Source organism: Myiozetetes cayanensis, unplaced genomic scaffold, assembly GCF_022539395.1.
Source record: "Myiozetetes cayanensis isolate MyiCay16 unplaced genomic scaffold, myiCay2020 scf3, whole genome shotgun sequence".
Classification (NCBI taxonomy): Eukaryota; Metazoa; Chordata; class Aves; order Passeriformes; family Tyrannidae; genus Myiozetetes; species Myiozetetes cayanensis.
The window spans coordinates 51,375,210-51,508,947 of record NW_026087521.1 but is presented as its reverse complement, the minus strand read 5'-3'; the positions used below and the strand labels follow the sequence as shown (position 1 = coordinate 51,508,947).

At 51.8% G+C, this 133,738-nt stretch overlaps 12 protein-coding genes across 17 annotated transcripts; 8 read left to right on the top strand and 4 right to left on the bottom strand.

The window, feature by feature from the left end:
• The first annotated feature begins 4,629 nt into the window (after positions 1 to 4,629).
• LOC126644962 (TRIO and F-actin-binding protein-like) lies at positions 4,630 to 7,150 on the top strand. The gene is made up of 4 exons (XM_050324838.1): positions 4,630 to 5,659; positions 6,455 to 6,587; positions 6,942 to 7,031; positions 7,091 to 7,150. The coding sequence occupies exons 1-4, from the start codon at positions 5,118 to 5,120 to the stop codon at positions 7,148 to 7,150; spliced, it is 825 nt and encodes a 274-aa protein (XP_050180795.1). The 5' UTR covers positions 4,630 to 5,117.
• On the top strand, positions 7,114 to 24,012 carry TRIOBP (TRIO and F-actin binding protein). 2 transcript variants are annotated; one of them, XM_050324987.1, is made up of 15 exons: positions 7,114 to 7,925; positions 8,196 to 8,288; positions 13,610 to 13,666; positions 14,015 to 14,083; positions 14,512 to 14,601; positions 15,440 to 15,549; positions 15,999 to 16,563; positions 17,168 to 17,278; positions 19,269 to 19,416; positions 19,921 to 20,032; positions 20,507 to 20,666; positions 21,005 to 21,118; positions 21,424 to 21,510; positions 22,375 to 22,538; positions 23,249 to 24,012. In XM_050324987.1, exons 1-14 carry the CDS (start codon positions 7,155 to 7,157, stop codon positions 22,534 to 22,536), a joined length of 2,649 nt encoding a protein of 882 aa, XP_050180944.1. In that variant the 5' UTR covers positions 7,114 to 7,154; the 3' UTR covers positions 22,537 to 22,538; positions 23,249 to 24,012. The 2 variants fall into 2 exon arrangements, with proteins under 2 accessions (XP_050180944.1, XP_050180945.1); XM_050324988.1 differs by lacking the exons at positions 7,114 to 7,925; positions 8,196 to 8,288 and adding an exon at positions 9,609 to 9,858.
• A 5,730-nt stretch (positions 24,013 to 29,742) lies between these two features.
• On the top strand, positions 29,743 to 30,694 carry LOC126645144 (histone H5). The gene has a single exon (XM_050325211.1). It carries the CDS (start codon positions 29,926 to 29,928, stop codon positions 30,502 to 30,504), a length of 579 nt encoding a protein of 192 aa, XP_050181168.1. The 5' UTR covers positions 29,743 to 29,925; the 3' UTR covers positions 30,505 to 30,694.
• A 2,331-nt stretch (positions 30,695 to 33,025) lies between these two features.
• On the top strand, positions 33,026 to 38,547 carry GCAT (glycine C-acetyltransferase). The gene is made up of 9 exons (XM_050325075.1): positions 33,026 to 33,254; positions 33,342 to 33,472; positions 34,072 to 34,173; positions 34,699 to 34,845; positions 35,144 to 35,298; positions 36,549 to 36,631; positions 37,052 to 37,223; positions 37,640 to 37,761; positions 38,194 to 38,547. The coding sequence occupies exons 1-9, from the start codon at positions 33,041 to 33,043 to the stop codon at positions 38,343 to 38,345; spliced, it is 1,278 nt and encodes a 425-aa protein (XP_050181032.1). The 5' UTR covers positions 33,026 to 33,040; the 3' UTR covers positions 38,346 to 38,547.
• A 2,626-nt stretch (positions 38,548 to 41,173) lies between these two features.
• LOC126644458 (noggin-like) lies at positions 41,174 to 42,262 on the bottom strand. Its single transcript, XM_050323830.1, has one exon. It carries the CDS (start codon positions 42,014 to 42,016, stop codon positions 41,174 to 41,176), a length of 843 nt encoding a protein of 280 aa, XP_050179787.1. The 5' UTR covers positions 42,017 to 42,262.
• Positions 42,263 to 44,344: 2,082 nt separating this feature from the next.
• On the top strand, positions 44,345 to 46,282 carry GALR3 (galanin receptor 3). The gene is made up of 2 exons (XM_050324837.1): positions 44,345 to 44,803; positions 45,355 to 46,282. The coding sequence occupies exons 1-2, from the start codon at positions 44,454 to 44,456 to the stop codon at positions 46,280 to 46,282; spliced, it is 1,278 nt and encodes a 425-aa protein (XP_050180794.1). The 5' UTR covers positions 44,345 to 44,453.
• A 7,664-nt stretch (positions 46,283 to 53,946) lies between these two features.
• ANKRD54 (ankyrin repeat domain 54) lies at positions 53,947 to 60,469 on the bottom strand. The gene is made up of 8 exons (XM_050323829.1): positions 60,187 to 60,469; positions 59,797 to 59,844; positions 58,509 to 58,607; positions 57,985 to 58,056; positions 57,531 to 57,578; positions 57,284 to 57,408; positions 56,317 to 56,424; positions 53,947 to 55,654 (listed from the first exon to the last, which is right to left on the bottom strand). Exons 1-8 carry the CDS (start codon positions 60,452 to 60,454, stop codon positions 55,580 to 55,582), a joined length of 843 nt encoding a protein of 280 aa, XP_050179786.1. The 5' UTR covers positions 60,455 to 60,469; the 3' UTR covers positions 53,947 to 55,579.
• A 252-nt stretch (positions 60,470 to 60,721) lies between these two features.
• EIF3L (eukaryotic translation initiation factor 3 subunit L) lies at positions 60,722 to 70,253 on the top strand. Its single transcript, XM_050323828.1, has 13 exons — positions 60,722 to 60,843; positions 60,923 to 60,971; positions 61,082 to 61,292; positions 61,885 to 61,964; positions 62,205 to 62,266; positions 63,588 to 63,657; positions 64,365 to 64,438; positions 65,213 to 65,384; positions 65,646 to 65,800; positions 66,582 to 66,752; positions 67,708 to 68,205; positions 69,176 to 69,256; positions 70,000 to 70,253. Exons 1-13 carry the CDS (start codon positions 60,811 to 60,813, stop codon positions 70,036 to 70,038), a joined length of 1,695 nt encoding a protein of 564 aa, XP_050179785.1. The 5' UTR covers positions 60,722 to 60,810; the 3' UTR covers positions 70,039 to 70,253.
• A 2,782-nt stretch (positions 70,254 to 73,035) lies between these two features.
• MICALL1 (MICAL like 1) lies at positions 73,036 to 94,310 on the top strand. 2 transcript variants are annotated; one of them, XM_050323539.1, is made up of 16 exons: positions 73,036 to 73,107; positions 79,584 to 79,632; positions 81,625 to 81,766; positions 82,832 to 82,935; positions 83,636 to 83,772; positions 85,984 to 86,564; positions 87,093 to 87,156; positions 88,230 to 88,615; positions 88,889 to 89,367; positions 89,848 to 89,982; positions 90,294 to 90,420; positions 90,784 to 90,874; positions 91,245 to 91,318; positions 91,706 to 91,820; positions 92,154 to 92,200; positions 92,509 to 94,310. In XM_050323539.1, the coding sequence occupies exons 1-16, from the start codon at positions 73,043 to 73,045 to the stop codon at positions 92,628 to 92,630; spliced, it is 2,718 nt and encodes a 905-aa protein (XP_050179496.1). In that variant the 5' UTR covers positions 73,036 to 73,042; the 3' UTR covers positions 92,631 to 94,310. The 2 variants fall into 2 exon arrangements, with proteins under 2 accessions (XP_050179496.1, XP_050179495.1); XM_050323538.1 differs by lacking the exon at positions 73,036 to 73,107 and adding an exon at positions 73,320 to 73,482.
• Positions 94,311 to 94,353: 43 nt separating this feature from the next.
• On the bottom strand, positions 94,354 to 98,491 carry CUNH22orf23 (chromosome unknown C22orf23 homolog). Its single transcript, XM_050323578.1, has 6 exons — positions 98,341 to 98,491; positions 98,037 to 98,099; positions 97,472 to 97,648; positions 96,861 to 96,995; positions 95,633 to 95,733; positions 94,354 to 95,338 (listed from the first exon to the last, which is right to left on the bottom strand). Exons 1-6 carry the CDS (start codon positions 98,489 to 98,491, stop codon positions 95,234 to 95,236), a joined length of 732 nt encoding a protein of 243 aa, XP_050179535.1. The 3' UTR covers positions 94,354 to 95,233.
• A 19-nt stretch (positions 98,492 to 98,510) lies between these two features.
• Positions 98,511 to 124,568, top strand: POLR2F (RNA polymerase II, I and III subunit F). 2 transcript variants are annotated; one of them, XM_050323588.1, is made up of 5 exons: positions 98,511 to 98,601; positions 98,727 to 98,796; positions 98,924 to 99,054; positions 100,584 to 100,655; positions 124,495 to 124,568. In XM_050323588.1, the coding sequence occupies exons 1-5, from the start codon at positions 98,582 to 98,584 to the stop codon at positions 124,529 to 124,531; spliced, it is 330 nt and encodes a 109-aa protein (XP_050179545.1). In that variant the 5' UTR covers positions 98,511 to 98,581; the 3' UTR covers positions 124,532 to 124,568. The 2 variants fall into 2 exon arrangements, with proteins under 2 accessions (XP_050179545.1, XP_050179544.1); XM_050323587.1 differs by lacking the exon at positions 124,495 to 124,568 and adding an exon at positions 102,280 to 102,467.
• Positions 105,618 to 132,368, bottom strand: SOX10 (SRY-box transcription factor 10). Of its 3 annotated transcripts, none has more exons than XM_050323553.1 (4): positions 132,179 to 132,368; positions 114,265 to 114,721; positions 108,479 to 108,744; positions 105,618 to 108,090 (listed from the first exon to the last, which is right to left on the bottom strand). In XM_050323553.1, the coding sequence occupies exons 2-4, from the start codon at positions 114,672 to 114,674 to the stop codon at positions 107,375 to 107,377; spliced, it is 1,392 nt and encodes a 463-aa protein (XP_050179510.1). In that variant the 5' UTR covers positions 114,675 to 114,721; positions 132,179 to 132,368; the 3' UTR covers positions 105,618 to 107,374. The 3 variants fall into 3 exon arrangements, with proteins under 3 accessions (XP_050179510.1, XP_050179509.1, XP_050179508.1); XM_050323552.1 differs by lacking the exon at positions 132,179 to 132,368 and adding an exon at positions 115,913 to 116,079; XM_050323551.1 differs by lacking the exon at positions 132,179 to 132,368 and having other exon boundaries at positions 114,265 to 115,171.
• Positions 132,369 to 133,738: the final 1,370 nt, after the last annotated feature.

Below are 133,738 nucleotides of genomic sequence, written 5' to 3'. Positions count from 1 at the left end.
CGTGAGCTGTGTGATAATCAGTGCACTGTAGTTATTGCTTTTGTAGCATATCAAGCTCAAGGCTGTACTTGGCCATACTGCTGCTTCCAGTACTGTTTTCCAGAAATGAACTTGAGGAAAAAAGTAATTGGGAGAGTGACAAGAACTTTTGGGGACTCAGGGAGCTGAATAAGGGGTTGTTTGGGAAAGATAGTTTTGAAGAGTGGATTGTGAACTGCCTTCAGTGAGCAAACAAAAGGTGAAATTGAATTTTTTGTATTGCTTACTAGGGTCGGGAAGAGAAAGAATTTGGAAGAGAAGGAATTTGAACTGTAGCAGGAGCAATGTTAAGGACATTCCACTAGAAATAGCAAGGGTCAGGCAGGGCTTCTGCTTGTCAGGTAAAGCCCAGATTAGACAAACCTCTCTGAGAAGTGCTGTGGGTAGGCATGACCTCCTGTCGGAGCTGTGCTGGGAACACGGTGGCGTTTGGCTCTCTCAATGCTTGCGGATGAGTCCGCTGCTTTGGCACCTGTATCGGGTTCGAGCTAACTCCTGTTTTGGCCTAACTCGGTGCCTGGGGGAGAGCACTGGGGCAGACGCTCGGCAGGCGGTGGGGCGGTCCCTGGGGAAGGGCGGGGGGTTGCCCCGCAGCCCCCTCCCCGTCGCAGCCTCCCCCCAGCCCCGGCCGGGCCGGGTCGATCGCGCGCCCGCCGCCACCGACACGTGCGCGCCCGCACCCGTGGGCGCCGCAGCCGCGCGCCGCCGGCGGCCACTCAGGGCGCGATATTCAAATCACTGCTCGGCGGCAGCCAATGAGAGGGCCGGGGGCGGGGCCTCGCTCCCCGCGGTTCCCACGGCGAGCTTCATTGAGGGGGGAGCTCGGCGGGCGGCGAGGTGCTGGGAGCCATAGGGAAACTGAGGTACTGGGGGCACTGGGAGCCACTGGGAGCACTGAGCATGGCTGCATGCATGCATGCATGCCAGGAGTCCTGGGGATCAGAGCATTATCCTGGCAGTAGGCCCCGAGGGCTGTGGGGAGCAATGATTTGCCCATCAGGCAGTGGGGCACCAGGGGCTCTAGCCACGGGTGGCAGTCCATGGGCAGGGGAGGGCAGCGATGTTGGGGTGTTTCGTGTTGAATCCCTGCCAGGGGTTGCTTAGGCTCCTGTCTAGCATTTTGTGCGAACAAGTCAAGAAAACGTGCCCCATTGTGAGGAGGGAGGCTGTGAGACTGGCACTAGTGCAACTTGCTGCATTGCAAATGAGTGCTCTGAGAAACGAAAATTAAAGCTTGATTTTGGTGTTGACAGTTTGCCCCGGTTGGTTTGGGGAGCAGCCTTTGGTCAGCTGCTCTGACCCGAGTGTCCATGTTAGGGCAGCAGTGGCATGTTCACATCAGGGATGCTGGACTGGTTTCCTGTCCTGTTGGTGCCTCCTCCAAGCAAATTAGGCAGAGCCCTCCCAACATAGATCACATCTTCAAATCCAAGGATTCACACTCAAAGCCTGCAGAACAGAGAAGGTGATAGTGGGCAGGATGCTTACAAAAAAACAGGACAGAAGTGTGGAGCCCAGCTGTTGTGCTAGCAGTGCTTGTTGCCCTTCAGTTTTGCAATCAGCTATCCTATCTCAGAAATTTTATTGGGACCAACAAGTTTAGGAATAGTCTCAGTGGGTTTCCAAATTTCCTAAGTTACTTATAGTTAGGATGAAAGGTTTTCTTTTTGTGCCTTTTAACATATCTTGAAGAAAGAAAATTTCCATCAAACAAAATAGCAGGACATGCGCATCATTCTCTCTGTTCACAAGGACTACCAAATGGGGGAATGTCAGCAGTCATTTCAGGGTGCAATGCCCCCTTCCGAAGGTGGTCCCTGCTAGACCACACCCTTTTATTATCTGTAATTATATGGATCATACTGATCACCTTGTACCTGGGTTCCCTTTGATTCCAGTATTGACAGCTGAGAGCAGAAAACTTCAACCTGGGAATAACATCCCTGCTTCCACAGGAGCCTGAGGCTGGGGGACCCCAAGCTCTGGTCTTCTGCTGCTGTTCCTTCCTCCTTTTCCTCCTGGTTGCCCTCTGCCAGCAGTCCAGCAGCCAAAAATCTTCATCTGTTATGGAACTATGTCTGGTTCAGTGGATGACGTGCCCTGCATGAACTTTGAAGCCAACATATTTGCAAAGAGCCTGTGTCAGCACTGTTTCCGAACTGCAGGGGCTCACCAGCATGCTATCCAGGTGAGCTATTCCATCCCACCTGGAGGCTATGGATGCTTCATTAGGGGCCCCTTTGTTCCCTCTTGTGACTCCACCTGTCTTTGTAGAGACGGAAATCTCTACGAAAAAAGCTTAGCTGGGATTTCTAGATGGAAAGCTGCATAGGGAAAGAGTCTTTCCAGGCACAGGAATCCCTCATTTAACTGTGCCTAGGCTAAAGCTGGGAACCACCTTAGCAAGGAAAGGCTGAACACTGGGTACAAAGGAAAGATCCTGGAAGGGAAAGCAGGGGTGTCATATGTGTGCAGCTATAAGGAGGGAAGTGGGGATTGGAAGAGCAGGGACGCACCCTGGATTAATCTCTGCTTGATCCCTGCTGGCATTTGCAACTTTCCTCACCATAAATATGGTCCTGGTTGGTTCACCTGTGGCCTCTGCTGTTGGCTTAGGGTCAGGGCTGAGTCCTGGCCATGGGGCAGCTTCAGTGAGCTGTTCCTGGCAGGGAAGGCACGAGAGGGGTGAATCTCATGGGATCTTGGGCTCCAGATACCTCGATCCAACATGGTCCTTTGGGACGGAGCTGCACGCACAAGCTACTTGGCTGTCTCCGACTGGGCGACAGCTGGTTTCATGTTCACAAAGGGTTTCGTGTTGTTTGCCGTCCTCCAGGAGCGACTGGCCAGGGATGATGAAATAGTAATGAGCCTCCCTCTCTCTTTCTCGCCCTCTCCCTCTCTTCTCCTGGCCCTGGGCCCTCTAAGGTTACCTCAGCCCTTCACCCGCTATCTGCTCAGAGCTGTCACCTCTAAGTGAATCCCAGTGCAGGAGAGACACTGGAGGGAAGGCAGGGCAGACAGCTGACTTCCCAGAGCCTCCCCCACTGCTGCTCATAAGCCCTGCAGATAACGGGGCCAGGGAGGATGCTGAGACGCCTGCAAGCCCTGACAGAGGCAGAGGCTGGGACTACAGCCTTTTCTGCAAAAATTTTCCTTCCTCTTGGTTCCGTTGCCTCTTCCTGAGCTACCCTGGTGGCAAGGGAGAGCAGCTGCCAGCAGCATCAACGCCAAGGTGGGGGTGCAGTTTCCCTGAGCCCTCATCCACACATGCAGTCTCTGGGATGTCTGCAGCATTCAGCATGAAATAGGAGCGCGCTGGGCCTCTCTGGCCTCTTGGAATAGGAGAAAAATCTCAACGGTGGGCTGGATGAGACACCAAGAGCCCTGGAGACCAGGCTGCTCTCAGAGGAGGTAGAAGAAGCAGGCATTTCCGAAGGGCAGCCCTCATCCTCATCCTTGACACGCTGACAGCACCACTTCACCCCCTTCTTCCTCACAGGAGCATGCCGTGGAGGTCACAGGGCATGATGCCTGCAGCAACCCAGACCCAGGAGAGCCCTGGGACGCCCTGCATATTTTAGCCCCACAGTGCGAGGTGTACGTGTGCGTGGGCCCAGCGGAGGGGACAGAGCGGTGAGTACCAGCTGGGAGCCGTGCTGCTCCAACCAGCCCCTTCGATGGGAAGAATGGAGGAGGGGGAGTGGGAAGCCAAGCAGGGGAAAATTGGACATCTTCTCCCTGATGCTCTGCACACTGGTGCCTGGGAAAAAGGACTGAGAAATCCCCATGTCATGTCCTCTAACTATTCCTCTTGGCTGTCCCAGGAGAGGGCAGGGGGCCCCCTGAAAGAGTCTCCTCCTTCTTCACTCCCTCCAGAGCAAGGCAGGTGGTCCCAGGATGGGCTCTGCCAACCTCTGCCCATCCAGTAGAGAGTGAGCCAGTGTGGCTTGGGCTGCCAGTGCTGCCACCTGCCCCTGAGCTCTGCGGGCTCTGCTGACCACCAGCTGTCCTCTCTCCCTGCCCCACAGCTGGCACGAGAGCAGGCGATATCCCCCACTCAGCCCCGGAGCTGAGGGTGAGCACAGAGAAACTGGCACCGACCCTAGCGCCTGTGCTGAAGCCAACTCCACGCTTGCCAGGGTGAGATGGGATCTCTTGTGGTTTGGGTTATTCTGGTCTCCCCAGTCCCCTTGGCCCTTCAATGCCACTTCTGCTGGGCACATTCAGAGGGTTTCTGGGCACGCAGACAAGTTGAATTCATCCCTTTGGCTCTCCTGCAGACAGAAAAAGGAGCCCATCATGTGCAGGGAGTTGGATTTTATGGTCCTGATGGGTCCCTTACAACTTGAGATATTCTATGTTTCTTAGGTCCTGAGACACAAGGGGGGATCAGCTGAGACTCTTAGTCCTCACAAAGGAGGCTCTCCCCCTAAAGAGCACATGAGATTCACTCTTGGATTGCCCCATGTGTGCTTTCCTATGCTGTTTCTTTCATTGTTGGTCTGGGGTCATCTTACACTCACACAGCTCCTCTTCTGGTTCCTTTTTATCAGCAGCTTTGGGTTGAACAGGTTGTAACTTCTCATATATGCTTGTACATCCTTCCAGCCCACAAAAGCTACTGGTCCCCCTTGCAGAGATCTGCCCTATTTTGTCTCCCAGGAGGGGGAAATGACCCGGTTGTGGGACAACACTGTGGGATCGGGCAAACAGGACATGATGAGCTACATGGGCCATAAGGAGGAGGTGCGGTCGCGAGCCCCTCAGGCAGACAGATCCAGGTGGGCTCAGCCCGTTCGCTCTGGATCCTGGGTGAGAACTGAAGCCCAGGGCTCTAGGAAAGAAATCTGCCCACTGAAAGCAGGTACTCTTGCTTGTTCCCGTGTGAGATCCTAGTTCTGGTTTGCTTTCTACCCAGGGGTCTCTGAAGTTCACAGCAGATCTCTATTGAGATTTAGCATCTCTTTATCAAGTTGTGGTCCCAGGTGTTCAACACCTCCATGGGCACCATGTGAGAGTCCATCTCTGTGTGTGCTGACCACAAACCCTGGATCTCTCAGGTGTTCTCTGTTTGCATGGTTTGGCATGCCCTTGGCTTGCAGTGCTGTGTCCCAGCGCTCCCACCCTGCCTGGAGGGAGTCTGGGTTTTATCTCTCCCCTCCTGGACCATTTCTAGCTCTCCTCCGAAGACCTGCTTTGCCGTGGACGTGGTGGCATCCCGTGTCGCTCGTGCCTCCCCCAGTAACGGCCTTCTCCCCGTCCCAGAGCACCGTCCTGCCAGCCAGAAGCCTGAGGAAATCTGGCCGAAACACCGGAAAACTGACCCTCCCTGGGCATCCACCCTGCCACGTACCCCAGCAGGCTCCCCGTCGGCCCGCAGCGACCCCTCAGGTGGCAGTGGGCACCTCGCTGGGTCTCGGGTACGGGAGTCCCGCGGGCACTCCGGCAGCGGGGGCGCAGAGGGGCGGCACGGGCTGGAGAGGCAGGAGTACACAGTGCTGGCAGACCTGCCCAAGCCCAAGCGCCTCGCACAGCGGGATGCTGTTGACCGCTACGGTTCCCGGACACTCAGCCCTGGCCGAGTGGAGGTGGAGAGGATATTTGGCTGTGAACGCAGGTGAGAAGCAACAGGACCCCATGATGGTCAGAGGTGGGGGATTGCCCCTCTGTGCTCTCAGGGGGCCCCCACCCCCTAATCGCCATGCCTCATGGGGACAGCAGGGCTAGATGGCAAAGCTCAGCTTTCAGCTGTGCTTATATTTCTCTTAAAGCAAGGATTGGGTTTAGGCTCAGTGCCATCCAACCTGGAGAACTCAGACATTATGGCAGGCAGCTGAGGGCATTGGAAAGGTGGAGCAAAGGCTGCACTGCTGGAAGGGAGCAACCCACCTTCCTCATCCTCACGGTTGCATTCTGGAAGCTGGAGGATGTGCTGCAAAGCAGCAATGAAAAGGGAAGGAAAGAGGTGTTCCCCAGACCCACTGTTCCATCAGTGGCTCCCCAGGAATCCAGCATCCACTGTAGATGCTACTCAGGAAAGGATGAGGTATACCAAGATATACCTAGTAGCTGGTTAGGTTTTGGCCGAAGAAGCAAGAACAGCTCCAGTGTTGGTGGCACGGGGCAGGAGGGGACATAAACAGGGGAGTATCCTGGGCAGGTGGGTGGGATGCAAAGGACCAGATGGAGGGAAGCTTGAGGAATGGTGTGAAGAAAACATGGGTGAGGCAGCAGGATACAGAAGCTGAAGTGGTTGAAGTGATGGGGACAGGGAGAGGTCATGGTGCAGAATGTGTGGGACAGGTGGAGGTCTGTGGAGTCAGGCTAAGATGGAGCAGGATCAGCAGGGGCTCTGCCTCTCTGCCTCCAAGCTAAGCATGGTGACAGTTGCACAAACTGTGTGTGTCCACAGGAAATCAGAGACGCTGGAGGCCTTCCAAGCTCTGGAGGAGGGCCGAGTGGACCGACTCGATGGCAAGACGCCAGTGCCACCCAGCAAAGGCCACCTAGTTCGGAGGCAGTCCAGCCCCAGCCTGCCCAGGGAGGTGAGTCTTAGCTGCACAGCAGGACCTCATCCCAGCTCTCCAAGTTGGGTTGTTTTCTCCAGCCGCATTTTCCTCTATCTCTGCCACATGCTTCTCTCTTTCATCCCCCTGCTCCCCTTTTGCTCTAATCCCAGCCCTTCCTTTGTCATAGATTGGGATCCTTGGTTCTTAAATTGCAGCCTTTGGGTGCAAGAGACTTTTTTCAGTATGAGCTGGCTCCATGCATAGGAATGCAATTGCTCTCTGGGCAACCGTTTGACCAAATCACCTCCCAGCCCTAATCTTGTTTTGCTCACCAGCATGTTTTTTTTTCTTAAGAGGACTCTCTGCTCTCTCTCCCCCTCATGACCTTAGAGTCAGCGAGTCTCCTGGCACTTGGAGCAGCGCAGCAGAGACCCCAAGGAGCCCCTGCGCTCCCACAGCCCAGCTCGGCACTCCGAGAAGGCCAGCAGGAAGCGAGGGGACTCCCCGTGCCCTGCCAGCCCTGGCTGGCTGCTGGAAAGAGGCAGCCGAAGCCCACGCTCTGCAAGCCCAGCCCACAGGTTGGAGAAGAGGGCAGGTGAGCCCATGAGCCCTCCCTGTCGCTCTGAGAGAAGCTGGAGAACCCAAGGGGAGCCTGGCCGTCCTCCAAACTCAGAAAGGGGCCGAGCCACTTGGCAGGCAGGGAGTACACGGCAAACGCTGGAGAAGAGGAGCCGAGGGGACTCTCTGCACCCCACAGGTGTTGGGAAGGTCTCAGATAACAGCAGGCTGAGCTGGGCAGGGCCACCACCACAGTCCCTCAGTCCTGCAAGATGTATGCAGAGCACAAGGAAAAGCCAAAAGGAGATCTCTCCTCCCAGCTTGGTGCGGGGAGCAGAGAGGCAACGGGTGAAGCCAGGGGAGCCGCTGCACATTTCAGGGCCCAGGAAGCCATCTGAATGTGGCTGGCAGAGCCTCCGGGAAAAGCTGACATCCTCCCAACCTGGAAAGGGCAACAGCAGTGACTGGAAAGGCCGAGGCAAGCCCCTACGCCCCATGAGCCCAACACGACCACTGGAGCAGGACTGGAAGGGTCGGGGGGATGTCCACCAAGCACAGGTGTGGGAGAAGGACTGGAAGCGCCAAGAGATGCCCATGTGCCATGCAGATGTGATGCGCCAGCTGGAAAGGGACTGGAAAAGCCCCGCTAGAGGTCTGGATGTACGACTACAGCCAGATGACAGCTGGAAAAGGCCTGAGAGTCCGGCACAGCATCTGGAGGAGGACTGGAAGGGCCCCGAGCACACCCGAGACACAAACAACCCAGAGAAGCCATTGGAAAGTGACTGGGGGAACAAGAGTCATCTCATTTACCATGTGAGTAGGGCAGGAGCCAGAGGTGATGGGGACCGTGGCAGGCATAAACCTGGCAAGCACAGTGTGGGTCCCCTGGGTTGCAATTCTGTGCATCCTGACTCCCTTGGATCCTCTGCTTCTCCAGGGGAGCTGAGCTGCCTGGCTGGCTCTGGGAGGAGGGAGGATGCTTTCTTCCCTGGCCCATGCCAGGAGGTAGCAGATGCTCAGATCTGGGAAACTGAGGTGAGGACTAGACCCCAGTGGCTTCAGCTCCTGCTCTTTTCCCTGCAGCCTCAGCTGAGTGGAAGCACCTTCCCACTGCAAAGCAGCACCAGCTCCTCAGGAAGCCCGCAGCCACATTTGAATGCCAGTAAGAAGCACAAGGTAGGCGCCAGGCCCTGGGAATGGTGAGGAAGGGCAGCTGCCCTTCCTTGGGGATCCCTGAGGGCAGGACCTAGGTCTCCAGCACTTGATCTGAGCAGGCTCAGCACGTTGCTGCCTTCCCATGATCTCCTGGAGACCATGATCAGTAACATTCCCCTTGACTGCATCCTTTGCCCATTTCTTGGGGAAGGTAGGGGGAGGGGGAAGGCACTGAGGCACAGAGCCTGTTTATAAAGCCAGAGGACTTATTGCCTAGTGCTGTGATGGCACTAAGGATTTTACAGGGATGAAATGGGCTTTAGTGGCATGAAAGAAGATACGGTGAATTGTGTTGGTGTTCCTGGAATACCAGAAATGGCATGAGAGCAGCTTTGGAGGGCTGCAGAAAGTGTCCCCTGAGCCCATGTAGCTGGCAGCTGCACCCGAGTTCCTGCCTCTATCCCCTTCTGTGTGCATCAGTCATCTCGGCCAGGTTGTCCTCTGCTTTGTGCTTTATACAAGGACAAACTGCAGCCAGGAAAGAGGCTGCCAAAGGCCTCTGAAACTCGAAACCTGTGACATCCTTTCCCTCCCTTCACTGCCCAGGCCAGAGAGGAGCCCAAAGCCCTGAACTTCCCCTGTACAACCAGGCCAGATCATCCCACCTGTGTCAGGTTTCTTCAGCACTAAGCTCTGGGCCAGGCACCTTCTCTTTGCCTGGCAGCAAGAAGCATAGCCTCGGTGTGATTGCACAGTAGAGCCTGGCATTTCATGATACACAGCCCCTGCCCTTTTTCCTTTGGGACTCTCTCTAGTGATTCCCCTTCCCAAGGCCAAGTGCCTTTCCAGGAACACCAGCAGCCCCCACTTGACCTGCTACCACCTCTGCCAAGAGCCTAGAGCAGTTCATTTGAGTGGTCGGGGCATAACACCGATCAGCCTCAGGAGCCAAGGCAAGGACCCCACTGCGTGTATTGCTAAAAATCCCTGCCTGCGAAAAATCCCAGCCTGAGAGCAAACCCTGCCTGGGTAAGGGCTGGACTCCCGACGGTCCCTTCCCGGGGCAGCAACGGCTCATCCCGTCCCTCCCAGGGCTTCACCCTTGGCCGGGCCTGAGGGTCGGAAGGAGGACACGGCTCGTCCCCAGCATCGCCCCCGACCCATCCCGTCCCCCCGCTCCCGGAGCCACCGCCCCTTTCCGTGCGGACCGGCGGCCTCGCCCGCCCCGGCGGCTCCATTGGCTGCGGGCGGCCGGGGCGGCGGCGGCGGCTGCCATTGGCCTGCCCGGGCCCTCCCAGGAAGTTCGGGGGGAGGAAAGAAAAGTTTTTTGGGGTGGTTTTCTTTTTCCTTTTTTTTTTTTTTTTTTTTTCTCCCTCCTCCTTTCCTTTTCCTTTTTTTTTTTTTAATTAAAAAAAAAAAAAAAAAAAAAGGAAAGAGGCGAGCGGGCGGGGAGCGCGGGGCGGGCGGCGGAGCGGGCATGGTGGGGCCGTGGAAGCCGCCCGGCCGCTGAAGCCGCCCCGCCGCCCTGGCTGCCAGCGCCCGGCCCCGCCGCGACCCCGGCCCCGCCGGCCGCGGCGCCCCCGCCATGACGGTGAGTCGGGACCGGCCCGCGGGGATCGGGGCTTGGCGGGCGGGGATCGCGGCGGCTTCTCCCCCGAGGCTCGGGGCACAGCCCGGGACCGGGACTGGGAGCGGGCGGTGGGCTCCCAGCTGTCAGCCGCCAACTCCGGGGGTCCCTCTGCTCGAGGAGTCTCTGGAGCCGCTGCTCCCCGTGGGACTCTGGACCTGGGATTCAAGGGCTGTGGCGGTGCCTCCCTGGCTCCCTTTTCTCATCCCCAGGGCTCCCCGTGGCCGCTCGGTTCCCAGCGGGCACCACCCCACCCAGATGAGCGGGAGCGTGGACCGGGCTGAGGCCAGGCCAGCTCACCGCACCGATGACCGCAGTCGGATGAGAAGTTCGTGTCCCCTCGAGCGTGGGGAATTCCTGCTCCCTGTGGGAAACAGATGCGGTTTGGGGCAGGAAACATCCCACCCCTGGGGCGAACCTTCCTTGGCACAGGCGGCTGCCGGCCGCGGGAGGAAGGATGTTGAGCAAAGTGGGGTAATGGAGGTGACAGGCTGGGCTGTGCCCGCCAGCGCTTCGCACGGGGCCAGTGGGAAAGGGAGAGCCTGTCGCCCGCTGGCTCTCGCTGCACGTGTAGATTCGGGAGCTGCATGTGTGCCCCAGCCTGGAAGCGATTTTGCTTTCACCGAACTGAGCTGGAGTGGTTTTGCTTTGTGTTTTGGCCTGGGGCCCGCGCCTTGTGGAGCGGGTTCCCTTTTTGGAGAAGAGAAGACACTGTGCTTTCCGGGAGGCTTGAGAGCCCCTTGCACCATTTCCTGGAGATGAGAGAAAGCAGTGCTCCAGGACCTGGGATCCTGAGGAGCCTTTGGGAGCAGGAAGAGCAGGAGGCGCGGTGGTGGCAGAGGCTGGTAATGAAAGGACACATCTGACCATCCCGTTTGCCCGCTCCGACACTGAGCCTTCTCAGCCTGCCACAGCGTCTTCTTCTCCACTTCTCCATCTCGGCACCTTAGTACCACCCAGGAGCCATTCCTTCGCTCCCACCCTGTCCCTTTTCCTTCTTTGGTGTTTACATTCTTCGGATACTTAGAGGCTGTTATCACCTCCCCTGTAGCCCTTCTTCAACCAGAGCAGGCATCTGCCGCTCCTTAACCTGCTGTCGCAAGCCAGTCTTTCCAGATCTCACCTATGTCCCCAGCTGCTTGAAACCCCCCCAGTGCCTCCAGCTGGCCAGCTGCGGGGCTGAACATAAAACCTCTGACAGGTATGGATGCAATTGGGGCAAAATTGCTGCTGCTACCACCTCCCAAGCCAAAGCCTCACCATCTGCAGCCCCGAGCTGCGCTGCAGCGCCATGTGTTTTGCTGGGAGTGCATCCTGCCACATTACTGCATCTCCGGCACCCGGATCTCTCCCAGCAGCTTGGCTTTCCTGGATGTTTCCTCCTCCCACTTCTAGGCCATTTCCTCTGAGGGGTTCTATTTGAACCCTGCTCTCTTCTGTGCTGGTATCCTGAGCTTTTTATGCTGGGTGAGGAAACTGGATTTGGCTGTGGGGAAAGGAAGAAAAGTTGCTGTAAGCACTTTGAGCATCAACTGGTACCTCAACTTATTGTACTGGCCCCACTATGACAAGAATAGTCCAAAGATGATTCTGTAGAGCTCTTTCTCTGTGTCTGGGGCTGGCAGGGAAAGCAGAAGCCCTGTGCAATTTGTCTACTTGGGAGAAGCCATCCCAGGGGAATTTTCTGACCTCAGCAGTGTGTTAGGTGGCAGTGGTTCTGGCAGGACTTTGTGGCAGTTTTCCCAGTAGCGTACATCCTATTAATATTAATTATTTTGGCACCTAATGCTTTGGGATTGCAAATCCTCAATAAGATGAGACCCAGTTGATCTGTACAACAGCCCCAGCCAGGAGTCCTTTTGCTCCCTCTCTCCCTGTATTGTTTTTCCGCCTCTGTGGAGCCTGCCCATCTCTCTTCTGTTGAGTGCACATGTGTCCCAGGAGGGAGGAGGTTGCACTTTGATGTTTTGCCTCCTTTCCTTGCTTCCCTCTGCTCTGAGTTTGGAGCTGGAGCTTAAGTCACCAGATTGGAAGGAATAAAGGGAAAAAGGGTGGAGCTGCTGCCATGGGGAAAGAATTCATTTTCAAGGTGCTTTCTCGGGGCAGCAGTGAAGCCACCAGAATGTCTGTGTTGATGGGGATGCATGCATCCCCCTCATCTCCTAGCTGCCAGCAGTGCCTGTCACCTCAGCAGGAGGTGAGGTTTGAGAGCCCCCCATGTCCTTTTGCTCAGGTTTCCCTCCCTGTCAGGGAGCTGCCGGATGCTTCTGGCCAGGCCTGAAGCTGTAGCAGCCACTGACCCTCCCCTTGGCAGGTCTCCCTGCTCCTGCTCAAACCAATAGCTGGAACGCCAGGGTGGGCCGGCACGTTCTCGGTTCTTGCCATCCCATAACCTTGGGTGTAACCCAAGAGCAGCAGCTCAGGGAGAGGAAAGCAGGGGAAGCCTCATCCTGGCTGGATGGCCGGGGAGCTGAGCTTGTGGGGCAGCTGTGGCCAGCCACTGCGCTTGTTCAGGGAGTGTGGAGTGGCCACCCCTTCTCACTAGCTCAGTCTCAGCTGGTGGTTGTGACACATGTGGACTGCTGGTGGCTTCCCTGGGACAGCACAAGTCTGGCGCTGTCACTTCTCCAACACTCTCCCTGCCTAGCTCAGCTGCAGAAGAAGGGGCAGATTGGCAAACTCTGGCTCCTCAGGGAGAAGAGGCATTGGACTGAATTCTTTAGTGGTGCAACTTCCCTGGAGCCAGCAGCATTGGGAGGAGGGACTGGCTCAAGCCTGTTTGTCTGAGGGCAAAGCCAGGGACAGAGGTTTCTCTGAGTCAGCTCTCTCGTGCTCCACCTTGGGAAGGAGATAAACTGGTTGGGATGTTGCACCAGTGGCATAAGTTTGGGAGGAGGCAGGGACTGTGAGGAAACTCTGGCATGGGATGATGGGGGTGAAATTCTCTTCATCCTCATCTTCAGTAGTTGTGGCTGGGCAGAAGGCAGCCTCTGTAATTGCAGGGAGCAGAAGGAGCTGAATAAGAGAAGGGCCCCCAGGATTTCAGAGAGGGTTGAGCCTTGGAAGGGGTTCAGTCTCAGAGAGAAGAAAGGATCAAGCGCTGGTTGTGACTGACTTCATCTTTTCCCTGGGGCACATCGTTTACAGGCAACATGTTTTCACAGCTGTTGAATTGCCTCCTATATGTTTTTGGTGAGGGCTGTTTTGTAGAGAGCTACTACTCGTGTCTTTAATAAATGATCAGTAGTGAAGTTACTGGAGGGACATAGCTCTGGGGCACGGACAGCCAGGGTTTGGACAAGGTGTGTCTGGTTCTGTGTGACTTTGCCTCCATCTCTGAGGCAACCCCCATCGGTGGTGGTGGAGCACTCCCTTCTGCCCACTCTCCTTGTCTCTGCCTCCCCCTCTCTGAATACATACCTCTGAGGCACCTTGTGGAAACTTCCTGCTGCATATTTTCCTTTTTTTTTTTTTTTTAAACCTCTTTCCTTATCTCCTCCTTCCTCTTACAGGAATGACTGCCTGCTGCTGAGAGCTATACCCAGTTTTCCTTTGCCATCGGGTTGTATGCCCCCATGAGTTTCCTAAAAACTATGCCAGACTATTCCAAATGTTGTTCTGTCACTGGGGACTTCCCTTCTACCCTCTGGCATGAAAAGCATTTTTGTGGGTTGCTCCAAGAGAGTAACTCTCTGTTTTGTCCTTTTCTCTCCAGCCGGATCTCCTCAATTTCAAAAAGGGATGGATGTCCATCCTGGACGAGCCGGGAGAGGTAAGCCCAGGACATGAGTCTGCTTCTTCCCCTAGCCTTTGCTGCTAGAGATCCCCGGTGAGCCAGCTGATTTCCTTCCTTCGTGCTTGCTGAGGTCTCTCCTGTTGGGAAAGGCAGCAGGAAACCTTTGGTCGAGGTGCCTTGCTTTGTGTGTGGACACGGAGTTTCACAGAGTGCCTCTCTCCCATCGAGGAGCACGAGGGGAATCTGGGAGGGAGGAGGGAGAGGAGAAGGCTGAGAGGTCATAGCGCAGAGAGTCCCTCCCTGTTCCTGCACTTTCCCTGGTAACTGCCTATCCGTTTCCCTCCTGTCTTTTCCCTTCCCTCCCCCTGCCTGATCCGCCTACAGTGGAAGAAACATTGGTTCGTGCTGACTGACTCAAGCCTGAGGTATTACCGGGACTCAAACGCAGAGGAGGTAAGCATGGCCAGCCTTTCTCCAGCCCTTTCTTCCTTCCTGTCCAGGGGTTAGAGGAGCACAGCCCTGCTGTGACCAGTGTGCTCCAGGGAGAAGTGGCAGTATCATGTCCTCCTAAAGGACACTAGAGGTGGCAAGCTACTTTTTGCCAAGGGGTGGTGTGGGGTGGTGAAGTCTGGGGGGACTGTCGGTGATGGGAGGCGAGCAGAAGGGTTGGTTCTGTGGCTGGGCATTTCTGATGCTCTCCATCCACACTGCTGGCTGCCCTTGGGTTAGAAGAGTTGTGCTGTGAAACTGAGCCTGGCTCCAAGAGAGCTGTGGGTTGAAGGCAGAGGTGGCCTGCACTTTGGCTAGGGTGCTGGCAGGTGATGGAGGCTTTTTCAAAGCTGGGTGAGCACTGATGTCTTCGTGGGTGGCTGTGCTTGCAGGCTGATGACCTTGACGGAGAAATTGATCTCCGCTCCTGCACGGATGTGACAGAGTTTGCGGTGCAACGCAACTATGGCTTCCAGATACACGTGAGTGTTTGGCACTGCCTGGGCACAGAGCAGCAGCAGCAAGGGATGCTGGGTGGGAATGTGTGCTCCCTCCCCATGCCGAAATGCTGAGAGGCAATTCACGCAAATCTTTTGCCAGGATGGTGGCCAAGCAAGGCTGGTTTGGTGACGCGTGGGGGGCAGTGCTCAGGGATACGAGTGCTGCCTGCCTGCAAAGGAAGGAGGAGGAAGAGTCTTTTCAGGGCTGGCTGAAGGCTGTGCTGGAGCCAGTCCAGGAGCCAAGCTAAATGCCAGGAGTGTTTAATTGACCTGTTGACCAAGGCAACTTCTCGATAGCTGCAGGGAAGGAGTGGTGAGCCCTGCAGACATCGGTGTAGCCTGGCTCACTGTGCTCCGAGTATCAGCCTGTACCCTGGATCCAGCCCCAGTACTGTCCTGTCCTTGGCTACTCGCTGTAGCAGCAGGAGGCAGCTGCTATGGCTGCACAATAAATGGTGGGTGCTCAGGGCTATGCACTTCATGGTCTGGTTTTCCCTGTGGCCTACTGCTGTACCTCAGTGCTGGCACCCAGCTCCCAGCACCTGAACAGCTGGATTGCACCAGCTCATGTTTGGCCCAATGTGCCAGCAAAGTTTCTTTTGCCTTTGCTTGGAGATGGTCTCATAGAGGACGTGTAATGGGCTTCCCCTCAAGCAGTGTGTCTCCTCTCCCACCCCTCCACCTGGTCACAAGAGCCTGAAACAGCAGATGGCCTTTGTAACGCTGTTCAACACCTGTGCAAGTGGGTCTCAGGGAGCAAGTGGGAGCTACTGCATCTCCTCTGAGTACTGACAGGCCCTCTGTCACCCCCCTGTTGCAGACAAAGGATGCCGTCTTCACCCTGTCAGCGATGACCTCGGGCATCCGGCGCAACTGGATCGAGGCCCTGAGAAAGAATGTGCGCCCAGTCAGTGCTCCAGATGTCACCAAGTAAGAGCTGCCCTGTGCTGCTTCTCCTCTTCCCGCTTGCTGCCCTTCTACCCTGGCAGACAGGGACCAGGAAGGCCCCTCTGGAAATCTTATTACTCCCAGATCAGCCCTGCTCTCTGCTTCTCCTGAAAATGGCTTGGTTACACCAGCTGGTGACAGGGATTGACAGCCTCATGGCTTCCTGTCTTGCACCTGCTTTTTGCCTCGCCACATCACTTTAGACTGGTTTCTCCACCAGCGTAGCTGCAACTGGGGTGAATCTTCCCCACTCTGTGGAGGAACCTATTTCCCTGAGGGATGGGGTGCTACAGGCCCAGCTCCATGCTCAGGGTGGGGTTTCATAACAGCTGGGCTGAGCGAGGGTTGAGCCTTGGGCAGTCGGCAGTGCCTCTGCTGGCATCCTTTCCCAAATGGTGCCTGTGCTTCACCAGTTGCTGCTCTGGTTTCAGGCTCTCTGACTGCGATAAGGAGAACTCCTTCCGTAACTGTGTTTCCCAGAAAGGCTCACTCCGGATGGAGGAGCAGCAGCGGCCAGGCTCGGGCTCGGGCTCCGAGGGGAACTCGAAGGGCAGTCAGTGGAAGGCAGATGGGCAGCGCCATGCCTTTGATTACGTGGAGCTGTCTCCTTTGCCACAGGACCCCGGGAATCAGGGGTCCCCACAGAGGACAAAAGGGAGCTTGAGGATCTCCGACCGAACTCCCAAGTATGAGGAGCTGGAGCGGGATCTGGCCATCCGTTCGGAGGAGAGGCGGAAATGGTTTGAGACCCCTGATGGCAGGGTCACAAACAGTGATGGCCCAGCAGGAGACTCTTCCCGCAAGGCCGGGGAGCAGGACCTCCCCCCTCCTCCACTTTCAGAGGAACAGCGGATTCGTCTGAATGAGGAGATAGAGAAGAAGTGGCTGGAGCTGGAACGCCTGCCTTTGAAGGACTTGCAGCGAGTGCCCTTGACAGCACTGCTGAACCAGAGCAAGGGGGGCCAGGGAGACACCAATGAGGCGCTGAAAAAGGAGGTAAGAGCATCGCTCCTCTATGAAACTGGGATTCTGGTGGCCCCTTAGCATAGTCCCTGGCAGCAGGAGGCTCTGCAGAAGAACAAGGAAGAGGCGCAGGAAAATATTTGTTCTTTCTGGCTCCATTTGCCACCTGTCGAGTGCATGGAAGCTTTTGCAACCCAGTAATGTGAGGCCAGAGGCTTGCTGTCACACACCTGGAGAGGTTCTCCAGACGACGTTTTGGTTCAGGATAATTTATTTGTTGTCACTATTTGCATAGAATCTGTGTTTCCTGGGAGCACATCCACAGCCTTTCTTCTCTGGCTGTTCTCAAGTCTGCAAGCACTTCACCTGCCAGCCTTTGAAAGGAGGCATGGTGGTTTCCTCCAGCATGAATCCACCTATGGAAGCTGGGATGTCTTCTCCCTTTCTTACTAGCACTCACCAGGCTGGGGCTGGCTTTACCAGTTTGGTCCCTTGGCAGGCTGCCAGGAAAGCAGATGGCCCCAGTGGCCATGCATGGCTGTCCCCATCCCTAAGCCCAGGGTTTGGATGCGGCATATTGGTCAGACCATGGCACTTTTCTACCCTTGGCCGACCACCTCTCTCCTCCCTGGCGCAGATCCAGTCACTGCGGGCACAGCTGGAGTCCTGCCGGGCCAGAAACGAGAATCTTCGGGAGGCAGCAACATCCCAGGGGGACAGCCATGTACCCCGAGGGTACATCTCACAGGTGAGCAGGATGCAGGACACAGGACCCTGGGATCACTCGCAGTGCCAAACTGGGAAATGTTGGGACTCAACTTATTGCTGAGCAGGTATCGCTAATCATTGGGTTGTCATGGTGACCCTAACTGGGCCCATTTGTAATCGATGTAAATTACATAAAGGCTGGTGCGTATTGTCTGGCCTTAAAGGGACCAGAATTATAAACAGAGAGAAGAAGAGTTAAGGGAGAGGTGCAGGATCTGTCCCTCACTTTGCACATGCACACAATGCTGGCCTGGCCTAGGCTCTGGGGTGAGCCGTCCCCCAGCTCTGGAGCAGGTCAGCAGCTTTCTGCAGAGCCTCTAGTGCATTCCCCTGTGGTTTGCTGCTGTGGTTCTTGCTAATAGGGGCTCACGAGTGCCTTGTTAGAAGCAGTCAGTCAGTCAGTCCCTGGGGAGCTCCAACCCCTGTCAGGACCGCCCAAGCCCTGAAGGTCACTTTGACAGCACAGGCCATTCGTCAGGGACGGCACGTGGGAGACCCTGCAAAGCAGAATTTGCTCATGCTTCAGCCTCTCTCTTTGCTTTGTTTATTTATTTTTCCCTCTCATGGACTCATCCAAAGCAAGCAGGGTCACATCCCATAGGGATTTCCTGTGGGGAGGCTGTTGTCCTACCACGCAGTGGGATTTTCAGGATGTGCCCTATGTGTTGAAAGATGCCAGGGCAAGGAGGCTGGCGGGGCAGGAAACTGGGGCTGGCTAAGTCTGTTGCAGTGGGTTGGCTGTACCTAACCAAGATAAAGAAACCCACAAGCCCTGTAGCACACATTCCAGACACTTACCAGTCTCTCTGTCATCTTGATTTAATATTTGCAGCTCACAGGCCTCTTTATGGTCAAAAAAAGCAAAAGCAGTGGAGAGGAACTCCCTTATCTTCCTAATAACTTTTCTCAAAAGGGCAGCATTTCACGTCTGAGGCCAAACTTGACCTTTCCCTAAAAGATTTGTTCTCTCTGCCGAGGGTTGCAGCCAGTCTGTGGACAGACCACCAAACTGATTCCTTACCTTTTCCTCTCCTTTGGTTTGTGAGCTTCCCTCATCTCAGTAGAGAAGAGTAGTGAGCAAGGACTTGCATTCACACACTTGTCTTGCGTTGTTCTTTGTATCAGCCTTTGCCTTAGTCCTGGGTGGAGAAATTGGATGGCAAGGGGCTGTGGGAGGATGTGATGACTTCCTAGCTCTCTACCAGTGCCTTTGAGCCCCAGGCTTTAACAAAAAAAAGGCATGTTTGGTGATGAACAAATCCTTCCTGAGAGGCTTGGGGTGGTGCAGGAGGGGAAGCAGAGACGTAGTGCCAAGGTGGGAACTGCTTTGCTTTGCTTTATCTTGAGTTAACCACAGCACTCAGCATAGAAAGAACCATCCCCTTGGTCTCAGAGCCATCAGAAAGGAGGGCGAGCTGTGTGAGGAGGATTCCTAACCATTAGGCTGTGGGGAGGGCTCTTTGGCAGCCTCCGTCAGGCCCCAGGGCAGTACAGAGTGTCACTTTTCAGGAGAAGAGGCTCAGTTTTCATTGATTCCAGGAGATGCTGCTTCATTTAAAAGGCAGATACTGAAATGCAGTTCCCTCTGTTGATCTTCTCCAGCCAGGCAGTGCAGCCTGGTGGAGGGTCAGGATGCGGCATTGGGCATTATTCCCAGCTCTTGGCCCAAGAGGGATGTTCCTGTCTTGCTGCTTAAGTTTTAAGAGCCAGAGGAATGTTTCTTCCTCCAAAGTGCGAAGGGGTTGCAAGATGTGTGTCCCTCTCAAATGGTTCTGTTCAGGGATTAAAGTGCTACTTCACTTTCAGAAGGAAAAGACCCTCCTGAGAAGTAGTCTCACTTCTCTCAAAGTGTCCCTGGACTTGAGTGAGTTTTGCAAAGGCAAACATCAGCCAAGCCAGGTGCTTGTCGTGGCCTAAGCGCTTCCGTCTTCCCTCGTGGTCTCTCAGCCCCTCTCTCCTCCACACAACAGGAGGCCTGTGAGCGTAGCCTGGCTGAGATGGAGTCATCCCACAAGCAAGTGATGGAGGAGCTCCAGAGGCACCACCAGCGGGAGCTGGAGCGGCTGCGTCAGGAGAAGGAGCGGCTCCTGGCAGAGGAGGCAGCGGCGACAGCAGCAGGTAGGAGAACACACCAAGCTGTGCCTCTGCTCAGCTGGGTCCCTCCCACTTCTCCCAAATGTCTCTTGCCAGAAGTGAGTCACCCCAGTCATCTGGAGCCACACTGTTGATCTTACTGGTGTGAGACTGACGCTCCTTGGAGCATGAGCTTTGGCACTCCTTGGACCTGTGGTGCCGGTGGAGATGGGGTGGTAAAGATACTGCGGGAAATGGGGTCTTGCCTCTGTGGATGGGTGGGAGGGGGCCAGCACTTTCTTTTAGGTAGGCAGGTCTGACGGAGGTGGTAGGAAGCTCCCACACTGTGTTAGTCTCCTTGGCAGCACGGTGATCCTGGGGTGTGGAGAAGGTGGGGGCTGCCCTGAGGGCAGAAGAGGAGGAGGGGGAATCTACAGAGACGGATCTGGGAACTTGCAGTGGCAAGAGCTCAGCCAGTTCCCTAGTGTGGTTTCCCCAGCTAGAGCTGGCACAGCCTGATCTCCCATCTCTCATTGTCCCTCTCTGCAGCCATAGAAGCACTGAAGAAAGCCCACCGGGAGGAAATGAATAAGGAGCTGGGCAGGACACGAAGCTTCCAGCAATGCAGCTCTCTGCCAGAAGCCCTCCAGAAGCAGCACCAGTAAGAAAGCACCTCACTTGCTCCCCTTTCCCAATGATGCTGCCTTGTGCCAGTGTCACTGTACCCCCTCTGCAGCTCTAGCCCCGAGCTGTTCTTCTGCTACCTCCCCAGCTCCCTCCTCGGGGGTGGTGGGTACCCAGTGGTGGCCCCCAGGGCTGCTGCAGCTGTAGGGCAGGGAGGTTTGTCTCCCTCTCGGCACTTTTCCCTACAGCACCTCCCTCTTTCCTGCAGCTTTTTCCCTCTATTTTCTTTCTGTAAAGCTCCTAGATTTCTCCAGCATGGCTTGAATCTCCTAGAAGCACCACACTCAGGTGTGGGAGTGTGGAAACTGAAGCCTCGGTCCACAGAGAACATCGTTTTGTGCTAATGACTGATTGTGGGCAGAGGCTGGCCGTGGCAGGGGGGAAGGTGATGCTGGTTGCCAGGAGCCGACAAGGGTTTTGGGGCAGTGATAAGCTGGTGCCTCTTTGGTAGGTTGGACGTGGATTCCCTGAAGAGGGAGCTGCAGGTGCTTTCTGAGCAGTATTCCCAGAAGTGCCTGGAAATCGGGGAGCTCACCCAGAAGGCAGAGGAACGGGAGCAGATACTGCAGCGCTGTCAGCAGGAGGGGAAGGACCTCCTCCGGAAAAATCAGGCAAGAGAAGGGCTTTTCCTGCCAGCAGACACTGTGAAGCATGTTCTTCCCTCACACAGCATAGCCCTTCTGTTAAAACTCCCCTATTTGTTTGTATTTCTTCCCTTCTGAGATTTTATCATCAGAAGATTAAGAATGACAGACTGTAGATGGGCTTCTTGTAACTGTGGTGTTAAATATGGCGAGTGTATTCTGCTAGTTGTAGGTGCCGCTGTCAGCTGTGGACAGGGAATTACGAAATGGTGTCTAAGCTGGAGTAGGGAATGAAGATGGAAGGGGTCAGGACACTAGAGAGGCCTGTGCCATGGCTACTCTGACGTCTTTTGGCTTTGCTGCAGGAGCTGCAGACCCGCCTCTCGGATGAGATCGGGAAGCTGCGGAGCTTTATTTCATCACGGAGCTCTGGGGACCGCTCTTCGCACAACAATGAGCGGAGTTCCTGCGAGCTGGAGGTATGGGGGTCCCCCTGGCTGCCCCACTGCCTCCATCCCTACCCACTCTGGGGGTCTTCTCTCAACGGCTTTGGCTTAGAGCAGGTGGGAGGAGGGGTGCTGGATGGAGCAACGGGGATAGTGCAGGAAGCAGGAACGCAAGCTTCCCCTCTGCCGCTCTGTCAGGCTGTTTGCGCAGTTTCCTGCCCCAGCCCTTCTGGCCCTTCCTTCCTTTCCCACCATGGCGCTTGCGCCAGGGCCTTCCAGCCCTTCCGAGGTGGTGGCTCTTGAGTCACCTCTGGTTCCTCTCCCATTTTCTGGCCCAGGTGCTGCTGCGGGTGAAGGAGAACGAGCTCCAGTACCTAAAGAAAGAGGTGCAGTGCCTCCGGGAGGAGCTGCAGATGATGCAAAAGGTGGTGTTTTCTGGGAGTCATTGGGAAATCAACAGGAGAGGGGAAGGAGGGAATTACCAGGGCTGCATATCAGCAGGGTTCAGCTGGGTTTAATGAATGCTGAGGACAAACCCTCTCGTGCTCCTTGTTCTTGCTGACTGCAGAGCACATAACAGCTCCAAACAGCATGGGCTGGCATAGACTTACCTCGTAGAAGGGAAGTGTCACAGAGACTTTGCTGCTGGTTTACCCAGATATAAGCACATACAAGCATGGACAAGCCAGCAGCCCTTCTTTTCCAAGTGGGAAACCTGGATGAAGCCTAACTAGCACTCTGCTTCCCTTAGTTAGCCCCTCTCTGGGTGGATGTATTTCCTTGCGCATTGTTTCTGGGCATGCTGCTCCCTCCACTGGCAGCAGCTCATTCAGAGGGATTTTCAAAGACCCCTGCCAAAGGAGAACCTGAAAGAGGCTTTGAGATTCAGTGATGCTCAAGGAGTTTATAACTTACTCACATAAGTTTTTTGCCATATAAGCAGCGGGCCCAACTCTCTCAGTGGCGTGCATCCCTGGTAGTGGGGTTTTTTTTCCCATATGGCTGCCCCACATGCACGCAAGCCATGGTAAAGCTCACGTTGCCTCCTCGTTCTGATGCTGCAGATCCCCACTGCGGCAGCACCAGAGTCTCTACTGTCCTCCCTGGCCCAGGGTTTGCAAAGTGCCACCTCCATGCTCATCTTCTGAATGGTTTCTGCATGGCCCAGATTGGGATGGGCTTCAAACCTGGGGCTAGCTTTCTCATTCTCACCTGCTGGGCTCGCCTTGCCGCAGCCCTCCCTAATATCAGCCCAGAAACCTGCTGACGCCCTCTCCCTCCCCTGGCAGGACAAGAGATTTGCCTCAGGGAAATACCAAGATGTCTATGCAGAGCTGAATCACATTAAGGTGCGCTCAGAGCGAGAGATTGAGCAGCTGAAGGAGCACCTGCGCCTGGCCATGGCGGCTCTGCAGGAGAAGGAGTCGCTGTGCAACAGCACCGGCAAGTAACGGTGAGCACTGGGGGTGCTGTGACATCCCCTGCAGGTGCAGGGGGCTGAGACTGGCTGCTGCACACTGACAGGGCGATGGAAGCTGCCAGTTTCTCCTGCTCCGCTCAGTGTTGAAACTTTAGGCTTAAACTCTTCCATCTCTGCTTCTTGCACCCCTGGCTGGCCCTCCTGTTATCTCTGACATTCTCCCAAGGGCTTCAGCCCCCTTTTCACTGTGTTGCTCTTGATGCAGCCAGCACCAAGTGCTGCTCAACCAGGCTGGATGTGGGAGCCAGGCCCTTTGCCCTGTGGCTTGGGTGACAGCATGGGGGCAGTTACACATTCCCTGAATAGGCTGTGTTTTGGCTCTGTTAACCTTTGAAGTGGTTTCCCTGTCACGGAACGGAAATTTTAGGTCTGCATCAAAGCAGCCCCGACTAGAGCCAGCCCTACTCCCACACTCACCTGCAGACATCCCTGCTGTGGCTGGGGAGGGAAGCAGGGTGACATGAATGAAGGCGTCCTGTTATCCATACTGCTTCTGCTCTTGCTTGGATGCCATGGCCATTGGAATTGTGGTCACCCTGCTCCAGCAGCGCTTGCTGATGGGCACTGAGATGAGTGGGTCTGTAGCAGGGCACCAGAAAGCCATCTCCAGGGAGCAGAAAGGTTGATATTTCTGTGATCAGTGGAGTCTTTCTAAACCATTTCTGTTTTGTCTCTCTCTCTAGGTCTGCTCTACATTTGTTATCTGTTCTAGTTTTATATTTACTCCATTCCTCACTTGTGGGGAGAGGGAGGTTGAATCCCATCTGTTATCGCCTTGGCGAGGAATCCCACACACCCCCAGCCTCCTCACTCCCTTCCCAAAGCTTTTTTGATGAACCCTTTTTGCCTGCATACCTGAACACGTTGTTTGGACTGGCTCCTTACATGCACCTTCTTCAGGATTTTATATGTGAAAATTATATTTTATAGAGGAACTTTTCCCCCCGAGGAAGAAGGGGAAGAGGAGGAGGAAAACTTTTACTACATCACCAGCATTTTTCTAACCTGAAAAAGAGAATCTTTTTTTTTTCCCCTTCCCCAGCCCCATTGCTCCCAGCCACACAGCCACCTTTGGCACGTATTCCCTCTCTTCCAAATGTCTCCATGGTCCCCTGGGATGTATGGCAAGGACCATGCTCCCCCTCCCCATGCCACCCCCAGGGACCTGTGGAGAAGACATGCAAGCCATAGGAGGGAGACGCTGGGGCAATCTGCCACGGATGTGCTTGCCTGGGACGTTTGAAAGAGGACACCTTGGCAAGAGTCCGCATGATCAAGCTCTCTCTGTATCTGTCCTTTTGGATCCTTCAAGAACCCGAGTTGGCAGGAGCCCAGAGCCACAGGGCTTCTCCTTTCTGGGGAAGAGGAGCTGTGAGGCAGCTGCTGCTGCTCTGCTGCACCCTTCAACTTTTAACTTAATAAAATCTTCCCCTTTCGCTGAGAAAAATGTGTTCCTCGAGGGGAAGGTTTGCCATGTGGCCCTAATCCACAGAGGTGAGGGGAAGGGTAGTTTTCGAGGTTTTGGGGCATACTGACTAGTTGCTTCCCTCCCTCAGGGTTTAGTAAGGGAAGGCAGCAGGAGCACCCCCAACCCCTGGCTAGAGAGCGAGAGGAACCCTTCAGTGCCATTATCCAGATGTTTTCACCTTTGGCTTTGAGGGGGGAAGTAATCTGCTTCACCACACTGTTCCCAAAATTCCACATGGGCCCTCAGCCTCATGGAGGAAGAGCTGAGCCTGAGCTCCTTTAGTAAATCCAGTTTTGGGAGGGCACATGGCACTGCAAATTACTGGCAGAGTAAGCAGTATATGTAGGTCCTGGGGGAGATCAGAGGGATCTCAAATGCTCTTCCTCCTCTTTTTTTGGGTGAAGCATACTGCTTTTCTATCCAGATGGAGGACTGGGGGGGGTTTGTGTGGGTTTTTTTGTTGGTTTGGTTTGGGTTTTTTGGGTTTTGGTTTTGGTTTTTGTTTGGTGAGAGGTTTGTTTGTTTGTTTGTTTAATTTCTTTTTTTTTTCCTTGTTTTATTTCTTGTTCAGCCCCATCCCAATGTAAACAGGAGCTATTGCTCAGATAGGCTGCTGGCAATTACAGAAGAGCCCCAGTTGCAGGTACATACTGGGGCTGGAGGCAACATCTGAAGAGGGGAAGACAAAGAGGTCAGGGAGGCTTCTTGGATAGAGGCGACAGATGTGTCAGCTGGGAGGCTGGAGTACTGTGAGGTGGGGATGGAAGCAGAGTGTAAGAACACGGTGGCAGCCAGAATGAGGGGAGTTAGGGCAGCACCCTTTCCTCAGCATGTGATCACCTTGCCATGGTGTTGGCACCCCCTAGGGCTGGGGTGTGCAGACAAACAGAGGCTCGCTCTTCCACTGAGAAGGGCTACGGCAACTGCTTTCCCTGAGTTAGGCAAACCACTTCGTAAGTCACCAATTCTGGTAAAATCGGGTGGCAGGCTTTGGTAAAGTGCACAAGGCCCTTGGGCAATCCAGTGGATAGTGCAAGAGTCCAAGCAATGAGCTCAACTCCCCACTGCACCTGTGGAGCACCATGGCTTGGTGTAGATGGCTCTTGGCCTCCTACCCCTGGCCTAGAAACCCTGCTGTCCCTGTGCTGCTCAAGGTCCGGGCATTTTCCTCTGCCTCCCAGCAGGACATAGCTGTTGCTATTGAGTTTGGGATGGGACAAGCATTTGGCACACAGGAGGCTGGAATGGGAAGGAAGGCAAAAGGTGATAGAGCAGGTCAGGGCAGCTGCTTCCAGGCTGCAGGGCTCGGTCTTGCCATGGGGATTGGTAGGAACCAAAAAAGGAGAGAAAAAAACAGGGTTCAGAGCACAGTGTGGCAGGCTGGGGCATGCCTGTGAGGCTTTTAGAAAAAAAACAACCACTGAAACAACAATCTGCATGGTTGTACCTACACCTGGGGGACAAAACCCCCAAAAGTGGGACATGGGGCAAGCAAGGGGTGAACTGCAAGCTGCTGTTTTGCACAATGCTCACCCACCCCTTCCCTGAAAAGTTCGGTATCTTATGTTTGGGTTGGTTTGTTGGGGCGGCGTGTTGTTTTTTTCTGCCTTTCTGCCCAGGGCTGCTTAACCCCGATAAATGTGTCGCGTAAGCACAGGCGAAATGTGTGGGCGCGTGACATGTGGTGGAGTTGTCCCTCCTTGGGGCTCTGTGGCTGCAGATCAGCCACCAGCAGGGCACGAGCATCCCATCATCCCAGGGTGATGGGGGACGCTGCCTCCAAAACTGGCGCGGCATTAATCAGGCTGGTCCTGTCTCGCCTGCGTCGGGGCGATACGGTCACCCCGTCATCTGTGCTTCGTTATCTCCTGGGTGCAGGGGAGCCGGGTGGAGGAAGAGTGGCAGGGAGAGGAGATGACCAAAATGCCCATGGACGATAGGCATGATGGCTGGCAGAGCCCAAAAAGCATCCCAAAGTGATGGCTGTACCCCATTCACTTGCCCCCAGCTGGACTGTGGCTGTGAGAACCATCCCAGCCTCAAGCACAGGGTAAACCTACAGCTGTGCAGCACTGTGGCTGCATGAGAGCCAGCATCCCAGCTCACACAAGGAGCTTGCCCTTAGAAACCAGCTCATAAATCTTTTAAAACAGCGGTAGTAAGTCCAGCAGCCAGAGACAATGCCCCTTTGCTGTTTATTTGCATCCTTCAAGCCTGCTCTGCCACTCCAGTGGCAGGGGCCAGGCTGAGCGGCTTCACGCTGGGCTGACCACACTGCATTGTATGTTGGGGGCTCAGGGCTGAAGCTCTGATGAGTGTGGCTGGAACATCAGCCCAGTTTCCCAGTTTTGCTGTTAAAAAAGCACAGAACCACTTGGATCTGACTGCCACCAAGACCAAGTCCCACTGCTGGCAATTTTGAGTGTCTCTGAAAATGGAAACTGGGTAAAATGAGACGTTGTCACTGGCATTAATCTCCAGAAGTACCCTGATACGCTCGGATGGCTTTGAACAGTTGTCCTGCCCCTACAAGGCAGAGGCTGTTACCCAGCAGATCTGTAGCACATCCAGAGTGGACAGTTTGACCATTTAAGACAAAATCTGCAGCTGGAATTGTGTAAATCTCCCGGGGGTCCGGTTGAATACAGTGCAGGGAGGGAGGAGAAGGTAAATAGGATTACAGAGAGGATTCTTCTGCCAGGCTCTGTTCTCTGGAGTTCATCGGAGAAATGGTATTTCCCAATCTCTGCTGACTAATGCCAGAAATGGGAGGCACAGGGGGTTTGGAGTCATTGGGTAGCTTTTACTGAGGAGAAAAGTGGCTGCAGGGGGTAACCCACCCCATCCTGAGAGTGGTGGCAGGTTTCTGTGGCCAAAAACACAGGCATGAGCCCAAGCTGGCATGAGTGGCCCATGGTGTGAGTGGCCCATAGGAATAACTTTTCCTTCTGCATGAGCCCTCCTGTGCTACCTGCAGTGGGATGCCCAGAGTGCTATAGCCCACTTCCCAGAGGCAACAGGACTTGCATTGCTCTGCAGCATCTGCATTCCATCTCCAGCCTTGAAATCCTACCAGGAGCTGGAAGATCCTCTCGTTCTTGAGCAGTTCATGCTAAGGATGTACTGGTAAAACAGTGCAAGTTTCAAGGGGTGCTTTCCAGTATCAAGTGGGGTGTTTAGGGGTCACCTTGACCAGGTTACCCACCATGTACAAGGCCAGCAGCAGCCTGATGATCTGTGACCATCTGTCTACCTTCCCTCCAGCAAGTCACTTGGGGTCACAGGATCTTCCCTCTATTTTGACTGCTTAAAAATTAGGGAGCTAGCCTGGATGAAAGGGTCAGAACCCACTATGTATGGGGAAGAGGGTGTTTGTTTGCCAGCAGCGGCACCCGCCGGAGGAGGCTGAGCAGCCCAGATCAGCTGCAGGAGGTGCCCAGGTGAACGGCTGAGATTAGATCCCTAAGATGTCCAAAGTTAGGTAAAGCATCTGCCCCCTCCCTCTCTGTCTCCTTTCCTCCCCCCCCCACCGCCTTTGCCTCCCCATCACTGCACTATGCTGATAATGACTGCCTGGGTTTTAAGGCTGGAGGTTATGCGGTCAGCCTGTGGCGCTGTGCCAACCCCGGGGGCCAATTCCTAAACCCCCCCTAAACCTTCTCTTCTATCCCCAGAGCCTGGAGTATGGCTGAGCTGCTTCTGACGGTTAAAAACTTGGATGCAAATAAAAGCAGATGGTGCCTTATCTACATGCGCCTGGGTTGCCTACGTGCAGGCAGCCAGTGCTGGCAGTTTATTCCCAGATAGGAAAAATGAGAGATCTTTTGGCTGGGCAAAGTGTTGTACAGAGGCCACCAGATCCCCAGGCCCATGCTTTCCATATGGGATGGAAAGCCGTGTATTCGCTAGGTCTTAAAACAAAAGCAAACCCCAGGGGAGGTGAGAGGGTGGTTATTTCTCTCTACCATTAGGAGCAATTGGCTCCTAAAAAAGTCAAGTGCTGAGAACCTTTCCCACTCCCCAAATGAAATGGGGCATGTCAAGAAGCTCCACCAGGGAGGGAGGCACAAAGACATGCGTTTGGTGACCCTTCCATCTGTGGGAAAGCATCAGAGGCCTGAGTATCTCCTCCTGGGCTAGGCCCTCATATAGTACTTGTGTACTACAGGAAGGGAGTACCAAAGACTTCTATTTCTATCTCTATCTAACAGTAGGACAAGGAGGAATGGCTCTAAACTGAACGAGGACAGGTTTGGATTACATATTAGGAAGAAATTCTTTTCTGTGAGTATGGTGAAGCACAAGAACAGGTTGTCCACAGAAGTCATGGATACCCCATCCCTGGAAGTGTTCAAGGCCAGGTTGGATGGGGCTCTGAGCAACCTGGTCTGGTGGAAGTTGTCTCTGCAGGAGAGCTGGGACTAGATGATCTTTAAGGTCTGATCCAACTCAAATCATCCTATGATTCCATGGTTCTATTTCTAATTTCTATTATCTCTATCTCTGCTATTTCTATTTTTTCTATTATTTCAATTTCTAATATTTTGATATGAGTATTTGTATTTCTATATCTATATTGATTTTTATGTGTACTTCTGTGTGTCCCTGGCTGGTGGTTTTCATGGCCCTGGGCACCCAGGGCACATGGAGGTTACCAAGAGGTGCTCGCTGTGTATGTTAAAGCTATACTGGGGTGTTGTGGGGTTTGGAGGCACTGGGGTTCATCTCTGAGCACTTCATGGCATGTCAGTGGGCACCAGGTGGCTGCACCCACATGTTTTTAAGAAATAAGGGGAAAACATCATCTAAATCCTACTGGCAAGATTATGATAGCAGCTACATTTAATCTCCCAGGAACAGCCGACCACTAATCCAGTGGGGAAAGGATGGCTGATTGCCACTGTTACATGTCCCTGCTCCGTCCCCTCTCAAAGAGTTGTGTGTGTCCCCTAAAAATAAGGGGACAGGCTGTTATTTGTGACCCCTCACCATATACATGCAAGGGCTGAGCTGGTGTTCCCAAAACCCCTGGTAGAAAGTGAAGGGGCAGAGGAGGAGGCAGAGGCATTTGGCTGTGGGGTACTGCTGCTGAGATGATTTTGCACCCAATGCTCCCCCTTTTCTCCTTGGTGCAACCCTCAGTGTCTCCTCTTGTGTCTTTCCTTGTCCCCTTGCTATCTTGCCTAGTGTTCTTTCTTGTCCCCTGATATTTTTCCTGGGTGTCTCCTTGTGTCCCTGCGAAGTGTCCTTCCCTAACCCCTTGTGTCCTCTCTGAGTGTCCCTCCATGTGTCTTTATGTTGCCCTGAGTATCCCTGCCATACCTGTCCCCGTCTTTCCAGTGTCCATAAGTGCTCCCCACTGTCTCACCATGTCCCTCCCATTCAGTGTCCTTCCTCGTCCCTACCCAATATCCTTCCAAGTGCACCTTGTCCCAGAGTGCCCCACTCAGTGTCCCTTTCAAGTGCTTGCCCTTCATTGTCCCGCACTGACCCCACAGTGTCCCTCCCCGTCCCTACCCAGTGTGTCCCCCAAACACTCTTCTTGATCCCACACTGTCCCCCGCACTGTCCCTGCCTGTCCCTCCCTGCGGGTCGGGTCTGGGCGTGGCAGGGGACACGCGGGGACACCGGCGGCGGGTGGCGCGCGCGGGGAAGTCCTCCCCGCGGTCCGCACCGCGGCTTTAAAGGGAGCCCGGGGCGGGCGCGGCCGCAGAGGCACCGGCGGGGGCACGGGAGGCAGCGCGGCACCGGCTGTGCTGCGGCTTCATCCATCCACCCACCCACCGCTCCCTTCGCAGCCTCTCCCCGCCCAGGGACGGGGGTCCCCGGCCAGGCGGACCACGCTTCCCACCGCGAGGGCATAGCGGGGCATCGCGGAACGAAGCACTCGCCATGAGCGACAGCCCGATCCCAGCCCCGGCTCCGGCCACCAAGCCCAAGCGGGCCCGGTCAGCTCGGCGTCCGGCAGCCCATCCTACGTACACGGACATGATCACGGCAGCCATCCGGGCCGACAAGAGCCGCGGCGGCTCATCCCGACAGTTCATCCAGAAGTACGTGAAGAGCCACTACAAGGTGGGCCATAACGCCGACGTCCAGATCAGGCTCGCCATTCGGCGCCTGCTCACTGCTGGAGTCCTCAAGCAGACCAAAGGGGTCGGTGCCTCCGGCTCTTTCCGCCTGGCCAAGGCCAGCAAGGCGAAGAGGTCCCCGGCCAAGAAGAGGAAGAAGGCGGCCAGGAGATCCACTTCACCCCGGAAAAGAGCTAGGTCCAGGAAAGCCAAGTCACCGGCAAAGAAGCCCAAATCTGCCACCAGGAAAGCCAGGAAGAAGTCGAGGTCCAGCCCGAAGAAAGCCAAGAAGCCAAAGACTGTTAAGGCCAAGTCGCTGAAAGTGTCCAAACCCAAGAAGGCAAAGCGGTCGAAACCCAGAGCCAAGTCCAGCGCCCGGAAATCACCCAAGAAGAAGTGAAGAAGTCTAGAGGCGTTTTGATACTCTCCCTGTTGGTTCTGTAAATAGCTGTTGCCTTTATTTTTACCCCTTTCTATTGCATTTTATAAAGAATTGATTTATTGCTGAATGGAAATCACTAAAATAAGGCAGTTAATGAATGAAAAAAAGGAACATCTTTAGTATGGAGAGTTCCCATTTTTAAGAGTTACTGGTCTGGGTTTTCATTTTGATGTCTCAGAAATTTCTTGTGTGTATCTCTTGGGTTTTTTTAGTGCTGGGCTGTGTGTTGTGTGTTGGGAGTGATAGTGACTCCGTGTGTCTGTTGGGGACATACAGGATTTCAATTCCTGGTCCTGCCCCAATTCCTGGGGGTTCATGTGTTTGCTGAGGCTGGGCAAAGACTCTGCTGACACTGGGCGGGGAGGAAGTGGGAACATACAGCTGCAAAATCCTCAGCCTTCTGTGGAGGAAGAAAAGGGGCTCCCTCCTCTGCCCCGGGTCCCCACTGTGGGGCTGAGGTTAGGTATGTTGGGCTGCTGGGTGTGAGGTCTGACTGGTGCTGGAGATAACCAGCAGCCAGCCAGGCAATGGGACTGCCTGCCTGCCTGCAGAGCTGCATCAGCATAGCTGGATGGTGGCAGGGACTGGTGGAATGGGGCCAAAGTCTGTCCACCTTGGCTCTCAAAGGGTTGGAGGTGCCCATCAAATGGGAAGTGGGATCACCCTGGGTAGAAAGAACAAACATGGCCATACGTGGCTTTGCTCCCTAGAGGGGAATGTCCCGAGCACGGCAGTGGGCAGCTCTGTAGGAAGGCCAGGATGGGTAGCCAGGGCAGAGTGAGGCAGGACTGCTGGGCTTGGCCCTGCTGTCAGCCGGGACTCTGGCTTTGTGCCCAGTGGGGGCTGGCAGGACTCCATGGCCTGCCTGGCCCCTGCCAGAGCCCCTCCCTGGGCAGGGTGGGGTGATCCTGACAGCTAGGGCTGGCAGGGAGCCTGGGGGCCAGCCCCACTGCTCAGCAGGGTCTGAGCTTCAGGCAGAAGTTGCCTAATCCTTCTTGGCTAGAGACATCTAACCTCTCTGGGCATCAAGATCCCCAATCACCTGGGCCAGGAGCTCTGAAATCCCAAAGGCTCTGTGTGCCCAGTTGCCTTGGGCTTGCTGTGCCTAAATCTCATGAGCCCAGGGTCTTCACCCTCCCCAGTGGATCCCAAATCCTTTTGCCTCTTGATCCTAAATCACTTGGGCAGAAAGTGCTTGACTCTTTTAGCCATGGAGGATTCCATATTGTGTACTTCAGGGTACTGAAATCCTTGGCCTGGAGGCACCTAATCCCTTTGGGCTCTTGTTCCTAAAACCCTTGGACTAAAGGCTCCCAGACCAACTAGGCTGAAGACCCTGAACACCTTCCAAGAGCCTGGTGTCTAATTCCCCTGGAATGAGTGGCCTAAACCACTCTGGCCACAGTATTCTGCAGTCAGCTGTAGTAGAGGATGGCAATGCCTGATCCAGCTGGAACAGGTTGCACAGAGAAGCTGTGGATGCCCCATCCCTGGAAGTATTCCAGCCAGTTGGATGGGGCTCTGAACAACCTGGTCTAATGGAAGGTGTCCCTGCCCACAGCTGGGGGTGTTGGAACTAGATGGTCTCTGAGGACCTTTCCAACCCAAACCATTCTGTCATTCTATGACTCCTTGTGTTTAAAGCCCCTGGACCTATGGCTCACAAACCCCTTTGGCCAGAGGCACTCAGATTTCTTGGGCTCAGGTATCTAATTTTTACCCGGTAAATCCTAAACCTCTCGGTCCAACAGATCCTCAGCTGGATGCACTCAATCCTACAGACCCTTGGTTCATTATCCACAGTGGTGGGCACCCATAACCCACCTAGCTGTGAGGATCGAAGTCCCTTGTTCTGAGGACCCCAGATCCCCTAGGTGGGGGGCACCTAGTGCTCCTGGGATTGATCCTTAAGGCCACGATTCTCTATTGCTCCAAAATCCCCAAATCCCTCAGGCCCTAGTCCACGACCCCCTCACAGTTCCTAAATCCCATGGATGCTTTTTCTCCAGGATTCCTCAGACTCTGGGCATCCCAAATCGCCTGACTTTGGGCTGCCTAAACCCCTCGGGACAGAGTCTCTCCTCCAAAGAAGATGCCGAACGCGTCCCAGGGAAGGTGTCCGAGAGCCTTCCAGCCGGTGGAGCACCAGCAGCCGCAGCAGCCCCAACCCTCCCGGCTGGGCTGGGCTGGGCAGGGCTGGGCAGGGCTGGGCAGGGCTGGGCTGGGCTGGGCTGGGCTGGGCTCGGCTCGGCTCGGCTCGGCTCCGCTCCGCTCGGCTCGGCTCGGCTCGGCTCGGCTCGGCTGCTCGGCTCAGCTCCTCCCCTCCCCTCCTCTCCCCTCTTTTCCCCTCCCCTCTTTTTCCCTCCCCTCTCCGCCCCGCCGGCCGGGGGGCGGTGCCCCGGCGGCCAATGGCCATTGGTCTGTAATTAAGCCGCGGTTAATTACCGCTGCCTGGTGGCCGCGGCCCCGCCCTGGGGCAGCCCGGAGCGGCGGGATGTGGCGCTCGGCAGCGGCGGTGCGGGCGCTGCAGGCGCTGCGGGGCGGGGGGGCCGGCGCCCCCCGGGCCGCGTCCGGAGCGGCGGCGGCTCAGCTCCGGCAGCGGCTGGAGACCGAGCTGGAGGACATCCGAGGCGCCGGCACCTGGAAGAGCGAGCGGGTCATCGCCTCCCGACAGGGTCCCCACCTCCGCTTGGCGGGCGGCGGAGGCGGTGCGTGCGGGGCGGGCGGCGGGGAGGGCGTGCTCTCGGCCTCTTCTTCCCCCGGTGCGATGTCCCCGCTTCTCTGTGTTCCCGCAGGGATCATCAACTTCTGCGCCAATAACTACCTGGGTCTCTCCAGCCACCCCGAGGTGATCCGTGCCGCCGTGGAGGCCCTCGAGAAGTTCGGCGCTGGGCTCAGCTCCGTCCGCTTTATCTGCGGTACCCAGGTACCCGGCATCCGGGCAGCATCCCCCGCACCGCGGTAGTCTTTCGGAGGGGAGGGTGTCCACGCAAACTCCCCTCTCGGCATTCGCATGCGTGCACAGCCCTGAGGTACACATGGCCCAGTGAAAAAAAGAGCCTGCTAAGTCTCCACTAGCCAAAGATCTGGAAATACGCCAGTTTAAACCATTACAACACCTGAGAGCAAAGAAACAGAACATCACTCTGAATTCAGAAAATTAACGTCTTTTTCCCTCTCTCGTGGGTCAAAATTACAGTGAACCTGACTTGAAGTGGCTCTGTCAGACCCACCCCGATTTAACCCTGCCGGAGTCCCTTCAGAGCACTGGCTATTTAAGTACAAAGAAAACTCAGAGCTGCTCCCCTGTACATGGGGAATTCCCTGCTGAGCCTTTGGCATCCAAAAACATAATCGTATTTTAGGGCTGCATTTGCTGAACACAACTAACTTCTCCCATGCGCATGCACCTTTTCTGGATAAAACCTGACTGTTCCTCCCATTGCAAGACAGCATTTAACCTCAGTGGGCAAGCAAGAACTTGTGCTGCTCCACCGCTGACTTTCTCTCCTCTCTTCTCTTTAGAGCATACACAAGGACCTGGAGGAGAAAATCGCACGCTTCCACCAGAGGGAAGATGCCATTCTCTATGCCAGCTGCTTTGATGCCAACGCTGGTATCTTTGAGGTTCGTAGGGCTTCCTTATGTTGTGCGTGGAGGAAGGAGGTGACAGCAATGTGCTTACTGTGCCTTTCAGAGGCTCTGATGTGAGCTCTGTGCGCCAGAAAAGATGACAGTGACTGGTGGCGAATGAGTACTGATTTGGGGTCCTTGGACTGGGGAAGCCATGGAGAGGCATTTAATCAGCCCTCCCCTCCCCTGTCCCCAGCCAGCTCCAGCTTTTGGGGAGAGCTTTTGTTTCCTCAGAGACCTGTAGTCCCCCTTAAAGTGTAGGTGATGGAACAGGTGGTTCTTCAGGCTTTCTAGGGAAGGGAGGAGGTTTTGAGCTCAGCAGCCACAGCCAAGAGCCTGGTCTAAAGAAATCAGGGGATAAGGTGGCTAGAAAGGAAAGTGGAAAGTTTAGCAGTGCCAGGAGAGATGTGGCAGCTGCAATCAATTGCCGCCTTGTTCTCTGTACCGAGAGGGGCTGGAACATCTTGGTGAGGTGCCCCACCAGAGCAAAGGATGATCCTTTTTGCTTGGTGTGGCCAGGCCCTGCTGACCCCAGAGGACGCAGTACTGTCAGATGAGTTGAACCATGCCTCCATCATCGACGGGATCCGCCTGTGCAAGGCCAACAAGTACCGCTACAAGCACATGGACATGCAGGACCTGGAGGCCAAGCTGCAGGAAGCGCAGGTATGGAGGTCTGCTCCCACCCCAACATGAGGGCGCTCACCTAGCTGTGCTACCTGTGCAGTAACCAGCCTTGAAGGGTGAGCTCTACCTTTTCCCATGCAATAGGCATTGTTTTTGCTGACAGGCACAGATAGGCACGGATAGGCAAGGTGCAAAGCAGCTGATTGCAATGCAAATCCCCCCATCTCAGCTCTATCCACTCCCTACAGGAGTTAAGAGTATGTCCCTGTCTCCTTTGCCAGCTCCTCTTCTCAGAGTAAGATCCTCACCCCTGGGCGTGCCTCTTTCCCTCTAATAGAAACATCGTCTGCGGCTGGTGGCGACTGATGGTGCCTTCTCCATGGATGGTGACATCGCACCCCTGAGGGAGATCTGCCAGCTGGCCCAGAAGTATGATGCCCTGGTCTTCATTGATGAGTGCCATGCCACGGGCTTCCTGGGGCCCAATGGTCGGTAAGGAACTGTTTCAACCCTGGTTTTCCCCTCTGTCCTGACTAATTCTGAAGCAAGGCCAAAGGTGCTGATGACCAGCATATTTTGTGTGGGGACTCCCCGAGTCACCATTTCTTGAAGGCTTTGCACCTTACCTTTGGTTTTGAAGGGAGATACTTGAGCAATGTCCCATCCCAAAGTAATAGCAGATTTTCAGTGTGTGAGGGGTGGTTTGACCATCTCATCTGCCTCTCCTGGCAAGCAGTTGGACTTCCTGATTTCCAAATCCTTCTCCTGTTGGATACTAATTTCAAATTCTTGGGTTTATTTAGCTACCTTGCACAGATTGATTAGTTTCCTCAGGGCAGCTTGCCTCCATCCCCTGGAGCTCCTCCAGATGCCAAGCAGTGCACGTGATGCAGGCGTTTGTCAAGGAGAGATGCTTCAATGTGTTGTTTTGAGCACTAAGCAAGGAGAGTTGCCTTGTTTTCTCACCAAGGCCATAGCAGGTGTTTCATCCTACCTGAAAATGATGGTGCAAAAGGCATTTTTTAAGAGAAGGGATACCACTCCTGGTGGCACTTTATCAATAACAAGAGAGGTGGCAGAACTCAAATATATTCCAGACACTGTAGTTGTACTGAACTTTCTCAATTTAAGTCACCATAAGGAAGGAATCATAGGTCAATTTGTCTTGCAGTGTTCCTTCCTTGGGGCATGGTAGTCATCCCATGAGTTGAGGTAGATCTTGTCACTCTGTCCCAGTGGTCTCTGTGGTCCCACCAGCTACAAACTCATCTGTCTGACTGCGCTGAGGTGTGTAAATGCACAATGGCTTGAGGAAGAGGGAACAGTTACTGAATGCTTCATGAGTTTTGTGCTAGTCTGGGTGTGAACCTGGTGGTGTTGTCAACAGCACTGTTTCAAGACAGCTCACAGCTGGATGGCCATGCCTCTTCCTGCCTTTTTGGGCTGGAGAACATGAAGCTGCAAGAGCACGTTTACTATGTCTGGTTGGGAAGTTTGATCGCTCTTCCATCTATAAAGGATGAAGAACCCATGCTCTTGTCTTGCAAGATCCCCAACATAGCCTTTCTGAAGGAAAGGAAGGTCAACACTTGGGCTGTACTATCACAGGGGGCTGTTCTTCCTTTTCCTGAAGGGGGAACACTAGAGACCTGGCTGGTGGTGCTTTGTTTCCCTTGAGGCATCGGGCAACTTCCCTGGTGTGTGCTTTCACAACTGATAATGTGACATTCCTTTTTCTACAGGGGTACTGATGAGCTCCTGGGAGTGATGGACAAAGTTACCATCATCAATTCCACCCTGGGAAAAGCTCTTGGAGGAGCTGCAGGTGAACACATTTTTCTTGTTCAAGATCCCGCATGCCCTTAGGAGCTCCACAGCATTTGTTTATGTTTTCTTCCTCTACCTAATGATACAGCAATAAATGCATGTTGTCTTCTTCTGCTGGTGGCATGAGGCTTGGTTTGTTATGCTGCTGCATATGGAGGTATGGAGGTCTGCTCCATACCTCCATATGCAGCAGGGTTAAGGGAGATCCTGGAACATGCTCCTTCCACTGTCATCTTCCTCACGCATTTGCCTTTGGTGTCAAGGTGGAAACTTTTGGTCAGGAGCATCAGCTGTGATTTTTAGGCCTGGTTTGTACTGAAATTCCTGCTGTAGGTGCTAGTTTGGCTTTATTGAGAAGTCCCACTCTCAGCAGGTCACCCTGGGGTGCCTTGTCCAATTTTCTCTCCTTCATTTGTAGGTGGGTATACAGCTGGTCCCAAACCCCTCATTGATTTGCTCCGCCAGCGGTCCCGCCCGTACCTCTTCTCCAACAGCCTACCCCCTGCTGTGGTGGGCTGTGCATCCAAGGCCCTGGACCTGCTCATGGAAAGCAATGCCATTGCACAGTCCATGGCTGCCAAAACCCAACGGTGAGGGGGCCATACTGGGGTGGGAGCAGGGACGGCTTCATTAGGGATGAGTTGTCTCTGTGTATTTATTCACCCCCACCTCCCCAGTGACAGCTGTAAAGGTAGCTTGCAAGTCAGAGCTTTGGGGTGCACGGGGGAAGCTGGAGGGATGTGTCTGTGTGTGTCAGACAGGTGTGCAGGCAGGTATGTCACATCTGGATACCCTATGTGCTGGGACACATCTACCCCATTTTGGTGAGCAGGACATGGCAAGAGGTCACTCCAGGAAGAGAGATCTCTTCCCTGCCCAGGGGATGCACAGTGGAGCAAACCTTACCCAGCCCCAGTGGCCAGGGCTCCCAGGGGAAAGAAAGGCAGCAGTCCCCAAGGACAAGGGTGATGAGGTTTTTTACTAATCCTCTTGTTCTCTTCACCAGGTTCAGGAGCAAGATGACAGCAGCTGGTTTTACTATCTCAGGGAAAGACCACCCCATCTGTCCGGTCATGCTGGGGGATGCTCGGCTGGCTTCAGTCATGGCTGAGGACATGCTGAACAGAGGTGAACCAAGGGGAGAGCTCTGTATGCAGACACATTTCCCTGAGGGAAGGGACAGTTGTTAGTGGTGCCACCACCAGCCCTCCTCCAGAGGATATTCCTGCATGAAATCTCCAATTTAAGTTGTCATAAGGAACTCTTTCACTCTCCAGCTGCAAACATCCTCCTGGTCTCCCCCAGATGTTTCTTCTTTCTCTAGCTGGAGAGGGGGTTTAGATTGATGCTCTTGTCCTGCCATGCTGGACTCCATCCCTGATCACTGGCCCTAACCCTCATTTCCATGCTTGGGAGAAGATGGCACTTGAAAACCCTGAAGGCTGGAAGTGGTTATTGAGAGGGGAGGGAAGATCCAAAAGCCCTCCTATCAGCCAGTGCCCATCAACCTGCCTCTCTCCCTCCCAGCCAGTTCTGACTCTCCCTATGTTTCCTTCCCAGGCATTTATGTCATTGGCTTCAGCTACCCCGTGGTTCCCAAGGGAAAGGCCCGCATTCGGGTCCAGATCTCAGCCGTGCACAGTGACGAGGACATCGACCGCTGTGTGGATGCCTTCACTGAGGTGGGACGGAAACATGGAGCACTGCGTTGAGGGGCCAGCAAACACCTTCTTCGGCACCATCCCTGCCCACAACCAAGTGCCTCTGCTGGGGGAAAAGGCTTGAGCAGCATGCTGCCAAAAGCAGGACTGATCCTCAAGGCGTGGCAGCCCGTGGGAGGCCGTGGCTGTTGCAGTGTGCTGGCAGTAACACTGGCAACTAGCTCGTGTGTCATTAAAGGTGTCCTGCAATGCAGTGGGTATTTGTCTGCCTCTTGTTTTCTCATTCAGGAGCTGCACCCAATCCCCATCCTCTTGTGCTGTGACCACACACTCTGGTATCTTCCCTGAAGCCTCAGTCCAGATGCTGAAACACTGCAGTTCCTGTTTTCTCCTGCTGATGGAAATACAGCGTTGCTGGTGTGCCTTGAGGTTGCCTACTTCCTCTCTGCTCTCCTGTGGGTCCAGCAGCATCCCTGGCAGATCTGCCTGCTGCAATTCCCCACCAAGGCAGGCGTATTTCCCAAGCCCTTTGCAACCCATACCACCAGCATCTGGTTAGGGAAAGAGGACATGGGCCAGCCAGAACTCCAGTGTTCCCTTCTCTCCTTCTCACTCTCAGGTGTTAGATGTGAGGCTTACTTGGTCCCCAGGACCAGCTATAAGGCTTTACCACTTGCTGTGGTGCTCCCAAAATTGCCCTGGGAAGGGCATCTTGCCCCAGAGAGGCAATTGGGCAGTGAGCAGAGGCCAGCAGCATGGCAAGAGGGTCTGTGTCAGTCAGGGGCAGAGCAGGGGACAGAAACCTATAATTTTTCTCCATCAGGCAGGAATCTCTGGATTTGTTCCTCCAAGCTGTGTTGATGTAGCATTTGAGCATTCAAGCAGGAACAAGCGGGTCCTGGGCATCTCACAGGATTGCTTTGTTTGCATCAGTTTTGCTCCAGAAGTCATGTGTGTCCTGCCACCTGCCCATGTGCTGAATGAGTATCTGTAGCTGGGGACAGATTCCCACTGAAATGGAGTGTGCTGTGCTTGGGTGCTGGAGCACTACTGGGTCACATCAGCATAGACCTGCTCTGAAATTGCTACATGCCCATGGGCAGTTAGGGAGTGAGGTACAGGGCAATAGCATGTCTGACCTGAACCAGAGTAACTGCAGAAGAATATAGGAGTTAATCCAGGGCTGCAGAGGGCAGGGGAGAAATGCGTTTTTGATAGGGCTGCAACCAGACCTTGTTAGAACAGCTGGCACCATAACTGCTGATTTTGTTTAATTTGCCTGCTGATAAACTATGATATGGAGTTCCCTTTCTGTGGCACCGGACATACTTGCAGTGCTGCAAACCCTTTTCAACAAGCAGTATTTTGGCATGGGGAGTGTAGTGGGGAAAGGGCAGGGGGATGTGCTCAGGCCCCTCTTGCAACCTGAGAGATTAAGAGATGAAGCTTCAGCCAGATGGGCTCTAGTACAGGGGGTTAAAACCCTAAACTGAATCACTGCTGTTTTAAGCCCAGGGCGTGTGCACCCCCCTTTGCTCCCATCTACCTGCACACCTGTACCATGCTCCCTAGCACCTCTCTCCTGCTGGTCCCCAGCCCTGGTCTCCCGCTCTCCCCTGGCCTTCTGCAGGTTGCCCTGCTGTTGTCTCAGCTCTGCTCAGGGCAGCCAACCCAAGCAGTTTAACCCTGCTCCAGCTTTGAAGTCCTCCTGAATGGCAGAACAGCCATACAGATGTCTTGCTGCTCAGCCGCAAGGCAGAGCAGCAGCAGCCTCCCTCCTGCGATACACACAATTGTTCTTGTGTGCACATGTGGGCTCCCCCCTTTTCCTCCTCCTCGTCTCACCAGGCGCACTGACCTCCCTCTCCCCTCCGTATCGCTCAGGCCTCTCGGCAGCCAACTCCCTGCACTCTGTTCTGCGTCTCTGCCTGCTTCAAGGCCAGGCTCTGCCGCAGACTGTGGGGCTGTCTGGGGAGCAGACTGGGAAACACTGGAGCCCTGGGAAAGCAGGAGGGTCAGATGATGACACTCTGGAAATGAATAATGCAGCGCTCATCAGCTGCGGGCACCATGCTAATATTGCCATCCCAGGCAAAGCCTCCAGCTCTTTATTTCTTAAAGGCCTCCCAGCCTAGATCTGATCTACAGCTCTGTGCAGCTTTTAGCCCAGAAAGCAGAGGATATTTTGCTGCGTGGAATGTAGAGGCAGACACCACTTTTCAAGGATGTTCCCAGCCTGGGCCCCCTGACCCACCTCAGACCTTATATGCTACTCTGACAGTCCCGGGTCTGGAGCTGTCACCCTCTACATCATGGGATAGGTGGGGCATTCATGTATCTTACCCAAAGTAGAAGACTGTCCTATCCTGTCCCATTTCCATATGCACACAGCCCTCTACAGCTTCTGTACCCACCACTGATTCTACCCCGAGCTGTGAACCCCCTCCCTCTACTCCCTCCCTGCTGACATTTCCCTGCCCTCGCTCCCTGCCTGCTGCCCTACCCAGGCAGGCAGGGATGCTCCAGCTTAGACTGAGCCAGCTGGGGCTGATTGCAAACAGGGTCTGAGCCTGCTGTTTGGTGCCACAATTTTCCCATTCCTCATCCTTTACTGGAGATAAATGCTGCACACAGGCCTCCACTGGTGCTAATGACTGCCCGCAGTGGGTGAGGGGTGAAGCAGCTACATACAACCCAGGGGTTTTGGCAAGAAAGAGCAATGACAGCAGCCATCCCCACTTCCTTTCTGGAGGTTTATTTCTCCGTTTGGGGATTCCCCCCAGATCCGAGGGTGAATCCAGGCAGACTCTTGCCTTTTCAGGCCTTTTGGCTACAAGAACAGGTACCAGGAGGTCCCTCCGTAGCCCCCTGCAGCCCCCTCAGCGGCAGGAACACTTGCAGGCAGCCACAACGGGGTAGGGGATCTGCCGCCAGGTGCAGTTTGGTGGGCCAGGGTGCTGGGGGACCCAGCAGTGCCAGGCCAGCAGCTTGATGTGAGTGAGCTGTGTGGGGCGGCAGGTCATGCCAGGGGGCCAGGAGCAGCCAGGGGGTCCGGTGTCACAAGCGGTGTGGCGCACCCAGCGGGGCCAGAAGACAGGTCCCAGGTCGACCCAGGTGGAGGTGAGGCGGCAGGTAGCCTGTTCCACCAGCCACTGCCGCAGGCGGCGGGTCAGGACCCCCTGTAGCTCAGGGGACAACCCCAGGCCAGGGGGCAGCAGGCTGGGCAGCTCCAGCCCCTCCGCTTCTCGCCACAGCTTGCGGCGGTAGCGCCCAGCACCCTCTGCCAGGTCCCTGCTCATGGACTCCAGGTTCTCCTCGAGGATGCTGCTGTTGCGACCTCGGGGCTCCTCGGTCGCCATCCAGAAGGGGTCGAAGGCTGAGCCCAGGAGCCGTCGCAGCCGCCCGGGGCGCAGGTGCCGGGGCTTGGGGGAGTAGCGGTAATCCTCAGGGGACAGCGAGAGGCTGTAGGGCCGCACTGGGGCTGAGGGGCGGCCACGCAGCAGGTGGGCAGTGGGGTCAGCAGTGCTGGACAGTGTCGGTGGCAGGTCCTGAGGTTCCTCCAGAGGCAGTGGTGGGCCTGGGATGCCCAGTGGTGGTAGCAGGCAGAGGAGGAGGAGGAGGAGGCAGCTGCGGTGTGGTCCCTCCATGGTGAGCAGCGCTGTGGCAGGGTGCAGGCTTGTGCTCTGCCGCATCCCCTGAGTTATCACCACGTCCCAAGGCATGGCCTTCCCCTTTTCCCTGGTTACAGCAGCTGATAGTGAGCTGGCGGGTCACCATGCTCCCTTCTGCCCCAGGGGCATGTGGGATGGAGAAGCTGTATGATCCCTCCTGCCAGGCCAAGGGGTTCCACTGAGCTCAGAGGAGTACCAGGGCTGCTGTGGAGGGGGAAAGGGCCAGCATCTCCTTCTCCACGTCCTGCTCCATCATTAGAAGAGGCACCCAGACCTTCCCAGTGAAGGGAAACTGGTGGCCTTTGAGTCTTGCTAGGAAAGGATCACCAAACTGCACTCTCAGTCTTAGCATACCTGGAAAGTCCTCAGGGTACAGGTCCTGTCACCAGAGTGGACATGGCAGCAGGGTAGCAGGACAGGAGGGCTGTGTGGGTCACTGTCATCTCTTGGCACATCAGCCAGCATCCATGCTGTCCCAGGCAACTGTGATGGAGCTGAACACGTGGAGATGGAACCTTCCTTGATGGAACCTCCCCACCCTGCAGCACTGGTGGTGTGCAGGTCTGAGCTGGATGGAAACCAAAACCTGCATTCTCCTCCTTGCCCAGATCAGACATTGTGGGAGAGGCTCAATCTGCTCAGAGCCATGCTATTAACAATAATTAATAACAGCTAGTAATAGCAATTAATTGCTCACGCTCCAGAGGGTTTAGGGTCTTATCCCAAGGACAGGGCAGGGACCAGGCTCGCTGTGGTGGAGTATTCATGTTCCCTGGAGGTGTTGGATAACACATCCTGAATATCCAGCATTGAGGAGTGGCCGCTGGGGTCCATGGGACCCTTTCCCCCTCCATCCTCCCTCTCCCACCAGAGAGTAGTGGGCTTTTTCTCTGACACTCCCTCCTCACTGGAACAGGGAGCAGCTGAGCCTGCAGGAAAGCTGGGCAGAGAGGAGTTAACTCCAAACCCAACCTCAGAGAAAGGGGAAAAAAAAAATCAACACAGATCTATGGATCAGCAGCAAGAGCAGAGGGAGGGAAAAAGGGGGAGACAGAGAGAAAGGAGAGGAGCTCCGGAAGGAGAGAGAGCAGAGCCGGTGGTAGGCAGGGGGAGGCAGCGGAGCACCAGGTGGGAGTGACTGGGGTGACCAAGCTGCCTGGATAAACTCTTTGGTAGTCTGCATCCTCCTTGTCACCATTACCTGGGCTGGACCAGAGGTTTCCCCTTCCCCGAGCGAGTGGCAAAGCTCCAGGCTCTTCCTTGAAAAGGTGAGTACTGGCTTCCCAAGCTGAGAGGTGGCCTCAGGCTCGCTGAGCAGAGACACCCTGGTGCCCATGCATGCCCAGAGGGAGGCTGGGCTCCTCTGCTCCAGTGAGGAGATCTCATGGGGCCAGATGGATAGTTATCAGTAGGACAGAGGGGACAGAAGAGCCAGAGAGGCAGAGAAAGTCTTTTGGTGTGATACACATAGGAGCTGGGAAAGAGAAGTGGTGTGAGCTGAAACATGGGGGAGCATGGGGTGAAGGAGCTTGCATGACCCAAAACAGAGTTAATTGAATGTCAACAGTAGCTAGATAATGGTGTCTTTCTCTCACAGTTACTGCTCAGAGAAGGACAATTTGTTCTAGTGATAGCAAACAAGGGGAAGGTTCGTTTGGAGATAGGCTGTTGGCGCTCTCTGCCTGAGTGCAGTGTTACTCAGGGCTGGAGGAAGTTTTGCAGCAAATCACAATACCTTGAGCTGTGGTAACAACATGCTTCTTCACAACATTCATCATGTGGTATTTCAGGCAGCTCCTCATGTAGCTGCCACCATCCAGCCCATTACCACCTCTCAGTATCATGGAAAGACACCCTTAGTTGCCTCTCCTCTGTGGAGCATAGCTACTGCACAGGGAGCAAGGAGCAGCCAGCTCCGGAGTGGAGGTGGCCCCAGCTTAAAGAGTTACCTCGTGAGAAGAGTATGTTGGGGTGCTGCTGCTGTGGGGTGTGATCCAGGCACCAGGTCCCTGCTGACAGAGGTGGCACAGCCCTGGGCTGAGTGTGCCAGGATCACTTGCAGCCCATGGGAGCCCCCTTCCTCATGGCCTCTTGGATAAGCCCAGTTGAATATCAGCCAGGGTTTAGACTTGCCAAAGCAAGCAATCCCAAGAGGTTTAGCAGCTTTGGGATTGTAGGAGGAATATAGTGGAGGCCAGGTGGCAGAGCAGCGAAGACCCTTTGTGGGGCTGGGAGCACAGGAGATGCTGTGGTGGGAATGTGAATCTGGGCGGGAGAAAAGGGCTTCAGCTCTGCTCAAGCCAGGTGTGAGCTAACTGATCCCAACAACATTCTTGCCAGCATCATCACAAGGATCTTGGTGTCATCATTTAACCAGCTGGTTGAGATTGGCATCTCTGGGAGAAACATGGGTGTCAAAGGCTGGGATCTGGCACCTTAGGGCTTTCTCTCTTTCTCCCCATGCAGGTCCCCACAGTCAGGTGGGGAGATGCCAGAGGGATGGAACATCTCTTCTAATAGCCTGGAGCTTCAAGCAGCAGGGATTATTGTACCCATCATCTTCTCTCTCATCTTCCTCGTGGGTACTGTGGGGAATGGGCTGGTGCTGGCTGTGCTGCTGCAGAATGGCCAAGTCAAGTACACCACCACCAACCTCTTCATCCTTAACCTGGCCGTGGCTGACCTGTGCTTCATCATCTGCTGTGTCCCTTTCCAGGCCACCATTTACACCTTGGATGGGTGGCTCTTTGGGGCCTTTGCCTGCAAGGCTGTGCATTTCCTGATCTACTTCACCATGTATGCCAGCAGCTTTACCCTGGCTGCCGTCTCCATTGACAGGTAAGTCTCCCCTTTCCTTTGAGTCTCTCAGCTCAGAGACAATGCGTTTGCCACCCCTGAGCTAAGAGGTGGGAGAAAGGCTGCCCTGTTGAGTGTCCTGTAAGAAGCAGCTGGGTCTCCCCAGGGGTAGAGCCAGCAGACCCAGCTCCCCATGTCCTTGTCCTCCACAAAGCCAAGCTCTCAGCTTGATTACTGGCTCTCACTTGAGAAGGAGGAGTGTCCACCATGCGTAACCAAGAACAGTAAAAGCACTGGGACAGCAACACACCTCAGAGGAGACAGTAGAGTCTTGCTCCTATCCTTCCCTTCCCTGTTTCAGGAGTCACACTGCTTGCCCTTCCTAGCTAGCACAGCAGAGTGGGTGATGGAAATCCCAGCCTCACTGTTAGAATGACCCTGATATAGTTGTGAATTCACTGTTACCCTCACTCCCAAGAGGTGTGGGAGGGGAGCGATGGGTGCCTACATGGGTAGGGGTGCACAGATGGCAGCCCCACAGGGCAGTAGAAATACCTCATCTCACCCATCCTTCTCCTTCCCCTCCTTGCCAGGTACTTGGCCATTCGCTATCCACTGAAGTCCCGTGACCTCCGCACCTCCCAAAATGCAGGAGTGGCCATTGCAGTAGTCTGGTCACTGTCGCTGCTCTTCGCGGGGCCTTACCTCAGTTACTACCAGATAATCCACTACCATGGTGTGCCCATCTGCGTCCCCATCTGGGAGGACCAGCGCCGAAAGGTTCTGGACATCCTCACGTTTGTCTTTGGATACCTCCTGCCTGTGAGCGTGGTGAGCTTGGCATACCTTAGGACCGTCAAGTTCCTGTGGACCTCCGTAGACCCCATAGAAAGAATCTCAGAGTCCCGGAAGGCCAAGCGTAAGGTCACCAAGATGATTGTGGCTGTGGCCATCCTGTTCTGCCTCTGCTGGCTGCCCCACCACCTGGTCATCCTCTGCTTCTGGTTTGGCCACTTCCCCTTCAACCGAGCCACTTACGCTTGCCGCCTGGCTTCCCACTGCCTGTCGTACACCAACTCCTGCCTCAACCCCATTGTCTACGCCCTCATCTCCAAGCACTTCCGCAAGCGTTTCAAACAGGTCTTCACCTGTCTCTTCTTCCAGAACAAGACCAGGAAGAAGAAGAAGAAGAGAGCTGGAAGGAAATTCCATATGGTCAATGTGGACAGAGGTTTCACCAACAGCACCAGAGGTTTCTGTGGAGGCAACACTGAGGTGACCCAGGTTCCAGAAGACACCAGGAAGAGGGGTCATGAAGGTGCCAGTCATGCCAGAGCATGGACTCAGCAGCTTCAAGATGCCATGGTCTCTGTTAAAAAGGGGATACTGGAGGAGGAAAGTTTGGCAACAGCTTGCCATTCCCTCGACATGACCCCTCTAAGAGGAACTCAAGAGTTTCTGACTGTTCGCCACATTTTCCAGCCAGTGAGTAGCCACTCTATTCCCAAACAGGCCAAATAATGTGAGGCAGAGGGGAACGGATGCAGCAGAGCCACCAAAGATCCTGTGGCAATGCTAAACCCATTGCCCCACATGCCTTCACTCACTGGCCCACAGCATTCACCTAGGAATGTCACAATCCACCTGACCAGATGCAGAATGGGAGGATATGGTAATGTGATGCCAAGTGACCTGAGCGACGTTCCTGCAACATATTTTAAGGACTCCATTTCCTAACTTGCTAATTTTGTGCAGTGACTTGAAACTCTGAGAGGGAGGCAACCAAAATGAAAATATCCAGGTAGGAAATCCACGCTGTTAAGGTCACATCGGAGCATGGATGGGAAGGGTGCAGTTCACAGGGACCTGAATCTGAGTAGAGTAGCTGGCAGCCTCTCTTCCTGAGGGCCCTAAGCGGAGAAACACTGTCCCCTGCCCTTCTTTTTCTATGTGCCAGGGGCAGCCTTCATCCACTTCTGTCCCCTTCCCTTGCCCCTGCATCCAGATCGAAGGAACTTTGCCAGTACTGACTGGTGTACAGGGAAGTCAGCTGTCTGTGCCAACAGACACAGTCTGCACAACAGTCACTGGTTTTATCCAAATGATTTATGCCACTGTAGGAATGATGGAAATGCTTGTGTGTAGGTACCTCTGTGTGCCTCCCCCTTGCACTGGTGGCTTCTCTGCAGTTCAAGGAGGAAGGTACCATCTGGCCAGTCTCTTCTCTCTACCCTGCCTCACCAGAAGTACTCGCTGGAGGATGATTCCTAGAGCTCTGTCCCACCTGGCTTTAGCTCTTGAAAGCACATCTCGTAGGTCACTGGCCCAATTCCTAGAGCTGCTTGAAGTTCAGAAACATTTCCTGATAGCCATCCTCAGTTCTTCTTAAACAAACCCAGTAAATCCTCTTTTCATTGCATTGTTCTACCTGATCCACACCTCTGCTTACTTTCTGTTTGCCTTTTGCAAATTCCTGAGGGATTGCTGCCTCCTCTTTGATCTTTGTTTGCTACTTGGAATTTCATCCCTTCCTTCTGGGGCTGAAGGTCCTCTGGCTCCCAGAGCAGTGGCGTTATTCAGCGATATTAGCCCCACATGCACTGTTTATTCACTTGGCCAGGCATTTTTTCCCTATATGATGATGCTGATGGTGAGTGAATTGATGGGTGTCATCAAAGCAAAAGAAAGTAGCCAAGCTGCAAAATGAGCTGTGAAACCAGGTGACAATCATGGTGAGGCAAAGGAGAAAGAAACAGGCCCATCACACCCATGTGCACTTAGCTCAATCCTTAGTGCTCCGTTCTACATAGTGGAAAAGGCTCCCAGGAGAGCATGTGGCCAACACCTCTGAGCGGGTTGGGACATCTTTCAAGGCTGGCCACTGTTGTGGGACAGCTGTAGGTCCCATGTCCACCTGGGAGAAAAACTTTCCCCTGCTCTGTCCCTGCTGCCCCGAGCAGCTGAGCAGGAACCTTTGGCTGTGGCAGCAGCTCAATGACACCCTGCAGCAGGGCCAAGAAACCTCCCAGTCTGACAGTGGGAAGTGCTGCGGCGACGGCAGGGCAGGACAAGAAATCAGAAGTTGCTGGAACTTCTCTCCTGCTTGACCTTAATAAAGCTGGTAATTGCCTTCTCCTGCCTTGTTTGCTGTGTGTTGGATACAATCTCTGCTGTGCACAGGGCTGTGCAGTGTGGGTTGGAGGCGGTGTAGGCTGCATGAGCCATCTGACCACAGACTCATTAGCGTGGCAGCAATTGGTTTATTTGACTTTGCAGACACTGCAGAAGTGCCCAGAAGCAGCAAAGCTGAGGGTTTTAATACGACTCCAGCACTGCTGATGTTTAAGAGAGTCATAGGAGGAGACAGAAGCAGAGAGAGGGAAAGGAAGGGGTGGTGAGAGTACACGGTGGAGGGGGGGGCAATACAAATGAGAAACGTGTGGGGCTGGGTGAGAGCCATCTCCAGGGACAGAAGGTGGTGGTGAGAAGGCAGTGCAAAGTGAGGGGCTACAAGCAGAGGGCAAGAGGGTGGACAAGAGGGCATGAAGGAGGTGGGAGCAATGATCTGGCAGAGCATCATGTTTGGGCAGGAGACTTTTCCCCACACCAGCAGTGTCCTGCTGCTCCAGAGCTGGGGTGAACGTCACTTGGTTGTGCTGGGACTCCAGCCTCACAGCAGCTTTCTTCAGCGTTTTTCTGCATCATCAGGCTGCCAGAGAAGCCCACAAAAACAATGTTCCAAGCAAGGCCTTTGATCAGTCTAGTGCACCTGGGAGGGAGGGAGCTGGTGGGATTTGCATTGCTGCAATGCTGTGGTTTGCTGTGGTGCCTGGCAGAGCCAGGTCTGAGCGTGTGGCTGACCTCACACAGCTCCTGTTTTGTCACATGGACATGACATGAGTCATGAGAAGGGAGGGGGACCAAGCAGGATACTCAGCTTTCCCAGTGTGCCAAGTCCATGTGCTGCAGGTGACTGCAGCCACCCAAGGCCACCCTCTGCTGGATGAGAAAGCTTGGCTCTGGGAACACAAGGTGTGTGATGCCACCTGACTTGCAAGTGTGAGCAAGACAGATCCTATTTGCCAGCACAGACCTGAGCCCTTGAGCCTCAGTCCTATGGCCTGGGAGCTTTTGGTGATATTGTGGAAGAAAACCAGAAAGAAGCCCTAGAAAGGGTCTAGAGAGGCAAGAAAGAAATCTCCATTAGCATCACAGTTTCTGACCACATGACAAGGGGTTTGCTTTCCTCCAGGATCATCAGACCCACACCTTATCCCCACTGAGATGGTTTTATGTTAGCAGTGAGAGATGAGGTCCCTCATTCAGACCCACTAAACTGAGTGCAAGACCCCCAGAGCTCCTTAGCCACCACAATCCTGTGGCCGTGTCTGAGACGTGTCACTACCCCAGCTCAATATTCACAGTAAACTTTAAGTGACTGCAACAGCCCTCCTCTTCCTTAATTGCAAATGGCATTCAGTTAGTGCTGTATGGATCCTGAGTATGTAACTCTTAACATGAGGCAGATCTGCACCCATAATTTCTTAAGAGTAGGTTGAAAGAGGGAAAGCTTGGCAAAAAATGTTTAGGGAAAGCAGTGACACTGTGGGAAACACAGACTTCCACACTGAAAGACAGGAAACAATTACAGATTGTCATGGCACCAGTAGGTTTCAGAATGAACACCATTGCCCTGAACAAGGTCATTCTCTTTCCACAGCAGTTCACTTTCCTACATCCCATTGCCCACAGCCAGCATGTGCATGGACATATCCCTCCCAGCAAAGCCCTGTGGGCTGACTTTCCAGGCGGAGACACAAGGACTGGGTGCTACAGCAGACTCTCTAGCCTGGAAATCTGGAGGGACCGCACTCCTCTCTTTCTAGCTGATTAAAACAGTGAGGAAACTCATGCTGGGGAGTCCCATCTGGCAGAGAGGAGAGAGATCCTCATTGGGAGCCAATTGCCAGCATGAGGCTGCATCAAATGCAGAGTTGCAGCCCCATCATGGTGTCCTGCTGTGCAGCCCCATCGGTGGTGTCCTGAGCCCTGCATGGGCTGCAGAATCTGCTGGTGTCCTCACTTGTCCCCATGCATGGTGCTGGAGCTCGTGTCAAAAGTAAAGGTGCTTTGGTCCCAGCAGTGCCCTGCAACACTATCAGTGCTGTAGACGTTGTGTGGCAGGGCTGGGTGACATCAGGCAGCTTGCAGAGCTGTGACGTGTGTGAGCAGAGCCACGATCTTCCCCTTATTTCTCTTCTCTTTCTGTTCCCTACTTCCATTTGCGTAAATCTTTCCTTATTGCTTTGTCTTGCCTGCTCTTAAATTCCCAGGTGACGTGGTATTTCTAACGCTTGCTGAAGCTGTTGTACCCCTTGCTGGAGCTCAGCTCCAAGGACACCCCTTTTACTGTGTGGAGGCCAGCTGAAGAGCTGCACTGGGAATTAGTTCTCTTTTCCATTCAAGCACTTGATGTTGCTTTCTGCACTTCGAGCCTCCCTCACCTCCCATCCCTGTTTGCGATTTTCCCACCTCCCTCCTTTTGTGATGGCTGACACTCCTCTGCTGTTGATGCTCTTTAGAAACATGTCCAGATTGCCTTACCCACCTTCCTGGGACAGCAAGTTCTACAGCCACCCTTTGCACATAATGCCGTGGCTTGTGGCCAGCTCACATGGCCTCAACCCATCTCTGGACAACACAAATACATACATCATTTCTACAGGTGAAGACTCACTACACAGCCTAAAGCATTGGAGGGAGAAGGGAACAGGAGTCAGGAAGAGTGATGTGGCACAGCTGGATGCTGCCTGTTCTTGCCCAGATGCGGCTGGGCTGTTTCTCACCAATGCTCCTGCTCCTCCTGGTCCCAGCTTGCAAAGGAAGCAGATCAGCTCAGAACTGACTGCTGCACATTGGGGTGAAGCCTAAATAAAACAGGACAGAGAAGACAAGTAAGACCTTGAGGAGAAGGTGCATTTAACATAAGTGGCTGCAAGCCCTGGACCCCTTCCCTAAGCTCTGCCTGGTGCTAAGCCCTGATTTTGGGGAGCACGTGAGCAGGATGGGCAGGCACTGAGTCTTGGTTGGGAAGGCTCTGGAGCCAGGAGGGAATTCCTGTCTGCCCAGTAACAGCATACATGCTCCAACCGGTTTCTCAGCTCAGAATCAGAGGTGAAACAAAGATGTCACATCCTTGATATAGTTAGATTTAATTAAAGCTGAAGGAGCTTGATTGCTGCTTTCCACGCAGCCTTCCCTCCAGACTGATCAGCATTCTGTAGTCTCTGCTCCCAGCTTCTTGCCTTAATTAATGACTCCTTGCCTGTATTTTCTTTCCTACTTGTCATCACCCAGGCTGACGAGCTCATCTTTAACCCTGCAGAGGCTGGTTTGCCGCATTAGCCAAGTACTGCTGTTCCAAGAGCTGAAACAGAGATGAAATGGGAGAGGTGTGAGCAGGTTGGGGCTTTGCAGCTGGTGGTCGGCACCATCTCCTCTCTGTGGAGCAACTTAGTCCTGCCAACTGTGCACTGGTTCTGGTGTCTGGCATCTCCCTGGCATGTGGGACATGAGCCCGACACTGCTGGGAGGTGTCAGACCCAGGTGCCAAGAAGCTCATCCTGCTTACACCCCTGTGTGCAAATCTGGCAGTCCTGGGTGAAAATTCTGGTTACTTGCTTTTGGATTTAGCTGCTGGTTCCTAATCCACAATCAGCCTTAGCAGCTTGACAGCTGATTACGTTTTCCAACAACGACATGCCCTCTTCCCTTCTCAGAGCTTTCAGAAAAAACCCAAAGAAATGCTGTTTGCCATACCTCTTTTATCAGCTTCCTCATCAAAACTTACTGACTCTTCCACCTACTCACTCCCTGAGCCCTCAGCTGCCTAGGGCTGTTCTCCCATGTGGGCCAGGCACACCACATGAAGAAGGCATCTTTCTGTAAGTACCTTTCTGGGATGAAAGAGTAGAGATCTACCTTGCTCACAGAGTGAGCAGAGCAAGCAGATGAAAGGGTGGGAGGTTTCCCAGAGATGCTTCATGGGGTTTGTCAGAGATGCTTCATTGGGCTTCCTTAGCAGCACAGATAATTACAGTGCTGGATTCGGCGTGTGCTAGATAGGCAAAGGTGGAGGAAATAAAGGAGTTCAGATGTCAGAGATTAATTATTTTAGCTGCTGAAGAGCTGAACAAATTCTTGATGCTCACACACGTTACAGTGTGCGCTTCGCATTCGCTTGCATGGGTCAGTGGCTGCTTCAGAGAAAGGCCTTTTGCTTAGTAACATCCACATGGCTGGGAGTCCTCAGTGAGACACAAGCAGGTTTTCAGTCTTCACTTGTTTGGATGAGTCAGATCTTCAAGCTGGCTGGTTTTGGTCACATCTTACAGCACAGCAGCAGCTGCAGAGCCAGGGAGGTTGCTGCTGGGTTCAGTGGCTGGGGATTCAGAACGTCTCTGCAGTGCTGTGAATGAGGAGGGGAAACGGAGGGTATTTGGAGGTCAGGTAGTGGTGAGGGGGAAGCAAGGCCTAGAGTCAAGTCCCAGTTGATATCATGGCCCTGAGGACCAGGATGCATCATTGCTCAGGAAGGGGTCTGGGAGGTGCGTTTGATGGTATAGCACAAAGAAAATGAGGAGGTTGAACTGATTATAATGGCAAAACAAATAGCAGAGGGAAACCTGTGCTGTTGTTTCTATTGTCCATTACTGCAGCAGACACCGCTGGAAGATGCAGAAAGCTGCCACCAGCCTCATGGGTTGTGCCCGGAAATATATGTACGGAAATCTGTGGCCCAGGGTGCAGGGACAGGGGGAATAGCTGCTAGGAGAAGCTGAAGTTTCTAGGCCAGGAGCAGCAAAAAAAACCAGACAGTGACAGTGACCAGCTCTTGGCAGTGTGAAGCCACCTTCTCCTCCTCCCCCAGAACCTCTTCTTTCCTTCTTTCTCTCCCCAGCACCTAACTTGCTCTAGATACAGCTGCTGAGCATGGCAGGGTAGTTAAGGCTTTAGCATGACTGGCTGACGCAAAGAAACATAAAACGTTTTTCCATCCAGTGCCAAACATGTGATATGGCTCTCAGCAGTCCAGTGCTTCAGCCCTGAGGCAGGACAGCAGAACTAACTGCGGTGATCCACAGAATGTGATTCCTACATGATGCAGTTTTTTCCCCACTGAAAACCAGATGCCCTTTTCTCTTTCTTACCTGGTGTTACTGTTAAAGCAGAGGCAAAACTTCTCATAACCCTGCTCGTTTTATTATTGATTGTGCTGCCTCTCCTCCCATGGAGGGAGCAGTGCTGCACAAGAAGCAAGATAATTGCTCTTGGCTGTCTGCAGCACCCCCACCTTTCCCCTGTCAGGAGCTGTTATGAAAAAACAGCACCAGGCGAGACAAAGGCTTGGAGAGCTGTGGATGAGATCACGTGAGCTGAGGCTAAAAGCTTCACTCTGAGTCCCAGCTAGATGTATTCCCGTTTTGAGGTAAGCTTCCAAGAGGTGTCTAGTTAGCAGACAACATCAGCAACTAAAGTAACTGCAGGGTTAAAGAGCATTTCAGCCACCTGCTCTTTGAGCACCTTAATGGTCTCCTCAGCAACAAGGCTGTTGAGGGCAGAAGTGCTGACAGCTGGGTGTATATGGACACCAAGACTATGCTGTGAAGACAGGAAGAAATAGGGTAAGTAAAGACTGGACATGAAAGTCACCTGCTCCTCACACAGGGGCCACACTGGAAATTCTCTGCACTGCCCAGATGTCCCTCCCCAGCCCCTCATCCCTTTGCTGTCTCTTCACAGCACAGCCATTTTATCCAGCATGGGGCAAGGCACAAATTAAGCCACCATCTCCCCACCAGCTCCATACTTTTCCAAGAGTGCAGAAGCACTCCTGCTGAGATTCTCTGTCCTCTATGTTTGGTTTCACAGCAACTGCCTAGATTTAAAGTTTGGATTTCTTGGCTGTGGGAGTCAGGATCAGAAAAGGTCAGTCAGAAACCATGTACTTTGATCTGCAAACAGAGCAGTGTTTGAATTCAAACAACTTTGTGTTGTCGCTTTTGATTTTGGTACCAGCTACGAGAGTAGCAATTACCAAGTCCAGTGCTGCGTGTGGGGCCTGGAACATATGGCAAAGAAAGAGAAATGGGCTGCTCTGAAAAAGAAAACTTGGCTGAGGAGTCTTAAAAGGCTGACAGGATTTTATTGAACTTTAAAATACAAAAAGGTCAGATTGTCTCCCACCTCCTCGGCATCCTTTCCATCCAGCACATCCTAATGAAGTGCCACTATTCACAGTGACAGCTCCAGCCCAGCCACAGGACTGCAGGTCCCAGTCGTGTCCTCCAGCACCCCATGGATGAACCCATTTAAAAGCCATGCCTATTTCTGGTATCTCAGCTTTGAACACAGAGGTCCACTTAATCTCTTCCTGGACAAGAGGCAGATATCAGAGAGCATGCTGACCTAAAGGTCTCTGAAGAATGCTCCAAACTGTGGCTGTTGCACAGTTAAGCTGAATCCTAATAAGGAACTCTTCCAAACCAGTGATTCCCAAGCTGTGGGATGGGTATGGCTACCAGCACTACCACGGTGTGGTACACAGGTGGGAACTCAGATTACTATTGGGCATGTTCCTGTTACTCTGCTGCTGTTAGCACCCTATCAATGGGATTTCATGATCCCTGCTCCAAAACAAAGCAATCTAAATCTTCATTACTAACCACAGGGGCAGAAGTGAGAGAGCAGCAAAATCAATTCACAGCACAGCTTCATCACTTCAGACTCACAGCAGAAGTCATTATTTGTTTCTCACACTGCATTTAAGGCTCTCCATGGCCGAGCAGTCAGTTTGGTACTGCTGAGGCACCTCCATCCCAGCCCAATAATATGGCTGCACGTGCAACACCTCCTGTCACAGCTGGACCTCTTGCCTGAGACTGCCAGTAACGGGAAACACAAAAGTCAGTTATGGCGGTTTTTATGTATATGTCTACCTAAAACTGTGTTAAGATTGTCACCCTCCAAACCTTATTCTTGCATCAGGGCAGCTCTGACCTGCTAGCTGTGTACCTGGGTATTTTTTGCAAGTGCTACACTGTAGTATCTAAGCACTAACTTGCAGCAGTGATTTAAAAAATGAGGCCAGTGAAAGCTGTTAGTCTAGCGATGAAAAACTTTGTATCCCATTTGGAACCAGACAGATTCGCTGCCCTCTGACCACAGGCTCTGGGGAAGGTGAGGATTAAGCCTCACTGCACGTCTCTCAAGGCAGTATGTTTGCTCAGCTGCTAGCATGCAGAATTAAGCGTGTGTACTTCTCACAGCACAAAGCCTTCTGTTGTCCAAGGCATTCACTTTCTCCCTCATGTAACTGAGCAATATGGAGGTGGCAAAAAGTGCCTGTTCCAAGCATTACTTTGACGCTGGCCAGCTGTAGTCAGGGCTGGTGACTGCACATGCCATCAGCCACCACCTACATTGAGCTGAAGTACTTAGGAGAAGGCAAAATATCTGTAGAAAAGGTATCCTATTCACCACCAGCCCATCTGATAAAAGGTAGAGCAGCTCTTTTACCCCAAAGTCACAGCTGTGGCACTGTTGTCTGTTGCCTCTGTGGTCCAAAGCCTGCTGCCTCCCCATGAGGTAGCTGTGGCAGCACCAGCAGGAACAGTCTGAGCACCACGGGAGAGTCAGTCTGGCAGGAAAGGCCGCTGGTAGCAATGTTTATTCAGCGATCTGGGAAGCAAGCTTCAGCTTCCTTTTTTTCTTTTTAAGGCTTCTCCTGCTGCATCAGAAAGATGATTTGGAAGCCCATTACCTGTTCTCCATCTTCTGCATCTGCAGGCTGAGTGACGTGAAGCTGGCCAGGAGATCTGTAACCTCGTCCACCTGACAGAAGAACACATCTGGCTGTCAGGCAGGGGAATGCAGCTGTGCAGCCACTCACCACGACAGAATAAACCCCAACATAGCAGGGACCACCCCTGAACTAGGACTGCCAGTAATGCCCGTGCTGAGCTCATGCTAGGACAGGATCCCTTTGGTCCCAACAATCACATAGAAGGGCTCTTATGATCCATGAGGCAATGGGAGCTCTCCATATTCCTCAGGAGGTGGATGCTTGACCTCCACCCTGTGTGATTTAGCCAGTCCTTAAAATAAAAGCATGTTGCTGCATTACCCAAAATTCAGTGGTATCAGGGGTGTTTTCTCTAAGCCTGTTTCTAAGGGCCAATCCTTTGCAAGAAAAAAAAAAAACCAGGCCCTGCAATCCAGTGTGGTTGTGCTGATCCTGGCCTTAAAATGACTGTGCCCTCAGCCCATCTGATGTTCAGCTTCTCTCCTGAGCTGCTAGGCACAGCAATGCTTTCTGCATTTTGAATTCCAACCTAAAGGAGTACCATGAGTCATCACATAACTTGCCCACTTGACCCAGTGTGAACAAGAACCATAACCGTGTCTTCAGTGTCCCCCACTGCTCATGTAGTCGCATTCTCCCACACACAGGAGCCACAACACAAGGTGAGTCACAGCAGCTCAACGCTGCCTACCTGCTCCTTTGTGCTTGTCATCTGTAACCTGGAACAGAGGTCATCCAGCTGTTCCTTCTGCTCATGCCTCCCCAAACGGTCCAGGTATTCCCGCAACATCTGGATAATCTGAAACCAAGAGGCACAAGAGGCAAACATCAGAGAGTTACACTAGGCTGGGGCATTTTTCAAAGAAAAATTGAATTGCAGTTAAATCGCCAAGCACACGGCCTTGATGCTGCATCCCGTGTCAGCGTACGTGATCCTTAGAGAAGAACACATGCAAAGCAACTGCATGGCACTAATGGCAGCACAAGAGCCCAGTGAGTCACCAGAGGCATTCATCAGCCACAAACAGACCAGTTGTAATCCTTGTGTCTGGTTTAGGAAAACAGGAAAGAGAGATGGGCCCAGCTGAAGCAGCATAAGGTCTAGCCCCAAAAGCACCAAGCTTTTCTTTATGGCTAGCTAGCTTCCCTCACTGTGAGGAGCAGGGACTTCCTAGTCCAGCAGGATCTGCTTGTGCATAGGGAGTGAAAATCCTTGTGGCTCCTATAAGGCTCCTGACATGAGGCCCATGCCCTGTGCATTTTTAACCCCACAACTGCTTTCCTATTTCCGTATTAGAGCAAGGTAGGCTATGCTAGAAATGCAGAGTCCCTGCATGTATACATCCTAGCTACAGCCTCATGCTGCAGTCCCTCTCCTGCCACAAGGCATCTGTCTTACATGGTGGTAGAAGAAAAGGAGTGCTCCATAAAGTCCGAGAATTATGATATTCAATGCATCCTTGGCCTATCAGAGCCAAGGGAGGTCCTGCAAAAATTTAGAGTAGACACTGGGAAAAAGGAAGGTCTCTGAAAATGGAAGGGAAAGTCAAACTCTCCCCACAGTGGTTAAGAACCTACAGACAGGTATTTAAATAAAAGGTGTGGGATGCTGCCAGGGGCTGCACCAACTTACCAGAACATGGTACTGTTTCTTTTACCTGTTTCACTTCCAGGCGTACGGCCTCCAGGCTGTGGGACAGTCCTTCCTGCAGGATGTTCAGCTTCGATTTAGCAAGGTGCAGCGGCGTTCTGCCGGCTCGATCCAAGGCGTCAACTCTGGCCCCTGCAAGATGCACGAGCAAGGACAGAAAGTGAGATTTGTTGTCAAGATCTGGTGTCCCTGGGGAGTATCAACAGGGCAGGCAGGAAAGGGACAGGCTGTAATTGTTATAGAGGAAATGTTACCTCCGCGCAGCAGCGTGGTGATGACAGGAACATGGTTCGTGCAGGCAGCTGGGGAGGGAAAACACAGGACACACAACTCAGAGGTACTAGCAAAAACAAGTTCCTGCTCAAGCACGGAGCTTGCTGCTTCCCAAAGGGCTTCTTTGCCACAGGAAGGAAGAACAGCCCAAATGCTAGGATAACCTCACACTCAAGCCTGAGTACTCTCTCTGGAACAGAGCTTGTGCTCCTTGGGGCTGGCAGAGGGAGGGAAATTGAGTCTCTCAAACCTTTTTTCCGAGCCTAAACTTTGTGAGGAGTGAAGCTAGTGAAATTCAAAGAGCCTCTTCTAGGTCCTTAAATCTGGGGATGCATACTGTGAGGCACAGGGAAGAGGAAGGTGGAGAGGAAAGGAACAGTAAGGCAGTGTTCACCTCACCTCTCTGCATGCAAAGCTCATCTCTGTGGCACTTACCCAAATGTAGCGGGGTGTTGCCCAGCCCATCTCTCTGGTTTGGGTCAGCCCCATGGTCCAGAAGCAGTTGCACTGGAAACAAGGAAACAGAGCCACATCAGTCCCTTCCCTTTGCCCCACAGGTCAGGCCCACATGGGCCACAGGTCCATGTTGCAGCCACCAGGCTGCCCTACAGGTGCTTCTGTTAAGCTCATCAGCTGCCTTACTGAGACAGGGAACAGGGGTTGATGTAGCAATGCAGAAGGACTCAGCTCAAAGTCAGGTGGTGTCACTGCACCTGAGCTCCCTGAGGGGAACAACTGTGAGGAAGGACACCCTTCCCTCTGCATCAGTACAGCCCTAAAACTGGGAGGTCCTGTTCCCCCTCCAGCAGGGTGACATGGCAAGCCCTGGGCCCAGAGTTCAGCTGGCAACTTTGACACAAAAGAGCAATCTCTGTCACATGCTGAATCAAAATAAAGAGCATCCTTTGAAATCTCGGCCACAAAGAGGTTGGAAGGCAGAACTCCCCCTCCCCACTCACCGATGTGATCATTGCCATTGCAGGAGGCGAAGTGCAGGGCTGTCCGGCCTTTGTCGTCCGCAGCACAGGGGTCAGTTCCATCCTCCAAGAGTTGCTGCACTGACAGCACCAAGGAGGAGAAGAAAGCAGGTAAGCTGAAGAGGCAACTGACTGGAGAGGGGTAATCCTATCCACTCTTCTGGGGTAGATATACATAGCTGTCAAGTCAACTGGACTTGAACCAGTTCCCACCAGCATCCTAGCTCAGCAGAACCAGCTGAGGCAGCACAACCTCCACCCTCTGTTTCAGCCTTTACCACCTTTCACATGTTGCCATGAAAGATAAGCCAACAGCTGTAATGGCTAAGGATCCATCTAGCCAAACTGTCAAGCTCCAAGGACAATCAGCAGCAAATGCCTAGAGTATAAAAAGACAGGAAGGATGTGGGGCTAACTCTCAGCTTTACTCATCTGCATCTCAGGCACTTCCCAAGTTAGAGTTAGCATCCTGTGCTTACTACGCCTCCGTGGGCTTTCCCTGTGGATTCGCATGGTCCTTTTCTGTGCCTGTGTAAACTTTTCACACCAACATGGACCCGTGGTCAGAAGTTTCACAGTGTAAGCACGTGTAGTGAGAAAAGCCGTTTCTTCACACCTGTTTCGACTATGCCCCTTCCTAGATCCATCTGAAAGTCCTGTTTTTTTGCCATATCTCATGTGGCAAAAGTAAGGAAATGGTGGCTACAGTATGGGAAGCAGGCAGGGGAGTGCACCGACCCTCCAAGAGCAGTGCAAAGAGACCAGTAAAGGCTGCAAAGATTAGGGACATAAAAATAGCATCTATTGCAACATGGGTAAGAACAACGTAAGAGTTATTACTATTGTTGTTTCGAGATCACCCTGACAGAGTAACCCTGATAGGTGCATAAAATAAAGCCCACTATGTAGCTGTTAAAAATGCTGACAGGTTCACTATATTTTGTGATCTTTAGCAGCATATCCTGCAACAGCCAAACAACTGGGCAACAGGTACATACCAAAGCAGCTGGAACAGTGCAGTGCTGATTTAGCTCAATGCATTTGGAAAATTAACACTATGAACCAGGGGCAGTGAAAAAGTGAGCACTATGACCAGCTTCACTCTGATCAGAGAATGAAACTGGGCTCCAAAAGAGCATTTTCTAGATCTGAAGCAAATAAAGCACCATGTCCACAAACTATCAGCACCTACTTCGTCCTCTCCTAAAATAAGAGTCCTCCACATACTGCCCTTCCAGGAAGAGATCATAAGTGGGACTGACAGCCTTACCTGTGTCTAAGTCGTTGCTATTGGCAGCTTCACGCAGCCTTTTCAGAGCTGTGTAGAAAAGAAAGCAATTACTAAGCAGAACAGAGAAAAAAGGTGCGTTTCCCTACTGAAACATCCCAGTAGGTTGGCCCAGGTGTGGGGCCAAATCGCGCTGCTGCTCCTGGCTCAGCCCAGAGAAGGGGAAGCCGGAGATCAAGCCACCAGGTAAGAACAGCTCTCCTCGTGTCCTCCGGAAGCCCTCCCACTCCTGACCGGCACCCTCCTCTGGCAGAACCAGGGATAACTTCTCAAGCCGCCCCCGAACAGATCCGACCCCCGTCCCATGCGGAGCCGGCCGAAGGCAGGGCTGTTTTGGGACGGGACAGAGGCTCCCCGCCGCCCCCCGCTCACCGTGGGCCTCCTTGCCCGTAGGCCCCAGCCGGCGGTGCAGGCGGGCGGCCCTACGCAGGCGGCGGGCCGGGATCTTGCCCGCGGGCTCCTCCCGCTGCCACAGGACGTGCAGGTACCCGAGGGGCGCGCCCGCCGCCGGCCCCAGCGGCAGCCCGGGCTCCAGCAGCGGCAGCCCGACCGGCGGCTGTGGCTCCGGCTCCGGCCCCGGCCCCGACTCCGGCCCCGGCCCCGCGGCGGGCGCCGCGTCGGCAGCGCCGCCACCTTCCATCCCCTCCCGGGCCGGGCCGGGCAGAGGGGCGGGGCGTCACCATAACAACTGGGCGGGCCGTATCCGCTCCACCAATGGGAGACGCCTCGCCCCGTGCTTGCAGCCAATAGGGAGGGCGCGGGTGAGGAGGAAGAGGAGGAGGGAGGCGGTGAGCAGGAAAGCCTGACGGGCAGGCGCTTTCTCCAGTCAGAGGGAGGGACGGGCCACAGGCAGCCCATGGCGGCTCAGCGAGCTGAAGACGGACAGTCGCTTTAACCAGTGGAAGTGATCAGCTGGCCGCTCCGAGCCCCTCCCCTGTGCCCGCCCCAGGCCCCCGTTTCCTCCCGGAGCCCTTTCCGCGCCGCGCCGTCGCCGCCATGGCCTACCCGGGCGAGGACTACGACAACGAGGTGCGGGCGGGGGGCGCGGGGGACGCGGGGGGCGCGGCCGGGCTGTTCGCGGGCACTCACTGCCGCCCTCTCCCTGCAGGCTGCCTACGACCCCTACGCGTACTCCAACGACTATGATATGCACACGGGTGAGTGCTGGCCTGGGCCGCGGTGCCGCGGGGGACCCGGCGCCCGGCGGGGTCTGTGGGGCCGGGCCGGGCCGTGCGGCGGCTGCTTCACTGCTGCGCCTTCCCTGCAGGAGACCCGAAGCAAGACCTGGCCTACGAGCGCCAGTACGAGCAGCAGACCTACCAGGTGATCCCCGAAGTGATCAAAAACTTCATTCAGTATTTTCACAAGACGGTGTCAGATCTCATTGATCAGAAGGTGTACGAGCTCCAGGCCAGCCGAGTTTCCAGTGATGTTATTGACCAGAAGGTGTACGAGATCCAGGACATTTATGAGAACAGGTACAACACCGTCCTCCCTACAAGTGGGAATCATCGTTTAAACTGTGATGACAGTGCACTCTGCCCTTAAAAGGAAAGGCTTACCAAATCTTGCTGCTACCTGTGTTGTTCGAAACTTGATCTTTCTCTAAATTAGGTTTGGTTTGGTTACTGGGGAAAAAAAAAATATTTCCAGTCTGTTAGGGTCAAATAAGTATAGGTGAGTTGTGACCCCCCTGAAGAAGAATATGAGCCCTGACCTAACAGGTATGTAGGCTACAAAAAGGGACCTCAGTCATGCTAGCCAGGCAGTTTACAGAAAGCTGCAAGGTGTAACTTTTGTGTCTGTTCCCTACAGATACTCTTTCACTCCTGCTTGTAGCTGTTTCCATAAAGAAAATGTGGAAGTAACATGCACGGCTGTTTTGTGCCTGAGGGATGAAGACTAACTGCTTAGTTTGCAGTTCTTGTTCTTTGCCTCAACACTGAAGTTACAGGGGGTGGGGGTGGTTCTCAGCCTTCATCAAGCCCAAGGTGTCTCTGTTGTCATCTCTAGCTCCATCACTGTCATCCTGGAAAGTGGTTTCTCATACCACGTGTGTCTGTCTTTCAGCTGGACAAAACTGACAGAAAGGTTTTTTAAGAACACCCCATGGCCAGAGGCCGAGGCCATTGCCCCTCAGGTTGGGAACGGTAAGTCTTTCTCTTTGGTTGTCAGAGAGAGAAGGACCTAAATCTGGTCCATGAGTGAGCAGGTGCACATCGTTGCTGCTGCCTGAGTCAGTTGTCTTTGTTCACTCTGGCAACTCCTTCAGCAGGTGCCTGGCAAGGAGTCAAACTGCAAAGTATCTTTTTGCGCTTCCCTCTGTGATTGTGGCAGGAGGGTAATAGGTCTTGTAGCTTGCTCATGTCCCCTTCTGTCATCTTTTCCAGATGCTGTTTTCCTCATCCTGTACAAGGAGCTGTACTACAGGCACATCTACGCCAAAGTCAGCGTGAGTGTTGGCCCTTTGTCTTCCTGTGGGTTGAATGCTGTTTTCTTTGTGCCAGCAAACTCGCCAAGTCTTGCTGCCACCACAGTTTCAGTGGTCCCACAGTTTTTGCAAGACAGGATTTGTGGGTTTGTGAGCTGCTAAGTCACATTGCTTCCAGGGAAGCTTGGAATTCTTGCCTTTTGTTAGTTTAGTAAGGATTCACTGATTGCTGGAAAGACTATCTGAGGCTAGTTAGCTGTCTCTTCAGGCTTGGTCATAATGAGTGTGCAGGGTTCCCTGGTAGATCAAATGAATCGGAAGATGGATCTGAGTTTTCAAGAGGCTGTTTGTTACTGACATTCAGTGTATTGGTTAGTGAGTTAGGGACGTAGGAGGCTTTGGGAGGTAATTGAATTTTCCTTTTAAGTGCTTTTTTTTGGTGTGTTTCTTTGTGGCTCTTTTTTCCTCAGATGAGCAACTGGGTCAGAGGGTGTGTCACAAGAGGGAGGTGCATTATTTGTGACTAAAAACTCCTCATGGGGTCAGAGTATGTTGGAAAGAGGGAAATATGGATACCATAAAGGATACAGGAGAAGGAAGTGGAAGGAATAATGCTTTGTGAAACAAAACAAATCCCTCACTATTTTTTTTCTTAGGCTGTTTTAAAGTCAGTGAGAAAATCACAGTACTTGGGGAAAAAAGCTGAACACACTCACAACTTACGGGGTATATAAGTAATAATTGCAGTTTTACTGGGGACCAGAGGGTGGAGAAATGAGCACTTTAAAAAGGCTGCTGTGTTAACCCAGGACAGGCTTTAACAGGAGAAACTGGTTTCTTAAACTTTGCTGTTAGTGGTTCTCAGACTCAGTGTCTCCAGGCTGAACAAGGGAGATGACTCTAGGAAGAGAATGATTCCTTACCAGTAGGTCAAAGTGTTTAGAAATGCTGTCCAGAAACAGAATTGTTAGTTTATTAAGGCCTCTCATAAAGGGAGAAAGTAAGAAAGCTGATGAAGGTATAGGAAGTTCTTAAGTCTGGACAGTAGAAAGGGGAAGAGGGAAGGTTAGTGCATAGTATTCACAGGAATTTTGAGTGCTTGGTTGTCCTGGGAGAAGCTACCTATACAGGAAAAGTCAGCCCTGTTCTATGGGACAACAGTGATACAATTTCAGGCTTCCTGGGTGATGCTGGTGGGTGTCCTAGTTAGGTACTGGCTTTAACTCTTCTGAAAGAGACCCTCTACTGCTATGACTACTCACTGTCCTTTGTATGCTGTTGCCCATGAATTTCCCTCTTTGGTGCTCAAAACAAAGCAGACGGTGCTGACTTCTCATTACAGGGAGGGCCCACACTGGAGCAGAGATTTGAATCCTACTACAACTACTGCAATCTCTTCAACTACATCCTCAGTGAGTTGCTGCAGTCCATGTCTGGTTTGTTAATTTTGGAGAGGGAGAGTGGATGGAGAGGGGTGGAACTGGAGAAAGGGTCAGAAGAACTGCAACATGTTTGTGTATAGATCACATAGGGAGAAGTAGTCTACAAGCTTTCTGTATGTTTGAGTTTGCTGAATGAAGAGCAATTTACATCCATGAATTTAAAACTATAAAAAGTAGAAATAGTCCCCAGTGCTTTCTGAAACACTATAAAGAATAAAACTTATTTAGCTTTCTGTCTTCCTGAGAACTGCCTGATCTATTTCTATTAAAAATTAAAATGAAGCTGTAAGCTAAAGAAACTTGCAGTGTTTTCACAACTGCTTACTGCTGTTGATACCCTTTGGAACAAATGTTAGTGTTTGTGACTCCCTGCCAGGCTTTTTGTGGCGATTAGATCAGTTGGGATAAACCTCTCCTGTCTGTGTACAGCTTCTGAGAATCGCTGCTGCAGAGCCGTCATGCTTTAGAGATTAACCCTGTGCATGTTCATGGTCTTTGAAAGTGAAGGCAGTTGAGGTAGCAGAAGCTACGTATCACAGCCCTACTGGAAGCTTCATTCATCTGCTGCTTTCACAAGAATTTCAGGGGAATTCTTGTCTTCTTTTAATTTGTCTGCTCCTCCAGTTCTGCCACTGTTCTTGCTCGAGGTATTGAACCTCTCATCTATTCTTCTGCAGATGCTGATGGCCCTGCTCCCCTGGAGCTGCCCAACCAGTGGCTCTGGGATATCATTGATGAATTCATATACCAGGTATGTGGCTATAAGTCTGGGCCATTTTGGAGTGGCTTTGCCTTTATTAGTTGTATAAATTTTCCATCTCTTCCCTCGCTGTGATTTTCATAGTGAGGACATACATTGCATGTAAAAAAAACTTTGGTCAGCTCTTTAGGGAGTCCTCAACTTTTGCCGATATTTCTGTTTCAAAACACAAGTTTTGTGTTTCTTAGGCAGTAAGGCTTTTATGCTTACACAGAGAGATTGATGACCTGATTTGAAATAAGCTGTGGTCTAAGATCTTGACATTAGGAAATATTTTTACATTTATTGTTCTGAGTGCAACACTACAGATCTCAAATACTATTAGTTTTTCTCTGTAGATTCTTTTATCTGTAACTTTTTACAATAGAGCTGCCTATAATTCTTCAAATGCTATCTTGTCAAGCTTGAGGATGAAAAAAAGATATATGCATGTACAGAAAAAAGATGTGTGTATGCAGACTCATCTTCTGATTTGGTTCAGACAGCGGATTTCTGTTAAGTTGCCTGTCCTAATTGTCTAAGACATCTTTCTCTGCTTCAATCTGTTTTCTGGCCTTTTCCCTGTGAACTATACCATTTTTTCCCTACGTGCTATAATTTACCATTTTGATTTCCAGGTGATCTCAGATGAAACTTTTTTTTTTTTTTTAATACAAGTTTTAGTTTATTGTATTGCATTTGTGTGAGCAACTTGTAAGCTTAGTGCACTTAGCTGAGCATCTGCAAACAAGCTGCTCATCACTGAATCTCTGCTTTTTCCTGTAGTTCCAGTCTTTCAGCCAGTACCGCTGTAAGACAGCCAAGAAGTCTGAAGAGGAAATCGACTTCCTTCGTTCCAACCCCAAGATCTGGAACGTCCACAGTGTCCTTAATGTGCTGCACTCTCTGGTGGACAAATCCAACATCAACCGACAGCTGGAGGTCTATACAAGTGGAGGTGAGCTATCTGGGTGGTGCCAAGCAGCACTGATGTCTGTGCTGCCTTGCTTTGATTTGACCAAACTCAGTTAACTTTGTTGGGAGCTGGATCAAACCCGTTATCAAGGGTTGGATTGGCTGGGACCAGGTTCTGTTGGCCTTAAGTGACAAGTGCTGGTGATACATTTCAGGCCTTGCTCCTTTTGCCGGTAAACACAGAGGTGCTGAAAGGCAAGCTTGCTTCCTTGGAGGGTGTCATCATGGTTCCTTATTTTCCCAGGTGACCCTGAAAGTGTGGCTGGTGAATATGGTCGCCACTCCCTCTACAAGATGCTGGGCTATTTCAGCCTGGTTGGGCTACTGCGTCTGCACTCTCTGCTGGGGGATTACTACCAAGCCATCAAGGTGCTGGAGAACATTGAGCTCAACAAGAAGGTAGTACAACACATTCTGACCTCTCTCTTGGAGTCTTCCAAATGCCTCTCTTCAAACACGCTGGTGAAAGATTGCCATAATGAATCTTCCAGCTGAGGGTACTGTTTGTATGTGCTGCAGTTGTCAGGAGTTTGTAGTTGGGCACAGCTGGAGCTTTGGCATTAAATCAAGCCATATGATAATGCCTGATGCTGTTGCAGCACAATTGCCTAGTTTTTTAGGATGATTTCTGTGTTGGGAAGGCAGTGTTGTTACAGGGAATATTATTGGAACTGTAAGTGGTAGCACAGTGGTAACTAGCTGAACACACTGTTCCTGTCTTGGTCAGTGGCTCGTTCTTGTATTTTTGACTTTTGTTCTCACCATGCCTGTTCCCACCTTGTGTGGTTTTGCCCTAGAATTGGGTGCTGCTTGTGGCTAACTGAAGTCCAGCAGCAACATGGGCTTGGCCCAGTGCTTGGCACAGATCTGTGTATGTGCTGTCTGGCACAGGATATGGAATGAAACAGGGGGAAAGGGAACTGAGCAGACCAATATTAGGCACACTGCATGAGTTCTCTGCTTGCAGGAAGCTGAAAGTGGAAAACATAGGAAATGGGATGATCTAATTAACAGTGAGGAAGCTGCTTCGGGGATGGGTGGGAGGTGAAGTATCCTGAATTAACCCTCTCTTTTCTGTATTTGGGAAGGGAGTGAAAGCAGAGGTGGCTGGGTTCAGGCTAACAAGTTGTTTGGATTGTTGTCTCCCCTCTAACATTGCACATTGATCCTTCCTTCTCAGAGCATGTACTCCCGGGTGCCCGAGTGCCAGGTGACCACCTATTACTACGTGGGCTTCGCATACCTTATGATGCGGCGTTACCAGGATGCCATCCGTGTCTTTGCCAACATCCTACTCTACATCCAGAGGACCAAGAGCATGTTTCAGAGGACGACCTACAAGTACGAGATGGTAAGAGATAGAATAGACTAGACTTCCCAAAAGAAAAAGTTTGTCTTTCTTGCCCCTCCTCCAGCACCTGATAGTCTACGATGAATAGTCCAGCCTTATTTTGCTGGTGGTGGTGACTGGGGATCCCTTGAACTCCTTTGCCATATGTGGCAATATTTCGTCTTAGCTGTGTTAGTAGCTATTTTGATTGTTCCCCACGCTGTTGCCCCAACTCCATTTGCACTCTCCCTCTAGGCAAGGTTGTTACTAAATATCAGTTGCTAATGATTTTCTTGTTGACACTTCTTCAAACTGAGTCATGTTCTTAGTCCAGTCCTGCACTTCAGGTTGCTACCATTGTTGGATATATTTCCATTATCTGATAATCGTTTACAGATATGGCTGTAACAAAAGTTCCTTTCTCCTTCCACCTAAGCTGTCTCTGGTGCCTGTTTTACCACCTGCTGCTGCTGCTGTCTTCTTTTCATCCTCCTGATTTATTTCTAACTCTTCGTGTAGCCAAATCCTGCCAGTCTTAATTCTGTGACACTTCAAAAATTTGGTATGTCTCTTTCAGCCACACAGCTGTTTCATTGCACACTCAAATAAATCTTCCTTCACAGTTTTTGCTTCACTGACCTCCCTGATAACTGTCCTTTGCCAGAACATGGCTGTTAAACTATCTACCTTCCCTACCAAAGCAGTCAAACCTGCTTCTGGCCACCCAGGTTCAGTGTGGCTCTGGATGCATTCACTCTGAGCTTTCCTCTTGTCCAGCCCTCTTTTTCACTGGTGAAAACCTTGATCTGTCTGCTTTGCCCAGAGGCACTGCTTATTGTGCCATCCCCCTTGAGTATTAGGGCCATCAGTGCTTCAGGTAAAGGTCTGTCTCTGGAAAATGCAGCTCCCAGCTTCCCTTCAGCACCCTGGAGCCTGAGCACACTGTCAGGCTGACAGGTTCTCCTGTCTGTCTCAGATCAACAAGCAGAACGAGCAGATGCACGCGCTGCTGGCCATCGCCCTCACCATGTACCCCATGCGCATCGACGAGAGCATCCACCTGCAGCTGCGGGAGAAGTACGGGGACAAGATGCTGCGCATGCAGAAGGGCGACGCACAGGTCTATGAGGAGCTCTTCAGTTACGCCTGCCCCAAGTTCCTTTCTCCTGTGGTGCCCAATTACGACAACGTGCACCCTAACTACCACAAGGAGCCCTTTCTACAGCAGCTCAAGGTCTTTGCCGACGAGGTTCAGCAGCAGGCCCAGCTCTCCACCATCCGTAGCTTCCTCAAGCTCTACACCACTATGCCAGTGGCGAAGCTGGCTGGCTTCTTAGACCTGACAGAGCAGGAGTTTCGTATCCAGCTGCTCGTCTTCAAGCACAAGATGAAGAACCTGGTATGGACCAGTGGCATATCTGCCCTTGACGGAGAGTTCCAGTCTGCCTCTGAGGTTGACTTCTATATTGACAAGGTTGGTATCTGTACTTGCTGGCTAGGAAATTCATTCACCCAGGAAATTCTGGAAGTGGCAGCACCTGGTTTTGCTCCATCCTGTGTGAAATATTCCTTTTTCCTTTGCCATGTGAGGGTCTTGGTTGCCCACAGTGAAGTTGTAGCCCTGCTTAATAGGAGTGTCAATAGGTAAAGAATGATGGGATGTCACAGGCAGCTTTGGTAGTTGTCATACCTAGAAAACAAAGGTCCTAAATGGCTTTCCCAGGACAGAGGGAACTGTTTATTTGTCAGTGTTTTCTGGGAGGTGACAATTAGGTGACAGTGCTATCGGTGGGCAGTTGGAATTGTCAACTTCGTAGGTTGCTTGATGAAGCAGGGATGTTTCTTGGTCATGTTACAGGTCCACTTTTCATTGAAGGAGCATTTAGCTCTGGATAGGAGGAATCTAAACACAAGGTATATGGACATGTCACTATCCTGCCCCTGGAGCTCCAGCAGCAGAGGGCATAGCAAAGGGTCTTGGAGAACTTCATTTTCAGAGAAAATAGCAGTAACCATTAGGTTTTTTGCTAGGAATGAGACTAGGTTGCCCCTTGTTATTAGTTCTTAGAGCAGACCTCTTCCTGCAAGGTCTCATACTGTGTCTCAGCCTAGTGCTCTTGTCATTTAGTGTGATTCTTAGCTGCTGAAAAAGGGAGGCATGAATTGGGCTTGGAACTGTCAAACTACTGCAGAGAGAGACAAAAATAGGCAGAGCCTGCAAGAATGTGAGGAGTGAATGCAGTGTGATTTGGGGCCCCCCATGACAGGCAAAGGTATAGGAAAGGCAGCCCATAGAATACTGAATCGTTACTGTGGGACTAGCACAGGTTAAATATGTGTGATACTGAACCAGGGCTGGAGTGAAGCCCCTCAGGTTGCTCCTCATGTTTAGCTGCTCTTGCTGTCTCCATGCTAGCAGAGTCCTTTTCCTGTTCTCTTCCCAGGACATGATCCATATTGCAGACACAAAGGTTGCTCGACGCTATGGAGACTTCTTCATCCGCCAGATCCACAAGTTTGAGGAGGTGAGGCCTGGGCAGCAGAGCTTTGTAGCTCTCTAATGTGGGGCAAGCATTGGGCTGTGCAGGCCCTGGAGGATCCACGTTTGTGTGAGACAGCTGTGTGATTCCTTGCTGGGGTGAGCCCTTGCTCTACAAGGCTCTGGGCAAAGGCAGGTGCTCTAAACAGCAGCTGCTGGCCTTTGAAGAGTGGTATGTTTTTCTGTAAGAAGTGCTCATTTGAGCCACAGTGGAAAAGGAGGAGGGTTTTACTGTCCAAGAACACTGACTCCATTGTCCCTTGACTACTGTGGTGTTGTTATCAGTAATGCTACCCAAATCATGTCTAACCTCATAACTATGGCTCTAGAAAGTAGCCTCAAAGGTTCCTGGAGCACAGATGACTTCAGCATTAAGCTTGGCTAGGAGGTGACATTCTGTCACTGCTCCACTTTCCTAACAGAGGCTGTTGTGCACTGGAAGCTTAGACAGCAAAATCCTGAGATTTGGAGACTTGAGCAATACAGGGTTGCAATACCAGTGCTAGAAGTTTGCATCCTCTCTTCTCCCCATATCTTCCTCTGCTGTCATGGAGAGGATGAGAGAGTTTTACTTGTTCCCCTTCTACTTCACACACTGCACTTGCTCTCTTTTTCAAGGAGTTGGAGAGGGAGGAGTAGCATTGTATGCATTGGATCCCCTGCTGAGGGGAACAGTAGTGTATGTGAATTATTATGTGGTTTTCTGACCTTTGCTTTCTCTAATTCCAGCTGAACCGAACCCTAAAGAAGATGGGCCAAAGACCCTAAAACTCCCGTGGATGCAATGCAGGCCTGGGGCAGAGAAGTGGGTGGGAGAGATTATTCTCTTTGTGTTGAGCGAGGGGAGCTCAGGGTTCTGGCATTTCTGGAATCTCCTGTGACTCTGAAGGTTTTTTGTATTTAAGTATGCAGACTTGTTTGGCTCAAACTATCTCACCAAGGACAAGACATCTAATAAATTGGTGGATTTTTTCTGGTGAGCATTTGGTATCTGATGTACTGATTTATTTTTCCTTTGTGGAAGAATATAACCGCGTCTGGAGACATAGGCAGCTGCTGTTGGTTTGTGCTCTCTTTGGTCCATGCTGTTGCAGGAAACAGAAGGGGACAGATCTCTTTCAAAGCCCTGTACAGTCACTGTGCATAGCAAACAGGGAAGGCTGCAGAGCTTGTTAACGGGGAGAAAATGAGCTATTCCACAGTGTCTTCACAGGATATGGAAAGAGCTATTACACCACACACTGAATAAACCTTAGTTGTAGCTGCTTTTCTATAAGTTTGTATTTTTGCCTTTCTACCCCTCGTTTTAGTTACTAAGATGCAGAAACACTCCAAAAAGGATTGGCGTGTTTTTCAATGAAGGGGAAGGATTTTTGTAAACATTCAACCAGTATTAACTGGTCATCTGCTGAGATGTCCTTACCGCAGGTTGTGTTTTATTTCAGCACAAGTGCTGCCCAAGACCTGGCCCTTAATTCACTGGAATTCAGTTTCTCTGGAAAACTCCCCGAGGGCCTTTCACTTATTAAAACCCTTTAAATGCAAATTTTGCCAGCTCTCCAGCCACAAATTTGCAGTGCCATGAAAAAGGAAAATGTTGAAAACTAGCCCCATAAAGGGAAATCAAGGACTTGTAAATACTGGGGAAGAGAATGCAAAGAATGAATCGCATCCCTCCACACCCTCTCTCCCCTCTCCTCTTGCTGTCTTTAAATAGTTTGGTGTTTGAGTGGTGGAAACAGGTGCAAGACAAAAACCTGCATGTGTAATAGGAAAGCTACACAAAGCGTGTTTCAGATACACAACCTGGCTCTCTGTACCTCTCCCTTTGTTCCTTTCTGCTGAGAGAGGGGTCCTGGCAGTCCAGTCTGGCTCTGTGTGTGATTCTGTTTAGAAGCAGGGAATAATTAACCTTTGTTGGATTATATGCTATTTGAATGAGGGTCAAGTTTCCAATGTCCTAGATACTGCTCAAAAGTAAACTGTTTCCCACCACAAAGTCAAGTATCCTGGACAGGCAGGGTACAGGCAGCACAGAGTGAGATTAAATGGGCAATTCCTGTCGGCCTTCTGGCTGCTGCCGTTACTGTTAGGGATGCTAAGAACTTACTGCCTCCAGTTCTGGAGGGTTTGAGGCAGCCATACCATTAAGAAGTTAAAAGACTGAGATGCCACTGCATTGCAGCATCCCATGGGAGCTGTGTTCATACCAAGGAGAATCTGCTCCCTTTTGTTTTTAGGGTTGTCATTTTATCTTCTGTATATTTACCAACAGCAGCACAGTAAGCATAGCTGTCAACAGCAACTGCCCTACTTTCTTATTACCCAAAACCTAAATCTTTCCCAGAACGTGTGCTCAGGTGGATGCGATACGCAGCAGGAGAACCTGTGGCAGGTATCTCCATGATCAGTTATAGTTCATAGCATAGCAAAGGAATCCATTGTGTTACTGGGATTTGGTCTGGTTTTAATTTGTGATCGGCGTGTTGGAATTGCAGACTTTTAATGCATATATTTTTCATCTGAAGTACTCCAGTGGTTACAAGCTGATCTCAGGTAGCGTAAATATGCTGCTGCTTTGTTTCTGTCTGCCAGAGCAACTTCCACTGATCTCCCTGGCTCCACGCCTTCTCCGAGGGACTGCCGAAGGTTAACTGAGCGGGACTGGCACTTGGTGGAACGGAGCCAGGAGGAGCTTGCAGCTCTCACAGGGTGGAAAGATGGGCTCAGTGAGCTGTGGTGCCTGGTACTGCTTGAAACTGGAGGAATGCAGGGCGTTCAGCAGCATCAACAGAGCTCCGCTGCTGCTGGGGAGGCGCTCAGCAGGGAGATGGGGGCTGGTTGGAGCTCAAGCCTTGCCTGCTGCAGCAGGGTTTGCTTAGTGGAAGTGGTTCTGGACAAAATGGTTTTATCAGAGGGAAGCACAGTAGGGGGTCATGTACTCTTTGTCTCTGTCTATGACCTGCAGTTGTGAAGGGGGTGATTGTGATTCTGGAACCTGGAAGAAGTCAAGAAAACATCCCTGATCCTGCTGTCCCTTAGGATACATCAGGAAGACGCTGTCAGGCAAGCCTGGGCGATGCTGAACGTACAGCTCTGTGGTTACAAAACTGAGACAATGCTTCATTTCCTTTTTCGCTACAGAGTAGTTTTTCTTGTGATTTACACCACATCTTATCTCCGGCACTGAAGTGGCAACTTGCACAAGCCATTCAGAGAATTTATTTTTCACTTGTTACAGTTGTGGGGCCATGGACTGATACAATGAAACAGTGTAATAGAGAAAAGAGGGGTGCTAAGCAGGAAATCTGCGGGAGAAAGGACTGGAGAGGAGGGACTCTTACAGGTTTGGAACTGCCAGCAATAAGCTCAACATCAGTCTGACGGTTTGGTCTTCCAAACAGGTAGCTATTAGCTTTGCCAAACTGGAAGTGAAAAAAATGTTTTGCAAAATAAAGTAGCATTTAATAGTGTGCTTCCCTCCCTCTTCTCAAACCATCACCCTGAGCGTGCACGCCAGCTCTCGTGACAACCCATCCCCTCGACGTCGTGGGTTCCTGAGATTGTATCGCACTCTTCCTCCGGTTCTTCCAGGGCTTCCTGTGAAGCTCTGCCTGTGATTCCAAGTGTCCTTATCTTCAAAGCTCTCCCTGGCCCTGAGCCTACCCTGAGAGCCACCTACGTCTCACACGTACTCCACTGCCACGGCTTATGCCCCTGGGACTGCTGCGAGGGAGAGCAGCCTATGTCGAAGCCTGAGGAGGATCCAGAAATGAGGTTGCCTGGCGGGTTTTCCAGTTCCTGCCTGCAGTCTTCTCCCTGCTTCTGGGACCGAGTGTAAGAAAAGGCTGCAGCGTTTGTCCTGGGCTTTCCTCTGGGAATCATGCTTCCCCGAGCGGGTGCTGTCCCCAGCATCCTGCGCTGCTCGCGGGAAGCGGAGAGCCCGGGAACCCGCGGGCTGCCGCGTGTCCGGCCCCCGCCGAGGCCCGCCCCGTTAAGCCCGGCCTCCTTAGGCTCCGCCCGCCCCGGGCAGGCGGCGGCGGCGTCGGTGGGAGCGGCCGCGCCGATGTCGGGTCCGCGGGGCGCCCTGCAAGCCTGGTGCCGCCGGCAGTGCGAGGGCTACCGCGGCGTGGACATCCGCGACCTCAGCACCTCCTTCCGCGACGGGCTGGCCTTCTGCGCCATCCTGCACCGCCACCGACCCGACCTCCTGTGAGTGCAGGCCGCGCCGTGCCCGCCGCTCCCCACGGGGCGCCGCGGGGCACCGGCCCCCGCCCGGGGACCGGGAGGGCTTGGGGGTTTTGGGGGGCAGGGGCGCCGGGAGCCCCGTCTCTGGAGGGGCTGGGCTGCCCGTGCCTCTTTGCAGCCGTCCCGGGGGCTGCCGGGGGGCTCGCAGGAGACTGGGGAGGATGGAGGCGCCGTGGGAAGCGGCTCCAGGCTGGCTGGCAGGGAGGGACGGAGTCTCCCTGGGCACGGATGTGAGGGGCCCCGGGGCAGAGAGCACAGCCGTGCTTTCGTCGCCTTCTGAAATAATCGGGTGCTGGGAGTGAAGATGCCATGCTCCCAGGAAGTGCTCAAGGCCAGGCTGGATGGGGCTCTGAGCAACCCGGCCTAGTGGAAGGTGTCCCTTTCCTTAGCAGGGAGGCTGGAACTGGATGATCTTTCATGTCTTTTCCAACCCAAACCGTTCTGTCATTCTGTGTTTCAGCAAACAGCTTTCTGACCTGGTCCTGGCAGACCCTTCAAGGTCAGGGTTAGCAGAAGCTGTGTGATTTAAGGCCAAGGAGAGCATGGAGGCGGGCTAGATCCTTACACCCCACTGAGAGCTGTGCCTGCCAGGGAGGAGGCATGGTGCTGGCAGCTGGGAGTGGGAATGTTTCACCTCAGCAAGAGGTGGGCATTCATACTTCATGAGGACCAGAGGCCTGCCCAGCACAGGGACATTCCCAGCTGCCAGAGGCAGCCGCTCTGAAAGGTGTTGAGCAACCGGGTTGCTGCTTGCATTTGCTTCCAGCTTGCTTTCTGTAGATGCCGCAGTGAAAGCAGAAGGTAGCAAATGCCATTAGGGGTATGGAGCCTCGCTAGCCTCCCCCAGCTTGGTGTCTCTGAGGGGGAATGTGAATTTCAGGAGGCAGACAGTGAGTTTGGGATTGCTTGGGGGCACGGTGTCAGGCTGGAGAAACTGGCTGAGCCACTGCAAAGAATCTGCCCCGACCTGCCGCTGTAACCCTGTGTGCCCCGGCAGCGCTGGGAATCTGGCTTCCATCTGTTCTAATCCTTGGTAGCCCTTGCAATGCAGGTAGCATTGCCCCACCTTGCTGTGCCTCCGGCGTGCACGCACTCTTTTGCCAACAGAGGCGATGTGTCCCCTGCCACGTTCTGCTCTGGGACTGGCAGTTCCTCCTCTGAGGTTGCCCAAATTGACCAAATTTTCTTTTCTGAAATGGCTGTGGGATGGCCTTTTGCCATGACAGCAACCTGTGTCAGGTGGAGGGTTAACTATGAGTCCGCTGTGGAGCTGCGGTGCCTGAGAGAGGGCAAAGCAGGCCTGTGTCCTTACATACAGAAGCTGAACAGGTAGGCTAGAAAACAAACTCCTGCCTGCTATATTTCATGTGGCTACCACAAAACCCTCAGCATGATGTTATGGAACCAGTGGGAACCGAGAAACATGGTACCTTTGCATCCCTTTGGGTCTTGAGGGAGCTGTGTGGTCTTGTGTCCCCCCCACAGCTGCCAGGTGGTATGGCTCACTCTGACCACCTAGAATAGAGACTCTGAAAATGCTCCCAGTTGCAAGGCTGCTGGAGGGGAAGACTCAAATTAACAACAGGAATGCTTGCATTTATTAATTTTTTTTGTAAGTGGCACAGTAACTGGGAACTGAAAAGCAGAGGTTCAGCAAAAGCTTACAATAAATACCACTAAAGCCACCTGATGGTTTCCCATTAACCATATTTACCATCCCATTAAGCAGCAGCCGCTGCTCTTTAGTTGTCAGTGGGCTTAAATCTGCTCCTGGCAGATGTCCTAACTACAAGCTTCACAGGTCCTCTGCACGAGCTGAATTGTAGAGACAGAGCCCAGGGCCTTACAAGGACATGGCATGTTGTAGAAGGATTTTCAGATGGCCGTCGGGAGAGCAACATCATTTCATCTGATTCCAGCTTCTTCAGCCTGTCCCGATTTGGAAGTGGGAAGATTGGATCAGAGGCAGTAAATCTCCTGACGGCAGAGGAAAAGTGGTTGCCCTTCTTTTCTTCTAAAGTGCTTTTCAGTCAGCCTGGTAATGGGACTTGGCAGGGATCTACCAGTGTGTTTCAGGCCCCATGTGGTCTTCCTTTGTGCGGGGCTCTCCTGGCCCACAGGAGGCAGCTGCGCTGCTCCCCAAAGGCTGGAGTTCCTCTGTATGGAGCTGCTTCCTTGCTTCCTGCTGGCTTCCCCTGGATCCCATAGGGGAGGAATAGGCTGAGCTGAAGCTCTTTTCTCTACCTGTGTGACATCACTCCTCTGCCGCTCTGATCCCCCCGGCTTTTTGCTGCTGTGGTGGGTGTTGGCCTGTCCTGGTTGTCTGGCCCTCCCTGGATGCACCCACACTGTGCTGCTGTGCTGGTAGGGGACAGGCTGAGGAAGAGGCTGTCATGAAAGACCGTAGGGGTAAGCGAGACTGAGGGCAGTTTTCCGCACGATCCTTGACTTGAACACAGTTGCCTCGAGATGAGGCAAATGGCATCAGAGAGATGCTGCCCTGGAGAGCTTTGGAGCAGGTCCCACAGAGCTCGTGAAAACAATATAGGTTTGGGTTTTTTTAAAGAAGTAGACTGGAAATGCTCAGTGTCTACTGAATCCAGCTAAAGGTGTCTTTAAGTGACCACCAAGACTGAGGTGCACACCTGTGGGACCTGTGTGTTGAACCACGAAGATGAAAATCCCTGACTCTAGCTCCACTGTTGTACACACCTTGCTGGACTTCACAGCCTCACTCTCCCAGTCAGGGAAATAGGAAACCTGGATTTAGCCTCTGACTGCGCACTGGCTGTGTGATCTCAAGATGAGACATTTAATCTCTCCTTTTCCCTTGTCAGTTAAGCTGGAAACATCCAGACCAACTTGACAGTGGACTCTGGGGATTAATGAGTTTGTTTGCTCAATGCTCTAGAAATCTGAAGCATGAAATTAGTGTTTACAAGGGCATTTGCTGCAGCTTAGTGAAGCAAAGAGCATCTTTCAGTGTCCCAAGCTGTACAGCCTCCCTGGAGCTCAGGGGAGGATCTTGGCATTCAAGGGTGAGAAGAATAAAAGAGCATGGCACATGCCTTTTGAGTGCTGGGAGAGATGGAGACTTGAGGAAAACAGGAGATGAGAGCTGTTTTAGAAACGCTGTTTTGTGTTCCTAGAGCCGAGGGTTTGGTTACAGGCAGGATCACAAATCTTGTTTGTTCCTTCCCATGTACTGCCTGCATTTCCCTGACAAGACCTGGAAAGCTGAATGGCTTATTATATGCGGCACTGCCGTTACAGAGCTCATGATTTATATTTGAGGAATCCAGGAATCTGCTCTGGTTTTAGCTGTACGGCACACCCTTCCCCCTTCCCCGGGTCTGCTGTGCTGCCTGGCAGCTGCCCTAAACCCCAGAGTGCTTAGTGGCTCTGCATGTATCTAATTAGGTAAGTGCCTGGGATGTTATTTGCATGGAAATATTATTCCAGGATATGGTATGACGCTGGGGTTTGCTGAGTCAAGACAGTTGTTCAGCTGGGATAGCCGTAGTCTTGCCTGTTCTTACATCCGATCCCTTGGACCAGTATGTTGTCAGGAGAGGAGCCTGAGCAGGGCTGGATGAAAGATTGCTGAGATCAGGGCAAGGAAATAATGTGACATGCAGCCACATGTCACAGAACTGCGAGATGGCAGCTTCTGGGCTCTCTAGAGAGGAGGCAGTTTATAGAGAGGACAAGGGTGTGTCCGGGGTGGCTTTCCCCCATGCCTGAGAGGCCATGCTCCTCGCACATTGGTACAGAGAATATGCCTGGAGCCGCAGGGATGCCATGTGACCAAGTGGCATATGGAAGTGCTCATGTGGGGAGTGATGCAGGTCAGCATGCTCCTGCTTGGCTTGTTCGGAGAGGGAGCTGGAAAACGCAGTGGAGAGGAACTGAATAAACTGATCCCTGGGGCCTTGAGTTGATGGATTTCACTATCTCGGGTAAAGCTGTGAGTCTGCAATCCTACATTAGTGGAAAAAAATTTCTAATGCCTTGCTGCTTGGTAGCCCCTCTTTACTTCTTGAGCTTCACATCCTCTCTGCTGGCATCTGTTTTTCCTGGTGGATTTGCCTTGGTTTACTAAAACAGCTCTGGTGCGCTGGAGCAGAGTGGAATGGACATGTTGTTTTTTCTGACAGAAAATAGTCTCCCAGCCCAGTCCACCAAGGAGTCTTCACACTTCCAGCTACACCACTCCCATATCCTGAAAGTGAGGGCATTCAAAATGAAGGTCATGAATGTTTAGAGGGCGGTTGATATATAACTGGGTTGTCACTGCTTCTCCCGTGTTCCAAGCTGGCATTTTCTTTAGAAGAAAAAGAAACACAGCAAGATTAAAGGCATTCTCTAGGCAAAAACAAAACAAAAACTTAGGGAAAAAAACAACTCGCAGTGGAGACTATTTATAAGTACAAAAAAGGTGGTAGTTTTCACATCAAAGTGAAGACTGCAGCTGAAGCCTTTGCTCACCAGCGTGTAGAGAAGGAAAACTTGCGGTTTTCTGAGCAGGCTGAGCTCTGTACATGTATTCACATCAGCTTTCAGAAGGGTGACAGAGCTGAACATCCAGCCCATCTTCTGCATGTCTGCTGCATCTGCTCCCGCAGCAGTGAGTGGCTGCAGCTTCGTTTATCTGCAAGAAAACAGCACCAGCAACCTCTTGCTTTTGAACAGAGGAAGTGTAATATTATGGTGGTACAAGCAGCTGGGAAAATCTTCCTGAGCTCATCACAGACTTCCTCTGCATCTTTGGGAAAGCTGCATGAGGGGCTTCGAGAAGGGGCTGGTTGCTCTGTGGTGTGACACTGGGATGGGTTGTGTTGGTGTTACAGGAAAAGGCAGTAAAATCCAGAGGGGGATAGAAGAAGGGAGGTTTCTGTAGCCCCTCTCCATGGGTAAATGGCTGAGGATTTGCCATCTTGCATGATTCCTGCACACCACCTTTGGGGTGGGGCTCACACTCCCCACCTCTAATCTGAATTGTCTTTCTGGGTCAGTTTCCCAAGCTTTGGCACCCCTCTGTGGGCCATTGGGGTGGCTTCACTTGGCCGCCAACCTCTTTGGATTGTGTCCTCCTCTGTGAATCCAGCTTGCAGCACACCAAGCTGCTGCATGAGGGTTTTTTTTTTGGTAACAAAGCTGATATCCTTGGCAAGAAGGGGCTGTAAGCAGTTCAGCCTGATGCTGTTTTCACACCTTATACCCACATGCACACACAAAAAACTTCTTCCTGTATTGCTCCCCCTCTACTGAAAGCCTGCAGACCACTGCCCTCTGCTCCTCTGGTGAAGGCAGTTAGTCCCTGTGGCCTTGCTTAATTGATCCCCCAAAGGGGCCCAGGGCTACAAGGGAAATGCACAACATGCCTGGGTTGGGAACTGCTGGGGTTCCCCCCGTATGTCCTGGGCATCTTGCATTCAGCTCTAAAGACTGCAGCTGAGGATGTGTGCACTGCAAAGGCTGGGGGGATAGCAAGGACAGAAGAGCAGTTTAAGATCTTTTGTGTCACCCCAAATTCTGGAGTGACCTCAAATCCCTTGAGGTGGTGCAGGGAGGTTTGTCTAAGGACCCTTGTTGGAGGAGCAGATATATCACAGGTACCTCTTTCTCCTGAGGTAAGGGATCTGCATCCCCATCCTCCTCCTGCTGTTGTGCTCGGTGGCCTCGGAAGGGCAGGTTTGGGGTGATGTCGTGTACCCTTCCGTGCAGCAGTGTTTGGTGCTAATTGAAACATGGCCCTGGTATTTCTACAGCCTTTAATCTCAAGGGCAGAAGAAGCGGGTAACGAGAGACAAGAATGACATTTTAATTTCCTGGTCACCATCCATTTGGGACTTGCTTTCTTTTTTAATTGCAATTTCCCTTTGATTTCTTTGATTTACCTTTGTCCACTTGCAACCTGAAATCTGCTTTGCCAAGGTTTTGTTTATCTCGGGTCTTAAGTGTTGAGTGTTGTAAGGTTGGCTGTCCTGGGAACCCGCGTGTGACGGCATAGGGGCACTTTTCCTCTGCACCTCATGTGGCTTTTTTGTGCTTTCTCATTTCAGGGACTTTGATTCTCTCTCCAAGGATGACGTCTATGAGAATAACCGCTTGGTAAGTCCCCGTTCTGCAGCAGAAGAAAGAAGGGACATGAGAATGATTTGGTGGAGGTCATGCAGTGTGGGAGGAGTTTGTGACGCTGGTGAGAGTGTAAGAAAAATCTGTGTTTGTAAGTAACAGGCAGGAGCTTCTCTGTAAACAAGGGAATCTGAAACATCAACATCCAGCCTATACTGGTTCTCCTAACAGTTGCCAAGACAACATCTCAGGTGAAGATTTAAGCAGTGCAACATCATCTTGACCTCAGTTGTTCCAGACTTGCAGGCAATGGAAGCTAGTTTTATTCCAGGCATAAGCAGAGAGGAAGGTCATGCTGGAAACCTGGACTGCTTGGGACAGCTGGAGCCAGTAGCAGAAGCAGGCAGTGGGGAATGGGGAGGTGTCCAACCCCAGGAGTTATTGGTAGGACAGAGCAGCAACAGTCCTGTCTTTTTTAATGAGAAAAAGACCTAATTGCTGCAGGCTCCATCTGATAGTCTGTGGAGAGACCTGACCCATCACCTTCCCAAGATGAGTTGAGCTACATACAAATATCAAGAGGATGAGGCCAGACTCTTTTCAGAGGTGCTCAGTAACAGGAGAAGGGGCAACAGGCATAAACTGGAGGTTCCATCAGAAAGTTCCATCTGAATACAAGCAAAAAAAAATTCTTTACTGTGAGGGTGATAGAGTTGGACCAGGATGCCCAGAGAGGAAGTGGAGTCTTTTGCTCTGGAGATACTCAAAACCTGCCTGGACACAACTCTGTGCAACCTGCTCTAGGTGAACCTGCTTTAGCAGGGGGTTGGACTAGATGATCTCCAAGGTGTCTTCCAACCCCAGACATTCTGTGATTTGGATTTACAGGATTAGGACTCTCCATTTGTGTCGTGGCACGTCAATTTCTAGACCAGTTTGCCTCTTGCAGCTGTTAGCAGCTATCTTTTTCCATTCAAGACCCACACCACAGGTATCCTGTCCTATTAGGTGGGTCTCTCCTTGCTCCTGGCTGCTTGCAGCCATGTATTCAGCAAGGCCCAGTCCAGAGAACCATCTTAAAGCCAGGCTGGGCAGAGCAGGGTGTCAACAGGGGGTATTTTTACACCCCTAGTAACTGCAAATATGCACTTTCTTTTATTTCTCCATCCTTTTTCTTTAGATCCCACACCCTGCACAGCATCTCACACTCCAAAGATGAGGCACCTTCAGCCTTTACCTACACTGTACACTTGGTATCTCACCATTCAGTGCCCAAAAACCTCTTATCTCCTCCTGGCTTACCTTCTCTTCAGTCCCCACCACAGTTTTGCACCCCTGCTCCCCTGATGATGAATGTGGGTGTGCTGCCCTTGGCACAGTGTATAAACAGTAATCCACATACACTGCTAAGTGGGAAGCTCTCAAACAGCTTTTTCCCTCCTTCATTCCTTTCTTTCAGGTAGCTGTGTATGCAGTTGGAGGAGCTGTGTGCTTCTTATCACAATGTCCTTGTTTCTGCTTGCTGAGACACAGAAAAGTACTGAAGTGGTTTGTGCATGGCAGGCTGCTGGATGTTGAGTCAGGATGGCTGTGCTAGTGGGAGGGCAAGATGTGGCCCCCCAGAGTGTGAAAGGATGGGCAGTGTCAGCGTTTCTGTGGGATGAGCATGTGGGGTGGCTTGGGACGCTGCTCAGTAGAGCTGGTGTTTGGCAGCATTGTTGGAAGTGTCTGCCAGCCCTCAGCCCTTCGTGGTGCCAGCCAAGCCTCTGCTGGGCTCTTGCGTGAGGGCACTGGTGGTGTGCCCTTTTCATGGGTTGAAAAAACAGTGGGGTTTTTATTCAATGAAAACTTGAACCTTACTTCTGATGCTACCTTTCTAGTCAGATGGCATGTCTGGAGTCTCTGTCCATCAGGGATGCCCTAGGCTTGCTACTTAACCTTCTACAGGGCCCTTCCAACTTGATTTCTTTGTTACTTTCCATAAAGCATCATTTTTCTCTCCTTAATGCCTCTCTGCTGTTCTTCCAGGCCTTTGAATTGGCAGAGCGGGAGCTGGGCATCCCAGCCCTTCTAGATCCCAATGATATGGTCTCCATGAAAGTCCCTGACTGCCTCAGCATCATGACCTACGTGTCTCAGTATTACAACCATTTCAACAACCCCAGCCAAGGTGAGTGTCCTCCCATCCTTCTGGCTTCCAGTTTGCCCCCAGGAAACCCAGCGTTACCTTATGCTTCCTCCTTCCTATGGCAATTGGGAGCTGTGTGTGTTTGTGGGGAAGGGGAGAGAAGCAGGTAGTACCTGCCTCTTCTGTTTCTTGCTGGTGCCCCTGAGGAAGGCCTGGAGGAGGGAGTGCATTAGGGTGAGGTTGCACAAGAGGTGGGGAGTGATGTAACAGCTCAGGCTGTGGAAAGAGCAACGCCTTTCTCCTCCCTCTGCCTGCATTCCTGCTGCTTGGGTTAGGCCACCACCCCTGGTGCTCACCAGACCCCTTTGTGATCTGCTCTAACCCACTAAAATGGGAGAAAGCCAGATAGGAGCCTGGCTAATGCAGCTAGTTTTTATCACATTGGTGCATGAAAAGTGACTGGAGAACAGAGGGAGTGGAGCCAGGGTGGAGTGTTTCAGATCAGTTCATCTGTCCCTACAACTGCAACTTGAGCTCACAGACAAGGGCTCCAGGTCTCCTCTGTTCTGCTCTCAAGCCACAGCATCAGATAAATCTCTTTCACTTGCATATACTTCTCCAGGGGTGCTAGTCTCCTAGACAGGGAATCCCACTTGGGACTGGTATGCGAGTTCCAGCCCTGACAGCAAAAGGTGCTTCACAGACTTGCTGACAGCCTGGAAGCCCTGGGGCCCAGTGGGTCACAGTAATACATCAGCAGCTATCCCAGGTGCTCTGGGCTTTAAGCGTTACTTAGGGAGTCAATTACAAGGAAGCCAAGTAGCATTTGATGAGTAAATAAAATCACAGTGGGAGGCTGGTATCCCTGTGCCACAGAAGGGGATCCACAGCATGGCCAGGTTCTCTGGCAGCCTTACGGTCGACCCATTATTAGATTGTGTTCATCTCTTCCACTTAAAATAAGCACTGAAATGTTGGGAGCGGCAAGTCCCGTCCTATGTCACAAGGCTGGATGATTTTATTTTTTTTCCCCTCCCCTTCCCCCACTTGGGTGGTGTGAGTCACCGCTGCTCCCAGTGCCTGATCCGCCTTCCCTTCTGCCTCCAGCCAGCGTCCCTCCACCTATGAAGTGCCCAACTGCTGCCTCCTCACCTCCTCTGCTGTCCCACAAGAAGCCCGTGACTGTGGTTGAGAGTCCTTCAGCACCACAGGTACCCGATTTCTTGATTCAAAGCCAGCCTGAGACAGTGGTGCTCCCTGCACTGTGGGTGAGGAGATGGGAGAGCGCCTGTCAGGCATGATGGATCTTTGCAGGGGGCTGCCTGTGTGTTTTGGGGCAGGGGGGAGGGGTGTTTGGAATTTTGGTTCCTTGGGAGACCCAGTGGAGAGAGTAATTTCTCTCTAGGAGTCTGTGAACTGTAATTAGTCCTTGGCAGGCAAGAGGTTGGGCAGATTGGTGCTGAATTGGTTACTTGAGCCACCCAGGGCACTCTCCTTTGTATTTGAGGATAACCCTGTAGATGAGGAAAGAGCAGGAATACGGTACTAGAAGAGCAGAAAAGATGCCTTTTATTTCAGTTTTAGCAGATGTCTGGGATGGGACATTTTTCAGTGTTTTGCAGAGCCCTGCTGCCTGGGGTATAGATTAGTCCCTTCCACATCCCTTCAGCCATAGATGGGGGCAAGGAACCTTTTGAAGTGGCCCATTCTAATTTAGGAAGAGGCAGCCTGCCTGTGCCTGGCCTCGGGGGCAGCTGTTCTGTGCATTGCCAGCCCCTGAGGTCAGCCCATGAACTGCGCCACATGCCCTCAGCGATGGGCCTTGCACAGGGAGCAGCTGCTCTGGAGGATCTGTGGTCTGGGGAGCAGCTCGTGGCCCCCACCCTGAGCTTCCTGTGCGTTGTGTCACAGGATGATGCCCCCTCGGAGCCACTGGAGCGGTCGCAGCGCACCACGCCCAGCAGTACCTGCGCAGCCTGCCAGCAGCACGTCCACCTGGTCCAGCGCTACCTGGCCGAGGGCAAGCTCTACCACCGCCACTGCTTCAGGTATGTCATGGCCAGGCCTGGTGGGGCGGCCACTCTCCTTGGCAAACTGCGGGTCTGTGGCCAGCTGCACCCCATCTTTGCATGTCTGTGTCCTTGGGACACGTGGAGTGTCAACAACAGTGCTTGAAATGATACTGAAGATGCTCCATTTCCTGCCAGCCCCCTGTCCCAGAGGTCTGATCAGCCCCTTGTGTCCAGCCCTGTACTCCATTCCTCCCTTACCCCCTGCCTCCCTTGCTGACTTGTGGTTTCCCCCTGTGATCCCAGCCTCTTGAGCTTCTCCCTTGTCACATGAACAAAGATGCTCTGCCTCTTTATCACTGCCTACCCAGGACCACCCCCCCTTCACTTTCCAGCGAAGTCTGAGTTATGACATCATCCTACAGACCTCCTTCCACCTACACTCCACATCCTCAACTGGATATACAGGCTTCCATGCTGCCTGGGTGGTGCTGAGCTCTCAGGGAGCATTTGGAGAGCTGCAGCTGTTAACAAACTGAGGAATGAGAGTTTAAACGTCAGCAGCTCTGTGGTTACTCCCTGCGTGCAGGTCCTTACCTGTAGCACCTGTGAAATCATTTCACTTTGCTTTCCCTGCTCTGATGATGAAGGGATGAGATGTCTCCCATGGGCCACAGGACAAGAGCTGGCATTTCAGGACAGAAATATTGAGGCAATGGGAAAATACAGGAGGCCTCTTTCATCTGCCTAAGTCAGTTGGAGATGTGCCATAGAAACAGCATCGCAGGAGGGGAACTAAACTGGGGCCTATCAAGCTTCCCATCTGCAGCTGGGGCAAAAGCAGGAGTTTTGGGGTGCGGGTGCAGCATTCCCACTGTCCTCATGGGCCAGGAGTAACAGAGGTGCCATATCTGCCACAGAATAGCTGATGACCCTTCAGACTGAGCAGTGAGATCCCTGTAATTTTATCCCAAATGTTTTGCCTCCTCATGCTTTTCTTATCATTTTTTCAGTTTTGTTTTTTTTTCTTGTGCTGATTCATGGATGCTGTTTGGTCACGAAGTCCTTTGGCAGCATTTACTGTGGGCTGGTGGAGATAAATCCAAAGCAAATCACTTTCTCCCTTTGTCCAAACTTGCCACTCTTCATTTCATCATACCCCTTCTCTCTAGAGCTTCTGTGTCCTCACACTTCTGCTCTCCATTTCAAAGGAAATCCCAGTCAACTGGATGCCCAGAGCAGAATTCCTCACCAAAACTATCTGCTTGCAGTGTAGGGCAGCCAGCTGCTGCAAGAGCCAGGTATTCAGACAAGAAGGAACAAGCTTGGTTTTCATGGAGTGCTTGATCAGCCCCTTGCCCTTGGCTGTCTTTCATGTATGCTATTCACCCTCCCAGGTGGAAAAGGGCTGACTTGGTTTCCAGTGCTGTGCACTACTCTTGTGCCTGAAGGGCTTCATTAGGAAGCATTCAGAGGCTCAGTGGGGAAAGAGTGGATGATCCAAGGAGATGTGGCAGACAGCAAAGGACAGGGAAGCTATTAGCCCAATTTCAACAGGAAAGGCAGAGTGTATGAACGGCCCACTGCTTCATTCCCTTGTCCTTACAGCCAAATGCTGTGGCCCTGTTGGGTGCCATGGTCAGCATTAGTGAGGGTGAACACGAGACCAGGCCAGCCTCATATGCTGTTTCTCCTGACTGCTCTTGAAGCCTCCAGTGCAGGAATTTCCTGAGTTGAAAGTGATTTTATTTAATAATTGGACTTTGTGGGGTTTTGTTTTACAAACGAATATGTCTGATGGTTCTTTAATCCACCTGGACTCTTGGCTCCTGCAAAGGAGCCCATAAGCCTCCTTCTGCCTGTTCTGAACTAGCTGCTCCCTAATTCCAGTTGATACTCCCTGTTTCATGTCTGTGAATGGTTGATCCCTCTCCCCCTTCCAAGTCTGGAAACCACACCATATGCCAATACCAACTGTTGCCCTTCTACATCTGTTAAATCCTTTCTGAGTTGAAGGAGGAACCCAAATGCACACAGTATTTGAGTTGTGAACTACCCAGGGGCTCATACACTGGCATGGTGACATTTCTCTGTTCCTCTTCTTTCCCAAATGACTCCCTCGAGACGACAATAGGATTTAGTAGCAGGGGTAGGAACCATATTACTGCAAGGATCTCCCAGGTGCCTTGCCTTCCATGAGGGGCAGGATGGTATACCCCATCTCATGGAGCTTTCTCCTCTTGTTGGCAGGTGTAAGGAGTGCTCCAGCACGCTGCTCCCGGGGTCATACAAGCCCGGGTCAGAGGCGGGGACTTTTGTCTGCACACAGCATCGTGGTAAACTGGCCATGAGTGGGAAGGCAGAGAGGAGGCCCAGCCCAGACCGACAGTCACCAGAGCTAAGAACTGACACTGGGGCTGACAACATGAGAGAGGATGCCCTCCCTGCAGGAGCAGAGGTGGGGAAGGACAATGGCAACTTCCTGGAGAGCATGGCAGAGACCCATACGCCTGCAGAGGGCCTGGCTGGCCCGGCAGAGAAGGACAGCACACCCAGCAAAGCAGAGACAGCGATGGCTCCTGCTCATGCAGGCAGTGGGGCACCAGTCTCCCAAACTCCTTCCAGACCTCCCCTCCCCAGCAAGCCCGCAGTGCTCACCCAGGACAAAGCCAGCTCACTGGATGGACAGCTGAGAGACTCGCGTCCCACCCCTGCCCCAAGGAAGGCCACCGATGCCTCGGCCCTCTCCCCTCCAACCTCTCACCCTGTCCCCCGGCCCAGGTCCACTCTCCAGGGTGAGAGCAGCGAGGGTGGGCCTGGCATAGTGAATGGTAAGAGGGCACAGTGGCAGGGGTTACCCTCCACATCCCCAGTGGCCGAGGTGGTCGGCTGCAGGTTGGATGAGTTTCATTCCTTCTCTGCAGCCCAACACTCTTCTACCTCTGAATAAATCTTGGGCTCAGACACTGAGCCCTTGACTGCCAGCCATCCCTAAAGCAGGGAGAGCAGTGCTAGCTTTCATGCCTGCCTATTCCCTTATATTTCTCCAGAGCTCTACAGAGTTTGCTGGCAGTACGGAGGGAAGGTGGCAGTGCTAGAGCAGTTTGCAGGTGTGGGGTTAAAAGGGGCACGTCAAGTCTCCAGGTGCAGCTCTGAGGGTGAGGTGGGGAGAAAAAGGCAAAGGGAATGTTTGTGGGTTAGCTGGCTGTACCAGCTGCAGGAGAAATGCCTTGAGGTCTTTAGCGAGTGGGAATAGCTGCCCACCTGTAGGAAGATATGTAAGAAGTGCCTTGTGTTGATTTAACCTCTTTCTTCATGTCCTTTTGGTGTTGTGACAGTCTGACACTGTGTCTTTCTAGGTCGAGCACCTGAACCCAGTCCCCCTGTCCCAAAACCTCGAGGAAGACCCTGCTCCTCTGATCGGTATGTCCTTCTGTTTGCAGATCACCTGAAAATCCATAGCAAGCTGGGGCTATGGGAACCCAAACACAACTGTGGGTTTCTCTACCACCTCCATCATCCCCTGCTCTCAGGAGGATGTAGGCTTTGACCATGTCCCTTTCCTTATAGGTGCCAGCCCAGCATGGTCAGGCTAACAGTGTTCGTCCATACCTCCCAGGCCCTTTGTCTCTTAGGGTTTGTAAAGTGTTTGAGGGCTTCATGAGTGCATTTCTGTGACAAATGCAGATGGCCAAGTGCCTTCTGAAATGGCTCTGCTTGCGTGTGCTGAGAAGGGGACACTTGTCTGCCTTGTGGAGGGTTTGTCCTGGGAAAGGTCCAGTCCAGGGTCATTGTGAGTGCCTAGCTGCAACCTTTACACTTTCTGGGCTCTTACCCAGGAGTCCACTGGTGTTGGTTCGTTCTTACCTGCCCTTGGGACAGAGGTTGCACAAACACCCCGCATTTGCAATGGTCAAAGAGCGGGTGTGTGCGGCAAGTGGTGGCCACTTTCCTGACCAGCACTGATTCACTGAGCCATAGTGTGGGCTGTGCTCCCAGAGGACCAGCGGTGTTTTCAGCCACAGGAGTTAGCCAAGAAGAGTGCATCCCTGGGACTCTCGGATGAACAGCCCTCTGCATGTTGGAGGGGAATGTGCACAGAGGGCAGATATCTGATCTCAACTTCCCCACTGTCCATAGCCTGAGGAGCAGAGCTGGGTGTAGGAGTTGGTGTCAGGGAGGGGAGACCAGTCATGCCCATAAAGCTCAGCCTTTACCACTGCCTAGCAGATGGAGGCAGAAATATTCGGAAACCAAAACACTGGGTCCAGCAGGCAAGTCAGGCAGGCTGTGCTTCCCTCAGGCCCATAGGTTTGCCCATGGAGAGCAAGACACTATGCTTGGGGAAGACTCCTTGGATGATAAAGCTGCTTCTGCATGGGAGATATCCTGTTCCATCTGTCCTTTTCCCCAAGAGCTAAGTCCCTCTCCAGTGCCTCGCCATCCCAGCTTGTCTCTGCTCCCTGCCACCTCGACTTCTCTTTCTCTTCTACCAGTGGTGGAACTGCTGCAAGAGCCAAGGACCCACCATGGATGGCCTTAGTGCAAGCAGAGCCCAAGAAGAAGCCAGCTCCCCCTCCTCCCCCAGGCAACAGCCATGAGACTCCGAGTAGGACTTCAGAGGAGGAGGATGGGGAGGAGGTGGGAAAAGTCAGGAGTGAGGAGAGCAGGTCTGATGCCACAGAGCCCAAACCTTACAACCCCTTTGAGGAGGAGGATGAGGAGGAAGAGGAGAGTGCTGATGCCCACAAGAACACACCTGAGCAGGAGCAGAGTGAGGCTGCTGCCAAGCCTCTCCACCCCTGGTACGGCATCACGCCCACCAGCAGCCCCAAGGCGAAGAAGCGGCCAGCTCCACGAGCTCCCAATGCTTCCCCGCTAGGTAAGCTTCCCCTTGCTCCCTTACCCCTCCTCTGCAATCCTTGTGCATCCCCTTGGAGGCTTCCCCTTCCCAGGTCCCTCAGCATCACTGGCAGGCCAGGCCATGCAGTGATGGTTGTGCTAAAACTTGCTCTAGCCATGTCCTCTCTACTCACTGGAGCACAGCATTTGCAGGCAAGACCTTTGTGCTGACCCCTGTCTCCAGTGTATACCATCCTTCCCTTCTCTCCTGGCTCTCCTTCACTCCTCCCTGAGCTCTCCCTTTGCTTTGCAGCCCACCACCCCATCTCCAGGCTGTCACACTCTGAGCCATCATCCTCCACCCCATCTCCGGCCCTCAGCCTTGAGAGCATCAACTCTGAGAGTTCAGCCAAAGTGCTGGGAGACACTGATGAGGCCTCAGTGCCCAAAAGCTCCTCCGAGCCCACGGTCCACACGCCAACAGCTGCCAAGACCTCTAGTGCTGATACGCCGCTGGCCAGCGTCTCTTCCAGCGAAAGCCCTGCTGCCCCAGCCAGCCTCTCCACCAACTCCTCCTTCTCCTCCTCCAGCGAGCTGGCCAGCTTCAGTGGGGAGATGCAGCCCAGCACCCCGCATGCCAGCAGGAGTGTCTCCACTGGCAGCTTAAAGACCAGCCCCAGCCGGATGCCCCCCAAGCCTCCAGCTGGGGCCAGCCCTACACCCATCCTCTTGGCTTCAGAGGGGGGAGCTGGAAGCCCTAAGACACCCTCCTCACCCAAACCACAGCTGAAGGTGAGATGGTGACTTTCCTCCCATCGAGATCAGGGGGCTTTTTTTCCCTATCCATCACTCGGTCACAGGGGGATTGTGTTTCCGGGCTTTCCCCTTTGGTAGGTTTGATGCGTGACCCCCTAAAAGCAAGGTTCAGGTTTGTTAAATGGTGGCTCTGCTCATACTCTGCCTGCCCCATGTGCTAGAGAAGAAGCAGGATGTCATGTGGTCAGAGCAAATAGGAAAGGGAACTGTGAAGGAAAATAATTCAGCGTGCTTGTTGGAGAGAAGCTGGGGAACTGATGCCAAACAGGAGCACAGCTGGCTTTTTGCCCCATGGCTTGGCTGCTGGTGGAGACAAGTGCTTTGTACCTCCTTTAGGAGGATGTGGGGCAGGATAAACCCTAAGTCTGCCCTATCTGCTCATTCACAGCTGGTGAGATGCTGTATCCATTCTGTTTCCTGGATGCCCATGTATCTCCTTTTGTCCCTCCTCTCCAGTCTTCCTGCAAAGAGAACCCCTTCAACCGGAAGCCATCGCCTGCCGCCTCCCCCTCGGCAAAGAAACCTCCCAAGGGCTCCAAGCCAGTGCGTCCTCCTGCACCAGGTCATGGCTTCCCACTGATCAAGCGCAAGGTAAAAGGGCCCTTAGGAGCAGGGAGGGAAAAGCCAGCTCTGTGCTACCCCCCAGGGCTGTAGCAATATACGTGCACCCTGCTAATGCATCTGTGGGCAGGGATACAGTGGGTGGCTGTGGCCGGGGAGGATGGTGTGTAGATGAGACCCTGTTCATGGCAGGACCATGGTCTCCCTTTGCTCCAGAGCGGGGTGGGGATTTCAGATCTACCCTTAGGTAGAATATTCTGTTGTTCCTCTGGCCCTGTTAGTGTTGACCAGCCTTTGAGTTACCCCTGGAAACTGGAGGTTGGTGGTTTATGGTTTGGCAGGTGCAGACAGATCAGTACATCCCTGAAGAAGACATCTATGGGGAGATGGATGCCATCGAGCATCAGCTGGACCAGTTGGAGCACCGTGGGGTGGCTTTGGAGGAAAAGCTTCGCAGTGCTGAGAATGGTATGTGGGGAGGGCTGTCTGTGGGTGGGGGGCAGGATGGACCTTAGGGCTGCCCTCTCTCCAGCAAAGGAGATTGTAGCAGTGACTTCCTCCCTACTGATGCTGGGGTTGGAAGAGCAAAAGAGGATGTGCTGGGCTCCAAGATTGGTCACAACCATACCCTGGACATGGAGATGTTCCTAGAATTAAAACATGTGGCAGAAAAGCTAAGGTCTCTCTCTGGGACTCAGGAACAGGATGAGGTTGGATTGGCTGAGGCCCAGCACCCCTCTCTGGCTTGGCAGAGCCCAGCCTGCTGCAGGGTGATGGGATGCTCCATCACCGGGGCTGGGAATGGCTCTGAATTGTCCCTTTGCTTGGCAGACAACCCTGAGGACAGCCTGCTTGTGGATTGGTTCAAACTCATCCATGAGAAGCACATGCTAGTGCGCCACGAGTCGGAGCTCATCTACATGTGAGTGTATGCAAGTGTGGAGAGGCACTGACGCTCTTTCGGGGAGCCTTTTCTCAGCCCTTCTGAAATGGTGTTTCCAAGGGAGAGCCTGACAGGGTCTCCTTGCCTAGAGAAGGGAGGGAGAAAGGGCAAGCAGACAAATCTGTCCAAATATACTCAACTGATCCACAGCAAGTCACCAGAGCCCCTGCAGTATCTCCTCCAGAAAGGCCTTGAGCAGCCAGGGCTGGTCCTTGCTGATGTTTGGCTCCCTGGATATGCAGGACAAGATCAGCATCTGGGTGGTTCTTTCCAAGCTCATTCTTTGGGATGATGTTTCTCCTTTCTGGAATGTTGCAGTGGTTCCCAACAGTTCCCCCTTCCCTTGCAGCTTCAAGCAGCAGAACCTGGAGCAGCGGCAGTCAGACGTGGAGTATGAACTGCGGTGCCTCCTCAACAAGCCAGGTAAAGCACCGCTCTGGGTGTGGTTACCCCTTTTTTTTGAGTCAGAGGGGACCCCACAAGGATCATTTTTCCCCTGGGCATCATCTCCCCTCTGTCCAGGCGGGTCTCAGGTGAAGAGAGGCAGATCTGTAGGGATGCCAGCACAATCAGCTGGGTCTAGAGCCACTTCTCCTTGTGTGCCCCAGCCTTGTGCAGGGATGTGCATCCTTTTGTCCCAGTGGGATGCCACATGCAGGGCTCTGTCCCCAAAGCACTGTCAGCTCAACTGGCTCTACAACATGGCAGGGTAGAGGGGATCATGCTGGGGATCTCTGCTCTGAAGCTCTGAATTTCAGCACTCCTTCAGCCCTTTAATTGCCTGTCCTTCCTTGGGGTTTGGGGGGGCAGAGAAGGACTGGACTGATGAGGACCGAGGGAGGGAGAAGGTGCTGATGCAGGAGCTGGTGACCATCATTGAGCAGAGGAATGCCATTGTGAATTGCCTGGACGAGGACCGGCAGAGGTGAGTGAGGAGTAGGATCGGCTGGGGGAGAAGGGAAAAGCATAGCCCATCTGACTCAGCACCACATGAGCAACTTGTGGGGGTGTCCCAAGATGTCCATGTTGCTGATGTCTTTCGCAGGCTTCCTAATATTTGTCTCTTTGAATGCTTTGTGTGGGAAAGACAGGACAGTAAGTGCAGCATGTGAGATTTAACCTGCTGGTAGCAAATGCTCACAAGACAGTGATCGATCTACCCTCTCTGGCTTCTAAGTAGGAGGCTCTCTAGCCTTTAACAATACAGCAGCTGTTTTCAGGACTGAATTGCTGAACTCTTTCCCATTCTTTCTTTCAGAGAAGAGGAGGAGGATAAAATGTTAGAAGCCATGATTAAAAGGAAAGGTAAGAAACAATTCGGAAGATTTTTGGAGTGGTGTTTTCATTGCTGACCCCAGCAAGAGGCAACACGAGCCATTTGTGAAATTGTGTGCAGGAGAGATTGAATCTATTCTCTGTAAACTCGGTAACATTTCCTGTAGGGCCACTAAAGTTCAAGGCACAGTTGTGCTGCTCCCCACTGCTATCAGAGAAAGAAGTGTGCATACAGTGGAAGCCTTTGATTCGTGGCTCTCACTCTTGACCCTGTTGTCATGCATGTGTCTGTACCACCACTGACATCCCACAGTAACAACCTCCCTTTGCAATCCCAGAATTTCACAGGGAGACGGAGACTGAGAGCAAGAAGAAAGGCAAATTCAAGCCCATGAAGGTGCTTAAGCTGCTGGGCAACAAGCATGACTCCAAGAGCAAGTCACCCAAGGAGAAAAGCTAGAGCAGGGGAACACCAGCAGTGGGAGGGAAGTGCTTGCCAGACGGCCCTGGCCTCTCCCACAGCTGGCTTGCCTCTCCCCCCTGCTCCCTCCCCAGGGAGATGCCAGCCCTCAGCCCAGAGTGGGGGAGTCTGACCAAAGCGCTCCCCTTCCCAAGGCTGCAGAGGGGCATGGCCATCCCCTCCATGAAGCCTTGCTAACGAGGTGGGGAGAAGATGGATTTGCTTCTCAGATACGTTACCCCATTGCGCGTTCTTGTCATTAACTGAGAAGCAAGCTAAGGAGTTTCGTGTTTGTGGGAAAACTTGCACTAACTGCACCCCGTCCTTTCTCCTGCTCTAACTGTGACAGTTCCACGTGCCTCTGACTTCTGCCAGGAGGGGACTGAGCCTCCCTGTCCCTTCCTACCTGCCTGCTCTTGTGCCCTTTCTGTCCCATTTGTAACTTCGGGAGAAAACTCTGACATTAGAATCAGGATTCTTTGGGTTTTACTGGCCTAAACTAAAAGGTTAAGAAAACACTCCCGTGTCACAAGGCTCTAGAGCCATAGCCAAAAAAATAACTGATGCCCTATTTATTTTGAGCTGTCCCCTCCCTCAAGCGCCAGGGCTGGGTGGGCTCTGTCACAAAGGCTGAGAGGACCCAAGGGGACAGTGTACAGCTGCTGGGATGTAGCGCACACGCCCTACTCAGGACCCCCACTGCTGCTAAACACCACTGCTGCCTTCCTGGGGAGGGAGGAACGTCCCTTTTCTGGGCAAGGACAGAAAAGCTCAAGACTGACTCAGCGCTGGCAAGGGGCACTAGGCTGTGTCCCTGCTCACCAGTGCCACCCTTGAGCGGCTTGGGAGAGAGGCGTGGTCACAACTGACCTTTACCCAGCTTTGTCTGTGTATACTTTAAAAGTGTGCAGGGGTTGGCTGGTTATTTTTTACACCTCCTTTACAAGATGAATTCAAACCCATCCTAAAACTTTAAATCCCTTATTTTATTTGTTATGTGTGTGTGTGTGTGTACATTGGAAGAGGGAATGGGGGGCGGTGTTCTTCCAACCATCCCTTCTTCCTTCCATTTTTGTTTCCTGCCTTCTCTAGGCAAGGAGAATTATTTATTGAATTGTTGGATCAGCCAGAAGTAGAGTTTCATGGGTGTTTGGTTGGTCAGCTGTTCATCATGCCTTCTCATTAGCAAATTAGACATAACCAGCCCTGAGCCATCTGCTGCAGTCCCTTCTAAAAACCCAACAGGCTTTAGCCAAAATGCTCTCGGAGCAGTGCCTTGCAAGGTGGCTGGCATAGCATTCTGGAAAGGGATCCTCATTTCCCAAAACCAGAGGGACCCAAGCCCCTCCTCAGTCCCAGTGTGGCCCCCGTGGCTGGGAGTTGGCCAGCTCAGCCCTGCGCTGGTGATGCCATCTCACCCTTCCCTACCCCCGCAGGCTGATGAGGAGCAGTGGTAGGGGAGGGGAGATCCCAAAGCACAACTCTTCTCCAAGGAGAAACAAACCTGCTTTAAAGCCTGCTGTCATGTCACTGTTGCCAAAGGCCATTGGGATCACTGCAGCCCGACACCCCTTGGCCCCACGCCCAGTCAGAAGATAGACTTGTAAATTATACTGTACTAATTCCATGACTTCCATTCACCTGAACAAAAATAAAAGAAACATTGGATTTAAAAAATGATCCTGGCTTAGGTTTTTGATTCCTTTGTGTAGTCATGTTGGACAGGGCATGCTGCTTGGCTTTGGTGAGTGGCTGACAAGGGTATTGCTTAGAAGCAGAGGATGGGATCTTAAGGAAATCAGAAACTGGACTTTATGCTGGGATTTGCACAGGAAAAGCAGGGCATCATGCTTCAGCCTGCTGGAGTACAAAGGTGTGGTTATGTCTGAGGTGAGCAAGCAGCCATTTCCAACAGGGTAATGTGTGCGAAGCTGCTGGCTATTCTGCATACCATGCTTTCAGGAACCAAAAAAACACAGCAAACCCACATCCAAGAGCGGCAGGCGCTGCTCTGAAATCCCCTCTCCCTGCTCAGCACAGCTGTGTTCCTGAGTGACTGCCCAGCTCAGCTGCTGCCAGAGGATTGCTGATGCACAGTCACACCAACCTACAGCAACGTCGGGGGGGCTCGTGCTCGCGCAGGGCCACACAGCTGCATCCTCCTCCCTGCCTTCTGCCAGCAGAGCCATTCCCTAAGTTGTTCCCTGAGTCAGGAGGGACAGGAGTGAGTGGGCTGAAGGTATGGGTGGCAGTGTGTGTGTTAGCATCATGCTGTCACGAAAAATGTCCACCTCTGGGTAGGTGGGAAGGAGGGACATTTCTATGGGTGGATTGCTGTACTGAGGCATAGCATAGGCAAAGGAGGCTCTGCTTTGTCATGTTTTGATTGCCATGTGTTTAATATTGTTGAGCAAGAGGGGATCCGGTATGTGGGTAGGATTTTACAACAACTTCTGTCGCCATTTATGTACAAATTGGTCCTGCCCGCTGGGCAACAGATGGTGCTGCCCCCTCTTTGGGAACAGATCAGTCCTTGAGACTCTGATGTCAAGAGTCTGGGAAGAAGAGGTGGGAACAAACTGCACTTGTGTTTTGTCCTTAGACTAGTCGTGGAGATCAGATTTGTTCCCACCAGGGAAGTCTTTTGTCATCATCTTTCTAATTTCCTCACTTCTCTTCTTGTCAATGATCTCCATCTCATGCATTTTCTGCAAAGTACAAAGGGAAAGGGCTGAGCAGGGAGAAAGCCAGCAGCTTTTTTTTTATCTTCTTTTACCAATCTCAAGAACAAAAGTTCAATTTCCCTGATTGAGTTACATGCAGAGATAAAAAGAAAGGCTGAAAAACCTCTACCCACCATTCCCCAAATTCACGCCTGGCTGTGTCATGAAGGCAAACAGCTCTCTGCCCCCTTCCGTACTCAGATACCGGAGGTCTCCGCTTTATGATCTCTGACACAAGGCATTCCCTCCACTTACTATACAGACAAGGCCCTTGCGTACCTGTGAGATTTCAGCAAGGACAATCCTTTTATACTCCTTGTCCTGTCCTAGAGCTTCCATCTGCGCCAGGAATTCTCTCCTGTCCTGAATTTCATTCACCACTAATGGATAAGAGAAAGAACTGTGAAAACAGGATGCAGCCAAAAGGCAAGAAAACATGTTTCTGTCTCGTTCTGAACCAATTTCCTAGCTCTGCTTGAACAGCAGTCCCACCAGAGGCAGGATGATGTTCTTAACACTCATTTTGTAGATCTTCACAATACCCCAGTAGTCCCTTCCACAATGGGAAATGTCCCCTTTGCCCAACTTCTTACTGCTCCCCAACTTCCAGGAATGGTAGGTTTCTTTGGACAGACAATTCTCTGTTGCTTGTGGGCAATTTAACCAGTCTGTAGTTGGAGAAATAACCTGCAGTTGAGGTTCATTAGTTGACACATATCACCCAGTTATCTCAACCATCTCTGCTCCCAGGACCAGGCACGGAACATTAGCTGCTGCTTTGCAGGACAGACCTGCAGCCAGTCGGTCCAAATCCTGACACAGATGTGCCAAGGACAACACTCAGCTTGTGACAAGTTTTGGAGGATACCAAGCACGTGTGATGCCAGTTGCACTGGCTCCCTGCAGCAGGGACCAAAGCACCCCTTCTGAACACATTATTCTGGTGTGGCCCATCTTTGTGCTGTCCTGGCTAGCGAAGGGCTGGCTGGGTGTACACACATACTGAAGAGGTATTAGGCAGGGTTCTGCTATCCCAGAATACTCTGCAGGCCAAAGTTTTTTACTGCTTAAAATTTTGCTCAGCATTTAAGCTTTGCTAGTGTAACTGCTGTGATCCTAGAGTGAAACAGCCCAAACCATGGTCAGGCTGGAAAGTGACCTAATCTATGCCGAGTTACGTTGCTGGGGAAAGGACCTACAGTACCTGGGCTTGCTGCCCACGTCACCCTGCACATCCCTAGGGTATTCCCCTGCTGGCAGAGTTCATTTTGTGCAGGCAGCCCAGGGAGCTTTAATCTGCCAAGAAACCTAGGCAGTATAAGCTCTGCAAGGATGGCTGGATCACAGCAGCACAGCAGCAAGTCCTTTCTCTTGGAAACTGGGCTTTGTGCCTCCTTCTGCAATGGGCTTCAGGTTACTGGCAACACAGCCTGCCCCCCCAGCCCTTGGAGGGAGCTGGCTTCCCAGGCTTCCCGCCTGCTCCCTCCAGGGGGGTGTAAAGACCTACATTCTTCAAACCGATCAGGCTCAGGTATCTCCTCTTCCTTTGTCCGAATCGGCACCCGCTTCACCTCATCCTCCACCTCATCCTTCCCTGTTGCTAAGATGTTTTGAAGTCTTTGCTTCTCCTTTTCCAAATCTCCTGTGAATGCCAAGGGAAAGGAATTTGTTATCAGCCTGTGTCCTCAGGGAGGAGCCTGGCTTCGCCACTTCCCTGCTAAGGGTGACAGAGGAAATGTTACATTAACAACAGTCCATCCCAGGACTGAACTGTGCAAACACCACACAGGTGGACAGAGCCAATCAGAGTGACATCAGAGGTTTGATTCACGCTTATGTGCTAGAAAGTCATACAGTGCTTGCTTCTTACTCAAGGACTGTGCAGGTCCCAATTGCCTGTCCCCACCCTGAGCTGGGGGGCAGAAGTCAGCAAGCACTTAAAGTAGATGTTCCCTCAGAGATCCATTTCTAAAGCGTTTCTGAAGACTGAAAGTGTGAAGACATGAAGCAATTCAGATACCTCCTGCCACTACTGAGACTGCAGGCAGGGGATGAACAGAAGGGGAAGAGAGAGTCCAGGAGTCACCATGTATTTATCAGCAAAGTTTGCCAACTTACGTGTGGGCTGTGGCTTGAACTTCTCTCGGGTGTAGGCATCTCCTGCCTGGCACACCTTGGCAGGTCGGAGATGTGGTCTAGCTGGAAGCCTGCATGGCTGACTGGTTGGTGGGGGGAAAGCAGGCACTGGCTGTTTGTTGGATGTGGGGGGCCACTGGAGGGGCAGGGCATTTCCTCCTGGGGAACAAACCAAAAATAACAGTGAATGAGACAGAAGGGATCATAGGGATCCTGGCCTATTCCCAGCAGATGTGCCTGTTGATCTACTGTAGCAACACAAGCAGACTCCAGATGCCACAGATGTCTCACCCTGGTCATTGGTACGTGTTGACATGAGACAGACTGTGGTTCAAGTCACCTTGTTGTGCCTTGTTTCCTGGTTGACCCTCAGGGACACCTCACCCCTCACATTCCAGTGTGTCAGCAGCTGCCGTGCTGCTGTTTTAAAGCACTTGCTCATCCAAGCAGGCTGTGGACGAACGGCCCCGTTTCAAGGTGAGCAGCAAAAGCTCTTCCTTCAGCACCAGCACAGCAGTGGTCGGGAGAGCCCGGGCGCCTCACTCACGTTTCACATAGTCCATCAGGTATCGCCTCTGGGAATGCGTCAGCTTCAGCTCCTCCATCATCGCTGAAAAACACGACGTGTGCGTGAAAAAGCAGCGGGGCCGGGCTGGGGAACCCGCCCCGGGGCCACCCCCCGTCACGACCCGAACCCAGTGGGGAACATGCGGGTTTAGGAGGCTCCAGCCGGGGTGGCGACACCAGCGACGGGCCCGCCCGGTTCCCGGACCGCGGTGGGACGCTCTCCTTCGGGTGAGGCGCGGCGGGCCGGAGCACGGGGACACGGAGGGGTCCCGCTCCGCCGTTACCTCTCAGCAGGTCCCGGGTGCCCGGGCTGTACGGGGCCCGCCTGCCCGCCCCCGAGCCCCCGCTGCGGCCCGGGGTCCCCAGCGCCTCCATCGCGACGGGCGGCGAGCGGCGTGGCCGGGGTGGCGGCCGGGACGCGGCGGCGGTCGCCATGGCAACGGCAGCGGATGGGTTCCGGCGGCGTCACGGCAGCGCCCGGAATTGGCTCCTGGAAGTGCCTCCCAGTTCCGCCGGGCGGGCAACATGTCTGACAACGAAGACAAGTGAGAGCCGGGCGGCCGGGGGCACTGAGCGGGGGGCGGCAGCGGCGTGTCTCGCTTCGGGGAGGGTCGGGCCGGGTCGGAGGGAGGCGGCGGCCCTGCCTGTGACGTTCGTGTCTCCCCCGCAGCTTTGATGGCGACGACTTCGACGATGTGGAGGAGGATGAGGGCCTGGAGGACCTGGAGAACGCGGAGGAGGTGAGTGCCCCGCGGCTCTGCCGGTCCCGCTGGGCCGGTGCTGGGGAAGCCCCGGGGGCCCTCCCGGGACCTCAGGGCCTCGGCGGCGGGCGCAGCTGAGCTGCGGTGCCGATCTGCTTTCTGCCAGGAGGGACAGGAGAACGTGGAAATCCTGCCCTCGGGAGAGAGGCAGCAGGCGAACCAGAAGCGGATTACAACACCCTACATGACCAAGTACGAGCGAGCCAGGGTCCTGGGCACTCGTGCGCTCCAGATAGCGTGAGTACTGCTCGCTGCGTCCCCACCGCCGCCGCAGCTGCACCGCCCTTTGCACTGAAACGTGCTTTCCTCTTCCCTTAAAAACTCCTGGATCCTTTGCGTGGCTGCTGAGTTTGCATGTCGTCCTCTTGGTCAACACTGAAGTCCAGGACCGTGGAGCTCTTGGTTGCACCCGAAGTCTCTGTGTCTCTCCTTGGCTGAGTCTGTGCTACTTGTGCCTAGAGAGGGGGAGCATTTAATAGCCCCTGTGAATTTTCCTAGGTCACAGGCAAAAATTAGTACAGAATGGGATATGCCGATTCTGGTTTCTGTCTTTCTTGAGAGAGCCAGTGTGGACTGGAAAGCTCATAACTGGTTTGCAAAAGCCAGTTGGAGAGCGGGATGCTCTGAAATGTCTTCAGTTTATACCACCAGGCTGTAGGAATTGGGAGAGGAGAAACCGACCTGAAATCCATTTTAAGGGCAGTTGTGTTGTGGCAAGCTGTAAGTTTTTTAAAGTACTTGCAATAATAAGGCCTCATTTATAACAGGTAATAACATTTAGAACCTATTTTAAGTGCTGTCAAGGCTTGCTACACTCAATCCGCTTTCCTGTTTAGATTTGTTATAATAATAAATATGAAAAAGTTTTGTGCTTTTGGAAAAACTGCATTTTGAATTAGATTGTTAGACAGTGACAAAGTTTTGAGTTTCATCTTGGTTATATCCACCCTTGAAATGAGGCCTCTGTTCTGCATCGTTTAGAAGCTCTCAGGTAGTGGTCAGAGCTTTCCTTATCACTTTTCCAAGCTGTTCTCTGCATAGCCTCTGCTCTGTGAACCTGTTTTGTGCACCTTCTTTCTAGTGGCAGAAGGCCAGAAAGATGGGGGGAGCTGAGATGGGACCATGCCAGGCCTTTAATCCACAACACTCTGCCACCTGGTTCTACTTCACCTGCATCTTGGTGCCAAACCCAGGCGAGCAGCCCCCATGGCCTCACCCACATATAACGTGAGCTTTCTCTGCTGCCACTGCCCAGTAGATGGGTGTCATCACAATCCATTGCGAAATGCTACATTTTTGGCTTCCTAGAGGTAAAGTATGTTGTAAATCCACCTCCTCTCTTCCCCTGATCGAAGCCTGGAAGCTGTGAGCAAGTCAGAACATAAGAGATGTGCTGGAGTTGCAGGAGGTGCGCTCAATATCCAGCAGTTCCACCCTTTCCATTGGATTAGTTGTAGAACTGGTCTTTTCCTCATGTTTAAGCACAGCAGAGGGCAACGAGATGAGTGTGAGTTTGACCATCCTTGAGCAGGAGCTGGTCAGCAGAGGCTGAGGGATGGGACAAGAAGAACATTCAAGTAAAAGTTCTTTCTGTAGCCAGCAGGGAGAATTTTCTTACTGAAGTGTGTAACAGAGCAAATCAGTTTTGCCAGTCCCACCTTCCTACCTTATTGGCCATTGTAGAGGTGACATAGGCAGGCAGATGTTTAGCTGTCCCTTTTCTTTCTCTGTATGTTTACTTAAGTGGTTGTTGATGTTCTTCCCAGGATGTGTGCCCCTGTGATGGTTGAGCTGGAAGGAGAGACAGACCCCTTGCTGATTGCCATGAAAGAACTCAAGTAAGTCACAGATTTGGTGGTGAGTGTATTGATTCCCATAAAGTCAGAAATCCTCTCCTCATCCCAGCATTTAGCAGTTTATTCCAAGATAATTTTGTCTTCCTTCAATAACAGTGAACTCTACAGTTGCCCTCCCCTTTTTTCACCTTGGAGTTTCTCCACAGCTGCTCTCTTCCATCCTAGTTGCTTGTGTAAATACTGATGATTAGGAGTGCTCTGGACCTTTTCTACTTCACAGTCCAAGGTGTTCTTTATTTCTGTGGTGGGAACTCATGGTCCTCATCTTTCTGGATTCAGTTTAATTCCCCAAATGGAATTGTTTCAAAGCAGCCATCTGAACAGACCTGTGTTCAAATGAAGTCCTGGTAATAATTAAAATAAGAGTCAGTCTGGTGAGAATGTTTGTTTCCTGCACCCTTGCACGCTTGGCTTATTGTGTTTGGCCCCTGCTTACAGAAAGGTAACTAAATCCTTTCTGACTGTAGCAGAGGCAGCTTCTGGATGACCACTTGCAGGCCCACTTTTCCACTGCAGATCTCCCTGCTGTCCCACAGTTTGCCTGCACAGTCAGTGATCTGTATCACATGCAGGTATCCTGCAAGCAACTGGACTCCGTTACTGAGTAGGTCCCTGTCCTTGAACTAAATGGTCCCTCTGCTCCCCCAGTTTCTCAGTGTATTGAAATTGCTCTTGCAGATTTTATGTCTATTACAGCTCCCTTTGTCATTGCCAGAAGCTCCTTAGGTCATGTTCCCGTCAGATCTCCAAGCTCAGACTGATTTGCTTCTGGTCACTGCCTGAGCGTGAGCTCTGGAAAATAAGTCAGGGTGTGACAAAGTGTGGTGGCATCCTGTTCTATGCCAAAATTCAGATGTAAGTCTTGGAACATTGGAGCTACTTTGCTACTGGAAAAACAGTGTCCCTGAATGTAAAGAAGTTGCATTACCTTTCCAGCTGAAACCTGATGGTTTCAACCTGGTTAGATTCCACACTGATTACATTTTGCTGACTTTAATCTACTTCCCTTAAGTTACATTGTGTTCAATATTTTCTTGATTTCTAATTGGAAGCACCCTTAGCAGGTGCTCTGCTCCACCCCAACTTTAACAGGGTTTGGTACCTGAATAGTCCCTATTTCATGTCTCCTTAAAATGTAGCTGGTGCTCTCAGGATGCAAAATTCTCTGTAAATATCAGTTTGTCCTGGAAGTTCTCAGAATTCTGCCACTTTTGTAGTGTCATGTGGGGAAAAATCTTCCATCAAACAAAACGTGGATTTGTTCAAGTCCCTTGATTTATTTTTCTTCCCCCTGTATCAGTGTTAGATGCTTGATGTTGTCTCATAGTGGGTTCAGATCACAGGGCTCAATTCCTGCACTGGCAACAGAGGTCTGACCTGTAGGTCTTTGGTGTTTATAGTCTAAGGGTGTTCAGTGCACTGCACTTCCAAAAGACAGAAGGTCGTTGGGACTTCACTATATCATATCAAATCACTGGTGCTACACACCTCTCAGTTAAATATGATGAGCTTACTGAATCCACCAAGCACCTCAGTTCCCATTGCCTGCTAAAGTGATACAGTGAAGGCTCTGATATTTCTGTTCATCTCTCTGTCTTCCCTTCAGAGCACGCAAGATCCCCATAATCATCCGTCGTTACCTGCCAGATGGGAGCTATGAAGACTGGGGTGTGGATGAATTAATTATCACAGACTGATCAGACTTTGGCCACCATTTTTGGTTTTTCTTTTCCAGAGGTGTTTCTAATTTTGTTTAGTATTTGTGTAAATAAATTATAAATCTCTCCATTTGAAGTTAAATGTGTTTGGGTTTTTTTCCCCTCCCACTTCCTCTTTCATCTCAGTCCTACATGCCCAAGAGATGACTTTCTTACCTCTGTTACAGACAGCTTGGCTATTCTTTCTCTCTGTGTCATGGACTGTGTTAGTAAGATTAGGGACCCAAGGGCAAAGCATTTTTTGCAGTTTTTTTTTCCCCTTTATCTTTTAGCTAGGCTGAAGTCTGCAGTAACTACTTCCTCCTCCTCCAGCACTGCTCCTCCCTGCTTATTGGACTGATACACAATTAAACTCCTGCTGTACAGAAATGATCTTGCAGGTACTCTGACTTCAGAAAGACTCCAGCCTTCCACCCCTGTTCCTTCTTAAAACAGGAGTGCTGAGCCACCTCCATTGCTTCTCCCTAGACAGTTGGGCCTTTGTGCCCTGAGCAGGTTGCTGTGGAAACTCCCCGTTTCCTCTTTGGCCAGTGCTGACTGTGGGGCTTCTCAGGAGTATCGTAGAGCAGCTCTCATCAAATCACCTATTGTTTCCCTGCTCCCAGTGCTTATCAGAAGTGGGGATCCCCTTTCAGTGGCACTGCCCCAGCCGGAAGCGCAGTCGCCACTCGCAGCCCCAGCAGCTTGGCAGTTGTAGGTTGTTGGTTGGCTCCCTCCTTGTGCAGCCGTCCTCTGACACGCAGTGGGACTGATCGTCTGGAGGGGTGGGTGCTCTCCAACCACCTCACTTGTACATACCCTGATGGCACAGCAATAGTCAAATTCTGGAGTTCCTTTAATGTGTAGTGTGATGAAAGATCAGTCATTTGGCCCCTTCAGGTACCTGCACTCTCACTTCTGATGTGCAGGGAGGTAACATGCTCGAGTCAAGATTTGGGTGGATGCCTTACAATCTGCAAGGGCTTCCAGCCAGCAGCTACCTACTTTTCATTTTTTATTCTGCTTGCATCAAGGTTGTTGCTCTGCACGAGGAAAGTCTGAGCTCTTGGGCAGAACACACCAAGTCCTTCTTAAGTATCTTACTAAAAAGTGTTCTCAGAATTTTCAGTTTTTATTTTCAAAGAGAAGAAGGGGAAGGTGCACCTCACCTATGGTTTCTACCTTATATTAATTTTTTTTCTTTACACCGGTCCAGAAAGAGTATTTCCAACTAATTTGTGTTAAGGCTTGTGCTTATATATAAAGTGTTCATTCTCCATGCTGTATATGTGGTCAATGCCTGCACGTGAGCATCCGTGTCCCAAAGGGAGTTTATACCCACCTGCCTTGGAATTCAGCTCATATAACCAACCATGAATGTCATTCTCTTACTGCTCCCTGTAAAAGCACCAGTCTGAGCATCTTCTGTTGATGTGCACAGGAGGGACTGGTTTTCAAGGCAATAATGCAAGAATTGAATGGGTCCCTGGGCAAAATGACAGGTCAAAGGGGATGTGGAGGTGCTTGCAGGTGTGGGAAGGGGGTTGGCTGTGAGGAACACAAATGCTTCCTGGTCCAGGCCATCCTTACCAAGAAAAGGTTAATTTGCAGCACTGTGGCCTTCAGCCCTCTCCCCCACCCTCCATGGAATCCTTTAATCACGTTGGTGCGGTGAAATTTCAGCCCTGAAATGGTGCCTTTGTGCAATCATTTTGGCGTCTGCCATGGAGCGCGGGGTCGTTTTCTTGTCCTTTTTTTTGAATTTTTTTTTTAAATGGCTTCTTTGTTCCCTACCCGCCTCCCCTCCCCAGCCTTGCATCTGTATCAGATACGATTAAAGGGATAGGGAAGGATGCCGGGCCAGCTCCTGCTAGGCTGCAAGAGGAGTGATTAACCCCTCTGTTACCAGTGGCATTCTCAGTCCTGTCTTAGTTGTGAGGACCTCCTACATGACAGGAAGTGTTTCCTTCTACTGGAGAATGGTTGAGGCAGAGCCTACTTACTTTCTTAATTTGCTTTATGAGGAGCTGGAGAAGGGTCCTTAGGTGTGGTTAAGAGCTTTCTTTTTCCACTCTTCTGTTCATTCACGCCATGTCACTTCTCTCTTGCACCCCTGTGATCAGCTCTCATACCCCTAACTCCACCCTGGCTTCCCTTCTTCCCCACACACACTCCTGACCTGATCAGCAGTGCAGTAGTTCCCTTCTGGGCTCTTCCTAAAGCCTGTAATTTGGGGAAGAGATTTCTCCTCTCCATGAATGGTCAGTCCTATTTTGCATGGAACTCTTTAGTTGGCATCACTATTATTAGATCCATTTCAAATCTTTGTTCATGAAGCCTAGCCATGATATTAGATCCATTAAGCCATTCTGCTATGGATGCTCTTGGCCCTATACAGAACTTCATCCAAACAGTGCTGTGCTTTTTAGAAAACTTTAAATGTGTTCTACGGTTCCTAGATGTCCTGCTCACTCTACTCACCCATAAAGTGTTTAGTGAACACAAACTCACTGCATTTGCTTACATGGGTTAGCATTGAAACCTTTTGGAATCACCCTGTAATTGTTGTGGAGTCTCTGTTAATTGGGCTCCTATCTTCCTGCTGTTGGCCTCAAGAGATGTTCTTAAGCACAGTGATATCTGCTACATATTTTCTTTCCAAGAAGTTCAGATACCCTCTCAGGATTGACTATACCCAGAATGTCTTCAGCAAGTAAGAAGGTGTATACATCTAATCTGGAATATACTCTGTGTGTGTGTATTGAGATTTTTGCTTGTGAAAGGCAAAGAGGCTGGGGGGTTGCTTCCAAAATGCAAAAGTTTGTATATGTGGGGAAGTTTTTTGAAGGTATGTCCTGGTGATGAGGAACCAAGATGAGAAATCCCACACTTCTATCCTAGAAAGCATAAACAATCACACTAAGAAATTTTTGAGTGAAGCACATGCAAAATAGTGCTCTTAATTGTGTGTTCTGAATCTCAGCTGGAGAACAAAAATTGTAACTTCTTACAGAAAAATGAAACTTCTTACAGAATCAATGATTGGAGCTGTGGTGTGAGCAGAAGATGAGCTTCATCTCCATGAAGGAGTCTGGTCAGCCAGTCAGAGTTCTACCTGTGTCCTTTTCCTGAGAGGCAGAGGAAGGCTGTGCAGAGGGTCCTTGTGGTGGTGGTGTGACTCATTATACATTTACTGGCGGAAAAAATCAGAGACTTGCAGAGAAGAGGTCAAAAAAAACCAGACATGTGAAAATGAAACTTTTAAGTTTATTATTCCATATGTTTAATGCAGAGTTAATGGTGCTAGGACAGCATAGAGACTGAGGAAAGGGAGGTGAGGGAGGAAGGTGCTACTTGCATAAATAAGGGGACAGCGCTGGAAGACGTTACATGCGTACAAGGAGCAAACATTCTACATGATCTTTTCAGACACCACAAGGATAAGTCATCCATATCTAAGGAAGGCAGGAGGGGCATCTGACAGTCATATCAGCAGAGGGATACAGCAGCGCCCATCACAGTCCACGTTTGGTTAAAGTCTCTTTCTAGACTGGAATATGCACCGGAAGGTCCCACAAATGTCTCTGTGATCAACCTGCAGGAGTCATCTTTCCCTGCAGCGATTTTTGTGCCAGTTCACTCCCTGGCATGACAAACCACCCCAGTCCTGGAGGTGACAAAGGAGAAGCAAGCAGACTGTCCTCAGGTGTTGGGCTGAAAAAGGAGATTAGTCTGACTGGGAGAGCTGGTTGCTTCGAGTTTGAAACCCAAAGGGGAAAATAGATTCCTTTACACCTAAATAGGCTTCTTTACACCCATCCAAGATTGGGTCTTTATCTACCTTGCTTAAAGCCACAGGAGTATCTTTCCATCCTCAGTGTAGATGGGAGGGAGGTGTTGACTGACTGGGAGACATGATGAACAAACGAGTGAGGATGCAGACCCCATGAGCCTGGGTTTGGAGTTCAAATAGTACTGGAATCAACTCAGGTGTTGACAAGTGCATAGTAGCTTTCTTGGTGCCTCTTCATTTCAGGAAGGCACAGTCAAGACATGGAACAGCGAGGACCAAGTTTGCTTAGAGGTTGTTTGGGATTCTGAAGAGATTAGAAAAGACTGAGAGGCCAGAAATGCCCAACATAAATGAATGATACAGAGTAATTTTAAGAAAAGAGGATTCACTCACAGCACCGTAGTGATTAACTGTCCTTCCCCACCTCTCCTCCACCTCTACACATGAACACATGTGCACACAGGCTGTAATATGATGTTACACTAAGGCTGACAATGCTGTTCCCAAGTCCCATGCACTGTTCAGGCAAGCCTTAAAATCCCCATGCCGGAAAAAGTGTGAGATTAAAGAGAGACAGGATGGAGAGAGGAGGTGAGAAGAAAAGCTAGGATGCAGCTGTGGCAATCAGCAGGGAAGCAGGTGTAGGTTGTTCTTCCAAGGGGTTCAAGATTCATGCATGTGTAAATCTTAGGCAGGACTGCTGCACAATACTGATTGCAAGGAAGCCGTCCATGCCATCCTCACTACTGCTCCTCCTACACATCCACCAAGGATAAGCAACTACCCTTCACCTGCAGTAGGTGACAAAGTGTTGGCCACTGTAGCCTGTTGGAAACACTTGCTAACTCCCTGGAGCAGTCTGGGGAGGGAAAGGAAAGGGCAATCTTTCTCATTGTACAGTCCAGGGTGCACACAAAACCCACCACAGACCAGTCACTCCTTGTCTAGAATCCTCCTCATCTAGAAGGCCAATAAGGTGTGGCAAGCCAGTCGTGTGGCCTGCATGAGAATTTGTAAAGGGCAAAAGGACGATAAACTTTCCTCTAGGTGGGTGTGCCAGTGATAGCTGGGGTCAAGAAAGGCACTTCTGTATACTCAGTGGGTTCTGGTGACTGGATGGCACTGAGTGACCTTGGAGTTCAGAGGCTCTTCTGCCTGTGCTGATTCTTCGGAGCCTTTCCATCGCTGCTTCGGTCACCGTTCCCCATTCCCTACGGTCTGGAGAGAGTCGTGTACACGGGCTGTTCCCAGTGTGTGGGGCTATGGGACTGTGGCACAGAGGGTGCAGGGTCAGAGATGGCAGTGTAAAGGGGACGTTGGGAAGGTCCCATATAGGAGAAGGCAGAGTAAAGGCCAGAGGCTTGGGTGGAATGGCTGTAGTAGGGTCCCGAGGGCTGGTGGTCCGGGTAGTCAAACTGTGGCCTGGAGATGGAGGGGAAGGCCGAACCGTAGTGGGGCAGACTCAGGGATGTGTAAGCTATCTGGGAGGTGGAGGGCTGGTCAGTGTAATGACCTCCAGGGGTGGACCCCTCCGTTTTCACCTGGGCCTTGGAATCCACCACTGATGAAGTGGCAGTGGACAAGGAGACTCCATGCTGCTTGGAGATCCAGGCAGAGTGTCCGCTGGCTGCAGCCAGGGCGCTCCCAAGGCCGTAGCCAGCAGCCGCAGCTGCCGCATAGCCCCCGACATGGCCTGGGTGGCCGGCGTGTCCGTTGGGCGGCAGGTATTGGTCGAATTCGTTGACATCAAAGGTCTCCATGTTGGACATCACTTCATGGCTGATCTCCCCAATGTCCACATTGCCAAAGTCAATGTGTGGCTTTCCCCCTTCCCCCAGGGAACGCCCTTCCCGTTTGGAATCGGCTTTGCCTGCCTGCAGCTCGGTCTTAGGGGTGGTAGGCGGTGTGGGAGGCCCATGGCTCTGACCTGCAATGTGAAGCACATTTCGAGGAGGAAATAGAAAGAAGAAGTGAGTTACTGCTTTATGCCTGGCTCTATACATAGCTCTGTTCTTCCCAGTATGCCAGCAGCTGTCTGCTTGGAGACTTCAGTGGAGGGAGAAAGAAATAGCCTAAATCAAACCTTTTTATGTCATCTTGTGCAAAAAAGGGAGGGTGCAACCAGACCAGAGGAATGCAAGTGCCTACAAAACTCAGGCACACCACAGTACTGCTGACACCAGCAGAGTTTGTTGGGTCATGAGCAAGGTGTGAGCCCCTTTGCCAAGGCTTTCACTATGATGACTTGTGTTTTTTGAGTCTCTGAGTTGACTGTAGGTAAGAGATCAATAGATTCACAGAGACCTGGGACTCACCTGAGGAGTGTTCTGGATGACCGTCGGACATGGGCGACCCTTCACCGGGATGCCTGTGATCCAGGTGGGCGTTCTTGTAGTGGGCCTGGATGGCAGCAGCCCCACCAGCGTCCCCCTCCACCTGACCTTCACCCTCGCCTTGTGTGGCCTTGCCATTTTTCCGCCGGCGGGGCTGGTACTTGTAATCAGGATGGTCCTTCTTGTGCTGCATCCGCAGCCTTTCTGCCTCTTCGATAAAGGGCCGCTTGTCGCTTTCGTTCAACAGCCTGCAGAGACGGAGGTGGCAAAGAGGAGAGGAGGGGAAGGAGTGGGGCAGATACATCAGAAAAAAACACCTATACATAGCATTATGGACACAGCATGTAAATCCAAATGCCAGGGTGTTGGCCCATTGAGGGTACTTCCCAGAAAAACAGGAAAAGCTTGGAGTGTTTCAGTGGAGACAGTAATGTCTTCCTCCTACTCGTTACTATTCATTAAGCCCTGACACTGGTTGGTGCCAGTGTTGGGTCCTCCTTTCCCACCTGTGTACGTTTCTCACCTCATTAAGTTCAGCACCCTCTCTTATATTGCCAAAGGGCAAAGCACAGCCTTTCATGGCTGTGTAAAATAAGGTTGGATGAACTGCTTTCAAAAACCTTGAGCAAATTAAGGGCAGGGATCATCCTTTGGTGGCACACCATCACTATCTGTAGTGTTACCTTCCCCATGAGTCTTATTCTTCCCTAGACTCTGTTTGTTCCAGGTTAACCTCCCACTCTTCCACAGGCTCTGCTCCAACTTTGAGACTTCACTGAGCACAAATGGCAGGGATTGGTGTTGGCTCCACAGTATCCATGTTGTTGTGTGGAGCTTGCTAGGCCTTTAATCATCTTGCAATATCCTAGAAGGGACTTAAAGAAATTTTGGAAGGGGCAGAAACAGTGTATTCTGCTATTCCTGTAGCTCCTGCTCACCTCAGACATGGATAATGAAAAAGCCTGAAGCACAAAGAGCCAGCCTTTCTTGAACTCAGCCAAGCAGTTGTGAAAAATTTAGCTGCTATGTTGCTAGCTTTATAGAAATAGATGACTTTTGGTCTCTGGATGGAAGGCACTGCAGAAATGTAAGCTCTTTCTCTGTGTTCCTAACAGATCATGGACTGCTCTGATTTAAGGTAGGCTCTCCGAGGAAATGGTGAAATGCACAGGAAGGATGGCTCAGAGCACTTGAAGACGAGATCAAACTCATAGCTTAAGGTTTCAGCAGTGTTTCGGCCAGAAGCACTTCAATTTCATTTTATGATTTTCCTCCTCAAATATTCTTGTGACTCAAGGCCTTTTTTCTTCCAACCAAAAACCAGTGCTCTCAGAAGGGACCAGTCCTCCCATGATTAGAAATTCTCAACAGCTGTTAAGGAATGGCAGGGCTCACAAATAGCAAACCAAAAATTCATTTATGTTATGTCCACACCTTTTTCTCCCCAGCAAAAGAACTACATGGGATGGGACTGTGCCAGTACCTTGGCACCCCTGTAGCCCTCAGCACTAAAACATGACCAATTCTGTTAAGCTGTAGGGTCTGAGGAAGATACAGAAGTCTGAACTGGCTCAAAAAACTGAAGATGAAGAGGAGGCATGGCTCAAGGAAAACATGAGTAAATCTGGTGGGGGATCAAAGGGGTCACTAGCAAGTAATGTGTTGGTTCCTAAGCACCCCCTTTCCTCCTGCTCCTTGTGCATCCCCTCATCTGGCAGCCAGAAGGTGTGTGGCATGGGCTGGAGCCTGTCATGGTGCTGACCTGGGTTCACTCCAGGCGGCCTAAGCAGGTCGCGGCCACACACCACATTCCTCCACTGCCTTAATCCCGGAGATTAAAGCAATTGAGCCACCATGAATCCAACACCAGCTTTCCTGTCTCCCTCCCGCCACCGTATACCACACTCACACGTCCTGGAGGGCTCTAATCCCTCAGCCTGCGCTGCTCCAGACAGCCCTCCAAGGGCCAACCCTTGTAGGCATCATGGACTGGGAGTGACCTTGCCTTGGCAAAACCTTCATCCTTGCAGAATGTGGGTTATGGAGAATAGAGGCAACACCTGCAAAGCTCAACCTCTGAAATCCATCTTGTATATGGCGTGAACCAGAGTTGCTGGAGGTTATGCAGGAGTCAGATCCCTGCCCTGTGAGCTATGTTCAAGTGCCTCATCTCCTCTCCCCTTGACAGCAGCCACGGGCAGTGCCACCATCAGGACAGAGGCAAGTCCACTCCCTGCATCTTTGCCTTCTGGTCTCTAAGGCTGCCTGCTCCCTCCTCCCTCCCGTCGGGATCAGAACTCAAATCGGCTTTAGCAAAGTGAAACTGGTGCGAGCAGGCAAAGGCCAGGAGATTTGGGGGGATTTGGATTTCACTTGCTTCCTGCCCTCCCCCTCCTGCCCCCATGCTCCCCAGGCCATAATGCAAAGGAATCTCACACGGGCAGAGGAGTTATGGATCACAGAGCAAAGCCCTTCCTGGGGCTTATCCGAGCCCGACACTAAATGCTCACCCCCGAGCTGAGGGGAGAGGGGCAAGCATCCAGCGCCGCACTCTGGGAAGAGAAAGAAGGGCTAAAATCTTTCTGCCCACCTCTTGCAGCCTCTCCTTCTACCACCTGGCATTGCGCCGCTCTGCGTGCCAGGCACCTTGGCTCAGCCAGAGGCCTGACCCTGTGCTGGGACTCAGCTGCCAGTGAGTCAGTGCGGTGATGGAGTTGGGCACTGGGGCTGATGCAAGGCAAGGGCTGGCTGGGAGCAGAAAGCATCCAGGCAGGCTCTCTCCTACATGTCCATGGCCCTAGATTTTGTGCGCATGAACCAGCTCCCTGGGTGCCGCTACCCTCACGCAAAGATACCCTCACTGGGGCCTCTTGCTCCTCCCTACCAAGCCTTCCTCCCCTTCTTCCCTTGCCTCTCTTGTTTTCCACCACAGAGATGGTGCTGACCGGCATTTTGGCTAAGAGTCACGCTGACATTTTCAGCAGCCAACCTCCATTTGAGATCTGCTCCCTGTCTCACACTGGGGAAAGGAAGCATCCTAGGAAAGATTTCCTGACCATCAAGCACAGAAACATTCCCTTCAGTTTTAGTACATCCCATTTGTTGTCTGCACCCATGGCCCACCCTAAGCAGGTACAGACTTGGGAAGGTGAATGGGGCCATAAGCCCCCTAGCACCTCATCTGAGGTTCAGGCAGGTAGTGTGTCCATCAGGGCATGTCCTTTCCAACAAGGACTGGGGCCTATAGGGGACATGGTGATGGCACTAAGTTGGAGCAAACTCTGGGCTTAAAAAAAAAAGCAGAGGGGCGTGTGGGATGCTGCTCCATCTGCTAGCTGCCTCTGAAGATTTCCCAGCCCCTCCCAGGGACAGTTGCTGGGGACATGCTTGGTTTAATGGTGGTGTTCAGGCAGTCTCTGTGATCACCTGCATTTACCCCTCTGCTTTACATGCCCTTTATCTTTATAAGGTCCGAACAGCCCACATGGAAATAGTAGTAGCCCACATTTTCCAGAGTTACAAGCCATGGCAGTAGTGTTTGGGTGGCCACCCTGTAGGGGTGAGCCAGGGCCCTTTTGCAGGGACCTTCGTCAAAAGTGTGAGACTAAGCCATCCAGAAAAAATCTTGGCTGCTTGCAGTTGTACTGATGTGTAGGAGCTATATAGTGTAGATAAGGGTAGTGGGAACCTCAGTGGAGGAAGACCCAACCGTACCGTGGCTGGACGGCAAGGCTCCAGGCTTCCGCCCTTATAACCTTTGGGCTACCTCCCCTGGAGTTTTGTGGTTGGTGTTTTCTGCCAGCCTCACAGAAAGACATGCACATGAGGTCCTACAGTCTCTGTAGGGGCTGGCACAGCTTAGAGAACCTCAGCCTGCACTAGGGACACTCAGAGACACTCAGACATTCAGCAAAGCACCCAGGTGGCAAACTCAGCAGCACACAAGAAAGCCAGGCCTGACCCCACAAACTTCTCCTGGCTGTACACTGATTGAAGAAACACGGGGACCTTGACCATTGTCCAGCAGCAGTGTCCTGCTGTTCTGAGTCCTATGTGGCCAGCAGCGGGAGCAATGCCCTTGGAGTAGGGAGGCAGTTGGGTGCATGGATGTCTGGGGGCTGTGTCTCCCTGAACTCTGAATGCAATACCCATGGAGTAGCACTGCTCTGCTATATTTTCAAGGAAAATGCAGTGTCTGGAAGGAGACCATTTCTCTAAAATCTGGCAATATTTTACAGTAGAGGAATGATACCTTGAAATCAATATTTTTGGAACAAAAAAGGTGGATTCTACGTGCGCGCGGGCACGCACACACACACTCCTTCCAACACAGCTTCACAGTCCAGAGGCTGGTAGCAGAGCCCCAAGTAGGAACAAGTACTGTGGTACAGGGAAGGGAAGGCAGAGAAGATCAAAGCAGGAAAGAGCATCAGATTAGACATCTGCAATCAACAGCCTGCCTTTGACTTCCCAAAGAAATCCCTTTTCTGAGGTTACGCTAGACACTGAGGAGTCGCGGTAACTGGGCTGACATAGCAGAGGGACAATCTAATGCCCAAGGGGTTGGTTCCTTGCTATCAGCTGCTATACAGACTGCATTTTGCTTCTGCTTGGGAGAATGTCTCTTGGCCCACCCAAAGACTGAGGCTTCCTCTATGAAATGCCATCAGGGTAGGAGAGAGAATGAGCCTTGGTTTGCATTGGTTGGTGCAAGGCAGTGGACTGTACTGGGCACTTGTGTCAGAAAGTGTTTGTAACAGTTTGATGGGGTTATTGGCAGAGACCATCAGATGGGATGAAAGTGGCATGGCCAGCCGGACATGTTTGGCTTGGGCACAGCGGCTTTCTGCACAGTCGTGGGCTGGCTGCAATCAGGGCAGCCCATCGATCTGCTGGAGGAAGGAGGGGAGGGTACATAAAGGACCCAGGATCTACAGGAAGACAAAATGAAAATGGGCACACAAACTGGTGGGGCCAGAAGGACAAGTGTGTGTGTGTGCTGGCAAGAAGGAAGGGCATTTCTCTGGGTGCGAAGGGAGATGCGGCTCATTTGAGTCAGCATAGTCCAAGACAGCCTGATAAGTCTGAGACTGTTGTAGGTCTCTTCCTTTCTGCTAAGGCTCATAACCCCCTTTCTAGCCAGGTCTCTCCTTGCCCATCTCACTGAACCATCAGGGCCTGCAAAAACTGAGACCATCCTGGGAAAGATGGATGTGGGGCTCTGACTGCCCGTCTCTCTTCCCTTGATCTTCATCCTCTGCTGTAACTTGGTTTCCCTCTTGCTTTGTGGCACTGCTCAGAAAAGAAACCCTGCTAGCGCTGAGACCTGAGTTCAAACAGGCTTGAGGCAGATACCAGTGACTTAAGGCTTAAGTCTTAAAGCTCAGCCCATTTCCTGCTAGTGCACAACTTGGTCCAGCAGGGATGGTAAGCCAAAAAAATGAGATCTCCAGGCGGTCAGGGAGGGGAGGACCAGAATTGTCCTAGTTGGGAACAATGGGGAAACACAGGAGAAGGGCTGCCACCTAGGATAAAGGAGAGCTCTGCTGAGGAATCCTTCACATTCAACCACCACTCTTGCTCCAGTCAATGACTGTGCTTCCTGTGAGGGGACTCCCTGTAGAGAAGGAAAGTTCCCCATAGAGAAGGAAAGTCCCCTCAAGTGAAATGCATTCCATTCTGCTTCCACTCCACATGACCGCACAGTCCTCCACAGGACAGCTCCGGACCTCAGCCCTCACACCCCACCCTCCGCCGCTCGCTCTTACCTCCAAAGCTTCCCCAAGGTCTTACTGAGCTCAGCATTGTGGAGGTGCGGGTACTGGTCAGCCAACTTCCTCCGGGCAGCCTGCGCCCAGACCATGAAGGCGTTCATGGGCCGCTTGACGTGGGGTTTGCTCTTGTTACTTCCATTGACCCGGACAGGCATGGGCACCAGGGTCCAGTCATAGCCGCTCAGCACCTGGCTGACTGCCTCGCGGATGCACACCGGGAACTTGTCATCATCCGCCTCTGAGTCTTGCTGTTCCTTCTTGACCTTCCCCATCTCCCCGTTCCCAGAGCCAGTGAGATGCGGGGAGTTGTCCGACGCCATGGAGGGTCCTGGCGAGAGGCAGTGGTGGTCTTCAGAGCCCACTGGGCTCATCTCCACCTCTGAAAGGTCTTGGTCATCAGCCATTGTTGCTCTCGAGCCTTCTCTCTTCCTTCTCACTGTCCTTCTTCTCACTGAGGAGGGGAGGAAGGAAGACAAAAACAAAGGAAAGAAAGGAAAGAACAGGGAAAAGAGAAAAGGAGAAGCAACCACCAAAACTGAAAGGGACTCCAAGGTCTCTGAAGAGCTGACCACGAGACAGGGACCGCTCAATAAAAGCGCAAGCAAAGCAATTGCCATGCACACCACAAAACCCGTGATCGATGGGGGTGGGGATGGGTCGGGGCCCCTGGTTAATTGGGATATTGCTCCCTATCTCTGCAATTGTGTGGAACTGACGTGTGCAGAAGGGTCTGCAGTAAAAGGGATAAGGAAAGTTGGGGACCTGAAAGGCAGAGAGACATGGACCATCCTGCCTGGGCATAGCAGCCCACGGGGGAGTGGGATGTGGGGGACAGCCACAAAACTTGTGTGGGGAAATGCCCCTTTCTTTTAAAGATCTACAGTGAAATTCCCGGGGGAGTCATGAGAGGGGAAGCGCCAGCACTGTGTCGATAAGCCAGAAGGGACCTATATCCCAGCTGCCAGGGAATCTGAGCGGGTGGCACCACCATGAAGGTAACCAGCCCAGGCCCTGGATCCACACACAGAGACCCTGATCCCAACTGTAGGAAAGTGCCTCTGTCGGAACACCTCATCCCTCACCCTCCTCTTGCAGCTGATTAACCAAAGGCTTAAAATACATCTACCCTGCATCCACATACACACTTCTGTCTATGTATGTGTACACATATACATATATCATGCATATATCTATATATACACAGATACAAACACAACCAAGTTTAACTTTGAGACAAGCCAAAGCTTTGGGTTGCCTGCCCCACACACTCCGCCTCTCTCCTTCTGTCTGCAGTCACCTCTAAAAGTCCCTGCTGCCGTGCAGCAATTTCCCCCTTAGAGAAAGAAACACTCTAAAAATAAAGGCCTTGCTATCCTACCCATTCGAGAATTAAAAAAAAAAAAAAAAATTTTTTGAGAAGAAGAAAGAAATAAGAAAGGAAAAAAAAAAGTGATAGAAAAGCATGCCCCTGACTTAACTGAAAAAAAAAAAAAAGCCAGTGCAGAGCAAGGGCTGCTGTCCCTCTAGTTTCAGAGGGCAACACAGATTGTTGGGGAAAATGAAAAAGTAAGAGAAAGTAGGGGGAAGAAAGCACGAACAAACGTGTGCGCGTGTGCGAGCAAGCTCAGGTAGGAAAACTTACATTGCTGGCCGGTGTGCCGGGCAAATCCTGCGAGGGCTGTGATTTGTATCCCAATAGCCCCCCTGTTCTCCCTCCCAGCCCCAGCGGCGTCGGGGAGTGCAGCACAGGGAGGCTCTCAAGCGAGTGCCATTCCTGGAGGGAGGCTTGGTTTTTACTAATACCCCGGCTGGATGTCTCTAGCTGGCTTTGCTGCTTAGCACCGGGGGAGGGAAGGGCGGAAGGTGGAGCCAAGAACTCCTCAGAGCCAGAATACAGTTGGTCAGGGATGACGGGGAGGGGATGCAAGCAGCCCCCCACCCCACCTCAGTCACCAGCATGTTCCCTGCTTTCCGTGGTGCCAGCCTCTTCACTTGAACTGCTGGCATTGAGCTGCTCTCAGTGGCATGGCCACCCCAGAGATGGTGCTGGAAGATTCACCCCTGGGAAGCTGGGGTGGTGGGATGCTTTAAGGGATCTACAGGGTTTGGGGAGATGGGTGTGCATCCCCAGGATGGGAGTCCCACCCTTTTCCCCTGACAGCATGGTTACTCCTGAGGGATCTAGTGTTCCCCATGTGCTAAATGAGTCCCCAGTCCTCATCACAGAGTCTCACGAGGACCCTGCTGTGCTGCAACAAGTTGGCCCAGGACCCTTTGGTCAAGGCACTGCCAAAAGGTCATCATTCAGACCTGCGTCTGTGGGTTGGGAAAAGGGATGCAGGAGATCAGGTGTGTCCTGAGGGTGGAGGACATCAACTCCAGGGAAAATACCATGCTGCTGGACAGTGGATGCCAATTTGAACCTTCTTAAGACTTTTGCAATCTAGGGATAGGCTTGTCACAACATGTTCGTCTCCGTAGTATCTTGCCAAGACAAGCAGGCTCTGCTTCCTCCAACATGCTGAGATGCTTCTGAAGGCAAAGGTGGGGGTCTTTCACAAAGAAAGGAAGGTCTCCTGATGCAAAGGACTATCTCACGCTCACTCAGTCTCATTCTTGCTGCTAGTGCACTAGGATATGAAGAGGATCTTGCCACTCAGTGGGTTAGAATGTTCTCTATCACATCTTCCATTTTCTAGCTCGCTTTCCTTCACAGGTGCCTCTGGTAGTTGATTTCTACACTTTTCTTTGTTACCAGGGCTAGTATAGACCAACACCAAATTCTGTTGAGCTTCGATGGCCCTCCTGAGTTATCAGTGAGGTGAACCAAGCTCTGGCCCCAGCTCCTCACTGGAGACCCAACCTGAAGACACTTCAGTGCTAAGTCATAAAACATAACAAGATTAATGGATGTGAACCAGGCAACCAGCTTGAAGGGATTTCAAGAACATTTTCAACTCCTACAGCAGATACTCACTCTAGAAAATTTGTGATGACAAGAAAACCCAATGGAGAACCTAACAAAATAGCATTGAGATCCTGCTTCCTCTGCCAAATCAGCAGCAACCTCAAGTCTTGCAGTATGGGATGAGTTCCCTTACCAAGAAACACCCCAGTTGTAGTTGTCACAAGAAGAGCTCTCGCAGCACAGACAGGAGCAATTTGGCAGCAAACCAGCAAAAATTTGGGGCAAAATCAGTTTGTACATGGTTGTCCATGGCCCACTGGATGCAGAGTCAGGGATACTGCAGAGCTAATGGCATGTTCCCCATCCAAAAAGGGTCATCCTCAGTCTACAGGCCAGAAAACAGTGTTTATTTGCCCTCCTTTCAGATGGTTGGTTCCTGTGAATGGGAAAGGGGCAATGGGGCAGAGATTTCTTGCTTTCCTCCAGAGTGGGGATATAGAGCACAGGACATCCAGCATTAGGGAGTGAGAGAACAGGAGTTCTCTAGTTCTTTGATGGAGAGGATCCCCAGTCAGGAGGCAAAGAAGCCCTACAGGGGCTGAGGGAAGCTTTATAGCTTGCTCAGGTCACACCCCAAATGCAACAGGCAAGCTCTGCAGGGAGAACAAGATAGTGCTGACCCACCACTCCCAACTGGACAAGAAAGGAATCAGACCCAGAAGGGATTTCAGTAACCCCCAGGGCTCTGGACCAGTGTTTGTCCCACTGCTCACCATCCCTGTCAAGGACTGCTGCCACCTGCCAGACAGGAGCCAAGTCCCATTCATGATGTTTTGGAAGAGCTGTAGGTGCCTCAGCTGCAGAGGCTCAAGGAGGGTGTACCAGCCACACTGTCTCTGCAATCTGATGTCCCAGTGCCTGCTCCTATTTAAATGATAGGGAAGGGATTTCTTCCTTCATTCTGCCTTTCTCCAGTTTTTGGTTTTTGTCTCCTTTGGTCCAGCCTCCACCTTATGAACTCTCTTTCTTTGCAGCCCTTTCCCCTCTTTTTCCAGCCCCCTCTCACAGAGCTGAGTGTTTGTATATCCTTTTCAAGTCTCTTCTGTTCATGTATCACCTCTTCTTGTGTTACAAAGAGGCAGATGCAGGAGTCAGAGCTGTGGAAAACAGAACTCTACTGTAGCAGGGAGAGGTGTGATCTTTCTTTTCAATTGAGAGGAGAAGACAGGCAGAAGGGAAGGAGAAGAGACCATTCCTGTTTCAGGAATCACTAGGGTGGCATGTCTCTTTCTCCTCCTCCTGGGCATCCTTTTTACAGTCCTGGGAGTCCTGTTGGAGGACCCTCCAAAACAGCAGCTGACATTGCAGAAGTGGTCTTTCTAAATGCAAGTCTTCCCAGTAAAACTGATCTCTAGGGGAATGCTCAGATAGCAGACTTCCATCCCTTCTTTTCAGCATATGTTTCTCTGGATGAGGAGTTACAGGTCCATAAGAAGGGACAGTTCTTTGTGAAAGAAGGGATTCACAAGCCAGACACCTCGCTAAGTCACAAATTTCCCATGACACGTCAGTGAATTGCTTACTTTCAGTCCCCAGTAAGGAAAGGGATGTGAGGGGGAAAAGCCATGTGAGGAGGAAAATGGTTAAAAGCAGGTGGGAAGCAGAGATGTCCCATGAGGTGCCTCTGTGTCCACACCACTCCCAAGGGTGATAGGAAAGACACCCTGCTCCAGGCTGACTGCTTGGAGAGCAAGGTGCATCACTGCAGCAGCACCTCCTCAGTAGGGTTTCAACCAAGGGACCACCTCCACCATGCAGGTGGGACCACTGAGGTTTCTTGGGAGGGATTTTGTCAGATGACACCTATCCTCTACTTCTGTAGCAAGAGAGGAGTACAAGGGGAGAGCCTGTCCACAGTAGAGGAGCAGCAGGATCCCCAGCCTGAGAGCCAGGGCCAGCTTTTGTCCCCTGCCCAACTCAGGGGCACAGGACTGGTATTGTCCCAGGACTGCCTGGGAAAATGGGAGGGGTTCTCCGTGAAATCTTTCCATACAGTAAAACAGCGTCAGAGCTGGGGAGAGTGAGGAGGGGACGACACAGACATTCGAAAAAATACACATACACACACCCCCCAGCCAAACAATACCCACAGTGTGCTGAGGGAAAGGGAGACCCATGAATTGGGAGTTTGATAAGGATTTGCTCCCGCGCGCGCCCGCTCTCTCAACGGCCCCTTCAGTTTTCCCAACAACCCCCCTCCTTCCCTTGCTGGCTTTCTTGTTTGGGCCCTAAACAGTGCACCGTCTTTGTTCGGGATACAGGTGAATGACAATCATGTGATTAACACACACTCACACACACACACACGCACACACATAAAAAGCTTTTTAAGAGCGTCCAGCTTGCTCCAGACCCGAAGACGGGAGAGGAAGCTCGGGCTTAGAGGAGCTGAGGCGGCAGCAGTGACCAGGATGGGGACAGCCACTGGGATGGATGAGCAGGCACCACCTTCTCTTTGCAAAATCCCCTCTCCGTGGAGGTGGGCACGTGAGGCAAGGAGGGACAGGTGGGGTCGGGGGGGCAAGATTTGGCATTTGTGGGTGGGAGGGGGTCTTGTCCCTGCTGTCTTCTTGCCTGCACCAGGCTGGTATGGATTTGCTCTGGCTGTATCCCCCTGTGGTGCTGTGGGAAGGATGGGGAATGACCATACCAACATCATGCCAGTGAGGGGAGCCAGATTTCGCCCACCAAAGCCAAGTTGGAGGCAAGGGGTTGCTGAGGAAGAGAAGTGGGGACCCCCCTGCTGTAAAGGGGGAGTGTCTTTCTACCCATAAGGCAGAAAGAGTAAGGGAGAGGGCCAGGCAACCCAGGTGGTCATGGGAGGGTTGCAGATGGCGGAGACAGTTGCCCCATGTTGGAAGTCCACTGTCCAAGTCAGAAATTTTGTATCCGACATCCTCAGTGAGGACTGCATGTCCCTTTTTGTGTGGAGATGCCACTGGGCCCTATCACACCTCATCACCATGGCCATGAAATAGCTGGGAAGCTGGTTACTAGTCCTGGGGGCAAGTGAAGGCTAGTGAGGGCATGGCCAGGTGACCATCTGAACCATCCATAAGGGAACTTATGAAAGAACTGGAAAAATTAAAAGGTTTCAAACAATTACTCTTTTAATTTTATGATTGCCCAAGTGTGATGCTCCGAGAAAGAGCAGGGAGGAGCAAAGGGAAAGGCCGCTATAATGCTTGGAAAATCTGTGAGTCTGCAGATGGTCTCACTCGTGAGACATCATGGGACACAACTGATGACAGCCTGGGAGAGATCAGGACCAGGTCATACCCTTTTCTGGAGCACCCAAGCCCAGCCCCGTCTCCACCATTTCCTCCTGCCCTTCTCTCCAAATTTCTTTCCCATCCTATGTCATGACTGTCCTCCCAGGTTCCCAGTGTGTGGATTGTTTTCAAGGCCTTTCTGTGAAGAGGAGAATCAGAGGGTCCCAGAAACCAGTGTTTGTGTCAGTCTCCTGGGTTCTCCATGATCTTCAAAGAGCCCTTCAATTTGCCTTCTGCCATAGGCATCCTCCCAACAGGGAGCTGGGCACAGAAACCACTGCTGAGTTCTGGTCTTTATCACCCCACACCACTTCTGGCTGAAGCTTCCACTATTGGTCCTAGACCTTCCCAGATGCCTCTGAGCTTCCAGCTGTGGGCATTGGTGAACTGGTTGCTCACAAGGCAGCCTGAGGAGAAAGAAAGCCGCGTGGGTCACTCTGGAAGTGCAACCGTACCTGCAGCCATATCTGGATTTTGGCAGCACCACACAGCATCTGTGTGATTACAGGACAGTTACAGCTGCAGGGCTGTGCAGTAGGTTTTGTCATGGAGTATGAGGGGAAACACAAGGCGAGCAATGCCTGGAGTCATTTACTGCTGGATGCAGTGTCCTGCACAGGGAGGCAAAAGAAATGTCGCAGTGGCTGACCTCCTTCAGGATTATCATTCCCCATGAGCAACAAGGCCTGGATGATGCTGGTTAGTGCCAGTGTGGCCCTGCACTCCCACCATCCCAGGACTGGGTGGGATCCCTCCAGAAATTCTTTGGAGATTGGATCTGGGACATAGTTGCGGAGTCCCATCTGGCTTCAGAGCAGGAGAAAACCTGTTCCCTCTCCAAGACATGGTGAGGGCTACCACAAGTGCAGGAAACCATACCGCTGCTGCCACGGGTGTGTGGCCTCAATGTGGCCAAACAGACTTTGCTCAGCAGCATTTTTTGCTCTAAACCAATAGAGTAAGGCACCAGCTGCGCCAGAGAGGAGGTATAGGGAAAACCTTATGGAGAGTAAAGAGGAGAATCATCTCTGAGCATTGCAAATACCCCAGGCAGCTCCCAGCCCGTCACCTTGGCCAGTCCAATGTTTCATGTGCAGGGCAAGGACTTCTGAGGGCTAAACAGAACAATTTTCCTGCATTACTGGGGTCTGGGAAGATCAAAGAGGAATGGGGCAAGCATGTCTGTCTACTACCTGCTTTGATAGGTGGCACAGAGCCTGCCTGGCTGTTAACCCCCTCGTCTCCTGACAGAGAGGACAAGTGTATTTCCAAAAGGCTAACCTCAAAAAACATGGACTGAAGGGGTAGAGCCGGGGGAGAAAGACAGATTTTACCTTTTCTCGGATGGGGTCTGGCATATCCAGTGTTATGTAATGGGGAGGTGGATGCTTTCGGTCTGTGCAGCGGAGGAGAGATGCCTAGAGCCAGAAAGGAAGGGAATTGTACAATACTGGGCAGAACAATCAGAAAAGGGGACCCCCTCAACAGGACCTGTGGTGGTAGCAGTGCTGAGTGACCCCAGTGAGCTCATTCAGTGGTGGTCAAGGTGGCTCCAGAGTGATCTTCACCTGTTACTGGTCCTCTTGATGCAGGGAGGCTCCTGTGGAGCCGGGGGAAGGGTTAAGTCGCGAAGGCTTCAGCCTGCTGCCTTGGCCCCTGTAATTCCTGCAGAGAGTAGGACTGGGAGAACAAGGAGCCCTTTCTGTTCACAGGAATTAATAGCAAAGAGTCATCTGGGGTGTCATTCAAGCCCTGATCAGCTCCCGGAGGAATGTGAGGGAGAGTGAACGAGGGAGCATGGCCTGAGGCCGAGGCACCAGAGCCAGGGCAAGAGCAGTTCGACTGGTAACCAGAGTTACCAGCCAGCATTTGGGCAGTGGGAGTATCTTCTCCTTCACCCCAGTCTCCATGTCCTCTCTTCCCCGTGCAGGAGCTCACCCTGACACTCATATTCAAAGAGAACCCAACAGCTCCTAAGCTTGTCTCTTGTGACCCATCACTTCAGCCCCAGGAGAGGTGAGATGTCCCAGCCCGTCAACACCACAGACTCCCCTCTGCTGAGCCTGGAGGGATGTGCCAGGTAACCAGGTGCCAGCACAACCCCAATGCCTCCACACTGCACTTGAACTTTAGGAGGCACCCCCTTTCCAGGGCTCACTCATCACCCCCAGCCTGTGATGGCTGTCAAGTTTGTCCTCCCAAGCAAATTTGCCCATGGAGAGGGTCTCCAGGGAGCCCTCAATCACAGCTGGGGATAGCAGGCTGTAGCTTAGGGAACAACAAAGTTCAGTGCTGAAGCCTTTGCTGCTGCATTGTCTCACCCAAACTGCCTTGGTCACAAATTTTGGAAGAAAAAGATTAGTCTAAGGACTTGTCATGCAACTGTTCCATGGCATTGCTTCATGGCTTCACAGGAAGGCTTGAAAGTACTGCACAGTAACACTGCAGCATTGCCTGTAATGACAACCAGCTCTAGTGAAGCAATAAGAGACTTTGGCCACATCTCTACTATCCTGAGAAGGACAGTTTGGAGGGATCCATCCTATGCTGTGATCCCCTTCCTCCTCTTTGCCTGACTACATCATGGGCAGTCTATGTGACAATGCATAGTAGCACAGGATGACTTGAGGCTCTGACGATGCAATGTGTTCAACTCTACCATGTGGACTAGAGGGCCTTCAGGTCAACCCTTCAGGTCAGCCCCAGATGTGAGCACAGACTGTGACCTGAGCTCACCAGCCTGGCAGCAAGTGTAGGTTGGGCAGACTGTGACCTGCGTGAAATGCGAACAGAGCCGTGCTGGAGTGCATGAGTAGCTTTTGCTGGTTGAAACGTATCCCACCAAAGCCTCCCCTTCTCTCCCCACACACCAGGTTAGTGTATAACCAGTCTTAAGCACTGGCCTTGCATCTCAGCATCCTCTGAACGATGCATGGTGCCACCGGGATGGACTCCTCCGCTCCTGCCCCACTCCCTGTACCACCGCCGACACCACTGCCTCAATGAGTGTGCCTTGTCATAGAGGGGTTAATAAATGATGCAAGAAAGAAGGCCTTTAATGCATGATGACCTTTGGCCTTTCATAAATCACAGTGTTGGGCTGCAAATACACGGGGGGCACGAGGCACTGGGGGGAGAGGATGGGAGGGGGTCCATGCAGCTGCGCCACGGAGTTGACATTGTTCCCACCATCACTAAAGTGCAACAAATCCCTCTATTGTGTTCCTGGTTTATCTGGTTCCTCTTGTTTATTAGCAGAGGTTGTTTGGCACTGGCTCCAGCCCTGGGCGGGTGGAAAGAGTGTTGGCACGCACCAGAGAAGGGGAGGGAGGGAGTGGGGGGGATCGGGACTGGAGGACGAGAGCAGTTCATCAATGGCTGTATTGTCCCATCTTTTTTGTTGCTCCTGTAATGATATGTTCGAAAAAAGGGGATTAAAAAAAAAAAAAAAAAAGAGGCGGGGGTTTGGGGGAGGCAAGAGAGGGAGAGAAAGACAAACGGCATAGAAGGACGTGGTAAGAATGGCTGGTCTGGGCCCACAGCGGATGCTGTTGCAGCTGGGGAGGATGGGTCGGGACAGAGCCGCGACGGGGCTGCTCTGTGCCTTTATGCTACTTATTCAGGTCGAGAGTCGTGATCTCCAGTGGCTCAGGCTGGGCCCACCCGTGCCAACTCTATTCATGGCCAGCTGGGACCACGTGCGCATGGCAGAGAGGATGGGGCAGTGGGGGTGAGGAGTTAGGGCCAGTGGGGAAGGGGAAGGAAGGCTAATCCTCACGTCTCTCAAGACTGAACCTGCCTTCATACAGAAGAGGCAGTTGGGAGGCACAGCATTCTCAAAGCATTGTTCGTGTCCTTCATCCTGCTTGGTTATAGTTCTCCAACCTACCCACCCATTATAGGAAGTAATAGGGCCAATTCCCAAATTAGCAGAGATTTTCTTGTGCTCAGACCTTGCTTACACTTGCGTTTTTTCACCTGCAGCTGCCTATGGACACATGCCCATGAAGAGCTCCACTGATTTTCATGGGGATCACTGGGACAGTGTTTCCAGGATTGCTGGAAGGTGATTACACTTTGCTTGCCACTTTGACTAAAGCTAGTTGACAGCATGGGTAAAACTGCCACAGACACAGGGGTTTTGCTCATCATTGCCCTGCCTGTTGCTACCCATGAAGCTGAACATACACAAACAGCCTTATTGAGATCAAAGTGAAATTTATTGATAAAAGAGTGAAATTCTGTATGGGATGCTCAAGGGCATTTTCTAGTTCATTGTGGGCCACTGCTGGCTGGGGTTTTGCTCAATCACACCGTCTGTTTCTGCTCCAGTGACTCCACCACCTCAGAGGTGTCACATAGGGGCATGTTGATCTGGACGCTCAAAGGAGCTCTGTGGAGATTTTTATTTTTTTATATCAAATGGCATAACTCAGAGATTGAAACATTCTGCTGAACTTGAAATAGCAGGTTTTATTTTGTGGTTATTAGGCTCTTGTGTCTGACCTCTCATCTTTCAACCTAGGTCAAGTTTTAAATGCAAAATGCTGGCTTGAAGTGAAATGTCAGAAATTAACTTTGAAAATGTCCATTCACACCATTTTGGCATTTAGAAAAGAATAATCCAGGAAAATTGCCTTGAATTGAAATGTTTTGATATTTTAAAAATCTGTCTCCCACAGTCTGTTTCCAGTCAAAAGTGCTTGTTGAATCATGTCTGGATTTGCAACTGGTTTCATTTCCCTGAAGTCACACTTTTTGGTATATTATTTAGCAATAAATGTTTCCCTGGTACCAGTCATTTCCACATTCAGATGATGCCACATCCTTGCCATTCTTGGGAGGTCTCAGGGTCTCCTCAAAGTCCTGGAGTGTGGTTGGGTTCTTGGTTTCCCCGAGTCTCACCTTGGCACAGGTGATCTCGGAACTCACAGCAGGCCTGCCACCAGTCTGTGCCACCCACTCTCTGAAGGTCAGTTGTAAAGCTCAGAACTGGCACAGCTGTACCTTTCTGGCCTTAAAAATTAGAGGCTTAAGGTCATTTAAAGTGGTTGCAGAGATTTGTGCAGCTGCAACTCAGGGTATTTCTAAAGGGACGTATGAGGAGTGGCAGCGATGTGAAGGGCTGAGAGGAGGGAATAGGACAGACTCTTCCTCATCACATGGATATACAGCAGCGCATGCCAAGAGACCCCTTTTCACCTGAGTGGAAAATGAAGTGTGTCAAAGCTAAGTAATATTGCTGACTTAATTGAAGTTAACATTTTTCATACTCTCTTCTCCCACACAAATCTCTCCTTGCATAGAGATATGCAAGCTAGTGATGACAGACTGTACAGCTGCCAGCAGCTTCCCAACCCCTCATTTAAAGAGTGGTTCAGCTCCCCACATCATCTTCTGCCCATCACATCTCTTCAACAGGAGACTGATGATATTCTCTGCTATAAGAAATTATCAAACCTGATTATAGCTTTCCCCAGTCAGATCCTGCTCCATATCCAGCAGGTACTTCCATACCCAGTGTCAGCTAAAGCATCTTCCTCTGAAAAGAGAGAATGAATAGGCAAGATTCAAAGAATGAATAGGCAATTGTCCAAGCAACACGACAAGAGGCACTGGGCAGAAATTGATGCACAGGAAGTTCCACCTTAATATGGGCAAGAACTTCTTTACTGTGCAGGTGACCCTGCACTGGAACATGTTGCCAAGACAGTTTGTGGAGGCTCCCTCATTGAAGAAATTCAAGAACCATCTGGATGCAACGTGCTCTAGTATGACCCTGCTTGAGCAGTGAGGTTGAACCAGATGACCTCCTGTGGTCCCTTCCAACCTGACCCATTCCATGATTCTGTGAATAATTCCCAGCATCAGTCAGTATCAGTATTTACTCAGATAGAACATTCAGGTCCACTTGTCCTTCCCTTCCTCTAGTCCAGTGAGACGTGACTTCATAGGACTCCTGCATTGCAAACCCAGAGAGTTACAGGGTTTCCCTTGAAAAAATCTGGTCACATGATGAGCATAACAGCAAACTGGAAACAGAGTATAGTTTGCCTGTGCCAACTTGAACTGGTGGCAACATTAACCCTTCACCTGTGCTGGACAGTCACAGGAATGTATTGAAGCCAAATCCCCTCTGAGACTCTCATGGCTCTCTTTTTTCTTATGGGCAGTCAAAGCTTTGCCTAACCTAAGGCCATCTCTCAATCTCATCAGCCCTCATAGCAGGTGGCACTTGTAAGGCTTTGAAGGAGAAGTTAGTGTCGGCCCAGAGTAGGTTGTGACATGTCACAGAAAGGACAGAGCACTGGCACCTGGATTTATAGCAGGCAAGTGCATCCCTGAGTGTCCTCAAAGTCTAGCCTAAGCTGCTCTCCCTGCAGGCAGCCCCAGGATCACACTGCAGATGGTCCTAAGACCATTCAGTGGGCAGTGATGAGGACCAGTCAGGTTGCCTCAAGGCTGTGCCTGCAAAGCACTGTAGTTTGGAGCAGGAAGCACCTTTCCTTCCACATGAGCAGGTAATAGAAAAGAAAATAAATTCTCATCACGGACACGAAGAGGACGTCTCATCCCAGACCACGTGAGAGACACTCCTTGGACACTGAGGTCTCAGCTGTGCTCATGGTCCACCTGACTGCTTTTAGGGGCATCCCTTGGGGCAGGGACAGGACTGTGGCACTCACTATGAACTTCACAGTCTGAGGAGTTGTCAAGAATCTTACCACTAGGTTTTGCTTCCCGAACCCCAGGAAAGTTCAAGGAATCACTTGCCAAAATGGACTGGGAGTTTTTAAATGGGTATCAGCATTAAGCTGGCAATTCTTAACAAGCCCAGATCAATTTCCTAATCAAGAGGTACATCTGGGATGTTTTAAACCTAAGTGGCACCTCTTGGGAACAGCCCAGGCCGTGTACCTCTGAGACAGTTGAACATTTTGCACTTTGCTCAGGAGCAGGAAAGGAGTCACAGCCCGCCGGGACGTGTGACACGGTGACTAGAGGAGCATGGCACTGCTGGCTGAGCATCCCGGCCCAGATGGCACAGCTGAACCTGGCGGGCAGCAGGACTCCCCGGCACCGCCGGCTGCACCAGTGCCTGCTCCCACGCTGTCCACAGCACAGCTGCCTCATGTCCCCTCCTCTCCCTATCCCCCAGGGGACAACACTGTATCCGTGGTCCCCTGGCCACCAACGTGGCCCCTCTGTCAGGGGTCCCCTCGCTCACTGGTCAGCTCTGTTTGAATCAAGGCATGAGAATTTCTTCTTCATTCGCACAATCATCTTGCCTTGCCCCCACCCCCCCGCCACCTCCCCATCAATATCCTCCTTCCCTGCCTCCCTCCTCCTTCCCGCCGCCTCCCCCTTCTCTCCCTGGAACTTCCCTGCAGCTGCAGAGCTGGCCAGACAATCGGGTGTTTTAGAGAAATACATTTTTGGGCTAATTTGCCATGCATAAGTGTTTCTCTTACCCTTTAAAGGCAGGGAACAAAGAGCACATTCTCTGGGAGCTCTGCCCTGTTGTGAGCAGCCCTGCAGCTGTACAGCACTGTGCTACCCTCCGCTCTCCTGCTCTGCTCTCTGCTAACTGTGCAAAGAGATGGGGCTCTGCTTCTCTCTGGGACCACAACATCTCCTACCCGTCACTACACATTTCTTTCTGCTTTGTATTTTTTTTTAAAGCAGAGCCAGAACAAGTGGGGAAGGAAGGGATTTTGGCAGCACTGTCACCTAGGCTGACTTGCCAGATCCTTCAGGTAGAGTCTTTTATGTTGAGACTTTGTTTATTTAGAGACAGTCTTAATTTTCCTTTCTTTGGGGTTTAACCCTGTGTCCAAGTGAAGTATTTATTTTATCCCCTTGGTAAGTAACACTGTGGCAATGTGTTACACACACCATATTAGAATGCATGAAATTTTGTCCTATCAAGAAAACCTAGTCAAAATGCAAGTCCTGTGAGAGGTTTCCAGGTCCTTTTTTCTGACTTCAAACACTGGTAGCCATCCCTGCCCATGTCTGGAACTGTTCAAGGTCAGGTTATGTGGGGTTTTGAGCAATCTGGTCTACTGGGGTGACATCCCCCCTCCGTGGCAGGAAGGTTAGAACTAGAGGATTTTTAGAGTCCCTTCCAAACCAAACTGTTCTATGATTCTATGATTCCTGGGTGGGAGGATTTTCCTTTTCAAGGCTAAGATGCTGAGTGATGAACAGATTTGGCCTGGTGCATTAAATTGGGAAGAAGATGCAGATGTTCTGGCATGAATCACTCACAGGTTGTGGGAGAAGGAGGTAGCCTGGAGCAGCTGGACACTGAGAACTAAAGATTTTTGTCACTTGTTGGGAATCTCATTTCAGCAATTGCTGAATAATCCTTTTCCTATCCAAAGAAAGCTGTCCAGCAAATTGCTTCCCAAGTGGAGTGACAGGTTCTGGTATAAGCAAAACAAGGCTTTTAAACCAGCCATGGTGTATTCACTTGCACCACTTTAGTAGCACTGTATCCAGGCAAATTCTTCCCATCAGCCCAGTCCCATCTGCGAGGAGAGGAGAGGAGCATTTGGTGGAACACATATTTCAGGAAAAGATTATGGATTATGGACTAAGATCGTGAGCTTCTAAGCCAGGAAAAGCCAGCCTGGAGGAAATGATAGCTAGAGAATCGTATGGTATAAGAAAGTATAATCCACAGTACCACCCAAGTGCTAGGACAGTGGAATAGGTTGAGCCTCACCTAGCACAGTCTAATAAATCCCTCCATGATTTATCCCTCCATGAGCTCTTTGCATTCAACAAGGTTGGTAGCCATATGCTAGTAGGACCTAGGAGGCTGTGAATGGAGATAAGACTCAAAGATGTGCATTAACTGACAGTGTAGTAGCACTTGTTCCACATAGAACAGCACCTGCTTTTAACTCAGCTGAGATCTCAATGCTCTGAGACTCCTGCCTTGCTATGCTACTGTGAATGAGTTGTATGAGGTAGCAGTGGAGAACTTAAAGTTTTTTAGTTTTCAAACCTCATTTCAAACTCCAGAACCTCTCTTCTGACCTTACAGTAACTCCAGTAAGTGCCAATAAGGTATTAAAACCATAGTGCCAAGAAAAAGTCGATTTCTGCCAGACTCACACCTGCAATAGTGAAAATCCCATTGAGCAATGACTTTAATCATATTTAGTATCCCCTCTGGCTAAATGTCCTCCAATCCCTTTAGGAGACTGAATTTGAACATTTCCCTGGCAGGACTGCAGGGGACATTGCACAGCACAGGTGGTCTAAGTTGCACAGGTAGGTTGGACTCCAAGACCAAGTGCCAACACAAACACCCTAAAGCCCTGGATGAGGTTCACAGGAGTAAAATTCAACTCCAGCCTTTACGGTTATACCATCTCAGTAAGACAGAAGGAGAGATAGAAAGGAAAGGGAGGCAGAAGGTCAGGGAGTGGGGGAGGGCTGGGAGCCTGCAGATTTCTGTTGCCACATGATTTTCCTGGTTGTTTTCAAACCGCTGCTCTAACAGACACACACGAGTCCCATGTGATGGCTTATTTACGAAAGCACAGTTGTAAAGCTGTGTGCATCTCACATCCGCTCAGAGCCCACCTGACTGCGGGCTCCACAGGCACCCACTGCATCCTCCCCATCTGTACCATCAGGCCAAGGGGGATGGGTGACCTATAGTGAGTGAACACTGCTCTTGACCTTGTGAGATAATGAGGCAGAGAGGAGAATTGCCTTTCCATTTCCAGACTGCTCTTTGAAACCCTGGCACTGTGTTAGGAGGCTCCAGAGGTAGGGTGTTGTCCCTTCTGTACTGTTATAAGGAGAAAAAGCTTCTCTTTCAGACCTGTCTGCCTTGCTTCTTCTATTTTGTAGAGCACCCAGAAGAAAGCTTGTATTCAAACTGACACAACCTACGCCTATATCCACCTATCCATGGATAGGTGCAGATCCTGTTTCCTAGGGCAGAACTTTTTCTGGTACCATCATCACAAAAGTCTCCTTTCATCTGAAGATCCACTCAATAAAAGAGGAAACCTCCTTATAAAGAACGGGGAGGAGGTGAAGAGAGAGAGTTCACAATTAAATAAAGATGGTTGTTTCTTTGGAAATGGAGAATTTGGCTTACCTTCAATTCATTTGTACAGAGAACCCCTAACTCCAGTAAAATTGTTCTTCTCAGACAAAGGGAGGACTAAGACATGAGCAAGGGAGATAAAATGTGTGAGAACAGAGTTTTTGAAGGCCAACAATAGAAACTGAATTCACAGAGGCCATGATGGGACAAGATTATGCTGCAGTAAACCGTTTATTTTGTGGATGGTGTTTTCCTCACTCCACAGTCCTAGCTGCCATCATCCCTAAGAAAAATGTCAATGGGAAAGAGTAATCATTTCATATGCTACAGTGATCTTTTCCCAAAACTTTCTTCTATGGAGAAAGGACACCTGAAATTTTAAAACTTTGATATGGTCAAACCACCAAACATAATCCCTACCTCATTTTCTCTGACAATTCTCTTTCTTAAATTGCCCCAGAGCCAAGACCGCTACCTCACCACACAGATTACGCCTCCCATGGCCATGCCTCTTTCCCTCATGCTCAGTAAATCTTCTCCATGAAGGGTTAATTCAACCAGGGCCTTTTACTCCAAGTTGTTTTCCAAGTAGCTGAGAGAATAGGTCTCTTGTTACAAACATGGCTTCTGGGCATTTGGTGATGCTTTCCCTTTTCTCTCTCTCATTACTACAAAAGGATCTTTTGTTCTCATCTCTCTGTCTCATTTACTCTCCCCCACCCTGCTCTCGCCTCTTCCCTCCATTGGCTGCCAAGTGACTAAGGAATGGCAAAAAATGGCCATAGCTTGGTCATGGCAAATATTTCTTCCCTTATTATCTGATAGAGACCTTGAGCATCTATGTGAAGGGCCCTCTGCCTTCTCTCCCCCCCCCCGGGCTTTTCTTAGACGTGGGGAAAAATGAGTCAGACACAACACGGCAGGATATAAGTTGAATCAGCCCAACATGCTAATGGAAATGTCTTGTGAATTGAGTCATGGTGCCTGTTTCAGGAAAATTAAATGATAGGGACCCAGAACTGGCAGGAGTTGAGTGGCAGTTTCAGCAGGTCTGGATTTTTATGGGAACTCGGCATTTATTAAAAAATACATGGGAGGCACAAAAAAGTAACTCTCTTGCCTCCACATTTACTGATTCAGATGTTTGTAAGCTGGAGCCATCACTCTGTTGTATGGATTGTAGTGTCCCATGGTTTCTCTGCACTATTGCTGTAAATCTTCTTGTGCATGATTTACCACAGAAAAGTTGTGGCAAAACCCCAGGAACATTATGTCTTCCCACACCCCATTGAAATTATACCTCAGGCATTCCTACAGGCACCCTTCTAGCTATAGTCTGCGTGCACATGCTGCTTCACTGAGTCACCTCACACATACGCAGATATGTATAAGATCACATGGCACCAAAGTCACTGCAACTTCTACAGTGACCTTTCTGCAACAGAAACAATTCCTTAGCCACATTCCCACACTCGCTGCCTTTTACAGCATTTGGGTATAAACTTCACTGATACTGCCTTCTGCAAAAATTAAAATTCTTCAGTCTCACCTGAAGCAAATCCTCCTGCCTTTCTGCTCACCTTGTCTACTCACCCTCTTGACTCCTCTCTCCAGCCTTTGTCCTGAGTCCATTTCACTCCATGTCATCCTTCAGGTGAACACAGCATATGCTGCTCGGGTCCATCTGCCAAGCTTTCTGCACTCTTCTCCCGTTCAGTGCCTTAACTGTTTTGGAAGGTCTTAGAAACAATAATGAAATATCAGCCTTAGCAACGTCCCGCACACACACATACAAAGCTGTGGATGTAAGGCGTTATGAGGAGAATTTTTACTTCTGTAGTGAAGGGGAATGGACTATACAGATAAAAGGGCCATTATATTCCCACATTAGAAGGACTTCTTGTCTGGTGGATTTTAACCAAGCTGGTTAAAACATCATGAAAATGATGCACTGACCAACTCTTTATATTCATATGACTCGGCTCACAATAAAGATTTGTGCTTAGTCAACCATATCTGTTCTGAAACAGGGTGCAGAGCAGCTTTCACTGTAAAGTCTCAAGCTTATCTAATGTGTAACAATTAAGAAATATATAATAATCCTTCTTCCTGCCTCCTGGCTTAGTAGCATGTGAATGAATCCCAACATAGAGATCCTTACTGCAATCCCAGCTGTGCCCCACCACTCCCACAGTAGCTTTATGTACAGAGTGCTTGCCAGGAGTGTGCAGTCAGCCTTAGTAGATAAACAATGATCATCTCCATTACAAAGGACAGTTGAAGGATCATGAGATGAAGAATTTTACTCTTGTCAACAAACCAAGTCTCTGGAAGATCCAGAAACTCGTTAATTCAAATGTTGTGGATCTAATACTACAAACATAAACCTCCCCACCAAGCAGTGCCCCTGATGAAGTCATGCATTGCTGGATCCCCTTGGAAACCCCCATTAAGCCATGGTGAAACTTTAGGAAAAGGTTTTCCTTCTCCCTGGTTTCAATTCTCCTTCACAGGGTGGGATCCCACAGTCCCCAAGTGAGCGCTACTATAGTCTAAGTCATTACAGCGTCTAGAGAGCCCTATCAGGGTCATCTTTGTACCCCATGGAGACCAAGAGGTCAGCTGTTGAAGTCTCTTGGAAAAAAAAAAATCTACCACCACCTCTTTCACAGATGAGAAGTCCAAGGATGGATTATGGATTCTTGCTTAGATAATTTTGGATGAATCAAGAAAAGAGAGGAGGGATAGCTAGATGGCTAAATAAAGCCAGTGAGATCACATGTTCCGCCTTTTTATCTGCTTTTCTCTTTCTGCTTTTGGACAACAAAGCTTCCTTTGATACAGAAGAAGAGGGGGTAGGGAGGGTGGGGAGAGGGGGTGCCAGAGTCACCCCAATGGCCCCTGGTCACTTATCCACGCTCCTTAATGTGATGTTCCCACTGACAGAGACAGAAAAAAACAATGATCTCATGATTCCAGAAACGATTCACGCAAACAACCCTGGGAGATCAGGGGTGAAGGGGACAGGAAAGAGGGGTAGAGGATGAGTGATGAATTAAGATGAGAAAGGGAGAAGAAAGGGTAGAAGTAGTAGGGAGAGGGTACTTGGAAATCAGGACCTTGGAAGGCAACTGTGAATGGAGGTAGACTCTT

Coding starts and splice junctions, on each gene's coding strand:
- LOC126645144 (XM_050325211.1), top strand. CDS start 29,926: ATGAGCGACAGCCCGATCCCAGCCCCGGCTCCGGCCACCAAGCCCAAG.
- LOC126644458 (XM_050323830.1), bottom strand. CDS start 42,016: ATGCCTTGGGACGTGGTGATAACTCAGGGGATGCGGCAGAGCACAAGC.
- ANKRD54 (XM_050323829.1), bottom strand. CDS start 60,454: ATGGAAGGTGGCGGCGCTGCCGACGCGGCGCCCGCCGCGGGGCCGGGG. Junction 57,579..57,984: donor CAACACCCCGCTACATTTGG/GTAAGTGCCACA, acceptor TTCCCTCCCCAG/CTGCCTGCACGAACCATGTT. Junction 57,409..57,530: donor CACCACGCTGCTGCGCGGAG/GTAACATTTCCT, acceptor TGCATCTTGCAG/GGGCCAGAGTTGACGCCTTG.
- MICALL1 (XM_050323538.1), top strand. CDS start 73,337: ATGTCGGGTCCGCGGGGCGCCCTGCAAGCCTGGTGCCGCCGGCAGTGC. Junction 91,821..92,153: donor CTGGACGAGGACCGGCAGAG/GTGAGTGAGGAG, acceptor TCTTTCTTTCAG/AGAAGAGGAGGAGGATAAAA. Junction 92,201..92,508: donor AGCCATGATTAAAAGGAAAG/GTAAGAAACAAT, acceptor TTGCAATCCCAG/AATTTCACAGGGAGACGGAG.
- GCAT (XM_050325075.1), top strand. CDS start 33,041: ATGTGGCGCTCGGCAGCGGCGGTGCGGGCGCTGCAGGCGCTGCGGGGC. Junction 33,473..34,071: donor GCTTTATCTGCGGTACCCAG/GTACCCGGCATC, acceptor TCTTCTCTTTAG/AGCATACACAAGGACCTGGA. Junction 34,846..35,143: donor CCAAGCTGCAGGAAGCGCAG/GTATGGAGGTCT, acceptor TCCCTCTAATAG/AAACATCGTCTGCGGCTGGT.
- LOC126644962 (XM_050324838.1), top strand. CDS start 5,118: ATGGTTTGGCATGCCCTTGGCTTGCAGTGCTGTGTCCCAGCGCTCCCA. Junction 5,660..6,454: donor ATATTTGGCTGTGAACGCAG/GTGAGAAGCAAC, acceptor GTGTGTCCACAG/GAAATCAGAGACGCTGGAGG. Junction 7,032..7,090: donor CAGCTCGGCACTCCGAGAAG/GCCAGCAGGAAG, acceptor GCTGCTGGAAAG/AGGCAGCCGAAGCCCACGCT.
- EIF3L (XM_050323828.1), top strand. CDS start 60,811: ATGGCCTACCCGGGCGAGGACTACGACAACGAG. Junction 61,293..61,884: donor CAGGACATTTATGAGAACAG/GTACAACACCGT, acceptor TCTGTCTTTCAG/CTGGACAAAACTGACAGAAA. Junction 63,658..64,364: donor TCTCTTCAACTACATCCTCA/GTGAGTTGCTGC, acceptor ATTCTTCTGCAG/ATGCTGATGGCCCTGCTCCC.
- GALR3 (XM_050324837.1), top strand. CDS start 44,454: ATGCCAGAGGGATGGAACATCTCTTCTAATAGCCTGGAGCTTCAAGCA. Junction 44,804..45,354: donor GCTGCCGTCTCCATTGACAG/GTAAGTCTCCCC, acceptor CCTCCTTGCCAG/GTACTTGGCCATTCGCTATC.
- TRIOBP (XM_050324987.1), top strand. CDS start 7,155: ATGAGCCCTCCCTGTCGCTCTGAGAGAAGCTGGAGAACCCAAGGGGAG. Junction 16,564..17,167: donor ATGAGGCGCTGAAAAAGGAG/GTAAGAGCATCG, acceptor TCCCTGGCGCAG/ATCCAGTCACTGCGGGCACA. Junction 21,511..22,374: donor AGCTGCAGATGATGCAAAAG/GTGGTGTTTTCT, acceptor CTCCCCTGGCAG/GACAAGAGATTTGCCTCAGG.
- CUNH22orf23 (XM_050323578.1), bottom strand. CDS start 98,491: ATGGCGACCGCCGCCGCGTCCCGGCCGCCACCCCGGCCACGCCGCTCG. Junction 98,100..98,340: donor CACCCGGGACCTGCTGAGAG/GTAACGGCGGAG, acceptor CGTGTTTTTCAG/CGATGATGGAGGAGCTGAAG. Junction 95,339..95,632: donor TCCTTGCTGAAATCTCACAG/GTACGCAAGGGC, acceptor TGTACTTTGCAG/AAAATGCATGAGATGGAGAT.
- SOX10 (XM_050323551.1), bottom strand. CDS start 114,887: ATGGCAATTGCTTTGCTTGCGCTTTTATTGAGCGGTCCCTGTCTCGTG. Junction 108,745..114,264: donor ACCTTGGGGAAGCTTTGGAG/GTAAGAGCGAGC, acceptor CCGTCTCTGCAG/GCTGTTGAACGAAAGCGACA. Junction 108,091..108,478: donor TCATCCAGAACACTCCTCAG/GTGAGTCCCAGG, acceptor TTCACATTGCAG/GTCAGAGCCATGGGCCTCCC.
- POLR2F (XM_050323587.1), top strand. CDS start 98,582: ATGTCTGACAACGAAGACAA. Junction 98,602..98,726: donor ATGTCTGACAACGAAGACAA/GTGAGAGCCGGG, acceptor TCTCCCCCGCAG/CTTTGATGGCGACGACTTCG. Junction 98,797..98,923: donor ACCTGGAGAACGCGGAGGAG/GTGAGTGCCCCG, acceptor GCTTTCTGCCAG/GAGGGACAGGAGAACGTGGA.